The sequence below is a fragment of the Rousettus aegyptiacus genome, unplaced genomic scaffold (assembly GCF_014176215.1).
Source record: "Rousettus aegyptiacus isolate mRouAeg1 unplaced genomic scaffold, mRouAeg1.p scaffold_m13_p_4, whole genome shotgun sequence".
Lineage (NCBI taxonomy): Eukaryota > Metazoa > Chordata > Mammalia > Chiroptera > Pteropodidae > Rousettus > Rousettus aegyptiacus.
The window spans coordinates 111,081,811-111,186,281 of record NW_023416307.1 but is presented as its reverse complement, the minus strand read 5'-3'; the positions used below and the strand labels follow the sequence as shown (position 1 = coordinate 111,186,281).

The 104,471-nt window shown below is 48.3% G+C and overlaps 2 protein-coding genes across 14 annotated transcripts; both read right to left on the bottom strand.

Moving 5' to 3' along the window:
* Positions 1 to 5,001: 5,001 nt before the first annotated feature.
* On the bottom strand, positions 5,002 to 55,791 carry FAM107A (family with sequence similarity 107 member A). Of its 11 annotated transcripts, none has more exons than XM_016131652.2 (6): positions 17,401 to 17,735; positions 16,646 to 16,804; positions 16,088 to 16,152; positions 9,825 to 9,999; positions 8,149 to 8,305; positions 5,002 to 7,631 (listed from the first exon to the last, which is right to left on the bottom strand). In XM_016131652.2, exons 3-6 carry the CDS (start codon positions 16,107 to 16,109, stop codon positions 7,524 to 7,526), a joined length of 462 nt encoding a protein of 153 aa, XP_015987138.1. In that variant the 5' UTR covers positions 16,110 to 16,152; positions 16,646 to 16,804; positions 17,401 to 17,735; the 3' UTR covers positions 5,002 to 7,523. The 11 variants fall into 11 exon arrangements, with proteins under 11 accessions (XP_015987138.1, XP_015987141.1, XP_015987142.1 ...); XM_016131655.2 differs by lacking the exon at positions 16,088 to 16,152 and adding an exon at positions 10,636 to 10,721; XM_016131656.2 differs by lacking the exon at positions 16,088 to 16,152.
* A 5,968-nt stretch (positions 55,792 to 61,759) lies between these two features.
* Positions 61,760 to 97,024, bottom strand: FAM3D (FAM3 metabolism regulating signaling molecule D). 3 transcript variants are annotated; one of them, XM_016131663.2, is made up of 10 exons: positions 96,749 to 97,024; positions 83,004 to 83,054; positions 81,105 to 81,212; positions 78,153 to 78,173; positions 74,607 to 74,724; positions 73,155 to 73,213; positions 70,043 to 70,093; positions 65,943 to 66,027; positions 65,025 to 65,151; positions 61,762 to 62,599 (listed from the first exon to the last, which is right to left on the bottom strand). In XM_016131663.2, exons 2-10 carry the CDS (start codon positions 83,014 to 83,016, stop codon positions 62,510 to 62,512), a joined length of 672 nt encoding a protein of 223 aa, XP_015987149.2. In that variant the 5' UTR covers positions 83,017 to 83,054; positions 96,749 to 97,024; the 3' UTR covers positions 61,762 to 62,509. The 3 variants fall into 3 exon arrangements, with proteins under 3 accessions (XP_036075491.1, XP_015987149.2, XP_015987150.2); XM_016131664.2 differs by having other exon boundaries at positions 74,607 to 74,721; XM_036219598.1 differs by lacking the exons at positions 83,004 to 83,054; positions 96,749 to 97,024 and having other exon boundaries at positions 61,760 to 62,599; positions 74,607 to 78,173; positions 81,105 to 81,196.
* Positions 97,025 to 104,471: the final 7,447 nt, after the last annotated feature.

Here is a 104,471-nt window from a genome sequence, read left to right as displayed (position 1 = left end):
TGTTTTCTTAGCTTCAAAATTTTGCCCCTTCTGGTATAATAAAAAATAAATATTTGATCATCGACCCCTAGTTCCTGGCACAGAGCTCCTAAGTAATAAGATTGTCTTTTGTATTTATGCCCGGGGGTTCTAAGGAGTTTGGGAAGGGAGCTGATCACCAGAAAGACCAAGACTTAATCTGCAGGTTAGAACTTTTAGCTCCCCCATCCCCCATCCCCAAACCTCTATGGAGGGGAGAGGGACTGGAGATTGAGCTAATCGCCAGTGGCCAATGATTTAATCAATTATACCTACATAATGAAACCATGATAAAGATCTCTAAACAGTAGGGTGTGGGGAGCTTCTGGTTTGACGAATACATGGAGGTGCTGGAAGGGAGGTGTGCTGGGAAAGATCGTGGAAGCGCCATGCTCTCCCCACACCTTGTCCTATGTGTCCCTCCCACGTGGCTGTTCCTGAAATGCATCCTTTTTAATAAAAGGATAATCATAAGTAAAGTGCTTTTCTGAGTTCTCTGAGTCTTTCTAGCAAATTATTGAACCCATGGAGGGGGTTGTGGGAACTCCTAAATTTATGGCTTGTAGGTCAGAAGTACGGGTGGCCCTAGGATTTGGAATTGGTGTCCGAAGTGGGGGCATTCTTGTGGGACTGAGTCCTGAACTTGTAGATTAGGCACTAATTCCAAGAGTTAGTGTCAAACTGAGACGAATTGTTAGACACCCAGTTGGTGATGGAGAATTGGAGAATTGGTTGTTGATATGGAAAACCTCTTATGTGGTGTCATAAGCAGTGATAGAAAAAGACACCACAACCTTGGTACACTCACTACGGTGGTGGCTATTTTTTTAACTATTGGTTTTTGTCTAAGTCACAAATGGAAACAAGGACTGTGTTGCTCTTGGTCACCAATGCAGTTTCAGCTCCAGCCCCGGGCCTGGTCCAAGGAGGGTGCCCAACAAATACACGGTGGATGAATGAATGAACAGTTGGCAGGAGCCATCAGGATTCTCAACCCCAAGGGCATAGCCAAGCTTGAGGAAGGACTCTGGAGCTTTTTAAAGGTAGGTGTGTGTGTGTGTGTGTGTGTGTGTGTGTGTGTGTGTGTGTGTCCGCTCTATTTGTACACCCTTGCATGCCCCGACATGAGATCCAGCCCTCCGTCTCAAAGCTGGGGATTCCTTTGGAACTACTTGTGTCAAAAAGTTGTGTAGCCAGTTGTATTTCTGAAGTGGTCCTGGTCTTTCTGCCACCTTTCCTGATCTGTCCTGATAGCTCTTGCCATCTTGTGCCCTTCAGGAATTCCAAGGAGTTTAAAAGTCTCCTTTCAGGAGGTCCTATTGTGAAAGAGTTGCTATGTGAGATGAATAAGTTTCCTCTCTCTCCATGTTTCTGCTCTAAAATTTGGCTTGTCTTTGGCTTAGCATTAGTATCCACACCACCCTACTCATCATTCCCTGGGCGAATATTTTTGGAACACCTGTGGTGCATTGAGCACTTCTTGGGGTGGGATCCAGAGGGAAATCAGATTTCAGGGGGTCAGCGGTGTGTGTGTGTGTGGGGGATGTTTATAGGTTCCCTTACCTCCATTGCATAGCAACCCCGGAAAGTGGGTTACATCACCCAGTTTTGTGTAGGCGAAAACAAACTTGGAGAGGTGCGTCACTTGCCCAGTTTATGCAATAAGTAGATTACAGAGCTGGAATTTGAGCCAGGTCGTCTGGTGATAAAGACTGGCTTTCAAATCATTTGTAGAAGGTTGGGAAAGAAGTCAGGAGACCTGGGGCTTCTGGCATGGCAGGACTTCTAAGATGCAATGACTCTGGGTAGGTGGCCTCTCCCCGGGGTCTCAGTCTCCCCATCTGTGATCTGGGGTGTTTGCTTACTAAGGGGCCTGACAGCCCTCCACCATGTCCAAAGCAGTGTCCAGCTTGTGTTTTGAGAAAGAAGCAGGACCCAAGCTTTGAGAAATTACCCAGCAGGTCCTGTTGGGACTGGGGAGCCTGATCAAATACTTAAAAGGCCATCAGGATCTTCATCTCAAGATAATCAAGATGTGAAAACCATGGCAAAGAGGAAGTAAGCAATTGCCCATCTCTCCGAACTGTAGGGTCAAGGCTACCTCCCCTGTTCACCACCTTGTATACGCCCACTGCCAAAAGCAACAGGGGACCCATGGGACCCAGGCCCCAAGGTACCAGCAGGACCTGCTGGGATTGGAGAAGTTGTGGTGTGTGATAAAGTATGGGGTGATACCTCCCCCAAAATTGGGGACTGAGAGAAGGGCAGAGGGTCTTAGGGTGATCAGCCGTGAAGGAATGATTGAAGCCAGACAAGCTTAGAGACTAAGAGAAATAAACAAGTAGAAATAGGACTTGGAGGGGTCAAGTAAGTGACAGATATGACAGAATGGAACTGCTGAGGAAAGGGAAGATAATAATGAACTTTTATTGAGTGCTGTCCATGTGAAAATATTTTATATTTGTTAACTCAGTCCTCTTAACACTCTGCGATTCTGGTACTATTGGAACCTTCATTTAACAGTGAGAAACTCAATGATGTTGAGTAACTTGTCCAAGGTCACTCATCTGGTGAGTAGCAGAGCTGGATCCTCTATTTCACCCTCAAACCTGAAGTCTGTCTGACTTTGTAGCCTGGGAACAGCCATGTTGTGCCACCTGTCAAGATATCCTTAAAGGGAAGAGAGAAAGAGGGAGAAAAACTTCTATCCCTTGAAATGTGCCGGGCCCAAGCTAGATGGTTTGTTCTCTCATGTTTCAGGACTTACCAGCCATACAGTAGGTGCTCGATGCATGTTTTTCTCCTTCCTGCTCCTTCCCAAAATGTACTGGGCCAAAGGCAGGCATATGGACCCCTCTGGCTCATTTGGCCATTATCTTTTCTCAAAGCCATGAGTGGGCTGAGGCTGGAGTTTTGTCCCTGGGGCCCACTCTGCCAGATTGCTGTGGGCCAGGCCACCTGCCGACTGGGAAGGAGGAAGAAAGAAGGCAATTTTGCCTCAGCATGCTTGCAGAATGTTTCTGGCAATGGATGGGAAAGCTTAAATGTGGGTGCTTTGCAAAACATCCTCTTGCAGCGTCCACCAGCAAATGCTGCCCAAATAAATGTGTGGGCTCCAGTCGGACAGATGTGGGTACACATTTTGCTTCCACTGCCTGCTGACTGTGTGCCTTTGGGCAACAGCTTTGCCTTTCTAAACTTTGGATTCTTCACCTGTAAAATGGAGGTAATGACAGTCTCGGGGTAGGAGTAGATGAGCAAATTTATATATTTAGCCCAGTCCCAGCAAGACATTAAACATTCAATAAATACAGATATCATTATCTGTGTCATAGATATGGAAAATGTGGTCCAGCTAATTGCCCAGGCTTGTGACAAATACTGACTGGCAGACCTGGGGCTTGAGTCTAGGCCTGGGCACAGAAGAAGCCTGACACTGGCCTTGGCTTTAAGGCCAGGAGCCCAAAGGGTGAGCTTGGGTGCCCAGGTCCCATGAGGAGCCGTTCCTTGGAGGGGGAGCCCCAGCTCACTCAGCTTTTGCCAGCCAGCCCAGGGGAGTTGCCGCAGTCCCTGACTGGGTGGTCCTGGTTGTCTGTCCACAAGTCCTCTCTGGGACGTAGATGGGCACACTGAACAAGAGGGCCAGTTTTGGAAAACAAGCCCAGCCCCCTGTCTTCTCTGGGCAAGTGGACGTAGATGGGCACACTGAACAAGAGGGCCAGTTTTGGAAAACAAGCCCAGCCCCCTGTCTTCTCTGGGCGAGTGCCAGCCAATCATCAACTCAGCAACAGGCTGGGATGAGAGCAGGTAACCCCTGGGAGGGTGAGACTTCTGTTCTTCACCCTCAAAAGCCCAGCAAAAGGTGATGCCATAAAGACAAGGTCTTGGAGGAGCAAGGTGTTCAAGGATTGGTGGGTTTTAGGGGGCGCCGAAACATCAAATTGTTTAGGTTGCTGATCAGCCATAGGTCCAGCCTGCGAGGGGGCCAAGCGCCCTTGTTTTTGGGGACCACTCTGCCAGATTTACATGAGCCTGGAAGGAAGGAGGAGGGAGGCCACTTGGAAATCAACAATAAACAAGACAGATGAAAACCTCTGCCCTCATGGTGCTGACATTATTGTTAGGAGAGACAGGATCGATAAATAAAATATATAACATGTTAGATGGTGATAAATGGAAAGAAGGAAAAATAAGGCAGGGAAGGAAGGGATAGGTAATGTGTAGGAGATGCTGAGATTTTAGACGGGGTGACTAAAGGTTCCTTGTTTAGCAAGACCTGAAGAAAGTGAGGGAGTGGGCTGCGTGGCACTCCGAGGGAAGAACTCTCCTGGCCATGGAATAGCCAGCGAAAGGCGCCGGGGTGAAGGGCGCTTGGTGGGTGTGAGGAGGCCAGGCTTGCTGGAGCTGCGTGAGTGATGGGGAGAGCAGTGAGAATAGGGCCAGGGTTGAAGAGGGAGTTGGACATATAGAACCTTCTAGGTTGTAGGAAGGACTCTCCTGGGAGCCAGTAGAAGGCTCTGTGTAGAGGAGTGGCACGATCTGCCTTAGATTTTAACAGGATCATTTGGCTGTTCTGCTGAGAATAGGCTGAACGGGGCAGGGGCAGAAGTTAGGAGGAGGCCGCTGCAATAATTCAGATGGTTTATTTTCCACCGTGCCCCTAGCACATGGCATGCTTCCTGGCACAGAACGGGCACTCAACAAATATTTATTGATTGACGTATGGATTCGTGATATATAAATTCCAGTTTTTAGACTGGTGCATGTAGACTATATGGAGAAGCTGTAAAAAAAAAAAAAAAAAAAAAAAAAAAAAACAGATCCCGGGCACTGCTCCTAGAGAATCTTGATCCAACAGGTTTCTGATGGGAAAGAGGAATCTGGATTTTCGGTACAATCTGAAGGTAATTCGGAGGAGCAGAGCTGACTTTCTATGTCAGTTAGGAGTGTTGTCTACAAGTAATGGAGACCGACCATAGTGGCTTAAATAAAGAGGGATTTATTTTTATTTACAAGAATTCTGGAGGAGGATAGCTGCTGTATCGGCTTGGTCAAATGATGATAGGGTCAATGTCCTTGAGAGGCTCTTGACCTTTTCCTCGTTGTAGCAATATGGCTGCTGTGGCACCAGGCATCACATCCCCAATCAAGGCAGGAAAAAGGGAGGGTCAGAGAGGTGTTACCCATGTCTCTTTGATCAGGAGAGCATACTCTTTCCCAGAAGTCCCTGTGGACTTCCTCTTAAATTTCACTGGCCATACCTGGCTACATGCTCACCCTAAGCTGCAAAGGAGGCTGGAACAGTGAGAATCTGGATCTACAACCTCTACAGAGAGAGGTGAATAGAGAGGAGTTGGGACTGATCACTGGGGAGTGAACAAGGGTATCTGCCGTGGCTCCACTGGATGATGTGGTATTCGAGGTCCCTTCTTCTGGGGCTTTGTCTCCATGACTTGCTGCCTCCATGGAGCACCCCTGGTGAGTACTGAGTGAAACCTCAAGCATTCCCTTAGAGGGTTGGTCCTACTCCAGCCTAGGCACTCTGTCTTGTTTCTCTTTACATGCCTGAACACATAGACCCCCACCAAGGTGGCTTCTTTAGGGAAGCAGTGGTCTTTATTAAGGATGATGCATCTTTAGCATCAGTCACCTGGCAGACATTTAAAACAGCATTTCCACATTCTAAGACAGTCACCTTCAAGAGCCTTTTAGACCTTGACTTAAACTCACACACATGCACACACATGCGCACACACACACACAGAGAGATGGCATGTCTCTATTTACACCCCATGCTGGCAGCACACACGGGGAAAGGACGATGGCTTTTGTCACCCGCAAGTCATCCAGTTAGGAGGAGGACCAGGATGACCCCTTTCCTCTTGTAGTTCCCACCTTTGGTCCAAAAATCAAACAGCACCCAGCGGCAGCTCTTTCTGGTAGTTTTAGGGGGTAAAAAATAATGCTTTTCCGGCACTGCCCTGTCACCTTAAAGGGCAGGTTTACAGACCTAGAGGCAGGGGTTTTATTTTTCAGGAGAAAAAGAAACAGGCCTGGTTTATTCTCGAAATCTTTAAAAGTGGGATAGGAGCAGAAGGTTACCATTTGCTGTCTCATGGGAGGGATTTTTGAGGAAGAAGCAGTGAAGTCACTGAAGCTGGCCCAGGTGATAGAAACCAAGTAGCGAGTGGGTCTCAGGATCAGAGGCTGAAAATGAAAGCTTGAAGGGGCCAGTCCATAAGGGTGGCTGTGGGGTCTTCAAACCACTGTTTATATTTCCAGAAGCCTATTGGAAATCACGGTATATTTGCTATATTTCCATAGGCTTTAGGAAAAGGTTACCCACCGCCCCCCCTGTCCTCCCCCCGCTTTTTTTGGCTAGAATTGCATCACAGCAGTGTGGTGAGAAATACAGGTTGGCAATTATATACATCTCTGGTAAAAACCACAATCACAAAACTGACACAATTTGCTAAACTTGAAAAGTCTTCTGAGGCCTGGGATCCCTGGGGTGGGCTGGATAATAAAGAGGCCTGGGGAAGCTGCGGGGCAGAGATGGCTTCACGATTCATGTTTCCAGTGTTTAGGGCCCCTGGGTGCTCCAGCCTCCCTGCTGTGCTTCCAGTGCGGTCCTCAGACCAGGAGCCTAGGAGCTTGTTGGAAATGCAGAATCTCAGCCCCTGCCCCAGATGTCCTGAATCAGAAGCTGCAATTTAACAAGATCTCCAGCGATTCATAGGCACACTAAAGTCTGAGAAGCACTGTGCAAGACTCTGGGAGCAGGAAGGCTGCAGCTCCAGGTAGGTATGGTTGCAAGGCTTGGACAGGGAGGTCTGTGGAGAGGAAAAAATACTGTAAAAGCATAGGTGTGGGGGAAAGGCTGGCAAACCCTTAGAAGCTGTCTTTCTTAGTACCCTTCCCGCTTGGCATGATGTGGGCCACAAGGCCACCTGTGGGCTGCTTTGCCCTTCCTCACCAAGGACAACTGCACTTGAACCGTTTTCTCCTCGACAGGCTTTCAAGGCAGGTGTCCCAAGATGTTCCCCTTAGTTGCCCCACACCTGACCGAAGGTAAAACCAGGGGCAGGAAAGTTCTATGAGACCTTTCCTTTGGGCTGCCCAGAGAAGCAGGGCCCCATGGGGCCTGGGGAGAATGGAGGACTAGTCAGACCAAGGAGGCCCCTGTCCCTCCTTCCCAACTTTGCCACAAAAATCTCATCAGGGTTCAGAAGCCCCTTCAGGGAGATGTGCCTTGTGAAAGTTCCCCAGCAGTGGCTTCATCTTGGAAAAGGAGGGGCGAGTGCTCAGAGGGAAAATCCTGGGAGCTTAGGGACCCCAAGCTTTGAGGGAGGCAGGCAGGCCCTCTGAGGCAATGCATTTTTACAGAAGCAAGCATGACCATCACAGATATCCCAAGGCCTGGGGCTGCCCGATACAGAAGGACTGGAGGAGGGTGTGGGGGCCAAGGGTAGGCTGCGGGGCGACTGGAGCTCCAACAGCCGGCTCTACAGCACTTTCTCTTCACTAGTCAGCGTGGTAATTCTCCGCAGGTTTTCCCTGACTTTAATAAATTCAGGGGCATGGTCCTCTTCTTTTTCTGGCGGTTTTTCCAGCTGAAGGAGAGAAAAGCAGAGGTGTGAAATCAGTGGCGCTGGCAGAATTTCAAGTTTCAAAAGCCACTGGGTTTGGACCAAGGGTTCTCTCTGGGGAAACAGAACCAGGAATCAGTTTTGCCACCAGCCTCATAGCAGGAGGGACAGAGCATGAGACTAAGTTCTCCCTGTGAAGCCTTGTTCAAACTGCTTACCTCACCTGGGCCGCAGGTTCCTCATCTCTAAAATGGAAATGCCACCTGGTTCACAGGGCAGTTGTGAAAGAAATCAGAATCAATATGCAATAGATTGGGCCAATGATGAAACTGAGGTTCAGAGAGGGTAAGCCACTGGCTCAAAGTCACACAGCCAAGTGAGTGGCAGGGTGAGGACTCAAGCCAGTGGTGAATTCAGGGTCCAGTCCCCATTTTGCTCAACCTCCTCCCTTTTGCCACCTGTGGCCACAGGCAGAGCTCTTCCCTTTGCCAGGAGGTGTTCTTAGAGGAAGAGTAGGCTGGGGCTAGGTGCTCCCACCCACCTGGTTCAGCCTCTGCTGCCGTCTCAGCAGCTCCTGCTCAAAGGGGCACTGCAGCCGCTTGGCCTCCAGCTCCTCCTTCTTCTTCTTGATGAGCTGGTTCCGCCGGCGGTGCTCCAGGACACGCTGCAGCTCCGGCTTGCTGTCCACACCCAGGCCCCTGGTGTGCGGGGAGTTGTCAGGAGATGCCAGCTTCCCTCACCCCAGCCTCAGGGCTGCACACTGTAGTGCCAACCTACACCATTATCTCGTGCAATCTTCCTAGCAGCCCTGGGAGGTAGAACCATTACTGTCCCATTATACAGAAAAAGGAAGTGAGGCTCACCAGTCCAAGTCATAGCTACGACAGGGCTGAGTGAGGATTTGCAACCAGGACTGTCTGACTGCAGAGAACAGGTGTTATATTATTTCAAGTTATTTTCTCAGCATAGATTTCTAGAGGTGGAACTGCTGGGTCAGGCTCTTTTAAAAAGTTTTAGACACATATTTCCATGTGCCCCCCCCAAAAAAAACTTTATCTAATTTATACTTCTGTCAGTGGTGTACAAGGCCATCTATTTCTCCCCACCATAATCATCCAATCCTTTTGTATTTGAGAATCTGATAGACAAGAAATAGTATCTAGTTTTCGTTTATTTTGTTGATTATTAGTCACATCAAACAGCTTTTGAGATGTTTACCAGCTATTTGCACTTCCTCTTTTGTGAACTAACTATACCTATCTTTTTCCATTTTTTCCTTATGGATTTATAAGATATATATATAACATTTTTTTTCTGTTATTTATATTGCAAATATTTCCCCTGATTTGTCTTTAGGATTTTTTTTTTGTTGTAGTGATGTTTTTGACATTAAAATGGATGACTCTAAAAGACAATCAGACAAATACTCATCTAGTAAGTGAAAAAAAACAAAGCAAACAACACCTAGGATACTAAATGTTATCTGCAGGAAGGTGTATGGCACACAGCTGAAACAGGAATGAAAATCACAGCCTGCACCAATACTAGAAGCAGCCAGCAGAGGGAGCCGCACAGTTGCTGTGGCCTTCATCCCAGCACTGGTAAACTGGGAGCTATTTCCCAGGCCTGGGAGGGGAGGGAGGCTCGGATTCCCTCTCCCCTTTTCCACCTCAAGCCTGCCTCTCTCACTGCATCCCCTAGCCTCCCTGTGCCACTCCCTCCCCCTCCAGGATTGTGAAACTCCTGCTTGAGACCCTTCCCAGATCCACATGTCTCCTCTGGCCTACCGCACAATCTGTGCCCCAGCCACACTGAGCTACCCTGTTTCCTGTCCATTTGCACATGCTCATCCATCTGCCAAGAGCATACGCCATTAAAGCACCCATCATACCACCTGGGTATGCATCCAGTCCCTCTCTCAGGGCAGGAGCATTCCTTCTTGTACCCCCAAGTCTGGCACAGTGCCTGGCACATACTAGGTGCTCAGTAAATACGCATGGAAGGCAGGAACAAAGGGGGTAGCTGGCTGGGAGAACAGGGCTTTTAGACCTTCATGTTTCCTGCTGGTGACCACATGGGGCACCCTCAGCCTTCCTCAAGTCTCCAGGAGCCCCAGGATGATCACCAGTCCTGTTTTCCATGAAGGGCACCTGCCCAAGTTTCAACAGGCCTGAGGAGGTGCTTTGCCAGGCTGGGGCAGGTGATCTTCGTTCCTACCTTCTGTGGTTCATGAGCAGCTCCCTGTGCAGCTCCTGGTGACTCCGGGAGGCCTTCACGGGGTTCAGCAGCTTCTTGGGCTTGATGAGCTCTGGGTTCCACTCTCTATATTCCGGCCGGGCCATCAGGCCCCCGATGTCTGCTCGCTCCCTCTGGATTTCTGAGTACATCGAGGCTGTAGAGACAGGTGAGAGAGTTGGTCAGAGCTGGCTCTACAATCTCATCCATCCTTGTGGCCACAGCTGAAGGGCAAGGGTTTTGGTGTTAGGTGAACCTTGGCTACCTGCTACTGTGCAGCCCTAGGTAGGCTAGCTGACTTTCTAAGCCTTAGTCTCCTCTTTTGTGAGATAGAAATAATTGAACCTGTGCACCGGGTTGTTGTATGGTTTGTAAAGTGGGTCGTAATGATGTTTGTAAAGTGGGGTAGAGAGGTTAAGTGCTACTTGGTTACAAAATAGGGTCGACACGTGCAAATGATTTTGGCCTGACTTTGAAAAAACAATTTCCCTCCTATAAAAGAAATTATGTTTCAGTTTTTGTTTTTCAATGAGCTCGTATCATAAAAAGAAATATTTAAAAAGAGCAATATGTACTTGTTAAAGATAATTTGGATAAATGCAGTGATTAAAGAGAATATCATCCCTATTGTCCAACTTCCCTATCCATAATTCCAAATTCCCCCGTGGAAGCGTTCGGCTTTTCTCTTTCTCCAGATCAAAGAGAGTATGAAATCCTGAGACTGTTATGTCTCTAATTACAAAGGGATGGTTGTCATCTTTAATGCAGATGTCTGGCTTCTTGATGGCCTCACTTTCACCATAGCAGCTTGAAATTCATCAATTGACTGAAAATCCAGGGCTCCCACTTCTACAAGCTGGTTACATATCTTTGAAGTGCCTAAAAGCAAGGAGGGAGGGAGGGAGAGAGAAAGAGCGATTTCTTAAGAAAAAAATCTCAAGGGGGTGACACAGCATGGCCATTAGCTGCTTATAGTAAACTGAGTGAAAATTTAGGCATTGGCTCTACTCCCTTCATGAGTTCTGCTTTTCTGAGGTTGAACCTCTACTATGTGCCAGACAGTGGCAGTGTCTGGTCTGGTATATAGTAGACACTCAGTTAACAGTTGGTGGTAAGTGATAATAGAAACTTTGAGGTTGTATCGATGAGGAAACTGAGGCTCACAGAGGTTGGTTTTGGGGAACCAGTGCCTTAAGGCATGTAATTTCCATATAGCCACTGAGGGGGTAAGTCCCCAGGTCACCTACTAGGCTTCAGTCTCCTCTCTTGCGGACCACAATGGCCTATGAACAGACCCTCACTTCTCCCCCATCCCCTGGCCCCACCAGGAAGAAGATGAAAGCCATTCTCTGCTTGAGTGTTTTTTTTTTTTCTTTACAGGCGTTCTCCAAGTAAACTAGACAGGGATGGTGGTCTGTGCAAAACCCCGAAAGTGGGTAATAGCTCAGTGGGGTTGGAAAATATAGGAGGAAGGGGTTTGATGAGGTGTAAATTGCAAGTTAGGGACTGTAGGCATCAAAGGGGAGACTATGCTTTACAAATGGTTGCATGCCAGGTACATGTTTAGCATCTCTATTACTTCCCATTGCAGGGTGCTATTAGGAGGATTAAGTGAGAACATATTTGTAAAGGTGCTGTGTAAACTGGAAAAAGTGTTAATTATTACAAGATATTTTGGACATAGTCAGATAAAGTGTCAGAGCATAGAAACATTCCTGCTAATTTTTTTTTCTTGAATTCACATTCTCAGAACTGTTTCTAAAATGAGAATTCTAATTTCCTTTCTTCTCTTTTTCAAGAAGCTGTTTGTTTCCAGGTTATAGCCTTCCTAATTTTTTGGTCCTTAAAAAATCGTGGCAGTATTTAGTTAAAAATGGGCACTTGACAAAATTAACAGTTGGCTGCACCAATTCCCTCCCTGTTTAGAAATGTGGATATTTTCTCAGTCTGTGGATTAAGTGGTCTGGGAGCCAATGCATTAGAATACCCTGAGTCAGAATAGAGTTTCGAGAATTTTTCCTCCTTCTGCTGCTTTTTCCGATTACCAGGTTCCACCAATTGTTTATCTGAGTAACTCTCAGCTACACTCTTTCCTGTGTCCTTAGCTCTCATCCTAACTAGGCCATTATCACACCACACTTAAATAACTGCTGCAGCTCCTGGCTACTCTTTATGTCCACAGTCCCTTTGTGCCCCGAACCTTTCAGAGCTTCATACTTTTCACCAGTCACAGTATTGTGTGTTGCCAAAGCGATAAGGCAGGAAACAGAAATAAGTTGTATAACTTGAAAAGAAAAGGGCAGAATTAATATTTACATAAGATATCACTATCTACCTAGAATTCCCAAATGGATTAACAGAAAAGCATTTGGATCTAATGAGAGAGTTCAATAATGTGGCCAGATACAAAATAAGTACACAAAACCAAGAGCCCCTGCATAACAGGAATGACCACCGAGAAGGTACACAATAATAAAGTTATTCATTTTACAATATGCTTGAGTTCTTACACTTTGCCAGGTATCGTAGTAGACACTGGACACACAGAGGGGAACTAAGAAAGCAAGCTTCCCACTCTCACAGAGCCAACATTCTTCTATGGAAGCAGACAGTAAACATGTGCACAAACCAACAAAAATAAACGATTACGACTTGAGAGGAGCCCACTGAAGGAACTAGGGGGCTGGGATCGAGACCAACAGGAGGACCCACCTGCAGCCAGGTTCAGAGGAGGGCTTCTCTGAGGAGGTACCATTTAAGGTCTAACGGTTGAGAGGAAGGAGGAAGGCTGTACGGGGGCAAAGAAAATAGTATGTGTGACTCATGTACCTTGAACAAGCTTGGTCTGTTCAGGAAACAAAAAGGCATAGTGTGCCTGCAGTGGCGTGAGCCAGCGATGGCGAGAGTGGAGTGAGGGTGGACGGGTGGGTTCAAGTCAGGGAAAGAGCGCGTCTGATTTGATTTTTTAAAGGTCATTCTCACTGCTGTGTGGAGAAAAACTGTCAGCAGGTTTGGAAAATTTTTTATATGACCTTAGTTTTTTTCATGGCCAATGGGGCAGTTTCTGTTTCTCAAGGTTAAATTCCAGAGGAAAAACATCTGATTGGCCAGGCTGAGAACCTTCAGGTCACCAGTTAGCCAATGGGTTTGCCGCCCCTGGGCCAGGCCCCACTGTTCCGTTGGGACCCGGTCACTCTGGGTCTCTCTGAGAAGGTCCCTGCAGTTTCATTTTGCCTTGGGAACTTCAAATTATGTATCCAATCCTGTACCCCAGGTCCAATCAGTGAGTAGCTCTGGCTCAAAGATCTGCTCTGGCACTCAGCGCCCCTTCTTTTTAAATGAACTCAGCGGTGAGCTGTGGGGGTTGGTGTTTCCCAGAGGCCAGGGATCCTGAAGGATGTGGCTGGTTCTTCAGCCCAGAGCTGCAGGCTGGGGAAAAACGCTGCCTTTGCCAGTTAGTGTGAACTTCAGTGAACAACATGTGTGAGATTCGTGGACGCGTGCGTGCATGTGAGGTGGCAGGCCTTATAGAGTGGCTGAGCCAGCCTTCCTGCCTCTTAGGTTTATCAAAAGAGGCCTCTGCAAGACCTTCACATAGATACTGGAACAAAAGAGGCTGCTCAACAAAGCGCAGGTGCTAGGCCAAGAAAATCTGGGCTCTCCTGGGGTCAGCTGGGCCTCCTGGGCAGAGGTGGAGGCCATTCTCAGGGCTGTTCTCGCCAGGTCTCTCAGGCTGCTGGGGTGTCCTAAGAGATCCCAGACTCTGGTTGAAGTGGCTATGATGGGCAGAGTGAGGTGAAGTGAGCATTAGGTCATCTCTGAAAAGAAAAAAAACATGGATGTCCAAAGGAAGAGCTGGTGAGGGAGAGGAACAGGTGGATTGAGGAGAAAGTTAAGTGGCTAGTGAATATCCTTCACTGCTTGTCAAAGAAATGCAGAATGAAGTCTAGGTGTATGGGTGTTAGAAGTCGTTAGGACCTGGATTGAATTTCAGCTCTACCCTTTCTTAGCTTTGGGCAAGTTTACCTGCCCTCTGCAGCAGTAGTTTGCAAACTACAGCTTTTGAACCAAACATAACCCTTTGAAACACAGCCATGCCCACTCATTACTTATTGTCTGTGGTTGTTTTCCACTAGAACAGCAGAGTCGAGTAGGTATGATAGGTGCTCAGCTGATCAGCACCCTTCTTCACGAGGTTGTTGCAAAATAAATGAGGCGATACTTACAAGGTGTTTGGCAAGTGCCTAGAACAGAGTCAAAGACTCTAAGTGTTGGCTACTGGGGCGGCCACATACAGCAAAAGGTAAAGGTAAATCGTGCACTGCACAACCCCAGGGCTTCTCTCCTGTAGATTAAACTATGAATGGGGCCCCTGGAATTTCATAGTGTGGCCCCCCGTTCGCTGTTATTAATAATTACTATTAATAAATCCCCTTCCTAGTCTCGGATTGAGCCTTTCATCCTCCTTACAAACTGCACTGGTTACATCAGGGATCTCAACCCTGGCTGCACACTGGCTTCACCAGAGGAAGTTTGAAAAATACCAATGCCTGAGTCCTACCCCAGGAATTCTGATTTGATTGGCCTGGGAGGCAGCTTGGCCTTCGGGATTTTTAAAAGCTTCCCAGGTAGTTCTACTAGTCAGCTGACTAATAAACTATGGAGTTAAAAAAAAAAAAATCAAGCTTCTTTGCTTTGGCCTGAGCGATTTCAGCTGACTGGTTGGTTTGGTTATGGTGGGTGCCTCTTATTAAGGTCACAGTTCTTAGCAGCTGTGTGACCTTGGATGGGTCTTTAACCTCCAGGACTCTCCTCCTCTGTAAAATCCATATGCTGTGAAGATTGGGAGAGTTAAAGTGCCTGGCATGGAGTAGAGACAGCCAGTAGGTGACAGCTAAATTGAGTGTTTTGCATGACTATGAGATGGGCAAATCATTCTCACTTAATATGCAGGCTGTGGGACTGACTTCATATTTCAAGGGGTGGGTGGATAATAATAGGTCGGAGGAGTGATTAGGAGCTTCTCACTTCGTTCTTCCTTGGTTTTGCTGATAACCCAAGAGGTCCCACAGCTCCTCCCCAGAGGCTTCACAGGATGTCAGCCCCACTCCAGATGAGGCTCTGAGGCTCAGCTGGGATCACTAACTGCTCCCAGGGTGAGCTCACCAGGCTACTGCAGCATGCGTGGCTAATGTTAGGGTGTCAGCTTTGAAACCAGACACTGAAACCCCACTGGCCACAGAAGAGCAATAAGAAGAGATGGGAAGGGAAGTGGTGCTGATGGATACCCAGGTCACAGTTCATCCTGGAAATAGCTGTGGGACCCTAAGCTCAGCTCTTAAAGTCACCTTCATTTGTCCTTCCTGTGCTGGTGGCTCTGGCTTTGTCTTTGATGGCATCAATGATAACAAATGGCACACAAAACAGGAAAGCAAACTAGTTAAGGAAGATGTTTTGGAGTAGACAGACTGGGTTTGAATTATGGCCACACCCCTTCCTAGCTGTGTGACTTTGGGCAAATAGCTTAACCTCTCTGAGCCCACATACAGTGGGGATAATGGCAATACCTACTCATGGGACTGTTTGGAGGGTGAAACAATATAATGTACATGATGCGGTTAGCCCAATGCCTGGCAGAGTGATGCTTGCTCAAGACAAGCTGTGGTCTCCCTGTCCTGAGAGGGCCTGTGGTAAGCACTTTGCATTTGATGAATGCTTCCTCACCTCCATTTGGATCATGCCATCGCCCTAGGAGGTAGCCAGTGGAGCTATTTTATTATCCTCATTCTGTACATGAGAAAAATGAGGTTCTGAGGGGCCTAGATACACAGAATGAATGATAAAGCTGGGACTTTCATTCCAAATTTGGTGCTCTATCGCTCCACTGACTTCCAGGCACAAAGTGTCTTTCATTCAACAAGATATCTTTCAATCAGCGGTTTATGTCCCTTTTCTCTCTCTAGATACTCAAGAAACCCCAATGAAGAGACCGGGTGAGTCCATTTTATAGATGAGAAAATGGAGGCCTGGTAACTAGAGGACTCCCAGCCCATATTAAGTACAAGTTCTCGCTGGGGAGCACCAGCCTAGCCCTGGCAGCTCTGGGCTTAAGCCAGCCCATGGCTGGTCTTTGTTTAGGAGAAGACCAGCTGGTAGCTTCCTGTCCCTGGTGTTTGTCAGTCTTCATTCCTCTCCCCTCCCTCCTCCTGCCCTTGTTCCTGTTCAGTGCTGTGTTCAGAACATACCTGGACCTTCCTGTTTCACCATTTCAGGAAGGAGAGCGGTAGCGGAGAAGAGAATAAGATAACCACTGGCAAAGGAGAAAGAGGCATTCAGTAAAAGTGACAAGTGTGGCCACTGGATTTCCCAACACTTCTTACTTTTTTCCTTCCCTGTGGGGGAAGTGCCCATTTGTATTTCACTGGCCGGTAACCAAAGAACTGTGTATCTGGGAGCCATCTCCACCTCTCCCATCAGCCTGTGGCTGATGCTTCTGTCAGAGCTGCTTGTCCACTTGGATGTAACCTCCCTACCTCATGAGAAAACAAACCTCCTGAACATTTTGTTTGGGTCCACAGTGACCTCCCAGTTTGTGAAGAGAAGGTCGAGGTGGGCATTTGGGTCTTGAATCAATTCCAGGGCTGGACATGAAAGGTCCTTAACAAGGTTGGTGGAAAGTGTTGTGCAGTTGATCAAGAAACAAGTATCAGCAGACCAGATATTCCTGCTAGCCCACCAGTGGCACAATGCCAGCCATTCTACTTGGCAGATGCCTGAAGGGAAAGATCCCAGCAGGTACTTACCACCAACAGAACTAAGAGCCACTTCGGATACAATCAACCCCGGGAGACACAGGTGCTGGGGCTGCCTCACAGCTGGGAGACCACCCCGATTTAGGAAAGTGACATGCTCAATCCTATAATCCCAGATTTCTGGTCCAGTCCCAGACTTTTGGCCTCATCCTAAAAAATGCAAAAGCTAATTCACCAGAAAGGCAGGCAGTTAGCATGCTAACGTTGCAATGTGCCACATACTCTGCTAAACACCTCGAAGCCACATCCTTACAAACTGTAAGAATTTCTAGACTGTAAAAATGCATACTATCATCATCCCTTTTACAGATGAAGAAACTGAGGCTCCGAGGGGTCATCTAATTTCCCCAGATCACACGACCAACAAATGAAGGCACCAGAATCTGAGCTGAACTCTGTCTGATGCCAAAACCCATGTCCTCTCAGTTGTGCCACCCTGCAGCCTGTTGTCTATCAGTTATGAAGAGAATTAAAACTGCCATATTGTGTAATAATGGACTGGGGTGAGGTCATATCATGCATAAACTCAGATTTACCTGAGGATTTAGAAGACAGAGATCAACAAGAATGGAGCCCTGTGTCTTGGTGCTCCCTCCACTTTGTCTCCTAGCCTTCTCCCACGCCCAGGGTGCCAGGAGGCACCCTCCAGTCATTTCACAGATAGAGGACACAGCCCGCATACCTAAGCTCAAACAGCTCAGCTCCCCTGATAGCCCGCCCCAGTCTTCCAAGGCTGCCCTCCTAACCTCACAGCTCCTCCTGGCACAGTACGCAGCTCCACAGCAGGTGAAACAGAAGAGAAATGGCCTTACTTCTCCGCAGCGTCCTCAAGAAGGGACCTCGGGAGAGTGTTGCTGGGCTCCTCACTCCACCGGGAAGTCCCAGACTTGCAAGGAGGGCCGCCTCCAAAGGGCGGTTCTTAAAACCTTGGGGATCGCAGGCAGGCGGCTGAAATGTTCCAATGAGTGAGGCGGCTTTGCATCCCTGTTTATTCTGGTATCAATAAAAAGGAACTGTTACTATAGTAACAGGTATTTCACTTGCTGCACGGCCACTTCCACGATGCAGAACACCGTGTCCAAGCCACACGTTTGAGATATACAAATAAATACTTATTTTGTTGGGCCGTTGAGGAATAAGAAGCATGCCAAGCTTTGTTCTGAGCAAGGCGGCCCACTGGAGGCATTTCCCTTGTTTCTAATGGGAGGGTCGGCAGGAGTACATTCCGGCCCTCCCCTGATGGAAGGGGAGCCAAGCTTCCTGCAGCAGTGCTGAATTCTTCTGGAGAACGCAGCTCTGGGGTGTAAAGGGAGGGGGAAGCGACACTGGGTCAGTTCTTGGTCACCCAGTGATGGGCCAAAAACTCCATACGCGTTACTTTCTCCATATCCCGAACGTCAGAGAGGAGCCAACGGGACATTGCACAGGAGAGGGTGTGGGGGAGTGGAAGCTGACCGGCTCTGGATCAGAGCAGGGGAGCAGGCGCATGTGGCAGCCCTGACTCGGGTACCAGCCCCTTCGGAAGCCACTCAGTGCCCCTGAGGCTTGGTTTCTGTGTTTGTCAAATGTGGAGAATACTAGGGTAGTTGGGAGATGATACAGATGAGATGACAGTAGCGTAACCATGTAGTCAATGCTCAGTGAATGGGCCTTTTCTTGCAGAGGGAAAGAGGTTCCGTAGGATCCAAGGGCAGAGCCTCAGCATGTAGCACTGTGCCTGGCAGAATACACATTCCATAAATCCTGGCTCAGCTGGCGAATGTGTGGGGAGAAAGATAAAGAAGTGTGTAGGTGCCAAAGGCCAACCCGGGTGCTTACAGATAACGGAGGCATTCTACTAATTTCAGAATTAATGTTCATTTAAAAATTTGGAAGTGCTTTCTAACTTCTATGATTATCCGTAGATCCCAAGAAGGAAGCTGGCATTTACCAGATAAACTCGTTTCTGTTCGTACCTTTACTTTCTCCTGAAGAGTCTTCTTGTTGGCAAGGGGATGAGGTCCAGGACATACGTTAACCATGAACGGGGGTGGGGGGGCATTTAAGCAACATTTATTGAGTACCTACTGTTATCCTGGCACTATTCCAAGTGCTGGAGACACAGTGTGAATGAGACAGATGCTATCTCTGTGATCAGCTGACCTGCATTCAAGGGGTCAGGGGGATTAGACAAAAAATAAGGAGACAAGAAAATGTTGAGCTGCGATGAAAGTAAGACTAGGTGAGGTGGAAGGGAAGGACTGGGAGCTTAGGAAGGATGGACATGGAGGAGGTAATGTTTTAGGGAGGCCCGAATGGTGAGGAGTCAGCTGTGTGAACATTCAATAGGAGAGTATTCCAGGGAGTAAGATGAGCTAGTGGAAAGGCCCAGGTGGGAATGAGCTTGATATGATGGAAAAAGGCCAGTGGGGCTGGAGTGCTGGGTGTGAGGGGAGGCGGGAGACGGGGCAGAGATGGGGCCTAGGGGCAGGCTGTGTATGTCCGGGGAGTCTTGCCCAAGCTGGCCCTCCTGGGGCCGCTTAGAGGCTCACAAGTTCTAGGGGAGGAAATAATTTTCTGGAAACAAGTGTTCCTTTTTGTTTCTTCTTCCTAAATTGTGCTTCACTTGAGGTACTTTGAATGGTAGCCTCCCCCAGCCTTCCATCCTGCTATGGCTTAATTTTACTAAATTCTGACAGTGGAGGACAACAACTAAATTCTTGTCAAACCACTCTCTGCATCATTTAGAATGAATGTTAAAATGGAGTTACTGGGCCATGCTCTGAGGTCGCTGCATTAGAATCTATGAGGGAGGGGCCTAGAAATCTGGATTTTAACATATATCCTCTTGCGGATGTGTTTACATTTGGGAGTTTGAAAATCACTATTTTATGGCATAAAATTACTGGCCCTTCTCCTTTGTCACTATATTTTTGTCATGTTTGTGGCTTAAAAAAAAAAAAGCATATATTTCTTTTGCTATCACAAAAAAGCAATAAAAAGTAAAAATATAAAAAAGAGCAACCTTTTCCAACTAACTATAGTTATGATTTACATCTGGTTCAGTCATGTCTATTTTGAATATTGGAAAATAGAGGCGCTATGGGAAAATGAACTTTTTAGCAGTTTACTCTGGGTAATGGCCGAATTCAACCTCAGTCTTTGCCTCCTGCCTTGGCCTGTGTGGCTTTTCCTGGAGGCCTTCATATTCTCGCAAGAGGAAAGACGCTGGAATACCAGGGGCCTGAGGGTCAGAATTCAATCCCATGAGGACTGAAGGGGGAATCCTAGAGACTGAGCATGTCCCTCCCACTCTCCTTTCCTGTCTCTCTGAAGTTTGTTTTCTTGGAAACAAGAGGAGCCAAGAGGGAGGGGGACAATGAAGCCCAGGAGAGGCGGTCATGAGTGGGAGCTGGAGAATTTTTCTGCATTTACAGTAAGCTGTGGCTGCAGCTTGCATTAAAAACTCCAAACAACGTCTTTCCTTTCATTTGTGCCCCCTTTTCTCCAAGCTGACAGGCGCCCCGGAGCAGCTTATCTGGGCCCACAAACATCAGACAAGAAGTTTCCATGGCAACTCAAAACTTCCTCCTGGCCCTGTATTCAGTCTAAATCACCAAGGCCACTTTTCAAGGCTTCAATGAGGTTTCTGAGAGCATAAAACAGCCCTAGGAGCCAACCTTCCCCACGCCCCCTCTACATGTTCTGCTGAAAGGACATGGGGGGAGAAGCTGCTTTGGTAGAAAAACTTGTCATGGATCCATGGTGGGATTGTAAAAGGAATGAGAGTCGCCTTTACAACAAGTTTGAACTAGGAAGAATTTCCTTGGTGGAGGGATTTCAAGTGTGAAAACAGGAAAGTGAGTGGGTAGGGGAAGAACTAAGAGTCTTGTTTCAGAAAGCTGGCAGTAAACCCAGCTGCAATTAGGCACGGCTAATCTGGCTTCTTAACTGCGGAAGGACCCTGGAGTGCTCTCCCTACCCCCCCCCCCACCCGACTTTCAGCAAATTTTAATTCACTTGTAGCCAGACAAGAGATGGACAGTGGATCTAGGGATGGGGAGAGGGATGAGTATAGGTGTGAGTGTGTGAGTGTGCGTATGTGTATAGAGAGAAACCTCGGCTGACCACAGCTTGTTGATCCAAGCAAAGTTTCGTGATTCCTGGCAGTGGAGTTGCCAGACATAGCAAATAAAAATGCAGCATGCCCAATTAAATTCGAACTTTAGATAAGCAATGAATAACCTTTTAGACACTAAAATATTATTCGGTGTGTCTCTGAGATTCAAATCCAACTGGGTGCCCTATATTTTATCTGGCCACCCTGCTTAGCAGGGAGGGATGGAGACTCTGGCTGCTCCTCTGTCTGCAGAAGGGAAGCACAGTCGCTGGTGCCCACAGGCACTTGGGGACGTGTCCCTCTGTGTTATAGAGAGAAGCTTCCCTCCCTGCCAGGAACCTGGCCGAGCTCCAGGTAGAATGCTGCTAATGAACTACCGGTGGACCTTTACTACAGCACTGCATAGATTACGAGGCATGGCCAAGCATGCGTGATTCCTCAGAGGTGACCCTTCCAGCTCAGTGGTTCAGAGCCCGGGCTCTGGTGTCAACAGATACCACTTCTGGATTCATGGCTGGACAGCTAGGTGACCTTCAACTTCCTATTTCCTTATCTCTAAAATGGAGCAGACATTCTCTTGAGGAATAAAGAAGATACAGCACAGGAAGCCCTTCACACAGTGCCTGCCCCATAGTCTGGGCTCCAAAGTGGTAGCTGCTTAATAGCATTAAAGTTTTTCATCCAAGTGAAAAAAGTGGGATCAAAGATTAAAGTCAGCACATCTTCAGCAATGTAAAATAAACACACACAGCCACGCATACAAACTATGCATGGCAAAGACTAGAAGGAGACATCCCCAATGTTACCAGAGGCTGCTCACAGTTAGTGGGATTATGGGTAAGGCTTCCCCTCTTAATTCTCAATTTCCTGAAATATTCATAGTAAGCATGTATTACTTTAATATTAAGAAATTTTAAAATAATTTGAGATGAAAATTTTTCTAAAAGCATTTTATTACTTAGGTGGAAGACTTGAAGCTACTGTCTGAAAATGGCTGCCATCTTGAGTTTGATTCTATAATCCCATCTTTGAAAGCTTCTAAAAGAGGGGAGCTCTTGCCTCTTTACTAAATGGCCCAGTCAATTCCTCATCCCCAATCTTACGTCTTGCCCTTCCTTGTGTGTGACAGCCAGAGCATATGCCCCTGGGTTTGAATATCAACTTCACCCGTGATTGGCGGTGTGACCTTAGACAAGTCATGTTACCTTCTGAGCCTCAGTTTCCTCATGTTTAAAATAGAGGTTAAAAACCTTTTATTTGCTCATGAATCTGTGCATCAGCAAGCAATTTAGATTGTATTCAGTGGGCAGTTGTTCTGCTAGTCTTGCTTGACTGTAACCATCTGGTGGCTTGACTGGCTGGGTGATCCAAGTTGGCCTCATTCACACATCTGATGCTGGTGGTCAGCTGGGGCTGGCTGAACCACTCTCTTCATGTGGTCTCTAATCCTTGAGGAAGTCAGCTCAGGCTCTCTCACAAGAGATCTCAAAGCAGTTAAGGAAATAAGGGTAGCTGCATGTCCTCGGGCTAGAAATTCTTAGTGTTAAAAATAAAGTACAGAAAGTCCTTACTTACATTGTTGACAGGTTCTGTGACTTAAGCACTTAAAGCAAAATGACATTTAATGAAACCAATTTTATCATAGGCTAATTGATACAAACAAGAGTTAAGTTCCCGCAGCATCTCATCAATGTTATAACAAAACAACATTAACTAAACGATGTTATTCGAGGACCTGCCCTCTCGAAACTTTTAGTATAGGAGAAGCTGTAAATTAAATAAATAATTCCAAGTGTGATATAAAATATAAAATAAAATAAGGGGTTAATACTACTTACCTCCTGGAGAGGAGGGACATATCTGTTTTATTTGTCAGTATATATCCCTTTGCCTTGCATAGGGCCTAGTGCAGAATAGTGGCCAATAAATATAAGTTGAATGGTTAAATGAATAAAGTCGATGAGATGTGCAGCATTTTGCAGGGAGACTGGCAACACCAAGTGACCAACATCATTTGCCATTGTTATTACTATTTACAGAAGGTGTGCAGTCTTTGGCATGGACAGACCTAGGTCTGAATGTGTTCTCCACCCTTTAGTGGGATAGAAAAGGTCCCTTAGCAGGGCACTGGGCAAGCTGCTTAGGCTCTCTGAGTCTCAGTCTCCTTATCCACTAATAAATGGGGATGACAATTAGCAGTGACCTTGTAGGGTTGTGAAGACGTAATGAGGCAGTGACACAGTGCCTAAAACAGAATAAGTGCTCCATCCATGAGCCCCCAGTCACAGGCCTCTGCTCCCTTCCTGGCTTTGTCACTGTGCGTAGTACAGTGACCAAGCGAGTATGTTGCCTCTAGAGTTGAGGGACCATTGAACGACTCTAATATGTCTGCTAGTTTGGATGGATTGTAAATAAAAAATGTTACCTTTGGAGTGAGGCTCATAGTTGCAACTCCAAATTAGAGGGAACACAGGGTTTTGTATTAGAGATATCCCCTTCCCCTCTTTGTGAGAAGATAGGAACTAGGTGCGGACACCTAGGAAGAGGTCTTGGTGGGGGAATCGGTGGAGCTGGAATTCGAAATCAGATTCAGCTAATTAGAGATCTTTCTTTCTTCCTGCCAGGGCTTAGCCAGATTTAAGACCCTCCCCCGGGAAGGCGCCGCCAGTCCTGAAGTCTTGGCCAGCTCTTGCTTTTGGAATTAAAGACCTGTTGTTCCAAAGTTCCAAGCAGCAGCTCACGGGGCCGGACCCCTGCCTGGCTCTTTGCCGTGGATGGAGCCAGTCCAAATGAGAAAAGCAATCAGCCTCAGAGCAAAGGTTCGCGAGGGCCGGCAAGACCGCTCCCGACGCGTTGCGAATTTGCGAACGACTCCCCTCGCGCCTCCGGCTGCCAGAGTCTGCGAGCAGGACTACTGGGTGGCAGTGAAGCAGAGGGTGCCGCCCAGCGAGCCCAAATCCCTTGACGCTTTCTAGTCACGTATCCCTAACTGGCAGGGACCCACAGGACACCGATTTTCTCCTTCCCTAAAAGTCTCCGTTGAGCACAAAGTCCGGCATTCTTTCTCTTCTTTCTATATTCCTGTTTTCCAAATTATTTGAACACTGACCATATATTACGTTTGTTTCATTTTCCTAAATCAAAAAAAATCCCTTATTTCCCCGAGTAGAAAAGTGATATGTTTACTTCAAACAAAAAGACATAAGTAGGAGAAAACACATTTGTTATCCAACTCTCATCCTCAAAAACAATCACCGTTGTGTTTCCATCCAAATCTTTTTCTCTTTAAATGATACATGAAGAAAAACGGTCCCTCGACTTTCTGTAACTTGCTCCGTCCCCTTCCCCACTCTAATGTGATACCTCACTGGACATCAATCCGTCGTCCAGGGCTCATTTCCGCCCACCGCGTGCGTCCTGGGTCTCGCCCATCTCCCACGCCTGAGCTCGCCGTGTGCGTCTCTGCCTAAGAGACCGGTCAGGAGATGGAACCGCGAAGAATTTTTTGTCGTCAGGAAACTGAGTGTGCGTGTGCATGTATGTGCGCGTGCTCACACATATGAATAAAACGGTATATCTAAGGGTAGATCCCCAAGAGGAAGAATGTAGGGAGGAAAGAAGGTATGAAAGAAATGAAAGAAGAAAGGGGGGGGGGGGAAAGAAAAGGAAGAAGAGTGAAAGAAGGGAGTAAAGAAGGAAAGAGAAAGACAGCAGAGTAGTGAAGAAGGACCGAGGCGCCTGGCGGTGGGCTGGCCAAGGCTGGACGCAGTGCAGCCGTCGTGCCCTCCTCTAGCTCTCCCCGGGACGGGGGCCACGTGGTCTTGCCCCCACTTACCCGACCTGAGCAGCACGGCCCGGTAGAGCCCCGTGGCCTCGGCGGGGCCCCGTGTCCGCTTGCCCAGCCTCTGCGCCATTCGCCCGCGCGCCCGACTGCGGAGCCGACACTGAGGGCGGGGAGCGCACGCTGGAGCGCAGTCCGGGCCGGAGTGGCGGTCCGCGGCGGTGACGTGGCCGCGAGGCCCAAACCCCGCCGCAGATCAGATTACCTCCGAGGCCGGAGCGCCGGGAGCGGAGGCGCCGCGGCGGGGGAGGGACAGGGGGCAAGGGCAGGTCACCCCTTCCAGGGAGCAGGCAGTGCGCCGGTAGACGTCGGGCGTGAGGACGCCCGGCTCCGCGGTTCCAGGGTCAAGGCGACAACCTGGGATGCTGATTTCCAGCCTCCGTCTCCCACCTACTCGTCTCCATTTCCCTGGCCACTGGCCTCCTTGAATGCTACAAGCAGGTGTGGAAGTCTGAAGTGTTATCCCTGGGATCGGGTCCCAGCGCCACCAATTAATAGCTGTGTGACTGACCTCATGATTTAATTACCTAACCTCTCAGAGCCTGTTTTCTCATCTGCAAAATGGGGATATCTATAGTACTTATCTCACAGTTGTGAGGGTAACTGATATATCTTATGACAGTGGCTAGCACGGAACAAAAGCTACATACTAACATTTTTAAAAAAGCGTTTTAAGGCATCCTGGAATTGGTGGCACTGAGAAGCAGGAGACTTAAATGGGGGAAGAAGGTTGTGGCGGGAAGCCCGTGGGACACTACAAGATTGATTTCTCTGGCTTTGAGGAATCTCTTTAACAGTCAGAGTCTAAAGGTGGAGGAGCAAAGTCAACCAGGAGGATTTGGAAGATGTAAGGAGCTGACAGTTTTGATTATCTATTCTGTTTGGTGCTGCGCTAAGTCTCTTCTAAAACAAAAACTAATGTGTGCAGTGTGCTTTATGTCCTATTTTGTTTCATCATCACGACCCTTTAAATTAGAGTCTATTGGCCTTCCAACTTTACAGATGAGCAAACTGAGGCTCAAATAGTGAAGCGATTTCTCTGAGAAGTGATTTTTCTCATGTGTTCTTAACTTCAGCTTTACTGCCTCTCTGTTCACTTATTGACTCTACAAAAACGCTGAAGGGTAGGTATTATCTTCAGTTTAGAGATGAGATAGTTGAGACTCAGGGAGGTGAGGTGGCTTGCTCAAGGTCACACGGCTAGTTGGAGGAGCAGAGACCCAATCCAGTTCTCCACCTACAAAATTTTATGCCCTTGAAATCTAGAACCCCCAGAGCTGTCCAGGGTCCTGGATGGCGTATGTTTAAGGCTGTACCTGTGTGGACTACGGAACCTTGAGGTGGCTGTTGGGGCCTCGGCCACACAATACCACTTCCCTCTGCCTCTGTGTCCTTTCCAGCCTTGGTGCCTCCTAGGCCAACTGTCAGTCAAATCTTTGCTGGCTGGTCCTTGGCCACTGACCAGTTCTAGCTTCTGCTCTGACTCAGAGGTCCCTGTACTTCTCTGCTCCTCAGTCACCACCTGGGCTCCCAAGGACCCCACTTTGAGCTTCAGGGACCTCCCTTATTGGCCAGACTGAGAATGTCTCTCATCAACAACCAGTCGCCAAGAGTGCTAGACATTTGGCCTTCAGTCTCTCATATGCATTCTTCAGAGGATGAAGTTATATCCTATTTACCATTTTTTTTCATTTACTCCACTATTTGATCAACTATGGTTATGCATGCCTCTTTTAAAAATGAGAAAGATAAAGCTCAAGTGACTTGCCCAAGATCACATAACTAGTTAGGAATGGAGCTGGAATTTGAACCCAGATGCTGCCAAAGTTTTTGCTGTGTGGGGTGGAGGAGTTGGGAATCAAGCCAGTTGTTAAAAAAGGTGGGGATTCAGGAAAATTGTGACTAAAGAATATGCATTTACAGAGTATTCCAAAAGGATTAACTCAGGTTGCACCCCCAAGGAATTCTAGGTGTGTCTGACTTACCTGAGCCATTTAGTCTCTGCTTCTCATTTTCATTATGAAATATGGCCTGAGGAGAGTATTCTTTCTGTGAACAGAAAGAAAGGAGGTGGAAGTGAGGCCCCTCTGCTCCTTGGCAGGGGAGAAGTGATGAGATGTTCGCAGTGTCCCTGAGTCTTTTGACCACAAAAGGGACTGGTCACAGAAGGGACTGGTCCCCTTCAGAGAAACGAATTCCTGTGTCCTTGGAATTCCTGTGTCCTTGGAGTGTGTGTGTGTGTGTGTGTGTGTGTGTGTGTGTGTGTGTTGGGGGACATTATAAGACTCATGGTCTTTAAAAAAAATAGATTGTTTTTTAGAGCCGTTTTAGATTTAGAGAAAAAATTGAGAAGTTCATACAGAGAGTTACTTATACCTCGCACTCAGTTTCTCTGTTATTAACATCTTACACACATGTAGAGATACATATATATAGTATGGTGCATTTTTCACAATTAATGAACTAATTTTGATACATTATTATTAGCTAAAGTTTATACCTTATTCAGATTTCATTAGTTACCTAATGTCTTTTTTTCTGTTCCGGGATCTTATCCAAGATACTACATTGCATTTATTTGTCATGTTTCCTTAGGCTCCTCTTGGTTATGACTGTTTCTCAGGTTATTTGTTTTTGATGACCTTGACAATTTTGAAGAGTACTGAGATCCATGTGTTTTTTTTTTTTTTTTTTTTAGTTGCAGTCTTATCTACACAGTTCTTTCTTTCTGGGCTGCCTTTTCTCTCCCTTCCTGGCAAACTCCTCATCCTTCAAGGACCAGTTCAGAAGGCTTCAGAGTTTGGTTTTCAAGGTCATTTCTTAGATATCTTCTCATCTTCTTCTACACTCATGATTTTAAAAAAACTCTAAGCCATTGATCCCCAAATGTATATTTCCAATCTAGATTTTCACTCTGAGCTTAAACTTTGATTAACAGGCTACTTGACATCAACACTTGAAAGTCTTAATAGGCCCAACTCATAGTGGCCCAAACAGAACTCTTGGCCACTCCAGCCCCCAACCTATTCCTCCCCTATCCCCCCATCTTGGTGAGAAGCTCCACTCTGACCCTTCCCCTCAGACGGGGGACCACTTTGCCCTGCCTTCCTGAAACCACAATCCTCAGATCACTGAGGCATGGTAAGCTCACTGTTTGAGCTCGCTTCTATCCATCCACTTCTCCAAATGCCCCCACCCTAGCCCAGCCACCACTGCAACATGCCTGGGTGCCTGTAGTAGCTTGTCTTCCTCAAGCCATTTTTCACACAGGTTTCAGAGCAAGCTTTTAGACTCTGATCCTGCCCTACTAAAAACTCTTTGTTACCTTCCATTTGTACTTGGAATCAAACTCATGCACTTTGTCCTGGCCTTCAAGGCCTCTGCTACCTGGCCCCTCCTTGCCAGCCTCTCAGATCCCATCTATTTTTTCTTCAAATGTTCAAGGGCTTGGAATGCCTCAATGAATCAAACAAAGGTCCTTGACCTGTGGGGCTGGCATTTTAGTAGGAGAGATAGAGAAAAATAAATAAGTGAAGTGGATAGTAGGTTAGAAGGTGATTGATACCATGGGAAAAAGGAACATTAGAGGAGAGTGTGGCTAGTGGTAAGTGGTAATAAACGTCTGCTCAGAGGGTTCTTATTCAGAAGGTGAAATGTGAACACAAACTTGAAGGAAGCAAGAAGAGTCAGCCAAACAGATATCTCGGGGAAGGGTGTCATAGACAGAGGGAACAGCTAGAGCAAGAGTCCCGAGGCTGGAACATGTGGGAATATTCAGGGAAAAGCAAGGTGGCCAGAGTGGCTGGAGTGGAGTGGACTCAGGGGCAGTCACATGAGGGAAGGTCTGCGAGGAAACAGGGGCCGCACTCCCTCACACTCCACACCCAGCCGCCAAGAACTACTTGGGTTCCTGGAAAGCCATGCTGTCTCTTATCTGCCTACATTCGTACAAACTGTTCTCTCTACTCAGGATGCCCTCCCCAGCTCTTCCTGGCTACTCCTTCTTATCTTTTAGTCTTGGCTAAAATGCCACTTCCTGAAGGAGGTCCTCCTCCATCGTGCACTCCTGCAGCACTGCAGACCTCTTTTCTATTAATATTCACCACCGAACTATGACTGTTTCAGCCCTATATCCTCCACCGGACTGTACTTGCCTGTTTGCAGCTGTCTCCTCAGGGCCTAGTCCAGAGCTGGGCTAGGATTGGATGCCCCAAAATGATTTTTTGAAAGAATCAATGAAGTGAATGAGTGAATGAATGAATGTTCCCACATCGGGAGCTCTGGGCTATATGGGGAAAGTGGTAATTCCACAGAGGGTAAGCCAAGGCCAGAGCCAAGGGAGGCCACCTCCTACCTGCACAGGGATTATTCAGGGTGGACGGAAGGGCCTGAATTCTGACGTTTCCTTGAGGTGCTTCCATTTTGAGCCCTGACACCAAGGAGGGCGTAGAAGAGGGATGGTGTTTGGGACTCGGCCAAGCCTCTTTTGTGTTTTTTAACAAGAGGATTAAGAGGACTAGTAACCTCATCCGTGAAAGAAAATTCCAGGACATAGTAAAAGGACCCGCTCCAGAGGGCTCGAAGGGGCTCTAAGTTTCTTCTCACATCTCCCCAGACAGATGTGGGCAGTAGGGCTGGGTCCCTACGGCAATGCTAACATTACAAAGCCAGAATTTCACAAGGAGCAGCTCCCAGAACTGGAGTTCAAAGAATTGTTCTGTGCATGGCTGCCAACTCCCCTTGCATGAAAGACTTGGAAAATCAGGCCAACCTGTGTCCGTTAAAACCTCAGTGACCAAGGGAGAGGCCTCTCTTCTTTCAGTGACTGGAGTTTGGTGATTGAGAAAATGTTCACTTGTGTGCAACCACTTGCAAAGGCAAAGCTAATTTGAAAAGCCACCTGGATCTTTTCTGATGTATTATAGGTAATTGTTAGTCTTTTTCAAGGATGGTGCTGATAAATACAGCCAATCCTCATTTGTTCACATCATTTAGGGACTGGAAGATGCTAACTTAGATATAACTTTGTTTAGTAAGAGTTAGCACACATGATACATTACCAGAAGAGATACTATTGTATATTGTGTAATATATCCAACTATAGCTGAACACAACTCAATATTGGCTGAAGCCAAAGACATTTGCTTTTCTCCTGTCCTTCCTGTTGCCACCAACTGCTTCCTTTATATGCCCCAATGTTTGAGAAAATTTTCTTGGCACTGGCCCTTGGTGACTTTTCATGAATCTGTCTCTAAAGTCTCCTCTTTTCATCTTGCTGCTGCTCTTGGAGGCAGATGCCTCTGTTTGAGAAGTGTCAAGAAGACCATGGACCTATAACAAATCTACCTTAGTCTTCACCACAGGATGCATGAACCAAGTAACACTTATAGGACTTTGCTTTGTTTGTAAATGTTTTAATAATTGAGGTATAGCACACATCCATAAAGCATACTGACCCTAAGTGTGCAGCTCAATGAAGTTTTACATATGTGTGTTCACCCACACAACCAGCTCCAAGATCAATATACAAAACATTCGCTGCACCCCAGGAGGCTCCCTTGTGCCTCTTCTTAGTCGGTGCCCACCTTCTCCCAGAGTAGGCAATATTCTGACCCCTATCCATAGATTTGTCTGTTGTTCTAGAACTTCACATAAACGGAATCATAAAATTTACTCCTTGATGTCTGGCTTTCTTCAGTCAACAGTATGTTTGAGATTCATCAATGTCATTGCCTGTCTCAGCAGTTCATCCTCTTAATTGCTGAGCATTATTATATCGTATGCTATATCACAGTGTGGTTGTTGTTCTCCTATGCATGGATAGTTGGGTGGTTTACTGTTTAGGCTATGACTAACAAAGTTGCTATGAACACCCTTCTATGAATTTTTGGGTAAACACATTGCTGGTTTCTGATGGGCAAATACCCAGCCGTGGGATTGCTGGGTCATAAGGTAGGCGAATTTTAGCTCTAGTAGATACTGTCAACAATGATTGTATCCATTTATGTGTTGGGCTTTAGTATTTTCAAAACACAGATTTTTTTTTTTTTGACACATTTAGGTCACTCTTATGAATAGCTCTTTTGATTGGGAGAGAGGCAGGAGGTATTAGCAAAATTGCATCTTAGATGAACGTAGATGGGCCTAAATTCTGACCTTAGGAGCAACGAGGGTAGGATCTTAAAGATTTGTCCTTGTAACCTAGAATGAATCAGAAGGAAGTGTGTCTTTGGGTGTCTTTATGTACCTCCCCCCATTAAACTGTAAACACCATGAGAACAGGGGTTGTAACAGCAGGACTTATTCAGGGATGTGTCTTCAATGTCTAGCATAGTTCCTGGCACACAGGTGCTTAGTCGTTAGTAAGCATTTATTGAGCATTTCCTAGAGCCGGGCACTGTGATAATACTTTATTAATATGGTCACTGAAGCCTCATTATAGTGCTTTGAGATTAGGGAAGAATGGAGTTCCTGTTTCACAGACGAGGAAGGAAGCTGAGGCCTTGGACAGGTTAAGATACATAGCTGGCAAGTGGTGGCATTGCATTTAGATCAGAGGCAGCCTGACTCAGGAGCCTATGGTCTTAGCCACATTCATGTGCGTGCATGTGGTGGTGGCAAGAGACTGTCCACCCCCACTCTCCTGCCCACTCCATTTTAGACAGAAGAAAACAGGCTCGGAGAGGTTAAGGAACCTTTTTCACAGAGTCAGCTGAGCTAGCCTTCCCACCAAGCTAATTATTGAAGGTGAAATATTTTTAATGTGGACCCTTGGCTGCTGTCACCTTCTCCCATTCCCCATTTCCAAATCCATGGCCACTGGGCATCACAGGGCCCTCCTGAGCCTCTGCCTCAGAGCCTCATTCTTACAAAGCCACTTGTGTTGTGTGAGGAAACACCTGCTGCTTCTCTCTCTTTCATCCAAGGGATGGAGAGAATCAAACCCAGCAATCCTTCGTTTAAAGCTCCAGGCACTGCTTGGAGAGGGCGCCAGACCCTGGGACTTGTTCCTCTCCAGGGGTCCACTTACATCTCACTGGTGTTGGGTTCTGAGCTGAGGTGCCTTAATGGGGGCACCGTCTTCCATCAGAGGAAGCCTCTGCGATTCCAGTCCCCAGGGTCCCCTCACCGCTCCATTCATTTCAGCCCCTCAGGCCTCAGAGGCCCAGGACACTGCCCTTCTGGAACCCAAGATGAGGCATTGGATGAGGAGCCACACCTCCACCCAAGGGACAGAGGGGCAGCCTTCCTCTCCTCGCCTGGTCTGGGTGGGTGGTCTGTTTAATTCTCCTTAAAAGCTTGTAAAATAGTTCACACGAGCAATATGTAAATCCACTGCTGCTTAAAACATTGGAAACAACCCAACTGCAGATACATTTAAAAGTAACATTTCCCCTTACTGTACCCTCTCAACCCCAATCACACCCCTTCCTCAGTTATCACTGTTTTTGATGCTGTATGTGTGTGTATTGGTCATTTTTTTTTTAGCTTGCTTTTTAAACTCTACAGCATGTTTGTGGATAGTTCTATGTCAATACATGTAGATCTACTTCACTCTTTAATCTACTGCAGCAAGATACCCATAGTTATTATTATTATTATTATTATTTTAAACCAATCCCTTTTAGTTGCATATTTAGGTTATTTCTAATTTGTCATGATTACAGGTAATTTCGCTCCAAACATCCTTGTGCTTGCCTCTCTGAGCATGGATATGAGCATTTCTCTAGGGCAGGTACTGTTTAGTAGAAATGGGCCAAAGGGTACATATATTTTAAATTTTAGCAAATGCAATCAAACTGCCATCCAGAATGGCTGTACCACTTTGCACACCCACCATCAGTGTATGAGATTGCTAGATAGTCTATACTCTCATTAATTCTAGGTATTATAAAAGTTTAAGTTTGTTTACTAAAAACTGATCCATGGTATTAGAAGTCAGGATAGTGGTTACCTTTGGGGGCATGGGAGATGGGAAGGAGCATGAAGGGGCTTTTGGGTTGCTGTTGATACTTTATTTCTTATTCTGAGTAGTAATTATGCAGATAATTTTCAGTTTCTCCAAATTTATTGAGTGGTATACTTGTGACAGGTGTACCTTTCTAGGCTCAGAGGAGTGAGGAGACCTTCCCAAGATCACTAAATTGTCTGACTGCAGTGTCCTACCCTCCTTACTACTCTTTAAGCAGCTCGTGTGACAGGAATTAGCCAACTATGCAACCCAGTTGAACAAACCAGGCATGATCTCAATTAATCCCTGCAACATCCCACTGAAGTAGCCTATACTGTCACCCCGTTTTACAGATAAAGGCTTGCAAAGGTTAAATAACTTGCTCAGCTCACCCCATTAGTAAGTGGAGAAGTAGCGTTGAGCCCATGTCTGCCTGACTCTAAAGCTGGGCTAAGGCATACATTCCAATAGGATGTTCTGCAATGATGGAAATGTTTGATATTTGTGCTAACAATATAGTAGCCTCTAGTAGCCACATGTGGCTATTGAGCACTTGGAATGTGGCTAGTGCTACTGTGGAACCAAAATTTTAGTTTTAGTTAATTTTAATAATTTAAGTAGTCCGTATTGGACAATGCAACTCTAAGGAGTCATGTCGGGAGGAGAAGAGCTGTAGAGAACAGGCACAGATGGCAGAGCAGCTGTCCCGATGGGAAACCGTCCAGCCCACAGGACGGTCCCGTTTGTAGGCAAAGCCCACACACTGCTGGGTCCCATTTTGGGCGCCAGACTCTCTCTTTGTAGAAAGAGGCAGGGCTTTGTAATCAGACGTGGCCTAAACAAGCCTCTTAACCTAAGACTCGGTTTTCCTCATGTATAAAACGGATATCAAAATAAGGCTGGTTTTAAGATTAAAGGAGAGAATATATAGTGCCTGGCACATAACTGGCATTTAATAAGCTATTTAACAGCCGTCCTGTTATCACAATTATTATTATAAATCCGGAGCTCACTTGTAAACTTTTAAGTTTTTTCATTATACAGTGGTAAATCATAGTTACGGTAATAATTTAAACAATACAGATAGGTATAAAGCATGACCTAAAAAAATCTCCAAATACTTTACCCCCAAATCCCCCTCCCAAATAAAACCACTGTAAATAGTTTCTTATGCCCAGGATATATCTCCACTTCCATAAACACCTAGAACAATTCCAATCTATCCTTTCGAAAAGCACAGAAGGAATCCCACTGAATGCATTATTCTGTAACTTGCTTCTGTCCCTTTCCGATATCGCAAGAACACCTTTCCACATGTGCACATTCAGATCCACTGCATAATTTTCCTGTTCGCACAATGTTTTCTGGTAAAGGTCATTCATGACTTATTTTGCAGATCCTTACTGATGGACATGTAGTTGTTACCATTTATTTTGCTGGTGTGAATGATGTTTCAATGAGCACTTTGCACATGTCTTTCTGCATCTGGGCAAGAGCACCCAAGTAGAGGGGAAATTCTTTCCAGTAGGATCCCTGAGTCAGTGATTGAGGTATTTTCAGCTATGATAGATCTATGCATAAACAATCTCATTTTAAAACTCTCAGCACCACCGGACTTTAAAGGAATGCTCTAGCATGTTCTTCTGAAAAGACACCTTAAGTCATGCTGATAATCACCCCTGGAATGTATTTGCTGGGCGTGTTAGGAATTTTGGAGAAAACAGATTTTTCCTTTAAGTGGATCTGGTTTCTAAAGGTTCTGTGGTGTAGGGATGTGGACAGGGCCAGGGGAGGGGTCTTGGCCAGGGGGCACCTGGGGGTCAAGGAACTGGGTCCTCGCTAATCCCAGCTTTGGCTGGCTGCAGGGGTTGAGGCCCAAGACTCTGCCTTTCTGGGAGGCCAATCCTGTAGGAAGCAAGGCTTTATTGCTTATGAAATAACATAGCCCGGGGAGCCGCTGAGCCTGCTGCTGAAGAGGAAAGGGAGCAGACACCCAGAGGAGCCTCGCCAAGGACTGGACAATGGCAGTTCCCAGCAGGCGTAATCCAAACGGCCCACAAACGTAAGAAAAGATGCTTGGCCTCTCCAGAAACCAAAGAAATACACACTCAAGCGACAATGGAGTATTGTTTTTCACCGATCAGATTGGCGAAATTAAAACAAAATGATACCTTGTGTGGGAGAGTGTTGGATACCCAGCGTGGGGGAAAGGAACACTATGGTACACTCCTGGAGGGAGTGTTGATAGCCCAGTCATCCTGCGGGAAAATGTGGACATTTCAATACCCGCAACTATTCCACTTCTAGAAATGCGTTTTAAGAAAATAATTGAACATATGCACAAAGATATGTGGTCAAGGATGTGCATTAACCAACATTGTTCATAATAGTAAAAACATCCAGAGATAGGGAACTGGTTAAATCAACTGTGTCATCTCCATAAAATATAGCAATCTGTGGCTAAAACTGATGCGGTAGACCTGTGTTTACTAACACAGGTTATAGAATAGTATTTGTGGTTCTATTTTTTTGGTAATGAAATTAATCATATATATTATTACATATGTAGTATTACACTGTAAATTTAGTATTTCATATATACACATACAGTGTTAAATATATAAATAATAATGTTGCATGTATAGATATGTGTGTCTATATATGCATATTATGTGAATTTATGCAGAAAATACTTGGAAGGATATGAATGAAAATGTCCTCAGTGATTACACTTGAGTGGTGGGGAATTTTATTCATTAATTTAGTTGTTAATTCTTTTTTGTAATTCTTTGAATTTCCTGAGGGTATTTTTTTGTAAGGGGGGGGGCAACCAAAGTCTATTGTTTTTATGATAGAAAAAATAACTTGTTAATATTAGTTTAGGAAAAAGAAAAGAAAGCTGATAACTGTCTCAACTGTATTTGCCAGTCTAAATGCAATTATCCAGCCCTTGTTCTGAGCCCTGAAACTAGACTGCTGGTAATTCCACAGAGAAGGAGATTGAGGCTATGGGTGGTCGCCCTCCCAAGATCTGCTCCACCAGGTGTCCTTCCATCCACTCTGGTCTTCGCATTAGCTTCTAGGCTGATCAGAACTTCCAGCCTGCGCTTTTGAAGAAGGGAAACACAAAAAGCCTTTGTGTTTCTGCAGAGGTCCCTGAAGGTTGTCCGTTGATGGAGCTGGTTGCTAGGAGATATTTCTCAAGAAAGTTTCCTTTGGAAAATGAGCTCAGGCTCTGCCCACAGCCCTATGTTATTTTACCTGGGAGAGAGGCATCCAAGCATGTGTTTCCTCCAAGGTATTAGAAGTAGATCCAATTCCTTCTCTCACTGGTTCCTCCAGGCCCCAGTTCAGAGCTTATCCTGGCTGGAAATAGTTCTTGTGCCAGACAAACCCGAATCCTAGGGACAAAGGGCCTTTTGAGATGAACTGCCTTCTCTCCCTATTATATAAATGGGAAAACTGAGGCACAAGTTGTTGAGAGACTCACAGAAGGAGTTAGTGGCAGGGTCATGATTCACCTTTCCCATTACTGCACAAGGCAGCACTCCACCCCAACCTCCAGCTTCGTATGGTGAGACAGCAGGAGCTCACTGTATGACAACTGAGTACATTTCTCTTTGTTAATCTTTGGGTTTCAAAGCATTTGGGGAGGCAAATGATTACTTTGCTCAAATGGAGATGAGCACCGGGCGTTTACTGGGCATCTGCTATATTCCAAACCATAGAGTAGGTGTTTTAGTGTCTTCATCTGCTCAGTCTGACTTCTGGATTATCTTGGGGTCGGTTTCTACTGGCTGTTTCTTTCTTGGCTAAGGATCACATTTTCCTGTTTGTAAGTCTAGAAAATTTTGATTGTATACTGAATGTTGTGTGTGATGTGTTGTAGAGAATCTGGATTCTGTTTTCTTCTTCTGAAGAGTGTTAAATTTTGTTTTAGCAGGTGGTACAATTACTAGCCAATCCCTTTGAAATCCTGTGGAATTCGTTTATACTTTGTTAGGGAGGATTCATGCAAAGCTCAGTCTATTGCCCAAAGCCCTAATTTGGCAGGACTTGCTGCTCTGAACTCTCTGTGCTGAGGATCTTGAAGGATTTGGCTTTAGGCTATGTTAGGGCAGGTCTAGTGCAGCCCTTACACTAGAGCATGATCCTCACTTTTGAGGAATGGCTTTTTTTTGGCATTTCAGCACAATGCCTACATCGAAGGTCTCTCTAATGACTGAGCCATTTGCCAGCAGTGTTACCTTATGTGAGTCACAGCACCTCTCTGAGCCCCAGTTTTCTCATCTACAAACAGGTGCAGACTCGGAAGAATTAGAGCTAGTGAATGGAAAGCACCTAGCATGGGGCCTGGAATAGAGTAGGTGCTCAATAAATAATAGCAGTTAAGAGTTATCACGATTTTTAATTTTCTTCATTCATTTTTCTAAATGTTCAATACCAATCATGGATTACTTTGGTTAATAGAAAAAATAATTTTGCTTAAGATAATTATGGGGAGAATTGATTTGTCTAAGAGCTCAGACCTCGTCAGTGGTAGAAACAGATGAGAGCCTGAGAATCTTATGGAAGGTCTTTCCAGAACAGTCCCTTTCTCATACCTGAAACAACAGTAGCAGCAGCAATAACTACCTTAAGAGCCAGGCCCCTCGCCTGTGCTAGACCTGCAAGGTTGTGCAATTAGCCCCATCTACAGATGAAGAAACTGGGGTTCAGAGAAGTTGAGTCATTTGCCCAAAGTCCCCACAGCTGACAAGTAGCAGAACTGGAATTTGCCTCCTGCACCTGGAAGAAACCACCTAGTCCACAGCATCCGACCCTGGCCTGGATTCTCCCTCCCCAGACCCTCACTGAGGGCGACGTAGGGGACACCTGGGTTTTCTGGAACGGGGGAAAGGCAAGGAAATCAGCAGTGAGGCCTGAGCCCAGATCCCATTACGCCAGGGGAGATCGCGTTTCCCCCGTTCTGGCGCTGTGAGCCGGGCAGAGAAGCGGGCAGGCAGCCACTTCCCTGGTTCTTCAAGTAGAAAATTACAGGTGCCCGAAATAGCCTGGGCATTCTTTTATTTATGAATAAGCAGTGAGTCTGTGGAGCTGGAATGGTGTGTGTGTGGGGGGGGATAATAGATATTTCTTTCCACTGGCCACTATCCTGGGGTCTGTAAGGATCCCTCTCTCAGGGAACTCTCGGAAGGTGGGGGAGCTGGCAAGAATGGGGTGGGGGCGTTTTCAGGGCGTAGTCCTGGAAAAGGAGAGACAAGGCCCTACCACACAGGAGCTGGCGATGGCCCCAGTCCCCAGGGCCTGAATTCCCAGAGGGTGAGGGGATGAGATGGCAGACATGGGCCTGCCCCAGCCACCACATCCTTGCCATGTGATCTTGGGCAAATAGTTTAACTCCTCTGGGCCTTCATTTCTTCTGTAAAACGGGATGAGTCCTAAACTCACAGGAATGTTAATTTTCTTTTGAGCATAAAATTAATACTTGCTCATTATTGACAACATAGAAAATGCAAAAGAAAAGAAAACCCACAAAATGACCACTCTATCCCTCCATTGTCCCTCCCCAATTAAGACAATCAGGATAAACATTTGGGATATGTCCTTCCAGTCTTTCTTTCTATGAATGTATAAAAAAATGGGTGATAGAGCTCAATACCTGAGCCACTGTGCTCTAAAAATGGAACCCTCACTTGGAGTCAGTCAACAAACCTTTACTGAGCACTGCCCTAGGCCCTGGGGCAGCTTAGAGGCAGGTTTTCCCGACATGCCCCACATCCTCCTTCCATTTCTCCAACCCTCTTGCAATAATCCCCAACCCCAAGTCCCCACTCAGAGCCACCGGAGGGGTTGTGAGGAGGGAAAGCCATTTAGCAGGTCCCAGACGTGGATGTAGGGCCAGAGTTGGGGCCTGGAGTTGGGGCCCCAGGAAACATCTGCGACTTTCTCTCCAGCAGGCCCTGTGCACAGAAAGGCTGGCATGGGCATGGCTTGCCAACTCTCCTTCCTGGAGGGTCAATGTGGGAAGCTGCTGTCCTCTCCCAGGGCTACGTCTTGACTAGTTAATACGTAAAATGCTTAGAATTGGTGCCTGGCACACGGTGTGCAGTCAATACATCTTAGTCGCAGATGTGATTATTACATCATTATTATTCCGAGCTGGAAGCGAGACCGTCTGAGGCCATTCCCTTTTGGAAACCGATTTGTAATGAAACCAAGGAAACAGCAGCAGAATCACTTGCAGGCTGGAAACGATAACAGCGCTAATGACTGACGCTTGTTTGTTAGGTACAGCGCTGTGGGCCAGACACTGTGCTCGATCACCTCGCTTGCTGCCCACAGCCACCAGACTAAATGGGCATCTTTCGTCCCTGTTCACGGACGAGGAAACTGAGACTCAGAGTTGTGAAGTCACTCTAACAAGGCCACACAGCTGGCAGGTTTGTCTGATGCAGGATCCCTTATTCATGAGGCTTGGCCTGTTGGGATGAGGAAGCCTGTTCCTGACTCCTGGGAAGTTTGCTGTCTGGTGCAGAAGCCCAAATTTGAAACTTTCCCCAAGTGTTCTGGGTTTGCTGAATGGTAGAGGCAGAAAGCTGTGGGCTCTGGGGTCAGACTGTCTTGATCTCTACTCTGACACCTCCTGCTTAACTTCTCCAAGCCTCAGTTTCCCATCCAGAAAATGGGGATAATAACAGTGTTGCTGAGAGGATGACATTAGGTAACGTACAGCTCCTACAATAGGTGTGAGGCATAGTAAGTGCTCGATGAACCCAGAAGTTAATAACTTTATCACTGATGTTATTCCCAGGGGGCATACCGAATTTTCAAGAACAACCTTCCTTTCCACCTGGGTAGTGGGCAGAGTTGGGGCTGGTTTAACTCAAAGAAACTCTGTCCATCTCCCAGCATTTGGAGTTGGCTGCTTCGTGCCAGAAAATTCTGCTCTTGGCCTGGGCAGCTGCAGACATGGGTCCCAATGTGAAAAGAGCTGGCAGGGCAGAAGGAATCCTGACCCAAAGCCCCCTAGATCCACTCCATCCACTCTACTTCCCCCTCCCAGTCTGGGACCAGCAGTTTTGACAGCCGAATTTGCACTCCCAGAGAGGGCGCTGTTCTGAGCAGGTGGAGGTGTAGCTAATGTAGCTTCAGCAGGACCGGCCAGGCCAATGTAACGTTCACCCACCCCAGATGGCTCCTTCAATCAAGAAAATACTCTTGATTTTCTGCAACATCTGTTTATAGGCAGGTCCCTGATGGAGACTCAGCCCCAGAGCTTTGACAACTTGATCAAGAGAAGAAGGGGAATCGCTGCTTCCGGGCTTGCTTCCTGGCTCTGGGAAGCCCATTGACTGCACTGGGCGGCGACTGGTGCGTGGGCAAGTGTGTGGCTCAGAGAATGGGCTCTGAGACGGCTGCCTGGGCCTGACTCCTGGGTTCACCACTGACCTGCTGTGTGACCTTGGACAAGACACCTAACCTCTTGGAGCTCAGTTCCCCGTCTGTGAAATGAGGATAACAGTGGCACCAACTTCCTGGGGTTGTTGTGAGATGGTGTCTGGCACATCACAATTATTACTTAAATGAGAAATTATTATTTCCTTGAAATGAACTTGTTTGGAGCGCTGCGGTCCGTGGTGCCAAACTGCTCTGTATGAGAATGGAGAAAGGGTGCAGGCGAGTCACATTCTGCAGCAGACTCTGAGAAATGAGGTCCCTTAAGGACCTGACATGGCCATGCTCTCCTTTCTTGGAAAGTCTGAACATCCTCATGTACACAGAACACTTTGCCCTGAACTTCATAGAAACCTATCCATGAGCCTAAAAGTGGAAAATATCCCAAGGTAAAGACAAAGGATATGTACCAGATATATCAACCAGGATGTGGAAGAATGAAAAACAACTTAAATACCCCCAGTTTAAGGGTTGGTCAAGCAAATTGTGGCATGGCCTTGTTAGTGGAATACTGTGCACCCTTGAAAAAGGTATTGACATGAAAGGCTGTACACGATCTATCGTGGAGTACAGAGAGGAAGTCATTACACTGGTCTCACAGTACAGGTGATGTGGGCCAGTAAAAGTCTGAGAGGATTCACACTACATCTTAGCTCTGGTTATACTGGATAGAAGGACAGTGGGTGATTTTATTTCTCTTTCTTTTCTTTTCTGAATAGTTTTTTTTTTATTTTCTAATTTTTCTACAATAAAATGTATTATTTGAGTACTAAAGAATAAGAGATATTTGAAAAATGACCAGAGCAAAGTTCACTTTTTTAAATGATAAAAATGGAGTATTGTGGAAAGTTTGGAAAAGAAAGAGGAAAAACCAAATCACTTATACTTCCTTTCCTTCATGCCTATTATCACCCACCTTTATGCATTGTTCAGAGTCAGGTTTGTTCTGATGGATTTAGCAGCTTTGTGGAATCTGTTTTCTCCAAGGCAGCATGTCTGTGTGACCTCTACCTCTGCGGCCATTGGTGGAGTTCAGGATCTGCTTCTATCGCCCCGCCCCCATTCTGGCATTACCCTTCCCTCCACTCCTGGGCTTCAGTCATTGTCTCTCTGGAAGGACACATACTGCTGATGATCGGGAGCTCTGCATAATCAGCCATGACTTACTCTTTGACCAGATTTTAAAAAAAAACCAAAAAACAGAAATAGTGGCCATTTGTTGAGCTCTTACTGGATGCCAAGTACTGTGTTCAATAGGTTCTGTTTTTAACCCATTTCACAGATGAGACAGCTGAGGCTAACAGAAGTCAAGGAGGTGGCCAAGGTCACAAAGTGAGTGAGTAGGGGAGACAGGAATCAAACCATAGTTCTCCTGACTTTGAGGCTCGAGCTCCTAATATCCTGCTGGGGCTGACTCCAACTGCCAACCTCAGGCCTCCCGTGCCAGGCTCCTTGGTCTGGTTCCCCAGACCTTTGAATCTCTGGCCCCTGCTGTCCTCTCTCCTATAGCACTCACCCCTGCCCTGGCCCTGCCCAGCCTCTGCCTCCTACTCTGAGTTGCCTGCAGTTCTCTGAGTAGCGGCAGGGCCTCTCTACACTCCACCTGGAATGCTGTCACCCTCCTCTTGGCCTGGTTCACTCCTCCAGGGCTCTGCTTAGGTGGTCCCTCCTCTGGGAAGGCCTCCCTGATGCCCCCTCCTTAAGGCTGGATACTTTAGGGACATTAACTCCCTATGAGAGATGAGCTTGGAGGAGGCTCCCTGTCCCTACCCAGCCCTTCCAAGATGCTCAGCCTCCCACGGCTGCCAAGCCTTTGCCCTGGAATGGTGGAACCTTTGCCAGGCAGGAGTCAGAATGTAGGTAACTTCAGCCTTTATGCCAGTCTGAGGTCTACATGTCACATCTGCCAGACAGCCTTCTAGCTCAGCTCTTGCAGGCGCCATGACTCTCTGCAGCCTGCGGCACCCAGAGAGGCAGTCCAGGGCTCTGTGCCAGGAGGCTCCTGACTGTGGGCAGAGCAGGCTATGGCCACAGGAATGTCCAAGGCTTGAGCCAGTGAAGTCACCCTGGGACATCCCTCTCTCTCTCCAATGCTCACCTGGCTGAGCCTGGATGAGACATCCCTGGAAAAACTGCCACTGAAACTTTCCATTGACTCTAGCCTGGCTCTAGAATGGCAGAATTCAGAGGAGAGGAAGCCTGTGGCCATTTCATACCCGAGCCCTTAGGTGCTCTGGCCCAGACTAGACTCACAGAGAGGAGATGTCCGGAACACACAGGCTAAAAATAATTCTAATGCCACCAGGTCCTAGCTATGGGATTTTGGAGTTCTGCTTAGGACTTTTTTTGCATTAGTGAAGCTGAGGGGATTGGCCTTTAATTTACTTTTTTTTCACTGTCCTTGTTTAATTTCGATATAAAAGTTATTTTATTATAAAACAAGGTGGGAAGTGCTTCCTCATTTTCTATTGTCTAACAGACTTTATATAAACTTAAATTGATGAATTCCTTTAACGTTTAATAGAGCTCACTAATAAAACTGATGGTCTCTTTGTGGAAAGATTAACTCATGATTCAATTTCTTTAAATGTTATTAACTATTTAGGTTTTCTATTTCCCCTTAAGCTAATTTTGTTCAAAAATATTTTCCAAATGTTTCTAGAAGGTTAAAAAATTTACAGGCATAAAGTCGGCAATATCATCCACTACTATCTTGTTAAAAGAACCAACTTTTGACCATATTGCTCTTCATTATCAGACATTTATTTTCTACTTCTTTAGTTTTTGCTTTTATTTTTGCCTTTCTTCAATGTTTTTTGGGTTGGTTCTGTTGTTCTTTTACCAACTTCTTAACTTTGACTTTTAGCTCATTAAATCTCAGCCTTTCCTATCTGCATTTAAAGCTATAAATATCCCCTTAAATACTGTTTTAGCTGCATCCTGAACATTCTGATGTATAGTATTTTCATTATCATTTAGGTCAAAAGATTGTCTTGATATCTTGTTTGGCCGATTTAGAAGTGTTTTATATCTTCAAAATATACTTTAGTTTCTTTTTTAGTTGTCCATTATTATCCTTTGATTATGTTGTAAACATACACTATGATGTATATGGTACTGATTCTTTGGGATTTGGATTTTGCAATCTAGAATATCTAGGTTTTGCAACCTAGAATATGTGGTCAACATTTGTAAATGCTGCATGAGTGCTGGAAAAATAATATATAGGGTTCTAAATATATCTTTTAAATCAAGTCTGCCGTTTTTAAAAATGAAAGCAAAAACCATAATGAGATACCAGTATACATCCACCAACTTCACAAAAATGAAGATGTTTGAAAAACAGAAGCCGTTGGTAAAAATTTGGGGCAACCAAACACAATGCCAGTGGGAGTGTGATTTGCTATAATCAGTTTGGCTTTATCTAGTAAAAGTGGGAGTGATGATAGAATACTTCACCCCAAAATATGCTGCTTTGGCATATTTTGAGCTGAAGACACTTGAAAAACAGTAGGTGCACGAGGAGTGCTGTGACCTCCCCTTTTCTTTCGGAAAGCAGGAGATAAAACTCCCATGTGAAAGATGCCCTCCTTATATCAGCAGGAAAGAAATGTTCTTATCACCAGACACAGGAAATTGAGACTGAGAGAAATCTACATGAAGAGACCTTGTTAAAATAACTCTTATCTTCCTTTAGTTACCCCATATATTTCAGTTACTTTCCCTCAGTTGCTATTCTTTGTTCAACCTGGTATATAAGCACTGGAGCCTATTTATTTTCGGGGTCATCATTTTCCTATGGGGACTCCACATACACGTAAAAATCTGTAAGCTTTTCTCCTGTTAATCTCTCTTAGGTTGATTTAATTCCCAGGCCCAGGGGAGACCCTGAGGGTAGAGGTACAGCCTTGCCTTCCCTACAGGCGAGAATGTATGTGCCCTCAGACTCAGAGGTCCTACTTCTTGATAGAAACCTGAGAGACACCTGGACACTCTGAGACATGCAGAAAAAAGTTCACAGGAACAGTTTTAAGATGGCAAAAGTTCTGGGAACAATCCGAGTGTCTATCAGCAGTAGTGTGGACAGATGAATTGTGGCATATTTGTACAGTGAAACACTAGTCTATCTTGCAGATACTTTACAGATACACACAACGATGTGCACGAATCTCAGGAACACACCGTAAATGAAAAAAGCACATTGTAGATGGGAACACACAGCAATCCCATTTATGCAGAGCTGGAATCGTCAACAGCTTACAGCTTAGGGCTCTGTCACCATATCTGGGAGGGAAAGTGGTGACCTCTGAGAGCAGGGAAAGGGGAAGCATTGGCAGGGCCCAGAGTATTTCCAGGTAATGGTCAGGTGCTTTTTTCTTTAGCTAGGTGGTCAGATATACATGGGTGTTTGTTGGCCATGCTTCATTATACCTTATGTGTATATGTTTTCCAACATATACACATAAGGAGTCTTTTATAACTATGTAATATTTAGTTAACATAATTTAAAAATTAATAATTATGGTGCAAAAATTATTTACCTATCCAAAAATCATCTTTGAGGAAGAACGTGACAAATATTATGCAAGTAATGTATGGAGGAGACATGAGAACTAAATGTTAAATCAAGCTATATTCAGATGGCCACACTACAAAAAAACTACAGAACAAAGAAAGATTCCTACTGGAATTACTAACAAACCAAAACCATTTACCCATACTGTAAAGGGTAAACAGAGTCTTTAAGTCATACCCTACATTCATTCCGTATTGCCAAAAAGCATGGGAAACCTATAGATCAAAGGCTGGGGATTGCCAGCAGGCTTTCTCACCACACACCCTTACCTTTCATACTGTATATCCATATTATCAAAGGAAAATTGGTAAATGAGGTCTTTAAACTGTAATTCATAGAAACTAAAAATGATGTATAAACTGAATTCCCTGGACGCTCAGGGTCTTTCTGGTTGTGTTTTCTCTCTATCTCTCTGACCCTCTCGGCTCTCTTTCTCCCAGAAGAGACCACAATCTGTCTGTGGAGTGTATCCCTTCTCTAACAAACTTTCCTTTTGATTCTATCTCTGGCATGCCCTTGAATTGTTTCCTGTGCTCAGTCAAGAACCCTCCCTCTCTGAGTGCAGGACTTGAATCTCCATTTGGGAGGATTCACCCTGTCCTCCATCACAAGGACCAATTCATTTGGCACCCTCTTCCCAGGAAAACCTGAATTAAGTTATATAAAATGACCCAGGTGGGAATTTTGGAAGGAAAAAAGTAACTAGCCTCAGGTGTAGCTCCTGAGCGGGCCTGGTCTGGGCCCGCCCTGACCGGGGGCTGAGATGGGTAAGCCATGGGTCAGACTTGTTCTTCTTAGGGATTCCAGCTCTTAGGACACCCCTCTCTCCCTCCCTCAATGTCCATGAGTTTCTTCTTGATCACTTCATGGAATTTAAGTGATAAATTCAAGTTTTCAGCCCACTGGCTGTCAGAAACTACATCTCCATCATTTTGAGATCTTGCTTTTTCTTCCTCTGCTCCAGGGCCATTGGTGGGTAGAGGACTTATGTGTGGGGTAGGGGGAGGGTAGTAAGGAATCAGGAAGGGGTAGCTGGTCCTTGGGGACATCTTCATGCTGATACCCAGTTCTAGTCATGGTTGATAGTACAATTGGTTTTATGAATTTTGGGAACTGATGGTGAAGGCCTATACATTGTGGCTTGTACTGTCTGTCTCCCTGAGCAAACTGACTGATGAGTGGCCCTGGGGTTGGGCTCTCCTCTGCGCCCTAGGCCTGAGGCAGCATCTAGCACAGAAGTGGATGTTCAGGAAATATCTGTGGGATGAACAAGTGAGTTCCCTGCAAGGTAGCTATGGGTTCACGTGTGCCTATTATATGTCAGACCTGCACTAGGTGCTGAGCGTCCAGAGTCAGTGACAGGTAAGGTCTCTGCCCTCATGGAGCTGACTTGCTGACTGGGAATAAGGAAGGATGGTGGTAAGTTCTATGAAGGAACTGCAGAACTGGGGACCAAGATGGGGGTACTATAGTGGGAGGGGTCAGGGAAGGCCTCTCTTAGAGCTGAGATGTGAAGGAGCTGGTCCTGGGAAGAGCCAGGGAAGAGTGCACAGGTGGACTTTTGCTACATCGTACATTTGCCACGAACACTTGTCACATTGCACACTTCGAAATGACCCCAAAGTATTCCTGAAAGCTCAGGTGCATAAAGAAAACCCCCTGGGTTAACCCCTCAAACAGCGTCGCTGCCTGGTTTTTGGCTGAGTTCTGCAGGCTCTGGGTGTAACATCCCCTCAGGGACGCCCCAGTCCCCATCCTGAGTTTTCTTGGGACCAAGATGTCACCAAGACCAAGCTAGGCTCTCCCAGCCTCCCCGGGGCAGACTCCCTCATTGTTTTTGTCCTCCTCTTAGATTTCTAGGTCACCCAAGAAGAGTTCCAGCTCCTTGCCCTTTCCCTCTGCCCTACAGCCCGAGATCTGATCTCTCACTTAAACAAAGCCCCTCGTTCATCTCAGCTTAGGAGACACAATGTTCTGAAAGCAGATCCCTGGGGCCCAGCAAGGGAGCTGTGTTTTTGGGTTTCTGCCTTCTCAAGAGCCAGCTTTTGATTTGACCGCTCCTGCCCCACCTCCAAACACTTTCACGATAGAAATTAAATTCTTCTGATCTTTAAGGCCCCTCTTCAGTGCTGCTCCCAGTGGGACTGAAGCCATAGCATCTAGTAACTCTACCCAGCAAGGTGAAGATTTACTCTAGCTTGAGACGCACACCTTCGTTTTGACGCTTAAAAAACAAGTCACTGAGAATGCGGGCTGTGGTATCAGATGTATCTGGGTTCAAGTCCTGGCTCTGGCACTTGCTGCCTACGTGACCTTGAGCAGTGAACTCCTCCTCTCTGAATCTGGGTTTTTGCTTTGGTGAAATGGAGAAGTCATACCTTTGTGGCTGGGTTTATAGTGAGGTTTCCATGTGGGATTTCAAATATTAAAAAGCATATTTACTTTTATCTTCAGGAAGTACCCTTTTTACAGGTGAAAAGGATGGAGGCTTGAGAAGAATTGTGACTGCTTAAGCTTTTGAACTGTTTGGGTGGTTATGGTTCATCTCATGGGTGTAGGTCAAGGTTGGGCTGCGTCTTGCAAGTTCTCTGCAAGCCCTTGGCTTTCGTGCAGGTGGGAGGAATCTGACGGCCACTTGCATTAACTCAGTGATCTCATCCAACCTCTTTACGGCTGTGAAAGGGGGAAAACAACCCAGGCCAGGGGCTAATGACATTGCATGCTTGGGGTCCTGGCCCTACATCCTTTGGTGGATGATGGTTCCCACTCTCCCTTCTTCTCCCTTGCCTGCTTTGACAGTGGTAGAAACTTGAAGCCTAGAGAGGGAGATGGTCTTGCCCAGGTTGCTCAGGGCCTCTGAGCAAAGGCTTTTTCATATTAGTAGACTGGGATGATTGGACTAAGAAGAGGTACATGAGGTACAGAAAAAGAATGAAGGAAATATTCTTCTCTCTATCATCCAGGAAAGGATATTTGCCCCTGGGGCCTGATGATGGGGTAAAGGCGGCCCTTCTGGCTCCTTTCCCCCTTTCCTGCCAGGAGGCATGAAAACATCTGGGAGTGAAAAAGAGGCCAGGTGGGGACTCAAATGCATGGGAGCAGAGGGGCTGAGGATGGGGAGGATAGGCTTGTGGTTTCCTCATTCTGGAAAGTTTCCCAGGGGGCTTTCTCTTTGTATCTATGTCTGTCTCTATCTCTTTCCTCTCTCCCAGTCTGTCTTTTTCTTTTTCTCTTAGCTCTATTTTGAATAATTGAGCAAAAGAAAGGAGAGGGGAAAAAAGTTCTTGATCAGAGTCTGAGGCAGACACACAGTTGGTTTTATTTTGTGGTGGGGGGGGGAGAGGGGTGCTGTTGCAGGGTGAGTGGAGGCCTAGATGGGAGAGTGGGGACTTAAGGCCCCACCTGAAGCAGCCCTATGACGGTCCCCACTCCAGAACTAGAATTAGGAGGCCCCATGAGGCTCAGGAAAAGGAGCTGGCAAACCAGGAGGCTCTTTTAGTCCTTGGGACACGCCATGCTCCTCAGGCCTCTGGGCTTTGGCAGATGCTGCCGTGTCCTCAGAAACTTCTCCCAGTCCCCTGACCTGATTAATCCTTATTCATCCTTCAGATCACAGCTTGGGGATCCAGGAGCTTCCCTGGATTTGTGGTCCCCCTTCTGTGCCTTGAGTCTTCTGTGTTTCTCTCATCAAAGCCCCCAGCACCTGCTCTGTCATTGCTGGTGACTTCTTTCTCTCCTGCTGGGCTGTACACCCTGAGGACAGGATCTGAGTGCTGAGGTGCCCAGTCAACTCTTGTGGAGGGAATGATGAGGAATCAAGGAGGATTTTGCATTTGGCCAGGAAAATGTGCAAATGGAGTCTCTCTCTCTCTCTCTCTCTCTCTCTCTCTCTCTCTCTCTCTCTCTCTCTCTATTTGTGTGTCTCCTGTCTGTTTGTCTGTCTCTGATGGGCAGGTGAAGGCAGGGTGGGGAATGTGGGAATTTAGGTCAGAGCCTTAAAGCTGTTTAAGGGAAAGGAGGAGATGCGTGGGAGAAAGAACACCTTTCCCCCCAGCCTAAGGTTCCGTGCAGATCCTTTCATGAGCTTGGCCTTCAACCCCACCCTTGAGTTACTTCCATGGGGACCTAGCCTCCCTCTCTCTTTCACTTCCTTCCTCAATTTCTTGAGCACCTATTCCATGCTAGATGCTGGGGACACAGTGGAGAGCCGAAAATCAAACATAGTTTCTCTTCCCTTGTGGATAGTCACAAGATTAAATATGAAATTACAACGTGGTCAGTGTGGTGGAGAGAATGTTGAGAACATAGTGGGCTTTGCTGTAGTCTGGGGAACGCAGGGGGTGTGGCGGGGCCATGGGTCCCTGAGGGAGCTTTACCCACTTTTAATCTCTCTGGCCCCTTCCCAGCTACCACTGATAATCCTCCGGGACTTAGTAAAACCTGAGACCTAGTTATGCAAACGCAGCTCTGAGACAAGCTTGCCCCCTCTCTCCCCTTTCCTGGGCCCCTCACCCTGCATAGATACACTCAGGGAAGTCTTCCTGGAAGCGGCAACGAAGCTGGCATCTTTCTTCCTTTTCTCCTTTGATTTCTGTCTCTCCCAAGCCAGGCTTCCAGCCATAAGGATGGACAGGAAAAATTCTAATCTTGCAAGAGGTGATTGCAGGGCTATAAGTGACATCACTGTGTATTTACAAAGCAACATTCATTTCTCTGGGCAGACCTAGCCAGTACCCGGGTGCAAGGATCCACAGGTAGAGGGTGGACCGAATTTACACCCCTGCTTACCCATCCACTCATTGCCTTTGTGCAGTGCCCAACCTATAGCTCTGTTTGACGCAGCATTCAACTCTGGAACTCAGCTTGGGGAACCAAGGGCAGAGGAGAATGAAAGCCCAGTGGGTGACTTTGGGGGACAGGAAAACTTCCCTTTCTCTGCTTCCAAAGGTCACTCTGCCTGCTTTCAAATGCCCCTTTCAGTTGCTGCCAGTACATCCCCCACAGCTCTCCCACCCCACCCTCTGTCCCTGGGCTGCCCCAGGGAAGAAAGTTCAGCTCCAACTTTTCCAAGGGTTTCAGGCCAGGCCATTCTGAGGGTGGGGTGGATGAGGTGGGGAGGATAGTCCCCAGTGCAGGGAAGGACAGTATGTTTACCAATTTGCTCAGCCTGGGGAAGAAAACATTCAGGGACTTTCAAATCCAGGGACTGAACAGATGGAGTAAAAACAGGCGGGAGGGAGCTGGGACTGAATGACGGAAGTCGAGGGTTTGGGAAGCCAGGTTCCCAATACCAGCACCCCCAGGAGTGTGGCCCGCCACACTTAGCTGTCCCCCAGCCGGCACTAATGACTGGGGCTGGCTCTCTGGGCATGTGACCTGTGCAGTTGCAAATGCACTCATAAGGCTCCTTTGCTTGAATTAATGCTCTGCCATCACTGTTTTATGACTTGTTATAATTTTTGTACAAGGGGCCCCATCTTTCATTTTATTGCATCCTGCTAAGGACACAGTGACTAGGTCAGTGCCCTGGGCTTCAGTTGAAAGGTCTGAAAAGGCACCCACCTCCTTCCAAAAGATATTTGGAGTTTGTCATTTTTACCATGGTTGGGAGGGGCATTGGGAATCATTTAATTCAACCCCTCAGTTCCCAGATAGGGAAACTGAGAATCGAAGAGGAAGGAAGGTGTCTGAGATGTTGCAGGCAATTTCTCACTTAATCTTTACACTAGTCATACCAAATTTGGTGCAATTTCATCCCTATTTTACAGATGAGAAACCGAGGCTTGGACATCACCCAGTGAGCGAGGCCAGAGCCTCTACTTAACCCCCGGCCTCTTCTCCCCTGGCTCTCACGCTTTCCAAAGAACCCTGAGCCCGACACATGGGTCCCAGTTTCCTCATCTGCATAATGGGGGCTACAGGGTGGTGGGAGGATTTGAGATAAGTATGTGATGTGCCTGGCCTGATCGGTGTCACCTGGCTGGGCAGATGTCAACGCAACCCCTTGGCCCTGCCACTTCCTTGCCGGTGATCTCTGAGTCTCAGTGTCCTGGTCTGTAAAATGGGGATGACAACCGTAGCCCCCTCATAGGGCATTTGTGAGGAGTATGTGAGAAAAGCTGGTGGAGTGTCTAGCTCATGGCGGGGTGCAGGCCTCAGGATGTGCGCTGAGGCCCAGAGCAGGCCTGAAGGGCACAGCAGCTCAGCTGTGAGTGTTACTCACCCATGACTTGGGTATGGCAGCCTCTACCTCATCGTTAGGGTAGGGAGGGTTGGAGTGCTGGAGGGAAAGCATGTGAAAGCTCCTAGCAGAGTGGCCAGCAAGGGTGGGTGCTCAATGTGTGATATCCTTCGTCCTTATCTTCCCTTAGCTTAGGATGGAATATTTGTCAGGTGTCAGAACTCAGTGTACACCTGGTCCAAGAACACTTACAAGAACAGGTGGGCCAGTGCTGAGCCTGGAACTCGGAGACGGGCCGGGTTGTGAGTAGGAGCTGGAAGATGCGGTCCAGGCAGGCGCCTGGTATGAGCAAAGGCCAAGAGGCTGGAGTGATTCTGGGAGACAGGGCTCAGTGAGGAGGCTGCTAGCAGGAGCAGAGCTCTGCTTTCGTTGGGAGTGGTATTCTCTCCCTTTCTCCCCATGCGCTCCCAACAACCTTTGTCTCTTGTCCCTGAGCCTCCCATCCCAAGCCCTTTGGGAACCCAGCTGTGGACTCCCCATGGCACTGAGGAGTGTGGTGCTTGACCCCAGTTCCCTTCAGAGAAGCAATCTGAGGCAGTGTGCAGAGTGGGGGCCATGGCGTGGCATGGACAGAGAGCCTCCTAATGAGCTCCTCAGACCCCTCTGAGCTGAGCGAGGCGAGCAGGAGCCAGCCATCATCGGCAGGGAGAGTTGCTGGGGAAGCCAGTGGGCCCAGCCAGCTGTGTGCCTTCTGGGCTCTGAAAGAACAAACGCTCCCTTTCAGGACATTTACCAAAGTTAGCCATGTTGCCCGCATTTTTTCCTTTTTGTTTCAGCCAAGAAACTTTCTTCTAATGAGGATGCACACAAAGTGATGAATGTCTTGGCAAACATCAACAGTCAGAATCCATGGTTTGTTCAGGGAAGTGAAAAACCTGGGCGGTGCTGAGTTTGGAGAAAGCTTTTAGAGAATGCTAAGTGTCCAAGACTTCGAGGGTCACACCCTGGATGTGGGGGCACACCCAGCCCCTTCTCTGCTGAAGCTCCGCCTTCAGCTTCTAGAGCAGCGGTCACAGTTTCACCCACCACCCTCTGAGCACCTGCTGCCGGGCCCCCCACCTCCTCCTGGTGCGGAAGGTGAAATCATTCTCTCGGATGAAGAGACTACAGCTCAGAGAGGCAAAGCAGGTTGTCCTTATGGGGGTCCACGACAGGGTCTGAACACTGTTCTGCCTGCTCAAGAGCCCACTTTCAGCACCGGCAGTGAAGGTCTCTGGCTAAGAGCCAGGCTCTTTAGGCTGCCTGCTTCACATCTCGACTCTACCACTTTCTAGCTGGGTGGCCCGAGCTTCTTGTTTAATCTCTCCATGCCTCTTACTGGTTGGGTAATAAAAGGACCCACCTCCAAGAGCTGTTGGAAGATTTAACCTGAGAACTTGTGCAAAAGCCGTAATGCAGTTGAGCTATTATCAGTAACATACGTATGTTTAGTATTAGGGTATCATTTAGTATCTTTTTTTTTTTTTTTTTTAAGTAATGGCCTCTTTCAGGGTAGAATTAAGATCATGGCCTGAGGTATTGAACTTGTGTAGGAATAGCCTATGGAAACTTGCAGGTGTCCCCTTCCTGAAGGACAGACACTGGTTGCTGAGTGGGGGCCGAAGATGAAGTAGCCAGACCCTGTGGTCTCCCAGCACAGGGAAGCAGGTATCCAGTTAATATTCCTATGGGAGGCTGGGACCGGCAGCAAATGAAGATGTGATGGACAGGGTTCTGCACTGAGAGAGTGCACTTAGTGGGCAAGAGTAATCTTCAAGGGGCAGCTGGGTCCTGGCCATCATGGTGCTGGGGAAGGAGACCCACTGCCTTCCTGTGTGCTCTTGGGGTATGGTCTGGAGCCGCTAGGCATTGTGGACAGCCCTGGCTGCATGGCCCCGGGCAAGTTCTTTCCCTCTTTTCCTCCCAGCTGTATCATGGGGAGGGCCGTGAACCACATCACCAAGGGGTTGAGCTAAGCTGTTATTTTATGATTATGATTAAGTTGTAATTGTGGGAAGAGGTCTGGGAAACCCTTGAGGACAGTAGAGTTTCCTTTATAGGATAAGCTAGTGGGAAAATAAATGAACGGGTGCCGGGCAATGCTCCACACTGAGGCCAGCTGAGCTGTTGCCTCAGAGAGCAAGAGAGAGCTGGGCGTGTGGGGGTTGGGTGTGGTGGTCCACAGATGGGGGAGTTCCAGAGGGGGCCTGGTCTGGGCATGCCCACACTCCTTCTCTAGGCCGACTCCACCACTGACCATCTGGGGACAGTCACATTTGCTGGGCCCCAGCTTTTTTATTTACCATTGGGTGTGACATTGATGGCCTTGCTGGCTTAAAGAAACAGTGTGAGGCTCAGAAGAGAATGCAGGTGTGAGAGGATCCAGTTCAGGAAGAGATAACGTTGACTAAGCACCTGTTTTGTCCCAGGCATGATATAATTTAGGTTTTACAACACTCTGAGGCGGATTGTTAGCTTTAGCTTATTGAGACAGAATCTGAGGCTCAGAGAGGTGCAGTGACTTGTCCAAGGTCACAGAGGATGTGGAGGCATTGACTCAGGCCGGCCTGACTCTAAAGCCCAGTTCCCAATCACTGCGCCCCGTTACCTTCTCCAAGCAGGGGCTTTTCCCTGAAAGCAGGTGAAGGGGCTGGGCCCAGGGATAGGCACAGCTTTCAACCTGGGGCTACTTCTGACTGACTGAGGGTTGAGTCCTGGGAGGCTGCATTGAGAAGGATTCTGAGGTTATATAGGCATAGTGGGTAAGGGTGCAAGAATTGGTTTGTGATGTCTGCCATGGGCGAGGGAAGAGAATGAGGCAGTACGTGGGCCATATTTTCCTATTCTTGGGCTAGACCTTGGCTAGGATCTTTTCTAGGCCTGGGAAGCAGGTCTCTAAGGTGACTCTTTCCTCACACTCACCTTCAGCACAGATAGGATCTAGAGACTGAGCTCATTTCCCTGAGAGAGGGGAAGAACAGGAAGGGTGTTTGTGAAAGATGGGATTGGTTGGGGCCAGGGCTCAGGGCTTGGCTGGGAAGGCAGTTCTGGGACTCCCTGGGGACTAAGTCAGACAATTTCCCTGCCCCTACTGCAAGCAACCCACACTGGCCCCTGCAGGCATGAGTGGGCATTGTGTGTGTGTGTGTGTGTGTGTGTGTGTGTGTGCGCGCGCGCGCGCGCGCGCGCTGGGGGAGGGGGTGGAGTGACAGCCCCAGGATGTTAAACTTCTAGGATAATGCTGTTAGGGGGCACTTAGGGGAGGTGGGAGCAAAGGCCAACACTAGGAGACCCCTAGGCATTATCTAGCCCATCATTTGCATTTTGCAAATGGGGAAACGAAAGTCCAGAGAGCTTCCTTCATGGGGTCCATGATGTATTTTACATTATGTTTGAAAAATGTGGGATGGGCTGGGGTGGCAGAAAGTTTGGACAGGCAGAATCCCATCCTTTCTCCCCACTAGGGGCATGACCCTGGCTAACAAATCACACCTTGCCTCTGAGTCTCAGTTCCCTAACTTTAATGTATTGGGTCATCGAGGGTTGTTTAAAAATCGGAGCCCTTGTTTATTGGGGCCCTCTGGGAGTCAGGCAGATGCTAAGCCCTTTACAGGCACCGCCTCATCCAGCCTCCCATGCGGTGGATACCGGCCCCACTTCACAGACCCGGACTTGAGATCCAGAGGGGTTCAGTTCCTCACCACAGCAGGTAGGAGGAGGAGGTGGGACCCAGGCGAGGGTCACAGTCCTGGGCCACTGTGGGCTGTGAGCGGGTACGAGAATCCCCAGAGAGTTGGCTAATAAACTCAGATTCCCAGAGACTCTGATCCAGGAGGGATGGGTGGGACCCAAGAGGGTGACCTTTAACCAGCCCCCTCCCACACCCCATCTCTAATGCTGAGGCAGGGGGTCTACAGACAACTTTTTTTTGGAAACACCGTGCTTTCTACAAACCCCCCAACTGAGAGCCCGGATTTCGATAATAATATGAAGAGCATTCTAATAATAATAGAGCATAGTTTATACATAGCCTACTATGTGGCAGGCACTATTTCAAACACTTTGCATATTTTAATTCTCACCACAAGCCTCTGAGATGGTGGCTACCATCGTCCCCAGTTTACAGATGAGGAAATGAGTTACAGAAAGCTTCACTAACTTGCCCGTGGCCCCATATTTGGTAATTCAACTTAACTATAAAGACTCTTATTTCTTTGTCCTGCCCCTGTGTCCACCTGTGCCAACACTCCCTTGGTGAAAGGGAGGGGGTGGTCAGGGGGCCACGTGCAGGGAAGTAGAGAGGTGTGTGTGTCAGACCAGGGAGCCCAGAGGCCCGGCAACCCCCAGGTCCGATCCGGAGATGGAGAGATCAGGCACTGACTTTGCCCTGGGCCATAGCTAGTTTTCTAGAAAAAAATCCTGGCTATGAGATCCGGGAAGGAGGCTGGTGGGCAGTGCTTGGCTGAGGCTCCAAGAAACTGGCAGGTGGGTGTATGAGGGTGCCATCAGGTAGGTTCGGTCTCCCTTCTCATGTCCAGGGTCCCAGCAGGACCCTCAGGGCTCCTACCTTCTTCCCTTGGGCTGCTCCCATGGCATGAAGTGGGCACCAGGCCTGGGTGGGCCTCGGGGGCCGTGCTGGGGGTCCTTCCCGCTGGTGCTGATTTCAGGAGCTGGGGCCCGAGGGGTTCCCTGGGCCAGGGTCCCCCGTGCTGTTGCGGCTCATTCTCCTCAGGCACAAAGGCGGCTTTCACGGCTGCTGCTAAGCCCGGAGCTCCTCAGACAGGCTTAGGGCGATTGATCCTGACAGAGAGGCTGGTATCGGCAGGTGGCCCCGAAGGCCCTCCTGGGGTTTCCGTGGCTCCTCACCTCCCAGGCCCCTGCCTCTCTCTGGAAGGGAAACTGAAGCAGCTGGGGTTGAGGAGAAGCAAAGAGACGTCTTTCTGTGCTGTAGGCAGCTCAGGCACGGCGGGTGACATCCTGCCCAGCGGGCAGGACGTGGCCTTCTTGCCAGGCTGGGCACTGCTCAGCAGACAGGGCCCAGACCATGGAGTCTGTGCGGGGTGGCTCTGTGGGGCTCAGGGCAGGCCCGCACGGGGAAGTAAGCCTCAGGCTGGACAGCCCCATTAATAATAGATTTTTGAAGACACTTTTGGCCAGGGCTTTCCCAGAGCAGAGACTCTGAGAGCAGAACAATTCATTCAACGGTGCAGCAGTCCAAGCAGGGAAAGCCAAAGGGCAGCTGGTCTGGGCTCAGGCCAGGAAAATATCTGGAGGCCAGACTCTAGGCCTGTGGCCAAGTTCTAGAAGTACCCCTGGCAGGCCCCTCCTCTCTTTGTCACAAATGTGGGACAAGATTAAGACCAGAATCACCTTGGGCTTGAGTCTTTGCTCTGTTTTACACAGTTGTGTGACCTGAGGGACATGGTTTGAGTTCTGCGAACCTCAGTTTCTTCTTCTGTGTGTGTGGGGTCAGATAATCATGCTGCAGAGGGCTTCTCTGAGGGCTGAAAGGGGAACGGGGGTGCAGCCGAAGCATTCGTTTTTTTATTAAAGCATAAATCAGATCATGTCATTCCCTGTTTTATCACCTTCCTCTTGACCAAAGGGCGATAACAACAGCCCCACCCCATGGGGCTGTGAGGATGAGATGAGGTAATTCATGTAAAGCTCTGCATAGAGCATCTTTGGACCACAGCAATTCTCCAGAGAAGTTGGGTGCTACGGTTATGATGCTGTTAACGATAGTGACAGTAGACCCACTGCCATTGGCAAGGCCCAGGTAACCAGTCCATTAAGCACGACACCGTTCCCAAGGACTGGGCGGGAGGGAGAAAACTCGTCCCCCTCCCCTTTCCTCTAGTACAGTGCCCGGCCCAGAGGAGGTGGTGATGCTGTAAGAAATGGCAGTTGGTTGTACAGTCAAGGATTAGGTGTTTTAGATCTGGCTTTGCCCATGGAATGAAATCCCCCAGGGTTCACGAAACGATCATGGTTAACACGCACGATCTAGTAAGCCCTGCTTACGTGTCGGAGCTCGTTTCCCACTCGCCTCTCTCCCTGGCAGTTCCTGGGTCAGACCCCCTTCCCCTCACCTCGGGACTGTTGCACGTGCCGTTCTCTCTGCCTGGAATGCTTCCCATCTCTCTCCCTTTACTCTATTTTGTTGATCTTTGCATGTTTCTTTCCTTTTGATCCTTTAGGCTCAATTATCGCCTCCTTGAAGAAGATTTCCCTGTCTCCCTATGCAAAGCAGCTTCCCAGGCTTTCTGTTTATTACTTTTTCATAGCGTTTAACGACGACCGAAATGATATTATTTCTGTGTTTGTTGTTCGTCTTCCCAGCCTGTAATGGCATCTCCACAAAGGCTGGGACCTGGTCTGTCTTGTTCATCAGGTTATACCCTGGATTTAGAATAGTGCTTGGCACACTGCAGATTATAGAGGATTAAATAAAACGGTCTAAGTATGCAGAGTGTTCAGCACAGCCCTGACTCATCGCAAATGCTCCTGGTATTGCAATTATTAATACTGTTGTTATTGTTGTTGCTATATTTCCCTCCATACCCATGCCCCCTCTGGCCAAGCAAAAATGTGGATCTCCCTTCCGAGGCTTCTCCTGGGTCCAGCCCCTGCCACAGCTGCTCCCTGTTCCAATCACGCCTGAGGTACAGCTGATTTTCTATAGTAAGGAGAGTGTCCACAACGTTGTAAAGGGCGATGACAAAACTGGCAGTCAGCCGGCGCAGTAAAAATGCCATAAGCCAATCCTGAGGATCAAACTCCTTTGGCAGCCATCCCCAAACTATGCATAAGCTTGGCTATTCGTGGGATGGGAGGAGAGAAAAAGGAACTTTACACATTTATTAATTTTTTCCCATCTGCTTGGAGTCCTGCTGAAATATGACTTATGAGCTACACTAAAAGCCTGGTTGACTGGGGGCCTCAATTGGCTGAAAGTCTGAAGCCAGGCTTTTTGCAGGGTATGGGTCCGAAATGCAACATTGGGACCCCATGCCATGGGCAGGAGGAACGCGGGTGGTGGCCCTGGAGCCTGGCACAAGGCCTGGCATGGAGGAGGTGCTTGGAATATAGACACAATGGTTTATACAACGACCAGTTGGTGGTGAATGAGTGAGGACCAGGTATTCTAAGTCCAGCTTTGCCTTGTCTCACTTTGTGGCCTGGGCAATGTTCTCAGCCTCTCTTTCTCCACCTGCACAATGGGCATAAACATCTGCTTATAGAAAGAAGCAAGACTTGTGCAATGTGGGAGGGTTTCCAAAAGAGGAGTTCCAAATCTCTCCAATCTACTCCTTCTCTGCCTCTCCCAAAGCAATGATGGGAGAGGATGAGAAAGTCGACTCAAAAAGAATGTCTGCAGAGGCATTCGGGAGGAATAAGAAGAAGAGGAGGGGGAAGAGGGGAATGAGGAAGGGGGAAGGGAGGAGGAATGGGGGATTAGACGCTGTTTACCTCACTAGAGTTTTAGGGCAAGTGTTTCTGAAGAGTTTGTTTCTACAGTGATGGAGATAGACTGGGATTCCAATCCTTATTCTGAGGCTCCTTAGTTGTGTGACTTTGGACAAGTCACTTGATCTCTCTGAATCTCATTTTCCCCACGTGTAAAAGGGGATAACAACGGCCCCAACCAAAGGGCTTGTGAGGACAAAATGAGGTAATTTATGTAAAACTGCGCAGAGCATATTTGGATAAGAGCAATTCTCCGGAGAAGTTACGTGATGTTTTTATGATACTGTTAATAATAGTGATGGTAAATCCACTGCCCATTCGCAAGTCCCAGGTAACCAGTCCATTAAGAACACCTTTCTCAAAAACTGAGTGGGCTCCAGAAACCTTGCCACACTTCCCTTTCTAGCTTGGGCTGCCACCTAGTGGCGAGGATCAGAATTACAGCCACTGGAAAGATCCTGCGGCTGAGAAAACCAAAAGATACATACATTCTCCCTCATCACCCCATCCTGGGAGAGAGGAGAGGCAGGTTGGTGGGGAGGGTGCTGTCCAGGACCAGGAAGATGGCATGGGGATGGAAAAAAGGGGCCTGGTCCCAGGAACATTCAGGAAGTAAAATGGGTAAGACTCAGGGACTGATTTTCTCATCATCAGAGTGGACAAGCCTTCAGGAATCTTTGCAAGCCACTCAGGGTCTCAGAATTTGGGGCTTGTATTTCCCTCTGCCTCTTCCAGCTTCCAGGCCTTGTTCATTGCTCTCCCCTTGGTTGGCACACCCCTCCTCCTCCTCTTTGCCTGTTGGACTCCTAAGCATTCCCAGGGCTGAGTGTGGCAGCTGCTTCCTCCAGGATGCCTTCCCTGATCCTGCAATCCTTTCCCCAACATAGCTTTTATCAAGCCATACTGCCTCTAGATCTGTGTCCCCCCTACACTATGAGCAGGGACTGTGCCTGATTCCCTCCCCACAGCATCCTCAGTTCCTGACACATATCAGGTGAGTAATAACTGTCGAATGAGGAAACTGACTTTTAATGGGTAATAGAGTCAGTGACATAGACTCAACCCTCTACAGCTATTTTTTGGGACTCTCTGTCTTGCTCCAATCCTGAGATGACCCGGGGATCCCTGTAGTGGTCACAATGCCCTGGACATAATGCTGAGAATCTATCAGGTGTTTTCTACTCTGTGATGCCCACCCCAGTGAGGCCCAAGGTGCCTAGCTCTGGAATACTATCTCCTTGGTGGGTTTTGGTGGTACAGCTGATGGGCTCCTTTTCCAAAACCCCATCTGGGGGATGAGCCAACTGAGTGAGCCTTGCCTTTAGTAGAGGAGAGACAGGCAGGAGTGGGCATAACTCGCAGTCTCAGCCTCATGCAATAGCATGTGGCCTCAACCACAGGCTCCAGGTGGCAGCGGCAAGTGCATCTCCTTCACTCTGGGCTTTTCCTTATTGAGAACTGACAGTTTAATGGTAATTCCTGCAGACAGGTGGTCTTGTCTCCTAGTCAAGGCCTGTGCTCAGTTCTATCCAGGGGGCCGTGCCCACTGTCTCTCATAAGATGGGTCCCCTGGAAACCAACTCTGAGATAAGGATTCCTGTGCAGGTGATTTATTAAGGACTGGCCCCTGGAGGACATGGATAGGGAATGAGACAGAGAGATGGGGAAGGGGAAGCAAACAAAGGGACACTTTCAGGCGAAGTCCCAGCTTCAGTTTGTTCCCGGTTGTCCTGCCCCAAGGCAGGGAGCTGGCCAGGAAGTCATTAGCTATGGCTAATGGGGTGACATAAACCCTGACACTTCCTGGTCTCTGTTCTTTGCACATGCGAGCAAAAGACGAGCGAGTAGCCAAGGACAGTTCTGGTACAGACTGACCAGTTTCAGCAAAAGCTGCCTTTCCAAGCTCCCTAGTCTCCAGGAGACCCTTTCCCCGGTTCTCCGATTCATCCCCTTTGGCATTTTCTCCGTATTCTTCAGAGTGTGGGGCAATGCAGCTTTTAGAAGAGTACCATGTGTCTTCTCTTATAACCAGGGGGCCACCCTGTGTCCTTTTAAAATAGCGACCACTGCCAAGAGCTCTGCCTAGCCCTGTTCCTGGCCACAAATTCACTTTAGCAGTCTTTATTGGTTCTCTTTCAGTTTTATGAGGCATTCTTGCTCGTTGTAAAGAAAAAAAATCCAAACATACAGTGGTAGTTTATGGTAATAATGGAAATTTCCTTTCACCTTCCTTCCCAGAGTGAGTGAGTATCTGGCAAGATGTTTTCTACTGATTTATTTTTTTCTCTTCATTGAAAACTTTTGGTGCTGTGGCTATTTTATCACATTTAATGCCTATGAGCCCCTGAGAGACAGGCCTGGCTGGCTTTTCTGTTTAGCTACTCTGCCGGCGATAGGTAACCACCAGTTAGAACAGAAGTGAGTCAGCTAGGAGAGAAGGAATGGCTCTGTCTGGGTCCGGGGCTTGCGGAAGTTCCCCACGAAGTTTGACTCCATTAGTTCTGGGGGGTGGAGGCGGGGTGGAGAAGGGCATTGGGGGTCAGCGGCAGCTCTTTGTCATTGCTGACTTTAGGTGTGGGTGGAGGGCCTGGCTGTTTGGAACGAAATGGGAGGAATGAAGCAAATCTGTTTGCTATGTAGAGCTGCCAAGCATTACCTTGATGTGGGCATCTGTGTAGGTGGTTAGTTGGGGGCTGCCAGCAGACTTCCCCTGTAATCCCTGAGAGTGATCTAAAGTGGGTGAGGGAGAAGGAGGCTATGGAAATGGCAGCGTGGCTGGCTGGGCTCCTTCCTCAGTCGGGCCTGCTCACAGCCATTCCATAAGGCTCTGAACATTGATCTTGACCCCACTGCAACTGCAGTCCACGTCCCAGCCTGTCATGGCCCCTTTCAAAGTTTCCCATACTCTGTCCTCTCTACCCCAGGTCTCTCTGCACATTTGAAGCCCCTCCTGTCTGCAGGGCTTGGCAGCTGTGAGCCCCACACCAGTGAGTGCACAGGCCTTCAGGTTCTGCTGTCCCATGGCTCAAGGCCTTTGCACTTGGGGTGTGGACATCTTCTCCCTGAGCCTTGCAGTGTTCCTGGAACACACCCCAAGAGACCGAGTGTTTTCTGCTCCCAGGATTTGGTCTAGGGCCCCCTGGCTTTTCTCAGAGACCCCAGGTTGGAGTCTTAGCACTGTATCCCTGGGGCCTCACCACTTCAGTGGGCTCTAGCGGCTAGGATAGACATCTCTTGGTTCCGGAATCTCTGTGAAGCCAAGGTGAAATTCACATGCGCCCCAACACTAGCAGGCCTCGAACAACGACCAATGGGAATTGGTGCATAAGCATCTCAGCTCCCTCAGGCCTGACCAAGAGGCTTCTGGGGTGGATGCTCTACACTGATTCCTGCGGCGGGGGGGGGGGGGGGGGGGGCGGTGTCCCTGTGGGGTTAGCGCCCCTCACTCACAGTGGTAGTTGAGTTGACAACACACCCTTTTTTGGCTCCTTCTCTTCCCTGTCTTATTTCTCGGTGTTTCCTAGAATCGCTTTCCAAATAAATCTCAGGGGCTGCTCCTGGGGAACCCACATGAAAACAGCTAGGGTGTTTTCCCTGAAGCTCGCCCCACAATCTGGCCACTCTCTCCAGCCTTTGCCAGATCTCCACACTTCCTCCTCTTCTCTGGCTGTCATTCAAACAGCAGGTGAAGACAATGTTCCCGGTGTCTGGTCCTCCAGGTGCACTTCCATGGATCTCACACCTTATGCCGGGAACCACGGATTCTTTCACACCTAGATGAAATTCCTATGAGATCAACCTCTTTTTTCCAGCTGCTTAACCAGGTTCCCGAAGCTGTCACCAACCTGTGCAAACTTGTAGCCCAACCAATGCCAATCTAGACCATTCCGACCCCAGGGGGAAATGCTGCATGCTGAGTGGTCAGAGAGTTTCAAAATCAGTAAAAATAAAATTTAATTGTGTCCGGCTGTGGGCAGTACATCTTCTCTTGGGGGAGATGGCCAGCAGTTCCTGCGGGAAGCACACTTGTTCTCTCCACAGACCACCTGTTCCGGAAGGATGCGCCGAGGACGGCCTCTTCTCGGCAGGAAGCCTCAGTCCGCGAGAGGGTTTCATGTCTGTTCTGTCCGAGGACCCTCGGCACCTGCCGTGCTGCTGCTCCTGCTCCCTTCTCCTCCTCCACTGGCCTTTAGCTCCTGCCAGTCCAACTTGCAGCAACCCAGGAAGAGCCACAGTTGCCCTAAAATACCTTCCGGGGCACACAGCCCTCCAGCTCGAGTAGCTCTGGCCAGCCCTCGTACTTGTTTGTGTTTGGGTTGTTCTTCAAGTACTAGAAAGAGGCAGGAGAGAGAAACGTGGACAACGGAGAAGGCTGTTGAGGACTCATACCTGCATTTGCATTGTGCTTTAAAAATCTAAACGCTTTCACTCACTTCATTCTCATCACTGCCCCATTTCACGGATGGGGAAACTGAGGCTCACGGGGGGGGTGCAACTTGCCCAAAGTTTCAGGGATGGGATCAGAGCCTAGTGCTGGGGGGAAGGGGGTGGGGGGATGGGGGAAAAACCAAACATCGGGTGGGGGGCGGGTGCTGGAGTGCTTTAGCCCCTCTCCCAAATTCTCTATCATCCCCTCTAGAACACCCCAAATCATAACAACAATAGAAAGAAGCATCCTAGCCCTAAGAAGTACATACTATTATCCTATTATACAAATGGGGAAACTGAGGCACAGAGGGCCAAGGTAATTGCTTATGGACGCCCTGTTGGTAATATGTAATATCAATTAAAATTAATAATAAATATACAAAGAGAATAAAATCAGTTAAGATTATGTTTTAAGTGCTCAGGCTTAGTTAAAGGAAGAAAAAATGTAAATGGGAAAATCTACCACTGGGATAATTGTGGCTAACCCTTAGGAAGAAAGAATGACTTCTAGATGTTGTTTCTCTGAAACCCAGATTCCCATGTTTGGGAACAAAAGACGTGATGGTTCTAACCACAGCGTGGTCTTTGATTCATTTTTGGGTGATACGTCCCAGTCAGCTGATCATAAATTTCTGGTAAAAGATGGTGCTGAATTTCCTCTGGCTCCTCTGTGCTGTCTCGGCTCAGTTTTGATGGGTCTGGAAGCTATGCTTTAAGGAACAAAGACAGCCCCAGGTCTCTTCCTAGAGAGTGCTGCATCCCACCCCCCCACCCCCTAACCTCCACGGGGACATCTGGAGACCCTGGCTCCCGCCTCCTGCACTCTTTACCCAGAGGGCATAAAAGGGGCACCCTCTTCGTTACTTCTGTAGCACAAGCTACTTTGGACAATTCCTTATTTTTAAAAAGTAATTTCTTATTGCCCAAATATGGTCTCTTGGAAATGCATATAAACGAACTTGGCCCACATTTTCCAGACAAGGCAAAAACCCTTGCAGGCCCATCATCGGGATCCTCTCCCTAGAGTACAGCTCACAGCCTTTCGACTCTGCCCTTTTCTGTCTCCACGGCCCCCACCCCTCCAGGCTGCTGTGTCACCCCCTCCCGGCCTCTGACTGTCCCCCTTCCACGGTGTTCTCATGCTCAGCCAGCGAGGCCTTTTTGAAAGTAACCAGGACAGGAGATCTCTGTGGAAGCAGCGGACTTGGCCGAGAACTCCATCTGCGTCACCGAGTAGCTCCGAGACCTGAGCGAGCTGGTTAAAAACTCTCCCAGGCTGAGAATCCTCCTCTTCGAGATGGGATGATGACCGTGCGGACTTCACGGTGGGCGTTAATAAGACCCTACGGGGAACCTGCTCTGCTGCTCCTGCACAGAACAAGCTCTTGCCGGATGCTAGGCTTTCCTATTATCAGTCTGCTCTTGTCACTCTCCCTCTTAAGCTTCTCCTAGCTCCTCATTGCCTTCAGGACAGAGTCCGTGCTCCTCGTTGGTCCTGTATGTCCAAACCATGGACCCTTGGCTCTCCAGGTCTTGAGTCTGGGCAGAGTGGAATGTTCCCACCACCATGCCGGGAAGGTCCAGCCAGTTCTCCCATGTCTCAGGATTGCTCTGAGCTGGGGATTCATAGATGGGGACTGCTATCGACAGGGGGAGAAAGGGAAGCATTTTCCCAGGGGCCCCAACCCTCTGTCAACTCTCCCTTCTTCCTGGGAGCACCTTCAAACTCCACCTCTGGGTGCCTCCCTGGGCCCCTCTGCTTGGGCCACCCCGGATAGTGACTATGGAGCCCCATATCGTGGACCCCTCTTGACTTTTTCAGCCTACTCAGGTGGGTTCTCCTGTGTCCCCTTCTTGGTGCAAGTTCACCCCCTCCATAGTGAACTTGGAAGGGGCCTTGGTCTCCCCTGGTCCAAACTGAGGAGACTGAAGCCTGGGGAAGGAGGGGCTTGGCTGAGGTGGCAGCTGCGACCAGAAGCCAGGCATCCTGCCCCCGGCCCTGGGTGCCCCTCCCCCCACCACACAGGCTTCATCTCTACATTCATTTCTCTTTCTTCCATGCCTCGCTTTCCTTCCACCCTTCTTTTCTCCTTTTCTTTCTCCTTCGTTGGTACTCATCTATGTATCTGTGCATTTATAGCATGGTCAAGGCTGCTTCCTGCTGGGGGATTAGCCACTCGGGCCACCTTGACCCCCGGGGTGGATGACGGCCAGGTGACTCTCCCCGCACTGCCCTGTGTGTTCTTCCCAAGCACCCCCTGTCCTCGTCCAACCATCCCTGGCACTGTTCTCCCTTCACTGGGATGAGGAGGCCACCAGGAACCCACCTGCTCAAAGGGGCTCTTACTCTTGATGCCTCTGGCCCCTAAGAAGACCCAGCTGTCCCGGAAGCCCAGTTGATTTGCATAGGAGCTGCCCAAGTTGGAGAAGAGCTTCCTGATTTCGTCATTCATCCTGTAGAGGACCAGAGAGGACAGTCAGACAGCGCAATGGGAGAACGAGTTCCTCAAGCACTCAGCCCGCCCTCTGCCACGTGCAGGCCCTGCTGGGGAGTCACCTCAAGAAGGACAGGGCGGAGGGGACAGGGCTCCTCTCCGAAGGCCACTTGGAGGGAGCTGGAGAGGTGTTAGAACAGTTTTGCTTTCGTTTACAAATGCAATATATGTTCATTTGGAAAATATGGAACATCACAAAGTAACTAAAAAATTACTTACAGTTTCAACCCCCAGACATAATCATTGTCAAATCTTAATATATTTCTGTCATTTCTTTTTTCCCCCAGGTACTGTTGGGGGGGGGCTCATACTAACCCTTTTGTAACTTGCTTCCCCCCCCGCCCCCCACCCCCATTGAAGAGTGAAGGATGAGCATTCTTTCATGTCCTTAAATATTTTCTACATCATCATTTTTGACGAAGTACATCCTCTTTTAGGTTAGGGTTAGGGTTAGGGTTAGGGTTAGGGTTTAGGTATGTGTAAGGATACGTCATCTATCACTGTCACTATGTGTTATGATTTCTGTAGCTAGTCAGTCAGCTATATTGGACCGGGAGAGTGTGTCCAGTTTTTCGCTGTCGTAACTAAGGCTGTGGTGATTCTCCCAGAACATCTCTTTGTGCACGTGGCTGGTTATTTCCTCAGGAGAAAGAAGGTGGAGCTGGGAAGACAGTGGGAAAGGGCACACAGGGGTTGCGAGCATTTGGTTTGCTTCTTCCTTTGACCTGGGAGGTGGAGGCTCCCACTTACTTGGTCCCTGGGTCATCGTAAGAGGCCACTAGCACCAGCTCATCCTCCAGAATTGCTTTAAGAAATTTCACCAGGGATGTAGGATCTGGGGGAGGAAGGAAAACAAGGTGCTGGTCATTCAGGGGAAAGACCGCTGGTCACTCTCACTCTCTCCTACCACCCTCATCACCCGGGAGTGGCCCGGGCAGGCTGGCATCTGAAGCTCAGGGGCCAGGAGGAGGAGGTGTCCTGGGGTGGAGCCCCCCCTCGCTAAGTGAGGGTATCTTCATTTAGGTGGTCTGGGGCTAGTTCTGGAATTTGAAAGTTCCTCAGGTGATTCTGATGGATAGATAGCAGGGTGACAATTACTGGTCTGAGGAACACTAGGGGCTTTCACCCAGGGGACAGAGTACAGCCATCTCTCAGGAGCTCTGGGCTCTTTGTACACAGCCTGCAACCCCCTTCTACACTGGTTAAGAGCTCGGCCTGCCTGTACTGAGTATATTTATCTTTTAATTAAAGTATAGTGAACATATAATATTATATTATTTTACATGTACAACATAGTGATTTGACATTTATAAACCTTACAAAGTGATCACCACGTTAAGTCTAGTAACCATCTGTCACCGTACAAAGTTATGGCATTACTGACTATATTCCCTGTGCTATGTACTACGCCTTGCGATTTATCTATTTTATGACTGAAAGTTTGTATCTCTTATTTTCCTCCACCTTCTTCACCCATCCTCCCAACCCTTCAGCCATCAGTTTGTTCTCTATGTCTGAGAGTCTGTTTCTGGTTTGTTTGTTGGTTTTTAGATTCCATACACAAGTAAAATCATATGGTATTTGTCCTTCTGTGTCTGACTTATTTCATTTAGCAAAAAACCCCATGGGGTCCATCCATGTGGTCGCAAATGACAAGATTTCATTCTTTTTTTTAATGGCTGAATTTCATTCTTTTTTTTTTATGGCTGAGTAATATTCTATCGTACTCATATATACCATATCTTATTTGTCCGTTCATCTAGTGACGAATACCTAGGTTGCTTCTGTATCTTGGTTACTGTAAATAATGCTGCAGTGAACACAGGAGGGTGCGTCAGTCTTTTCGAATTAGTGTTTTGGATTCCTTCGGAGGGCACATCCACTGGGCCGCAGGCAACTGGGGTCAACGGGGGTTGCCGAGAGGGAACATCAGGCTCCTTCAACTCCCCAGCTGCATCAAGGAGCAAGGCTCCATTCGCATCTTTCACACTTTCTAGCACTTGGCACTTGCGAAATCTCTGCATCTGACAGAGCGCAGGCCTAGGCAGCGCCTGGAGCGGGGCATCAGCTCCCTGCTTGCTTCTAGGACACGGATTTGTTTCTGTTGTGCTTCTTTTTATGATCGAAAAAGCAATAACAGCTTTCTACTTAGGGCGGTGATATAAGTTCTTTTTTAAAGATGTATTTATTTAGCTTAAAAAAGGGGGCTGATTTAAAGAAAAATATTAAAAATGCAGATGGTTCTCTGGGTATGGTGTAACCTGTGCAAGGAGCTCTTGCGTGGTCGACCAATGGGCAAGTCTGGCCTAGTGGGCGAAGCTGGGGCTACGTCTGCCCAACACGGAGGAATAATAGACCCACTCATGGTGTTTTCATAAAGATCAAATGTTGACGACGACTGGGCATTCAGTCAGTACACTACAACGGGATTACAATTAGTAGTAGGATCGGCTGTGTAATTTTTGGGGTTCAGTGGGGGCTTTTGTTAAAAAATTATTAGGAATTTCAAGACTGTGATGGCAGAACTTCCTGATCTTCCTCTAGGTGTGGGGCCTGCGTGACTGCCCGGCCACAGAGCACTCACCCACGAAGCTGCCCGATTCTTAGTGTTCCATGAGGGTGCCCTGGACCTGGGGGAAGAATCAAGCCCCCCACGCTGGGCCAGCTGCCATCCGGTTCAGGCACACGGAGGTCGCCAGACAACGACCACAGCGGCTCTGTTAGTGAAACGACCCTTGAACTCTTGAGATAAAAGAATGAGTTTGGAAAGTACCATTCATTCATTAGGAGATACCAAGATCTGGCTCTTGTCTGGGATAGACAGTGGATATTTGGAGAAAACAAAGCGTGCCTTCTGTCCATTAGCATTTTGCTTTAAGAAGCCATTGTCTGTCCTCTTTTGTTTCCTGAGGGAGGGAGTGCCTTGTTCTCAAAATGCTTCCATTTCTGGTTCCTCATCAGCCATGGTTACATCCAAGTTCATAATAAGGCATATGAAACTTAGTTTCGCCTTTTTAATTATTTTTTTTCCCCTTTTTCATTCTGACAAATGTCTTCCCTGCTTCTCAATCATGTGGACAGAGTGAGAGGGGAGGGAAGGGAAGGGAGAAGACTAAATGAGCTTCTTGGGCTCCTCTAGACAGCCAGGGGGCCCTTTCCATGGATCATTGCAAGTTACCATTTAATCCTCACATCAGTTTTATCAAGTGGACACTATGGTTACCTCTATTTCATAGTTGATGAAACTGAGGTTCAAGAGGTGTCACCTGCCTCAGATCATGCAGCCTGAAGTCTCAGACTCCAGAGACTGGACCTTTTCCATAAACCTGGCCCCAGGCCACCTAGACCATCTTCAGGGTCCTGGACAGAGAACAAATGGAGGCCTCTGGCCCTCAGCCCATGGCCTGGCCCCTCTCTTCTCACACGGCCTCCAGCTTCACCTTGCACTGGAAGGACCTTGCTCGCCTGCATGAAGGCATCCTAATCATCTGGCTTCCTTCTCTCGTGAATCCCCATCTTTGCCTCCAGGGAAAACCTAGCCGAGTACTACACCTACCTAAACCCATGGCCTCAAGATGGGAGAAAGCCACAGAGCAGCAGAGAGCAACCTGTGATGCTTGAGCCCAGAGCTGGCCCTGTGATTGCGGGGACCTGGGAGGGAAACCAAATACGGCTAGGCTCTGAGAAGTGGGCCGAGTTCATCTGTCCCCATGGAAACCAGTCCTTGTAAGTCCTTCTAAGGCCCCGACCTCATCCTGGCTGCAAAGGGCCACCCTGCTGCTTTTCATTCCTTGCAGAGGTTCCTGTTCACTCCTTGCTGAGGCAGGGTTCCCAGCTGGCCAGCGGGTGGCATACTGGTCCCGGTACTATTTCCACACATTTTGGAAGATGTCGGGAGTGTTGGGTGAGAGTCGTGCCGCTACCCCACCCACAGCTTTGCCAGGTGACCTGGACGTATAGTCAGTACACCATAACGAGGAAGCTGCTGACAGGAACCTAGAAGTCCCGGCCTCCAATTCAGGTAGGTCAGTGCTCTGTTGCTGGGCTTTGCTCAGGGCAAGGAGGACTGTGACTTTCTAAGAGGTGGCTCTGTGCACAGAGAAATTCAGAATTCATGTCTGTGCAGAGGAGAAAAGACAGCTGCGGAAAATTGCAGAGAGCTTGGAGCCTCAGAGCTGTTCCTTCTGGGCCTTGTCCTGTCCTTGAGTCCACTTAAAGACTCCTATAGCCTCAAAATAAAATACCCTCTACCTAGCAGAGCAAACCGGGCTGTAAATCCTCCCCCTTAGCACTATGGCTGCGCATATGCCTGGCCTCCAACTGCTTGCACCAGTGCTTCTTTGCCTGAAGGTCTCCTTTGGCCTCTAGATCCTCTTTTGTACCCTGGGGCAGGCCAGAATGTATGAAGCTCCAAGGAATTAGGCGTGGGACCCCCCTCCCCCTGGGAGTTTCCCCCCCATCCCCGCCCCAGCTCCCTTGCTCCTCTGGGTTGTATCTGAGGCATGTGTTGATTGATACTGGCTCCCAGGTCCCAGTTCGGTGGCTTGATAACACACTTTACTGGCTGCTTTCCTTTCTCTGTCTTAAATCCCCTCTGATGTTTCCTGAGAACACTTCCTCCCAAACGAAACATTGCACTTGAATCCTTGTCTCAGGATCTGTGTCCAGGAGCCCAGGAAGACAGCAGAGAGGCATTTCAAAGGCAGCAGGATGATGCGAACTCCCACCGCATCTCTCTCTGGTTGTCTTCTGTGAAGATAAGAGCCAAGCATCCTGGCACCCTGCTAGCTCTCCTGCCACAGGAAGGAGCTCAGCCCACCCACGACTGCAGTGCCAACAGAGGTGCCTACCTCCAGAATACATGTCGAAATACTCCTTTTTCAGCACCATTCCCGTGGATCCTGAGGGATGAGAGAGCAGAACGATTATTGTCTGTAATGTGTCGTTCTGCTTGTCATTTTGTGGAGAACTACTACTCTTTAGTCTAAGGTCTAAAAATCAAATAATAATGGAATAAAACCAGGTCTGATCAGAAAGCGTGCAGAACTGAGTAGGTGCCCAATAACCGTTGGGCTGATCTGAGAGGTATAAGAACATTACGGTGGAGAGTCTCTGGAATCAAATAGAATTCAACCAATCTGGTCTATGTTATGCCTTACCACTTCCTAAAGCATGACTTAGCATTCTGACCTCAATTTTTACATCTGTACAATGGGCTGTGGGAACTAAATAAGACATATTTAAAATAGTCAGCATACAAGATAAAATTTAGCTGCAAAACAGAAATGAAAATAACTACAATTGTCTTTATTATTACTGCCTAAAAAGGAAATCTGCAATTTGACTCCTCTGACTCTTGAAGGGGAAGGGATTTTCGGTGGGCTGAACCGTACTCAGTGTCCTGAGTCCAGTAATCTCAATTGTGTTTGTGGCTTTTGCAGAGGGTCCAAATCCTACAGAGAAGCAAATGTTCTGGAGGAAAATTGCAGTTCTCACCTCCTGCCACTAGATGGGAGTATTGCAGAGGGGATGGCAGCTCTGCATTTCACCACCAGTCCCTCCCCTCCGTTTCGGTTTGTGGATTCCTGAAGAGGGTGGGGCCAGGGGCCAGGGTAGTGGCTGCTCTCTCGATGGGTGGGTAGGGAGAGCTCACATTACAGCCCCTCCCAGATTCTCAGAGCCACTATTGCCAAGCCCCGGGGCGGGGCACTTCCCCTGGACCCTTGGTAAGGGGTCTATGCAGCTGTGAAACTGTCATCAGGTGCATTCGTGGATTTTTCTGGAATTAGGGGGAGGAGATGTAGTTTGAACAGTTTCTCAAAGTAATCTCCGCCCCTAAAAGGGTTAAGAACCACCCATCTTTAACAATCTTTTTGTTGTTCTGGCTCATTATGCCCAGGAGGGCCTTGACCCTGAGAGTGACTCCTCCGGCTTCCCCACAGCTGGCGTGCAGTATGTGCTGCACACATGCTTGGAGACACGTCTAGTGTAGGGAGGTAGTTCTGTTGAGTGATAGGACCTGGAGCCAGCCAGATTGGGTTCAAATCTAGATGATTCAGTTGCTGTGTGACCTAGGACGAGTTGCCTGACCTCTGAGCTCCTGTTGTTTATGTGGAACAAGGGCGTACTGAGCATGGTGCCATTCTAGCATCATGATGAAGTCAAGTCAAATAGCTAGCATGTAGTAAATGCTCAATAAATGTTAGCGTTTAGTGTTATTGATGGTTGTTTTTATCTTAGAGCTTTGTGAGGGATGAAGAAGGAGGCCTTCATCTGAGCCCATCTCATGAGAGACTACTCAAGAATCTTCTCTCTCAGTGGTCCACTTGGGGAGGAGAAAACCAGTAAATTTCAGCGAGGTCAGTGCAGCCAGAGTTGTTTCCTGCATGCCTGAGGTGTGCTCTGAGACCAGTCTGAGAGCTGCCTGCTTGCCCTCCCTACAGGAGAGCCACCATTAGAGTGAGTCAGGCCTTCCTCTCCTCAGGACTTTGGAGGAGGCCCACCCTGCTTGGCCTCCTTCCTCTCCCAGCCCTCACCCTTCCCAAGCTTCCAGGAAGTTGGCCAGAGCTGCCCTGTGACGCCCCCTCTGGACAAGGCTCTGTCTTTGCTCCAGGCCTTGACTTATCTGTCCCCTAACCCTGCAAGATTTCTTGACAGGGGAAAATAATTCCTCTAGGGGCAAAGGGTCAGGGTTCCAGTCCTACCCTGTCACTTCCTAAGTGCTTTTGTGTGGTCATGTGGTCATGCCACAAACAAGCTTCATCCTTTCCCTCCTGAGCATCCACCGTGCCCTTTTCCCATTTGCCCTGACTTTTGTCCCAGGAAGTCTTTCTTAGATTTGGGGAAATGGCCTTACTCCCCATCTCTGAGCTGAAGGCACAGAGGAGCGTCTTGGCTGGGGCCCGACCACCTGGTCCTTACTGATCCCTGTAAACTCGCTCCCTCCTGAAATGTGTCCCTGGTTCAGGCTTGGCCTGCATTTGGCTTCCCATTCATCGCCCACTGGAGTTGTAGGGTTAGGGAGACTGTGGGCCTCCCCTTGGTTCTCCCTGCTTCCAGCTTCCCTGCTCCAGGCCTGAAGAAAGTTTCTGGAATGTAGGGCTGGGCCTTTCCGAGGCTCCCTACTGCCCTCTGCTTCAAGCCAACACTTTGCAGCAGGACCTTTAGCCCCTCACCCTCTGGCCCTGGTGGCCTCCCCACGCCTCTCATCACTGCCTGCTTCCATGTTGCAGCCAAAAGACCATGTGGGCCCATGTTGGAGTCTCTCTTCTCCCTCCTCCCTTCCCTGTCCCCTGCAGTGTTGCTCCTGCCTAGAAGGAGCTTCCTCTACTTTTCTCCTGGTCAACCTCTACTATCCTTTAGGCCTCAGTTGACCATCACCTCCCTCTGGACGCCTCCCCTGACTACCTGTGCCCCTAGCCTTGCATCCCAGCTCCCAGGGCCGTGCTTCCTCTTCCTTCATATATGGTCACCACACTGTGACTGTTTGTGAACTTCATGGACACCCACAGGGGGTTGTGAAGCCAAGGCCTGTTCTTCTAGCTCACAGCAGAACCCCCAGTGCTCTGTACAGGGCCTGGCTCATAGTAGCTGTTGTTGAGATTCGTTGAATGAATAAAGGTGTGAACTCAGCTTGTGATCTCACATTGTCGTTTGTTGTCCCTTATGTGTGTTGGTTTAAGCTTCAGGGTGACCTTGAGGATGGGGTCATGTTTCATAAAAAAAGTGTATCCTCCTGGGACAGGCACACATGGCAGGGGCCTGGCCAGGACTTTGGTAGGTCCAGGTCTTGGACTTTCTGTTCCCACAGGCCAGTCAGGCCTCCCCTCTTGACACCCCTGGGATCATGGTAGCAGCTGAGCCAATGTTGGCTGAATGAACGTAGAACTATCCTCTCCCCACGCCTCCTCCCCAGTGCTAAGAGTACGGTGGGGATGTCTAAGGGGTGGATCAGCAACTCACCATTCACCAGGGCAATGTTCAGGCCTCTGCCTACATTGTTTTTCACAGAGCTCATGATCCTGAAGAAGAAACGAGAAACAAAACAAAATACAACAGTTGGTCTCGAGTGTGGAACGAACGAACACTGTGCTGTTGCGACGCTGGAACTCTGAGGGGCCACGTGACGCAATGCGGAAGCGTGGGAAGCGCGCGGAATGATTTGGGCCATCTGTTTTCTCCTGGGAACGAGCGATGGGCTGGACTCTCTGAGGAGTCCCTCGTAGTGTGTTGGGACCAAACGGTCTGCTCAGAGGAGAGGGAAGGGCCCTGCTTGGGACTCTGAGATGTTGGAGGAAGGACCAGACCACCTTATCATGCCTTGAGGAAGGCAAAACCCAGAAGTTGTTGCTATCCTGTAGTGTCCAGGATCCTCACGTGGAGCCCAACTGTGTCCCTGCCCGCCAGCATCCGCACTCCTGTCTCCTGGTGTTCCTTGGGAAAACTGTCCTTCTCCATCTCAGCTAGGAGGTTCTCGGGACTTCTCCCTCAGGTGTGGACAAGCAGAGCATCCTGTGCCTCTGGCCACAGCGGTTGAGTCAGGTATGGTCATGTGACCCCGGCCAGCCAATGAGACCCAGTCTCGGGACTTTCATAGGGAAAATTCAAATGGAAAAGCTCTCTCCTCCCTGTGGGGTGCTAGGTTGGGCTAATGTGTCAACCCAGATGGAGGCCTCCCTCCTTCACCACACAGCAAAGCTTATATTTCAGTAAAGAAAACTAAATCTATTGACAGAGGAAAGCAGAGCTAAAGATGGTGAGAGAGGGTGCTTCGATGACATGGTTTGAACCCCTGGCTCCAGCTGGTCCTGAAGCCCACTGCCTCTGGCCTTTTGGGTACGTGAACCACTAAGTTCCCTGCTTTGCCTAAGCAAGTACATTCAGAGCCCTAAATAAAACACTTACCTGTCTCTGGCTCCTTTTGTAGGATTAACTCGCTATCTTAGGGTCTTTACTATCTGGGTCTTTCTCTTGTACCTGGGTGGAAGTCCTGGTACCTGCTGCATCCAGGCTTTGATGCCCAGATCTTGATCTTCAAATCTCCCCATAGGCATTCCCTTTCCTAGGAAGACCCGCATGTTGGCTGTCAGACAGACTTGAGTTCAAATCCTGGTTCTACCTCCAGTTAGGTGGGCAACCCTGCCTGAGCCTCAATTTCCTCATCTTTACAAAGGGGAAAATTATAGCTTGGGAGTGTTAGGGGATTGAATGAGATGATGCTGTAAGGACTTAGCAAGGTGCTGGCAGACACGGAACTGTTCGGATTATGGTTATTTGTGACTCACCCACCCAGAGCAAAAGGAAGTCTGTGGCAGGTGTGGGCTGGTCTCAGGGCCTGTGCCTCGCAGCCTCTGAATTAGCTAATGAATGGATGAGGTAAAAGAAACAAAACACAGGAGTCCCTCTGGTACTTACATGTTGTCTTCAAAGCATATGCTGGGACCCACGACGTTGGCGGCCCCGCTGCAGATTTTAAACGCAAAGAAGTTGGCCGGGCAGGGCTTGCTTAGGTCACACTTAGTCTTCACGGCTGCTGGGGAGGAAAGAAGCCACCCTTGGCAAGAGCTGTGTGTTGGATCACCATCACCCCAGAACTCATTTCTGAGCTTCCCGTCACAGCCCCAGCACAGTGCCTGACTCAGCACAAGCCCTCTAGTATGTGCTTGAGAACCTTTTGAGCTCCCAGAGGCTCCCACTGACAACCTCATGGGGGCCCTAGCATGGTGGGCAGGAGCATCTCTCACTCGCAGTTTCTCTCTGGCAAGTCTTCAACCTCCATGCACCTCGACTTCCTTATCTGTGAAATGGGAGAACTATGGCGCCTTCCCCACTGGGTTCTTGTGAGGAGTAAATGAGCTCAGGTTAATATTGACAATTCTTATCATCATTCAATCATCACTCTCTTACTGAGCACCTGCTATGGGCTGAAACTTGAGATACAACAGGGGACAGGTAGGCTGAGCAAGCCCTCCCAGTCAGTACTTAGCACTATTCTTGAAACCCACTGAGGACTCACTATGTGGCACCTCTGATTGTTGGGGCTGCTGTTAAGACTTGCGTCCTTTCCACAAGGTTCCCACAGGGCAAACCCAGGAGGCCTGTGCAAGGCAGGACATGTTGATGGAAACTCCAAACACAGCCGCTGAGCTACTCAGCCCTCAGTGGACTATTCTCGAGCTGGGAGGTCAGCCACGCTCTCAGCCTGGCAGGTTCTAATTTATATTAAAGCATGGTTTCAACACTACCTGACAGTTGGGAAGGTGCCACTAGGCAGGATTGGTAAACATGGGATTAGAGAGAGTTCCCCCACAAAGGGAAAGCGGTGGTTGGGCAGCCTCCCTCTCCTCCAGCCCCTGCGCCAGGTGTCCGGCTGAGCCTTGCCAGTGCGTGCTTGGAGCAAACCCATTGGCTTGGAGCCCCACCTCTGGCCACCTGCCCCAGGCACACCGTGGGGGCTTGCTGTGTGCTAGACACTATGGCAAGCGTTTTGTATTTATGATCTTGTTAAATCGTTTCAATAGCTCCTATGCCTGGCACAGAGTAGGTACTTAATAAATATTCTCTGAATGACCACACAGAGTTTTTGGGTGAGCTGAGCCTGAAGCTGGGAGGCTTGCTGTGGTTGGTTGGGGCTCTCACCAGCTTCTATGTGAATCAGGAAAAAAGCCCCCGCCGGGGGAAGTGGTGGAACACAACCCCCTGGTACAAGGCTTGGCAAGCTCGTGGCCCCTCTGACTAGGCGAAGGTGCCCCTTCACACCTGGCTGGATTTCGGCCCATGGGCTACGCGGGCTGCCCTGGCAGTGTGGGGGGTGGGGTGGGGGATGCCTGTCCCAAGCTCTCCTCCCCTGCCCCCCTAAGTTTCAGCACACTTAGAGCTCAACCAGGACGTGCTCACCAGCGAGTGAAATATGGGGATAGAGACACCCCTGAGAGGTGCTCAGGAGAGAGTGGGTGTCCAGGTGTGTGGCTCAGGAAAGAGGGAGCTGGAGGCAGGGATGTGACTCCCCTTTCCCGTCCTCTGGACAGGATCTCCACAAAGGGTCCTTTGGCCACCTGCCTCCTCCTGGGGAGACCAGTTCCCTCTTGAGACCAGAGGTTCTCACCTATGCGGAGAGGCTGTTCCAGGCCTCAGAGAACCACTGTAGAGTTTGCCCAGAGCCTAATCAACTGCAGCTAAGTCTGATAAACCCCAGGTCGATAGGCTGGATTAAGCAGGTTTTCCCAGAATTGATTTTCTGCCCATTCGGTTTTCATGGTCAAGCTGAGGGCTGAAGGGGATGATTCCCAGGAGGTCTCAGCCCTTCGGAGGCAGGGGGTTTGCTCTCTGGGTTAGGGCTTGGGGGCTGCCCTCACCAGCTGCCCAACCCCTCTGGGAGCCCCTAGTGCTATTGCTCAGGATGTAAAACTGAGCTCTGGAGGAGGCTGCAGTCAGGTAGCTTGGGTTGCTGCTCTTCAGTAACCTGCTGTGTCACTTGCCAAAAATCCTCTCCCTTTACCTTTGCCAGCTGTAAAATGAGGAAATTGGTTTAGATCGGGGTTGTCAAATAGGTTTCTCTTAAATGTCAATGGATCTACTACGAGAGCCTTAACAATAAAGCTCTCGAGGCTGCCTGTGGGCTTGGAGGGAAGGAGTGCCGGGATTGGTTGGCGACGGCTTCCGTGGGAGCGGCCAAGCTGGGAGGTGGCACGGTGCTTGTGTTTGCCCTCCTCCCGGCCGGCCGGCCGGTGAGTGCTTGTTCGGCACCAAGATGCTGTGCCTCTGTGTCTACCTCATAATATGACTCAGGAGGCTCCAGGGAGATGGGGTCCAGGTGTGGGCTGAATTATTGGTGTTGATTTTTACAGTCTTTGCTCTTTTTCTGTAATCCCTCAGTGCACTGAGCCTCCCGTACCCTCTCAGTCAGGTGAAATCCCATTCCCGGGGCTGCATCCATGCTGGGCTTGGAGGCAGTGACCTGGAGGTGTTGCCCGTTTTGCAAGGAGGTGTTGAGAGGGTGGACTGGACCAGGTGGGGAGGTCGACTCCCACGCCACCACTCACAGCTACACTGCGTTGGCCAAGAGGGTTCAGCTCTCTGAGCCTCAGTTTCCTCATCTATGAAATGCAGTTAATTGTAGCACCTATGCTGAGTTGTGGTGAGAATCACATGAGGTGCCTGTAAAGTTCCAAATACAGTGTCCGGCACACAGTAGGCACTCGATCATTGGTACCATTATCATCCTCAGAACTCTCTCTCCCTTCTAGGGAGCTGGGGTCCCTGTCGTTCAGACGTCTGGAGCGTCCAGCATGAGAGGCCCACACCATTCCTGTTCTCCCAGCACCCTCTCCCCTCTCTCCCCTCACATTCCTAACTCTGCAGCCAAGGTCCCCACTAGAGCCCCAGCATCCCTTCCCCTAGGCCTTTGCATAGGCCCTTCTCGCCTCCTGAAGAGCCACCTCCTCCCCAGTGCCTTCCCTGACCCCGTCCCATTGGAAGGTGGGGACTTCCTGGAGCCCCGAACATTTTGCCCCATGTCTCTTGGGACAGCTGGCTCTTCTACCCCAATGGACAATCAGCACTCCCTTCCGCTGGCCTCTGGGGCCCCCCGCAGTGCGTGACATGCTGTTGGTACTTTGGAGCAGGAACCAGGAGTCAAATTGGGGGTCACTGCAGTGGTGATAATAAGCACAGCCCCCAGCCTCAGGGTTACCAACCAGGTGGGGGTGGTCAGAGGTGGAGGTGGGGGTGAGGCACAGTCCAGACTGCAGAATAAGAGAACTGGGGGAGGGGGACAGTTGAACTATTCCTATCAATCTGAATGGCTGATACGGGGTCACCCCTGCCACAGGGCTTGGGGGCTTCAGAAGGCATCATTGGACCATGGGAAGAGAGAGCTGGACAGACTCTGGAATTGGAGATTTTTCTGAGACCCTGGGTCATCTCACCCCAAGGCAAAGGGGAGAGTGGGGAGGCACTCACGGGACTCCTTGGAGCCTGAACCTGTTGGAGAGAAGACAGAATCTGGTTAGAGAGAAAGTGCCTTGAGCCCTCCCCTGCTGGATGGATGTTGGGGGCTGGGGCCAGGGGAGCGGGAAGAGGGGAATTTAGAGTGGTGTTGACCTGGCTAAGCAGAATCCACTTCCTGTGGCAGCTGCTGAAATGAACTTAAAGTCCCATCTCATCTGGGGATCCTCCCTCACTTGCCACTGCCACTCCTTCACTCACTCACACACACACACACACACACACACACACACCCCTACACATATACATATGCACAGGTACACATGCATTCAAGTATGCACACATAGAAGCATGCATATGTGCACACAGACATGCACATAAATTTAGACACACACAGACATGCACACGTGGACAAAAATGCACATACACACCACTCATGGTTACAAAGAAGCGGGGTTCAGTTGTGAGACCTACTAGAGCTTGAGCTCTGACTCCTGGCTATGTGGCTGTGTGCGACTTCTCCTTGACTGCACAGTGGAGGCCATCACACCCACCACAGGCTTTGGAGAAGGTCCGGTGAGGTCAGGCTGGAAAAGCCCAGCCCAGAGCCTGGTGCCCTGGCCTTAGTGAAGGGAGGAGTGTGCAGCCAGTGGGGTGTCTTCCTCCTTACTTCTCCCATCACTGACTGCACTGGGCCTCAGGGCCCTTGTTCATTTCCTGACATCTTATTCACATTGTCTCCTGGTTGTTTCTGCGGTTCTACATCAGGTGTCCCACCATACTGGCAGTAAGTCCTAGTAGACAGGGTCCCCAGTGGCCACAGAAATTCTGGGGGAGGGAAGTCTCCTATTTGGGGAGATCCCCACCTGATATGCTTTTTATTTGGCCCTTAGGGTTCTGTCCTTCCTAGAGTATCCCTACCCTCTGCCTCCAAGGCCCCAGGAGTAGGATGGGACCTAGGCTGGGCCAGTCATACATAATATTATATTTCTCTGGAGATATTGCTTTTTGTAGGGATGATACATGGCCCTGGGAAAGAGAGAAACGCCTCTTTCAGCTAAGCTGGAAGATGAGCATCTGGAGAGATGGTTGCCATCACACCCGCCTTAGAGAGAAAGCTGACCATGGAATGAGGTTAAATAGCAATAGGACATAGAGACTCTGAGGCTTTGTGGAGGTACCTAGATCCAGCCACACCTGAAGTCCGATATCCACGGACTTCCCAATTACATGACACACAAGACATTCCATTTTGTTTAAACAAGCTGGAGTTGTGTTTGTCGCTCCCACCTGAAAAAACCCAGCCTAATTTTCCAGGTAAATCAGGAGTTCTTAATCTGATTTCTGTGCTATGAACTCCTCTGATGGTTTGGAAAAGCCTATGAACTCCCCTTAGAATAAATTTATTCTCACTTCTCTTGAGAGAGTTAGCACATCCTACTGTAACAGACTGTAACTTATTAAATCATAAAATAGATTGAATTAGAAAGAAAACCAGCTGTATATAACAAAAACATTAAAAAAATTTGTGCTATAGCAGTATATATGCTTCTGTATTAATGCATTAAATATAAGCTGGGGGGTGTGTGCAACTGGGTTAGGAGCCTCTGAAGTAAACGAATGTTACCTCATCCCGTGCCTGAACACTAATGGGTTTCGATGGTCAATTTTCCCACCGGGTACATTTCCTGCCACTGCATGCATTTCTTGAGACTAAATCAAGTTAATTCATTTTTGCTTTTGCATGTTCTGTAATTAAGTCTGTTTGTTTTACCAACTCAGACGATGAGCCGGGGCTACTTTTTCCTAATTTCGGGGTCCCTGGGACATAACATAGGTAGCCACTCAATGATCGTTGATTGGGTATTGAGACAGAAACACTTTCTAGGGTCTCCTTTCAAATGCTGTACTCTCTCCCACCTCAGTCTGGGGCTCTCTCCTCTAGAAGACACCCCTGAGCTCCACTCCTGCCTTGAGCCTCCTACACTGACCTAGGCCCATCTTCTCCAAAACCGTCACACAGCCAAATCAACCTCTAGCACATAAAAGCAGAGCCCTGGGCCTGGAGACATGGCGGCCACCACATATCTACATCTACAAGGGGGAATTGGGCATGTTTCTTAATCTCCCTGAGCTTTTCTTTCCTCAGATCATTACATGGGGCATTCGTGCAGATTAAATGAGACTATGCATGTAAAGCAGCTAGCATCCATTACCCATCCATCCATCCATCCATCCATCCATCTACCCATCTATCTTAATTTCATTTGTCAAATGTTTATTGAGCATCTGCTCTACACCAGAGAGACTGATGGATGTATATAAATTAAATCTTTGCCTGCAGGGAGCTCACATTCTAGAGAGTGCAGATAGACAACAACCAAGAAAACAAATAACTAACGGACATAATCATGTATGAAGATGATACTTTGAGGGAAATAGGCTGACATGAGAGAGTCTAAAGTAGGAGGATGGGGGCATGGCTGTGGCAGGAGTGGTCAGAGAAGGCCTCTCTGGGGAGGTGACACCTGAGCAGAGACCTGAAGCCTGAGAAGGAGCTGGCCACAAGGAAATCTGCATGAAGAGGGTTCCACGCAGAGGAAAAAGCAAGCACAGGTGGAAGTCGCTCAATGCACAGACAGTTTTCTCCCTCCTTCCTTCCTTCCCTTTCCTTCCTTCCTCTGTTTTTCCTTTTTTCTTCCCTTCTTTCTTGGGTCACATTTCCAAAGTGGCCTTTGGCGCACATGTTTTTGCTAGGACTTTGGAACACTTCTGTGTTCCCCACAGGCTCCAGGCTTTTGACAGGCTGAGTGTGTACTTGCCTCCCATCCCCCAATGACTGGGGTCCCAAAAGCAGGCCTATACCCTGCCATGTCTGCTGGGTCAACCAGGGATGGAGGGAGGAATAGATTTTTGACCCTTAGCCCTGGTCCATAGGCCCTGTCTCCAGAAGTGAACTGTACTCACCCAGCCAGCGGGGCAAACGAATGTTTTTTAGGCTGAAGCTAGTATAGCTGTGACTAAAGATCCACAAGGTGATCAGGAAAAAGGTGAGGCTCAGGAAGCGAAGCAGACCTGCAGAGCAAGGAGATGCTGCCATGAGACCGTGGCCCCAGACCACATCACAAGGCCATGTAGCAAGATGATGTGATGTGCAAGTCCTTACCAGATCCCCACCATGAGCCCATGTCATGAGACCCCACATTGAAAGTCCACACCACACCCACACTGGGGGCCAGTCCATGCCCCCATGAGGTGAGATCGGTGTGACTCTGTGTGATGGTCAAATGCTGAGACAGTGCTGTAAGGTTATCTGGCAGTATTCCTCAAAGTGGGGCGGCTGAGAGAGAAGGTTAGAAATGTACCTTCCTGGAGCCCTCCGGAGGATCTCTAGGGGTGAGGTCTGGGAATCTGCACTATTATCCCCCACCCTGAGATGGGGCCTGAGAGCCACAGCAGGGAAGCGGGAGGCAGGCTCTGCCGCAGACAGCCCTGGGAGGCAAGGCCGGCCCCTAGGAGTCGGGAAGGCTGTGTCCAGTGCTCAGGGCAGCCACCTACTGCTGTGCGACCTTGGGCAGGAGACTGGCTTCTCTGAGTTGGAGTCCCTCAGTCACAGAGTGGACATGGCAACATCCTTGCCACTGAGTTCCTGGCTTGCCGAGAGAAATGTTATAGTTGTCACCAGTAGGCAGCCTCCACGGTGGCTTGGGGAGTTGGAGTTAGTCCCCCACACTTTCTATCAACTCCTTCTGAAAATCACCACAAGTAACCACACAGTGCCCTCTACAGGAACACACACTGGTCATGCTAAGGTGGCTGCTCTTGCCTCACACACGGATTGTTCCTTGACCTCCCACCCATCACTGAGAAGAACACTACACCTGGGATAAACCATCCAGAGCTCCCCGTTCTACTCCCTTTCCTCACTATTCCACGAGGGCGGGAAGCGGGCTCCAATACACTTACTTTCCAGCTGCCTTCCAAGTCAAATCCAACTGTCAGGCCAAGTTCCCTCATTTCACACCTGACCTTTGTCTTGGTTTCCCCTTCTCCTCAGCCCTGGATTCAGCTCTGTGACCTTGTGCTGGTCTCAAGCTACTTAGGGTAGGGGAGAAGGCCCCCTGGGTCATGAGGGGGGCTCAGGTCTGCGGGGTTTCTCATCTTCCAGGACACGGGATGGCTGCAGGCACCCAGAATTCCTCTTGGGGATCGGCTCACATTGTCCAGCACTCATTTTGTGCCAGGCTCTGTGTCAACAGCTTTACACACATTATCTCATTTCATCCTCACAGTAACCCTCTGCATTGGAGACTATCGATTATCTCAATTTTATAGACGAGGAAACTGAGGCTCAGAGAGGTGGTCACTTGGCTTGTAAGTGATAGAGGTGGGACTTGAAACCAGGGCAGTAAGCTAACTCTAAAACTTGTGTTTTTAACTCCCTCACAGCTGTTTGGGAATGTAAATGAATTGTATTCATTTCCTGTTTGGTGCCTCAGTTTTTCTCTGTGTAGACTAGAAGGCAAAGGCCTTTAGTGCCCAGCCCTGTGGTATGAGGATTCTAAAAGAGCCTTCCTCAAAGCAAATATTTTGTCCCTTATTGAGTGTTTTCAGGTAGGGAATCCCCGTGATCTCAGCCAGGTGGAGTCACTGTGCTGAAGCTTCTCCAGCCCTTCAGCTTAGAGACAGGAAGTCACCTCTTCCACTCCTCCAGGCTCACCCTGGATTCATTTTTTTAGAATTCTGGCCTGACTCCTTGAGAACAGATATAGCCAAATGACCTCTGAGTCACGGATGGCCAGACACTGCTGATGGAAAAGTGATTCCAAAACCTCGAGCCTTAGAATCCTCAGAACCTGGCCCTACCTGATACTCTCATCCTGTCCAGGTGAGCGGTGGCTTGGGGACAGCGTTAGCCTGTGGAGACAAGAAAATCAAATTGGTAACTGGAATCTGAGATCTGAAAATGAGTAAGACTGAAAATTAGGCACAGGTGCCTTTAACTGAGCAGATCCCTGTCCTTTCAGTTTGGTTCCTCGCCGTCTGCCACATTAAACAGGGCCGCAGTTTTCTTCCTTCTTTCTCTGCCTCCACCCTCCTCCACTTGCCCCTGAAATTTTATATTCAATATGTCTTTTTCAAGTGCAGAGATTGGGAAATAGAGGAAAGTGTAGTCTGCCAGCCACCGTCTCCTGGAGAATTGATTTATTCACTCACTCATCCATCCATCCATCCATCCATCCATTTGTTCGTCTGTCTTTTCGTCCGTCCATCCATTCCTCCCTTCCTCCCTCCAGTGAGCCAAGAGACATTGAGTTAGCTAGCCACAGGGAAACTGTCAGGGAGCAGAAGCTCAAGAGATCTTTGCTGATGTAGCAAAATGTAAAGTAATCAGGACCTGAATATTACAGGTGAGTTTTCGCCAGCCACTATATATGCATATCTCTATAATCCTCACACTCCCCCCTTTTAGGGATGACTAAACTGAGACATGGTTAAGCCCAGAGTTATTCAGCTTGCAAGGGTCAGAGTCAGAATTTGGATGCAGGCTTCGGTCTGCCTGGCGCTTTTTGTCTCAGAAGAGAGTTAAAATTGGTTTCCTTCCTTTTTGAGTCCTGAGAAGGGGTAGGATCATACCTGGGTCCACCTCTCCCCTGTGCCATCCCCCAGGGCTGGGCAGTTACTAGTGATTTGGCAGCTTTGAAAACCCCCAGCAGGTCTCTAGAAGTGCGGGGTCGCAGAGAGGGGCTGATGGAAACTATCTTAGGTCTCTGACTCCCACAACTAGCTGGCGGGTCTCTGATGGCAATGACTTACTCCCACCTCTTTTCCTGTCCCCTCTCCACCTCAGAATATTCTTTATCCTAAGAATCTATCTCAACAGACATGGTGCCCAAAGCCCAACTGCCAAAGATCCAGATATGAGCCAGGAGACCCGGCCCTGAGGTGGTCAGGCTGGGGCAGTCCTTGCTATTTAAACAGCAGCAGCAGCAAATGCAAACCAAAGTCTCCTCTCCGAGAGTAATAAAAGTCCTCCCACTCGCTCTGGCCCTACTCCTCTAGGGTCTTCCAGGTCAGGAAGCTGAGCTGTCGCTTGGGCCCACCCACAGAGATTGTGGAGAACTTAACTTCTTGAAATTCAACTGACCAATTTTTTTTTTTTGTTTTAGACACAAAAGTATATTATGTTCTTGAATGTTTTCAAGATGCGAGGTTCTTGGATGCGGTCCCCCATTTGCGGAGGATCTAGGAGAGTTGGGGGCTGGACAGGATGGAAGGACAGGAACAGAGTCAGACAGAAGAGAATAGACAGACAAATGGACAGACATGGATGGTCACAGAACAAGCATGTACAGTGACTTAGAGAGACAAAGATAAGGACAAGGGGGAGAGGGAGATGGCTGCGATCATAGAACAAGATGGGGGTGGGGTGGGGAGAGAGAGACGAAGACGAGAACAGAGATAAATTAAAAAATATGACCCGTGTACACCCAGATTCAAAGGTGGAGAGAGAGAGAGACTGACATTCAGAGAGTGAGAAGACAGCAAAGGCGGTGTAGCGGGTGAGGGCACATACCTGGGCCAGGCGCTAGCCTCGTGCTGCCACACCTACCCCAGCGGGGAGTCTGGCCTCTGAGGGGGGGGTGGGGTGGGGAGGGACAGGTGGCAAGGGCTCTGGCAGCCTGATGTCCCTCCTGGCTCCCTCCTAAACTACCCACTCGGCACTTGTGGGGCTTTCAGCTCACCTTGCCAGCCTGTGTGCGCTTTGCAGTTGGAGCCCAGGACTGGCCTGTTGGCTGTGGGGAAGGAGAGAGAAAGTCACCAGGGACAGGCATGCGAGCAGGGTGGGGCAAGAATTTCCTCTGCAACCACCCCAACCCCAAACAGTTTATTTCCTCCTTGTTCCTCATGAGACGGTCACAACCTGTTATTCAGGTTAGAAAGATCTGGGGCAAGGACATGGGGACAGATATCCTACTGTCCTGCATGGTGGCTTGATGGGCCCAGGCACAGATATGGTGGCCCTAGGGTAGTGTGTAATCACAGATAGATGAGGTGGGAGGGTAGAGTGTGGAAAGTAGGGGGTGGTAATGGGGGTTAGAGAGGTGGGAGGGTATGAATTGCCGAGAACAGCCTCACTCTTCCCTGACTGGAGAGCCCATGGACTTCCCTCACTATCCTTGAGCCTCTCTCTTTATCCTGCCCATTCTCATGGATTCCTTCTGATTTCTGGGAGCATATCTGGCCAAGTGCATAAGCCCCCCTATTTTTTTCCCATGGCAGGCAGGCCTAGTACAAGTCACGGACTGAGGAAGTACTTGAGTATTTGGAGACTGAATGAATTAGATTCTTGCATAGTCCTGGAAGGTTAGGATGAGTAAACCACCAGCTAAAGAAGAAAGCTGAAGTTCAGAGAGGGCAAGTGACTTGTCTAAGGTCACACAGCCAATTTTGGGTTTCATTCCTGAAGCATTCACTGAGCACTCATGGGAAGGCAGGCTGCGTACCAGGCATGGAGGGTATGGCTGTGAGCGAGATACTCTCTGGAGCACCCTGGGCCTTTGCATTGCCAGTTCCTCTGTCTAAACACTGTTCATTTCATCTGCCTCTTTGCCTGGAACACTCCTCCTCATCCTTGGGGTTTTACTGTAGAGGTCACTTCCTCTGAGAAGCTGTCCCTGACTCTCTAAGTCAAGGTTAAACACTTACTTGTGGTCCTAGATTGGGAGACTTCCATCATGATACCCCATCCTGTCCAAAGGGGCTGCTAATAAGAGCATCATGTTTTCTTTTTGATTGGTTCAGGGAGGAGCCTGCGACCCAAGCAAGGTCAGACTTTTTTGGGGAGACGGATCTATGGAAACTCGGAAGAGAGAGACTCTTTTCTCATGATGATGCTAAAATAGACATCTGTGAGTCTGGGGCTGCTGGAGTCCCTTCCTCAGCCATTACAACACATTACTTCCTGTGGTAGACAAATCCTACCAGAAGATGCAAATACAAGGGCTGGGCAGTGGGGGCATTACATGTGGTTTTGGTCCTGACAGAATCAGGCAGTAAAAAGCCTGTGATGTTGGGAAAGAGGATGGATTTGGGGATTAGACAAACTTGGGTTTGCCACTTGCTAGTTGTGTGTTTTGGGGCATACCTCTCTGGCCCTTGGCTTCCTCTTTTATAACATGAGAGTGACGCTATTTACCTCTCCTGAAAGGGATGTTGGGCAGGGAGGCCATCTCTCTAGAAGCAATTTGCTGGCCTGATGACATCCATGCCAACTCTTCCCTGTTTGCATGCCTCAGTCACCCTATGGCTTCCTGCTAGTGCACCTCCACCACAGGATTCCTACACAGATGTTTGTTCTTTCTTCGGAAACAAAATGCCATCACAATATCTCTCTGCCTGATAGTTTGTGACATTTCTTAATGGCTCTATGGGAGCTGGGACATCAGCTTCTTACTGTTTCCCGGAGCTGTCTGTACAAACAGGCCTTTTAGCTCAACTGTGACCTTTCCTAGAATCCAGATGGATGGAGGAAGAGTTACTCTCTTTCTCAGCTGGAAGGGTTGGGGAGAGCATCTTGAACGGAGAAAAGTGGTATTTCCCCAACTTAAATCTGGCCCAATGGTCCCTATTGATCTTAGGATAAAGGCTGAAGTATTTCATGTGGCTTATAAGACCTTTCAAGATTTGACCCTGACACAAGGGTGACCTTGCCTACATCGGTATGTGCTGCCCCTACTCACACTTGCTCTAGCCACCCAGAGCTGCTGAGTGAGGCTCTCTCCTTCCCCAGCTTTGCACACGCTGTTCTCTCTATTTGGAGTGCGCCTTCCTGCCTCCTTCCCTTGGGCAACTCTTCCTCATCCTCAGGTCCTTACCCAAGCTGACCTTTGTTGTGGAAAGAGAACTCAGAAGTGGTTTCCTAACTCATCACAGGGATCCACCCGACAGTCACTCCAGAATCAACCCTAAGTCACAGGCAAAATGGAAACTGAGCTCTGTGAACATGCTCTGCTTCTTCCCTGATATGGGCACTAGTCACAGGTTCAACTTTGCTGTCTGTTTACCAGGTCATCTCTAAAAGGCTGTGAACTTGAGGTCAGATATGGAGCTTGATAAAAGGGTTGCACTTAGCACCAGCTGTAGCTTTATGGTTACACTTTTATTAGATTCAGTCTTTCAGTTTTTCCAGCACCTGCTGGCAATCAGATTTCCTCCTCTCTGACCAGAGCCACACCTCAAATTACTGCCCCAGTTCCAGAACACAGGACTCCACGAAGCAGGGAAAATACCATTTAGATACACCTGGGAGGAGGAATGGCAAACACACGGCATGTGTGCTGCCTCTCGATCCTTCTGTGCCCATGGAAGACATCGACAACTGATCATGACCTTGACCCCAGAACCTTCTCAACATAGCACTTTAGGCAGAAGCAATCAATTTCTCTTCCTATGTTAGAGGTTTACTAAAGAAGAAAATAGGGGATACTCACCATTTTAGGACATACCCTTATTGTTCTATCACAAGAGCATGTGACACTCACCCGAGGGCTTTCTCTTGGCCCATCTGGGGGCAGCTGGGAGAACCAGGGAGTGCATGCCCCTGGGGATAGCCCTCAGCTGGTATGGTTAAGAGTTTGAGGATAATGCCCTAGCCTTCTCCTCCCTAGATGGCTGTTTCAAATTTTGTCCCTGCCTCCCCCCTCCACCAAAGTCACACATTGAGGTCCTACCCCTTGGTACCTCGGAATGTGACCTTATTTGGAAACGGGTTGCAGATATAATTAGATGAGGTCTGTAGGGTAGGCCCCTAATCTAGCATGACTGGTGCTCTAACAAGGGGAAATTTGGACATAGACTCACATCCAGCACCGAGGGAAGTCCAGAATCATGCCGCACCACTGTAGAACTATGAGAGCCTGGGAGAGGGGCTCCTCTCCCACCTACTTCAGGGGCAGTAGAGCCTCAAGGACACCTTGATCTCAGACGTCCAGGCTCCAGAACTGTGAGCCAGTAGGTTTCTGTTGTTTAAGCTGCCCAGTCTCTAGCACTTAGTTACAACATCTGAGCTGACTAACACAGTGGGTCAGATCTGAGGTGTGCTCCATTTTTGTCACCAAGAGTTCCGCAGTGGGATCGGCCTCATTTGCTCACAGTAACCTGGTGGCTATAACACCCTTTATAACAGGGGTTCCCCACCCCCTGACCACAGACCCCCTGTTAGGAACCAGGCCGCACAGCAGGAGGTGAGTGAGCGAAGCTTCATCTGTCTTTGCAGCTGCTCCGCTAGCGTCACAGCCTCAGCTCCACCTCAGATCCTCAGCCATTAGATTCTCATAGGAGCACCGGTCCCCGGTGCCAAAAAGGTTGGGGCCCACTGATTTATAGCATCTTAACCTTCCCTGTCTCCCTTCCCCACTCTTCTGCCAGTGCCATCTGGAGTCACTTCCCAAATAAACTACTTCCTTTGCATCTTTTTCTTGAGGCCTACCTCTGAGGAAACCGACCCGAAACAGCATAGAATCTACCTGTCCTTCCCTCCCTTGGGATTCCCAGTCCTGGGCTCCCTGTCTTTCCACAGCGCCATCCTTCTCCTCACTTTCAACTGAGGGCTCTTCTGAAAAGGTCTGGGCAGGGGCCTTCCTAGGCCTAACTGAAAAGCCCCCTCACCCTTTCCTTTACCTCTGCCTGGGGGGACAACCTGTGTCATTACACCCCCAGGAGGCCAAGGCTTCCACATCCTCCCAGGGGCATATTTTTCTGACTTTTCTTGCTTGAACCCCAGGCCCTGAGAACCCCTCCCTGCACCTCTGTCAGGGGTGAGGGACCAGACTGCTTTCTTGGTGAGCTCTTAAGAAAGACTTGCTTTAGCTGATAGTAAAAATAATGAATTACAAAGAAAATAAAAATAGCTACTATTTTTAGAGTGCTTACTATGTACCTGGAACCAGGCTAAGAATCTTACACAGACATCTCACCAGTCCCTGTGAGCTGGCTGCATTACTGTCTTCAGCTCATAGGAGAAAGCAGAGACCCAAAGAGAGTAACAGGTGGACAGCCTCATGGCTGTGTTAGCAGAGCTGGGTTTCACACCACTGACCACAGACAGCAGAGGGTGAAAACAGTGAGCATGGCGGCTGGCAGGCCTGAGACTGACCCTCGCTCACCATGTCCCAACAACGAAGGGAATGGGCACAAGAGAGGCCTTTGCGCCCACAGGAATAAGGCTTGACTCTTGAAAAAAGTAAGTATTTTAATTGGCGCTCAAAAGCTGATTCTACACCCAGAAAGCGTCCTGGCCTCAGAGATAATTATTAAATGCCACAGACGGCTCCCGTTTTCCTTCATTTGAACAACTGAACGTTTGGGGCTGGGGCGGCAAATACGAGCAGCATCCGCGCGGCCCTCTGCAGCCCCCACCCGTGGAGGACCTAACGCAGGGAGCACAGCTCTTCCAGTTAAGCCGGGAGAGAGCCAGGTTCCCTGGGGCGGGGCCTTCCCTGGGGCGATGCGGGGCCAGGTGGAGTTGGAACTGGGTTCTCTCCACAGCACCGGCCTTCAGGGACCAACGGAAACCCAGTGGAGGACGTGGCTTACACCTCCCTCTTCCCGCAGACAAGCCTGAGACAGCGCTCAGTCACGAGCTGAGCAGGTGCTAATCCTTCGAGTACACTTGGTCAGGAGTTATTTGTGGATCTCTGTTATATCATTTAAAAAAATCTATCTCAATTATTCACCCTAAAATATTGCCTGAGACTCTCCTCTGAGTGATTACTGTGCTGGGGAGTAGAAACAGCACAGACAACCAAGAAGGTCCCTGCTCCCTCCCCCCTTTTAGAAACACGCATTGTAAGGGAGCAGGAACAAAAATGTGTGCGTGGTACAGTACAGCGGGATAGGTGCTCTAGCAGGGGCTCCTTCAGGGAGGCTCCTGGCCTGGGGGTTATCAGAGAAGACTTCCTGGAGGAAGTGACATCTAGGCAGATGCAGTTCTCCGGGAAGGTGTTTCAGGAAGAAAGAACCACATGAGCAGAGGCTTGGAGAAGAGCCAAAACATGATACTCTGATGGTAGAGACACAAGTGAAGGGGCAAGGGGACCGAATCATTGGGGTCTTAAGGACTAGGGTAATGGCTCTGGGCTTTGTTAGGAGGGTAATGAGGGGCACAGGAAGACTTAAACAGGGCCAGTGATGAAACCTCAGCTCAGCTTAGAAGAGGGAGCATTTCCTCCAGGAAGCCTTCCTTGACCCCTGGCTCCTGGCCCTTCCCTGGCACTCTGAGAATTCTTCTATTAAGGCGCCTTGTCATACTGGATGGTCAGCACTGATTTGGGGCCTGGCTTCCCCTCCAGGAAGTAGCTCTTGAGTGCCTTCTTTATTCATGTCCCTGGCACCAAGGCACATAGTACGTATGCAGTAAGTGTTGTTAGAGGGAAGTGGGTGGTGTTCTGTTTGGGAAAAAAAAATAAGGGGAGAAAAAAAAAAACTAAACAAACAAAACAGGAGCTGTTCCTTCTGCCCAAATTGTTACTTCCTTTTTACCTCATGCCCAACATTTTTCTCCAAAGCCGAACGCTGTCCACAAGACCTACTCAGACTTGAGAATCCAACTAGGCTCCTCTGGAAATTCAAGCTCGGGTGATTTCCCTCATCATCCCTAGAAGTTCCGTGCACTAAATGTTGTCACCAAAGGCAGGGGTGGGGGCACTACCTATTTTTTCACGAGCTTCCTTCTGTTTTTTCATCTGTGAGAGGGAGTCATTGCAAGGTATGAATTCTGCATGTGCAGGTGTGGGAGATGGACTACGGAGGGAGCTGGATTGAAGCAGAGAGACGTGAACAGAACAAAGAAGAAGCAGAGACGCAAAGAGACTGCAGGTGACACACACACAGACATCATGGGTCAAGGAGGTTCCCGAGAGTCCGGCATGGAAGCAGGGTCTCTTAACCCTGCCCAGACCCATTTGTCCCTTGCCCTGAATTTCCCTGAACATTGACCATCATGGCCCAGGCTTGTGTGCAGTAATCAAAGTAAAAGAGTCTGCTTTTCATTCTCTAAATGGTCCTTCTTGTAAACTCTCAGTATTTACAGGCAATTATTGATCATGTCGCCAAAACAGAGGAAGATAAACAGCAAATAAATCTATAAACAATAAGTCTGGTGGCTCCAACAATTTGTCCCAGTGACATTTATTTCGGAAGGAAATAAGCCCATTATTTTTATTATGCCCCGTGTTAATCTTATTTATTGGTTTTAATGGTTTTCTCCAGCTCCGACCAGTGGTAGAATTATCGGGCCGTGTAGTGCCACGCAGCGGAAGATGCAAGAAGATACGAGGAGGTGCAGGGTTTTCGGTGCTCTTACTCCTCAAGTTCCTAGGATGTTTCCCAGGACAAGATGACGGGCACCACTTCGAGACTCTTCCTTGTTTAAACTAACTTAACCCTACGGCAGCTCAATGAGAAATTTGGGGAAACCGAGGCACAGAGCAGTCAGGTGGTAGGAGTCAGAGGAAGAAAGGATCTCAGAGACAAACCAGGCAGAGAGGAACCCAGGAGCCCGCACTCTAAACCGCTTTGTTCTACTCCTCTAGACCAGAGTTTGGAAGTTTTCTGTAAAAGACCAGAGAGGAAATTTTTTGGGTTTTGTGGGCAGTATATTCTCAGCCACAGCTACACAAAACTCTGCTATTGTAGTAGGAAAGTGGCCACAGTCGGTATGTAAATGGATGAGTGTATCTGCATTCCAATAAAACTTTATTAAAAAGAAAACAACAACAGGTGGTAGGCTGGATTTGGCTGTGGGCTGTAGTTTGTGGACCCCAGCTCTGGATATGGTCCCCCTTAGCCTAAGGTAGACATGAGCCCTGGAGTTCCCTTTACTGGCCTTCAGCCTGCCTGGGTTTGGTTAGCTATGGTGGTGGAGAAGGAACTAATCCAAGAGATCAGAGAGAGTTCCTAAGATTCTGTCCCTCCTTGCCAGCAAGTGCCTTCCTCATGGGTCCAATCTTTGCTTTGCAGGGCTCAGCTGACTGCACTCTCTCCTCATGTGGGCTTTCAGAGGAACTTTCCCCCCAGTTCACCTGACTGGATTATCACCTGAAGGTGCTTGCTCAGTGCCTGACACTAAGGAGGTCCTCGGTAAATGGCAGCTGTACCCATATTTGCACCTTCAAGTTTGTAGAGGTCTCATCTGTCCTAGGAGTTGCAAGTCTGTATAACATGACAGCTAGGAGTGGAAGCTTTGGAGCCCCGTCTAGGTTCTGCCATGGGACTGTGGACAAAAGCCTTTCTTAGCCTCTTGTCTTTACTTGGCCATGCAATCCCTAATTTAGTGAAGATTAAATGTGAGAATGCACCCAAAGAGCATGGTATGGAGGACAAGTAGGCCCCTCGTTCATTCCCTTGGTGAGGTCCTCTGTGCTTTTACCCCTCCCTCCCAAAGAGGTAGAAATCCCTCCAGGATGAGAGAATAAAATGGGCTCAGAATAAGGAATGGGTTCCTTCAGGCCCTGACAGACAGCTGGAGAAAGGAAGAGGTTGTATGGCCAAACATGCAACTGCTTCCTCCTCAGTGTCTGGGGAAATGGGATAATCTGAGGTTGCTGTGCCTCTTTGGGCACATGAACCCGGGAGGTCAGTTTGTGCCTCTTTGCTGAGAGTCTGGCTCTGAGTCACCAAAGAGCTCTACCTAGATCAGGGAGGGGCTGCTGGAGCATCTGGGTTCACCCCTGAGTCATGGCAGGCCTGCTATTGGCCTGTCTGAATCACGTCAGTAGGTCAAGCATGAGGAAATTCACCTCAGATCCAATGGGTAATTCTATTCCTGTCCATCAGAGGCACCTGGGTCTTGGCATCTTTGATTAACCAAGACAGCAACCTCCACAATGAAGTCAAGAGTGTCTTGCGAAGACATTGGGAGATAAATCCTACCTAGGGAGGTGTGGGATCCAGAGCTCTCTGAAGGAGAAAGAATCTTACTAATAATCATAATAATGATTCTATAAATATTATTATGCTTAGTCTGCCTGTTTTGAGCCCTGTGTCCTTTCACTTACTTTCTCTCAACAATCTTGAGAAGCAGATTGTTTTATTAACAGCATTTTACTCATCAGAAAATTGGGGCTTCGAGAGATTAAGTGAATTGCCTAGGTAGAAATGACTCATACAAGTAGAATGACTTATGCAATATTGCCATTCATTACTTAAGTAACTAAATGGGGTAGGGATGGCAGAAGCTAGGGTGTGGTGGACATCTGTTACTTTGGTCATCTGTCCAGCACCTATCCTCCCTTCTTCTGGTGACTTCCCAAACTTTCCTTTGGGACCTCTCCCCACCCTTGCTATCATCATGTGATTAGGAAAGGCTGGCCCCATTTCTGGCTCCAGGGGTGACCACATGGCCCATGCTCAGCTGATGAGAGTGGTCCATTTCTTGGTTACAGAGATAGGATTAGAGATGGGCAGGTGACCCAAGCTGAGGAGATTAGAGCCCTCCCAGGATTTTGATGGATTTGCCAGGAGAGAAGAGCTGCCTTTCTGTTGGGGTTACTGAGTCAAGACAACTTAGAAAGGAGCTGTTGGTTGGTGTCTTTGCCACCACATGAGGAGAACCTGTCTGAGAGTAAGACAAGAGAGAAAAGGATCCCAATGATAGAGGACAGAGACCTGGAGATGCCATTTAAGCCCAGATACCAATCCTTGCCTTAAGCAGTAATTATCTCTGGACTTTTCCATTGTGTGAGCCAATATAGGTCCTTTATTGGTTGGGCTGATTTAAGTTGTTTTTGTCACTTGCATCCAGAAGAGTACTACCTGATACATAAGGATTTTCTCATTTTAAACCCTAGCTACAACTGCAAGGAAGACTCAAATTAAATTCCCACCCTTCCCCCTCCATTCTGACGTTTGGACATCCTAGGCTTTGGGAGGCCTAAAACCTCAGGCAGACTCTAGGCTTCTGCCCAGAGTCTTTAGCAACGGTCTCCTGATGGCTTCCCTACCAGGAGCTGCATCGCTCCTGGCATTTTCGCCAGAAGACTGTTCTTCTAAATAGAACTGATCATATCTGCAGAAAGAACAAAGCCCTTGGCATTGTGCCTGGGTCTCAGCCTCTCTCTTGCCTTGCTGGTTGACTCCCAGCTCCTATCTCCATGCTTCTGTTCATGGCGTTTTCTCTACCAGGGCTGCCCTCGCCTCTTCTCTCCCAGGGAATCCTATACTTTGCAAAATGTTGCCTCCTTTGTGATGTCTCCCTGCTGTGGCCCGTTACTTCTCTCCTCAACGCATGACCCCACAGCTGGACTGCCTGGGTACAAAGCCTCTCTCTAGCATTCATGGCCCTGCCATCTTGCTCAGATTTACCTCACCTTTTTAGGCCTTGGACCTTCATCTGTGAAACAGGGATAATATGACCCACCATGTAAAGTTGTTGTTATATTTTGTTGTACCGAAGTGAGATAATTCATGTAAAGCACTTGACACCATTCTAGGCACAGCTGAACCTCTATACAAGTTGCCTATTATTATGATACTGATCACATAGAACTTGTTCACATGTCTCTCACCCATTTACTTTGTCATTTATCTACTATTTCATCTAACACACTGTGAGCTCCTGAGATGGTGTCTAATCATTTCTAAATGCCTAGAACCATGCATAGCTCCCAACCTGTAGTAGTGCTCAGCTCTGACCACAGCCCCATCCTGTATTCTGTACCTACTAGGTACCAGGCATCTGGATAAGTGCTTCAGATCATCTTTTTCTGAATTCACATCAGTCAAACTCCAAGAAAGTTATTAATGTGCCCATATTTTTTGATATAAGGAAGCCTCTGACAGATGAGGAAGCTTGCCCAAGGTAGCACAGTTAGAGAAAGGGTAGAGCTGAGACCTGTACTCCGAAGGCGGGGCTCTCCTCATGACTTCTGCATCTTATCTCCCTAGGCCACACCCTTGGGGACCACACCGTGACTTCCGCACCCTTGCTTCTCAGGGCCTCCCAAAGCAAACAGCATCTGTTCTTCTCCAAGGGGCCTGCCCTGTGGGGGTTCAGGCTGGCCTGGGACTGCCACGCCTCACACAGGCTGGCAGCTGCCCACTAGAAGCCATGCCAGGATGAGACCAGCCCATCTAATACTAGCTGGCCTGGCATGGCTCAAGGTGGGCAGTCACCAGCCTGGATGGGGGTATGGCAGATGTACTAATGCAGACAGATAGATGGACAGATTTAAGCAAACACTGGACAAAGCCAAACTACTCCCCACAGCTGTGCTTGGCCTCGGAGTGACCACTTCGCTGACCTTACCTCCTACTACCAGCTTCTGCCCTCTCCGTGTAGAACTGGCCCTCTCCCCCCCTCCCTTCTCCCCTTTCTCATAGATTCTGCTGTGTGCCAAATGCTTACCTCCCCTGCCCTCCTACTCCTGCCAACATTTCTTAGCAAAATTAATTTCAGAGAAGTCTGTCCCGACTCCCGGGCTATCTCCTTTATAGCACATGTCAAAACTGTTTTGAAATGACTATCTGTGCAAGTTGTTTTTTACTTTCTGGCTAAAACCATACCTGTTTTGTTTTCCTGTCTGGTTAATCATTGAATCCTTGTTTATCTGACAAACAGTTTCAATTAATGCTCACTGAAGGAGTCGTCTGGAAAGATACTCCTATGCTAGCTCTCTCCCGGTCACGGATTTAGGATCAACCACATCATGGAGGAAGTGCTGCGGAGTGCACAGACGCTGCAGCCACACTGCCTGGGCAAATTGCTTAATCCGTCAGCACCTCGGTTTCCCATCTGCAAAACGAGAGCAGTAATGGTGCCTTCCTCGCAGAGGTGACATGAAGACTAAATGTGTTGTTATATAGAGAGTACTTAGTGCAGAACCTGGAACATACGAGGTGCCATTGTACGTGTTCTGGTGATCGTTATCCTAGATGCCTGGACAGTGAGAACTACAGGGAATTAATAGGGGATATCCAGACTATCGGCCTCATTTTACAGATGAGAAGACTGAGGCTCAATGAGAGGAAGGGATTAGCCTGACATGACACAAGCAGAAAATCTCAAGATCATGCACCTTCGCTGTAACTTTTCAGTTCATTATATTCTGAGAAAAATGAATGTTGGGGCCAAAGAACAGCATTCATTCTTCCTTCATTCATTCTTCAAATATTTATGTGGCTCATAGTTGATGGTCCAATGTGTTTTTTGAATGAATAGATAACTGAATGAATGAAGAAATATCATGAGGCCTTTGTGATTAAGGAAAAAAGCCAGCAATGTGGGCTATGAAATCCCTGGCTTGCATACTCCACTTTATTCTTGCGCTGGTGGCACACGTAATTAATCAATCATGGCATAGCATTGCCCTGAGCCTGAACCCAGTCTCGGAGTCCTCGTCACGGTCTACCATTAAATGACCAGATTTGGCCCCTCAGATGAATTCTGTGTGCTGTTCTCAGTCTGACCTCAGAAATCTCTTTTGATTATGTGTTTTCCTTCTTCCTCTCCTTTCATCTTTCTCTCTTAGACTCTTTTACTTCTTATTTTCCACCCACACCACCCCCATTTCCCTTTCTCTCAGTAAATTTGCATTCCGATTGAAACGTACCTGAGAGCTCTTCCAGGCTCTGACCGGGCTCTGCCCCACTTCCCCGTTTCAGTGGCGAAGGTGAGAGGGCTATCTCCTTTAGAGTACCTTGGATCCCTGAGCCAGCTGGATCACCTTCGATCAGCCTGTTGAGAGTCCCCACTCCTGGTCTCAGAGGGTCTGGAGCTTCCCAGGTGGGCCCTCTAGATGCAGCAGGTCCAGAGGGAGGGACAAAGTGGCTCATGGGCGTTTCCTGGTGGGCCAGCTCTTCCCGGCTCTGACCGGGCTCTGCCCCACTTCTGGGAGGCTTGCCATAAACTCTCCCTGCCTTGTTAATCTCACCAGGAAGGAGGAAGTCAATGTAAGGGCTCGCTGGCAGAAAATGAGTCTAAAGTCTTGCCTGGCTGAGAAACCACCTGGAGCTATGGCTAGTGCTCATGCTGTGAGTATCATTCTCAGTAGAGCTCTCCTGGTCTTGGCAGAGGAGGTTTGGGGTGGCAATTTGAGCAACTTAATCAAGGATGATATACTACAATTGCTGCCTGAAAACACAAAACGAAACACAACAGAACACTGTCCCCCAAAACAAACCACCCTTATGCTCACAACCTCCCCAGGCCCTGTGGGGTGCAGTGGGACCTGTAGAGTGAGTTAGAGAAGGTGCTGCTACCTTCTCTATCAGGAGCGAGGAAAATAGGAAGAGAAAGTAGTCTGGGGAATAGATTCTGGATTTGGCTTGGGGTACATGGAGTTGGAAGTTAAAGCTGAAGAGAGAGGGAGGGAGAAGAGAGTAGGGCCAGTATGTGGTAGAATTTCAGTGCAACAGTGAATGCAGTGTTGAATGCCTCTCTCACTCCCGATAGAGTACCTTCACGCTTGTCACTACTCACGATTCTCATTTCTGAGGACTTTTCCCCTTAGGATGAGTTCTTTCCCAGAAGGCACCTAGTTCTCCATGGGCACCTGGGGGTCTTTCTCACTTGTTTGCTAGCTTCTGGTGTCCAGAAGGATCTGGTGCATCTGGTGATTTCTAACCTGCCTGTTTCCAGAAAGGATGTGTGGCCTCCTCGAAACGAATATCCAGGGACACGAGGTGAAATAGCTGCTCAGAAGATAAATACAAGTCTCTGGGAGCTGGTGCTAGGATAAGGTTCCTGGGCACTGAGGTGGCCCCCAGGCCTGTGTTCTGGCTGCCTAGCTGGTCCTTGGGGAGCGGAAATGGGCTCCCTAGGTGCATGTCCCAGGACCGGCCATGATTTCCTGCATCCTGACTGGTTTGGGGCCTGACCTTGTGTCTGCTCCTGCCTCCTTTCCTCTCCTCTCCCCTGTCTAGACAGTTCTGCTCACGGATGGTGGATTCTTATCATTCAGATCTGACCTTCAGTGTCATTTCTTTGCTCCCTGCCCCCCCGCCCCGCCCCCCCCCCCCCCACTTTCCAAAGTAAACAATTCAATCAAGTCATTGAATTAAAACCCTGGTAAATTCTATCCAGCAATTCTATTCTTCTTCTTCCCTCTTCCACTCTTGAGGACCCTGTGAATACATTGTGCCCCCTGGATGCTCTATGACACTCTTCCCAGCTTGTCCCTATCAACTGATTAGCAACCTTAATTCCGTCTGCAACTTTGATTTCCCTGTGCCATGTAACTAATATTACATATTCATGGGCTTTGGGTTTTAGGACTTGGGCATCTTTGAGGACCATTATTCTGCTAATCGCAGGTATAATCCTGTTTCATTTTCTTTATAGCATTTACAATAGCCCGAAATTAAATTTCCTGAAGATTTGTTGACTTGTCACCATCTTGCTCGACTGGAAAGTGAATCTTTGAGGGCAGGGGCCTTGTTGGTGCTGCTCACTAGAACAGCACCTGCTATGCAGCAAGTACTTAATTATAGTTTGCTGAATGAATGAATGACTACTAGCTCATTTCTGTGTTTGTCCAAGAGCCAGGAGCTGTGACTCCCATGCTACCTTGAGCAGCGTGTGACCCTGGGCCTTCCCTCCCCTCTCTGGGTCTCTGGCTTCCTCATAACAGCCCTGGGAGGCAGGGGAGACTCAGGGAAGCCCCTTTTAGGGCTCACATCTTAGAGAAGCTGATTATACCATAGTGAAATCATCTCTTAGTTTTCTTTCCCATGGCAAAACCCTCACAGAAGCACAACTTGAGCAAGCCTCTGAGGGGTCAATCTCCCCAGTGTTCACTCAGAGAGGAATCAGCTGGGTCTCGGCATGGGTGCTGCTCTCTGTGCATGCCAGGGGCTGCCTGCCTCCCCCAGCCAGCCACACAGGTGGACAACATGGGCCCCGTAGTAGATGCTCAATAAACTCTGACTATAATTTTGACACTCCTGGTGAAAGGGGCCAGGATGCCTTCTCTTCTCTCTTGGATGAGAACACTGAAAAAGTGGGGGTTTGTGTCAAGTCTGGTTTGGAAGGAGATCTTGAAAGTGAAATTATTGGTGTTTGACAGTTAATTCATTTCCTTGGTGAGTGTTGGTGCCAGCAGGCAGTGGGAACGGTCACCATTTCTTCCATTGCTGACAGACTCAGGGCACCGTTCTGCAGCCAGGCAGCTGTAAGCACTCGGGGGAGCAACTGTAACTCAATAGTGTATTTCTCTTATTTAATTATAAAAAGAATACAATCCCATTATGGAAATTTTGGAAAACACCGAGCAGTGTAAAGGAAAAGATATCAGGCAAGTATAACCTCCCCTTGGGAACAACGTCAATCTTTTGGACTACTTCCTCCCTGGTTGTATGATGGAAGTCTTCCTGTGCATCCAGTTTGTACCCTTCTCTGTTCATTTATCATCATAGCTGAGGCGTTTCCAATGTAGTCGAAAACCTGTAGATGTGACTTTTTAATGACTGTGCACGATCGCGTGTTACAAAGCACCATCTCCATTTACTCTCCTCAGCTGCTGGTCATTTGCATGTGTGTGTCTAAGTGTTTATAAATGCACTGAAATTAATTTTTGCAGGCACATCTTGAGACCTTTGTGTACCTTTATTTCCTCCCTTTTTTAAAAAAATAGGACCAACACGTCTAGCTTCCTATCCCACAAGGCTTTATGAGGCAAAAAAGGAGAAAACAGATATCAAAGTGCTTTCAAAATCATGGAGCAAAGAGCCATTCACGTGGAAGGGCAGACTTTGAGCACAGATTCTTCAAGTACCACCTCTTCAGGGTGTGTGTGTGTGTGTGTGTGTGTGTGTGTGTGTGTGTTCCTTAACAATTGGAAGATTCAATGGGTGTGAGACAAGAAATAATAGCAGCAGCATTTATGAAGCATTTACTATCTGCCTAGTGCTCTGTTAAACAAGGCATAATCTGAATTCATCCTAACAACAACCCTCCAAAGGAAGTACAATTATTACTTACAAATGAGGAATCTGAAGCACAGAGAGGTTAAGTAATTTGCCTATGGAGATACAGCCAGCAAGCAGAAAGTTCAGGAGGCACAAATTACACACACACACACACACACACACACACACACCCCTCTGAGAGCCACAGAGTCAGCAAGGAGGGCACCAGCAAGGAGGGCAGCAGCATCTTCCTTGGGACTTCAGAATACCAGCATTCTCTGAAATAAGGTGCTTTTTAAAAATTGAGCATATCCCTGGCAGGTAGACAAACTAATCTAAAGATTATTTCTCCAGAGCTTAGGTAGTTTCTGAATTAGAATGCTTCACTCAGGGGAAAAAGCCCAGAGGAACAGAATCCACCCTCCGCATGTCTGAGACATAATGGCAGAGCGGTGTCACTACGTATATGCACGTGTGTGTATCTTAGTGTGGGTAGCCAATAGTGAGTGAGTGTGTGTTGCTAGGGTAACAATAAGCATGTGAACGTGTATGTGCACAGAGGTTCACAGATGTGTGTGTATAAGCTGTATTTGACCTTCCGGGTACCCAAAGGCAAAAGAGTTGGTTTATTAATAAAATAAATGTTCACTGCACTGTTTTTTTTTTTTTTCTTGTTCTAATCTTTGAGAAGAAACGGGACTAGGACCTAGGCAGGGATTTCTTTGTACAACCTTCAGCATCATATTAGAAGGGTTTTTCACAGCAACCACAGGCCTTGATCACAAAAGAAGCCAGGCGTGTGCTAAAGCCATGGGAGAAAGGCACAAAGCATTACTATTAAGTGGTGCCATCAGTAAACTACCCACGATTTACAGTTCTTGATACCCTTGTTAATTGAGCAAATCCAATGTAGCCACATGTGCCTTGTGCCTTGATCTGCTGTGTAATAAAATCAGTGCCTTGGCACGAGAGACACAGTTGATGATAGCATACAAATGGAGTTAGAAATTTATTTTGCAAGCATTAGTAATTCATTTCTCCATTCATTTCTTTCAATGCTACTGCTTTGAACAACAATGGCAATGAGCAATGGGAATAGAAGTCTTTCCATCGATGCCAGGACTGGAGTGGGCAGCCAGGCAGAAGCTCTGGGGCTTGGAGGCCTCGGTTACCAGCAGCCTGGCTGAACTGTGGCTCTGGCTGGGGCAGAGACAGAGTGTCTGAATCAGGTCAGAGTCCAACATGGGGCTCACTGAGCTAACATCAAGGTGTCACGGAGCTCTATCCCCTTCTGAAGGCTCCAGAGGAGAATGTTGCCTTCCTTTTCCCACTTTCCAGAGGCCACTTACATTTCTTGGCTCATGGCTCCTTCTTCCATCTTCGAAGCCGGCAGTGTTGCATATCGATGACCTGTCTTCCTTCGCACGCCTCTCTCTCTGACTCTCTCTTCTGCTTCTCTCTTCCACTTTTAAGGACTCTCATGATTACTTCGGGGCCACCTGGCTAATCTAGGATAATCTCCCTAATTTGAAGTCAGCTGATTAGCAAACCTTAATTCCATCTGCAGTCTTAATCCCCTTTGCCATGGAACCTAACATATTTATTTATAATAATTGAGGTGGGGAAATCACTTCAAATGTTTTAAGAATTGTAAAAGTAATGCTTGTTCATGGTAGAATATTCAGAACAGCGAAGAACCATATGAAATAACTATTTAAATGCCCACTTTTATCCACTCTCCACAATAGAACCACTGTTCACAATTTCTAAGTATCCTTCTAGAATTTACTATGCACATACAAGCTTCTGCTTATATATCTTTTTTGTTCTCTTTCCCTTTTTGCTCCTCTCTGTTTACCTCTCTTTTGCCTGCTGTCCAAGTAGCAGTCTGTCAGTTCACCCACCCATTTCAGCTGGTATGAATTTTACTTCATACCACGGGTATAAGAAATGTCACATTTCTTTATTTTTTAAATCAAGTTAAACCTCACTCCAAACCTCCACTTGTCAGGGTGCTGAGAACCTCAATCATAATTCAACTTCAGTACCAACATTAATTCTGGAGCTCCCTTCACGCTTCCTGGTTGCCAAAAACTGGGGGTAGGGAAGGGCTTAGTGGTGTTGTGGAAACAGGGTCTGGTATCGCCTTCTCTTTCCACACAGTCACAGATTTCTAAACAGTATTTTGCGTAGGATTCCACTTAAAACAATGTAAAGAAACAGACACATATTTAGACAGAAGACTGCAAGAAATACAGTCAGTACCAACAGTTCTGTCTCTTGAAAGTGGGGTCACAGCGATTTTAATTTTATTCTTGACACAACTCTTTTCCCCCTGTATTTTCTACACTTTATAATTATCACAATGATGTTCATTATCAATACTCTACATCTCTACTAGCCCTTTCTTTCAGCTGAGTGAGTGCCCTGCTCCCCAGGACCACAGAGTCCTTGGGCACAGTCCTACTTGGATGTGGGCACAGGTTTAAAAAGGCAGATAAATGCTTAGAATGTGAACTGCAGGCCACCCTGCTTTTCTAGGCTGTGGGGAGGGCTCAGGTGGAGTGGGGGAATCCAAACGTCTGGAAAGGAACCTGCTGGCCTTTATGAGCACCTCATAGTTTTTAAATTGGGGCTCACAGCTCTCTTCCTTTCATTCAGAGGGGAGGACTTGTCCCTCCCAACTTTCGAGCAGCCATGCTAGCTTGAATCTGCAGTGGGGTCTGGCTTCTCCAGTGACAAGGGGGAAGCAGAAGTCCAGGGAGCCATGGTGTAAGGTGGGTGACTCAGAGCAGCCCTTACAGGGGCTGGGCTCTCAGTAGGTGGGCCAGTCAGGAAGTGGGCTGGTGGGCCTTCTCCCAGTGGCAGTCCAGGGAAGGCAGACACTGAGCACATTTGAGAGTTTCTTCATTCTGGTTGGCTCCAGGCACCTTTGGAGCAGGGAAGGGAAGGCGATACTCAATCCTTGTGACATTCATCCATTTCGCTGTTCATCAACAAATATTTAATGAATATTTTTTTCTGGGCTAGACACCAGGTTAGGACCTCTGAGTAGAATGAAAAACAAAAATAGATCTGTCTCCTGACAGTCTGGGGTAGATGCCATCAGAGGGGCTCTGCCATTTGTTCCTTCATATCTATCTTGTTCTTTGCTGTAATTCTCATTCCTAGAACATAGTAAGAACTCAATAAAAATTTGTGAAAAGAATGAAAAATTTGTTTCCTTTACTTGGAAACAATCTTACAGCAAATAAATCTGAAAACTGAATGAAATGGAAGAATTTTGTTCTCGGTTCTTAAAGATGCACCATTACCACCATTATCATCATCATTATTGTCATCATAATGGATATGGATGAGGCCTTATGTTCTCCATGCTTTCCTGTCATGTGCATATTTTATCTTCACTAAGATGACTGGAAAAGATCCAGCCTATTGCATTAGCATATAGGCAGCCCACTTGCCTGGATTCAAATTCTGGCTCCAGAAATGTGAGCTTGCTTGGGCAAGTCAGTTCCTCTTTCTGAGCCCCAGTCTCCTACACTGCAAACTAAGGTTGATAAGAGAGGTGCCCTCACTGTGTTGTCATGAGGATCAAAGGAGATATGTGGTGGGTAAAACTCACAGCATGGAGCCTGGCTCGAGCAAGATACTTCCTCCCTGTCAACTGATGTCTTTGTTTTGTGTGTGTGTGTGTGTGTGTGTGTGTGTGTGTGTGTGTGTACCGCTTGACTCCACTGTCCTTATCCTTTTCAGGAGGTCCTGATGGATGCTAAGGACCTGCTGCCTCAGGGGCTGTGGTCCTATTTCCTAGGCTGTGGAGAGTGCTGGAACCAGGATTCTCAGGGGGCAGCAAAAGGGACTCCTTGACTGGAGCTGCTTTCCCAGTGCCTTTTTCCTTACTGAGTTGGAAGGATGCCTAGTGTTGGGCAGCCTGTGGCCAGGTTGGGGAGAGGATGATGTGGGGAGTGGGCGTCTTACCTCAGCTTATAGAAGCACACTCTCTCCAACCTAGTTGCCAGCAACGACCTGGGTCAGAAATCTCCCTCTCAACCTCTTTCAGGTAGAGAGGGAGATCATTCCTCTTCCTGCCTCACAACTTCATACACACTCTGGTGATTTTTCTGAACTCACTGATAGTCATGCATTCGTCTTCACCACTGGTGTGCTGATAAACGTTCAGACTCACCTCTCCAAGAAAAAAATATATACACATCTATACAAATATAAGTTCATGGTATAAAGGATGTGTATTAAACAGACATTCGTTATTTAAATAAAATGAAATATATAATACTCTCTATTATAAATTCCATATAGTCATCAACTCTCACATAATGCTTTCACTCATTTTTGCTACCTTATTGTATTAGCCAATTCATGGTTGCAATTAAACCATGATTTGGCAAAATTAGACTATGAATACAT

Excerpts from the sequence above, each read along its gene's own strand:
- FAM107A (XM_016131651.2), bottom strand. The coding sequence starts at position 24,667 with ATGGCGCAGAGGCTGGGCAAGCGGACACGGGGCCCCGCCGAGGCCACG. Across the intron at positions 10,000-24,588 it reads GGCCGTGCTGCTCAGGTCGG|CCTCGATGTACTCAGAAATC; the intron begins GTAAGTGGGGGC and ends CTGTCTCTACAG. Across the intron at positions 8,306-9,824 it reads CTGCTCATGAACCACAGAAG|GGGCCTGGGTGTGGACAGCA; the intron begins GTAGGAACGAAG and ends CCCGCACACCAG.
- FAM3D (XM_036219598.1), bottom strand. The coding sequence starts at position 74,899 with ATGAGGTTGTCAGTGGGAGCCTCTGGGAGCTCAAAAGGTTCTCAAGCA. Across the intron at positions 73,214-74,606 it reads ATATGCTTTGAAGACAACAT|GATCATGAGCTCTGTGAAAA; the intron begins GTAAGTACCAGA and ends TTTCTTCTTCAG. Across the intron at positions 62,600-65,024 it reads GTAAGAGCCCCTTTGAGCAG|TACTTGAAGAACAACCCAAA; the intron begins GTGGGTTCCTGG and ends GCCTCTTTCTAG.